Source organism: Macaca fascicularis, chromosome 2 (genome assembly GCF_037993035.2).
Source record: "Macaca fascicularis isolate 582-1 chromosome 2, T2T-MFA8v1.1".
NCBI lineage: Eukaryota > Metazoa > Chordata > Mammalia > Primates > Cercopithecidae > Macaca > Macaca fascicularis.
Window position 1 is genome coordinate 113,135,155 of NC_088376.1, and position 128,801 is coordinate 113,263,955.

At 55.5% G+C, this 128,801-nt stretch overlaps 4 protein-coding genes and 1 long non-coding RNA gene across 28 annotated transcripts in view; 4 read left to right on the plus strand and 1 right to left on the minus strand.

The window, feature by feature from the left end:
* The window catches only part of RBM5 (RNA binding motif protein 5), a 31,843-nt gene extending 22,225 nt beyond the window's left edge, over positions 1–9,618 (plus strand). For 4 of the 12 annotated variants that reach the window (XM_005547174.4, XM_074032268.1, XM_074032265.1 and 1 more), the window contains 11 exons: positions 305–390; positions 1,396–1,480; positions 1,693–1,784; positions 4,046–4,207; positions 4,617–4,766; positions 4,847–4,918; positions 6,080–6,259; positions 6,561–6,635; positions 7,731–7,828; positions 7,907–8,036; positions 8,986–9,618. In XM_005547174.4, coding sequence (XP_005547231.1) covers positions 305–390; positions 1,396–1,480; positions 1,693–1,784; positions 4,046–4,207; positions 4,617–4,766; positions 4,847–4,918; positions 6,080–6,259; positions 6,561–6,635; positions 7,731–7,828; positions 7,907–8,036; positions 8,986–9,111 — 1,256 coding nt within the window. In that variant the 3' untranslated portion in view covers positions 9,112–9,618. Of the gene's footprint in view, positions 1–304; positions 391–1,395; positions 1,481–1,692; positions 1,785–4,045; positions 4,240–4,616; positions 4,767–4,846; positions 4,919–6,079; positions 6,260–6,560; positions 6,636–7,730; positions 7,829–7,906; positions 8,037–8,985 lie in introns of all 12 variants that reach the window. The other 8 variants (XM_065540619.1, XM_074032267.1, XM_005547176.4 and 5 more) reach the window with 6 other exon arrangements.
* A 39,010-nt stretch (positions 9,619–48,628) lies between these two features.
* On the plus strand, positions 48,629–83,117 carry SEMA3F (semaphorin 3F). 6 transcript variants are annotated; one of them, XM_005547180.4, is made up of 19 exons: positions 48,629–49,155; positions 53,183–53,342; positions 67,335–67,495; positions 67,594–67,656; positions 67,757–67,876; positions 68,621–68,713; positions 70,293–70,386; positions 76,345–76,464; positions 76,702–76,841; positions 76,962–77,076; positions 77,244–77,313; positions 77,462–77,606; positions 78,612–78,834; positions 79,458–79,546; positions 79,681–79,722; positions 79,904–80,061; positions 80,276–80,343; positions 80,628–80,761; positions 81,739–83,117. In XM_005547180.4, the coding sequence occupies exons 2-19, from the start codon at positions 53,231–53,233 to the stop codon at positions 82,147–82,149; spliced, it is 2,358 nt and encodes a 785-aa protein (XP_005547237.2). In that variant the 5' UTR covers positions 48,629–49,155; positions 53,183–53,230; the 3' UTR covers positions 82,150–83,117. The 6 variants fall into 6 exon arrangements, 4 of the variants coding, with proteins under 4 accessions (XP_005547237.2, XP_005547238.2, XP_073888371.1 ...); XM_065540620.1 differs by lacking the exon at positions 48,629–49,155 and adding an exon at positions 50,354–50,446; XM_005547181.4 differs by lacking the exon at positions 68,621–68,713.
* Positions 76,361–90,408, minus strand: LOC141409684 (uncharacterized). Of its 3 annotated transcripts, none has more exons than XR_012431193.1 (4): positions 90,214–90,408; positions 78,599–78,984; positions 77,225–78,139; positions 76,361–77,109 (listed from the first exon to the last, which is right to left on the minus strand). It is a non-coding gene; the product is annotated as an uncharacterized lncRNA (long non-coding RNA). The 3 variants fall into 3 exon arrangements; XR_012431194.1 differs by having other exon boundaries at positions 77,225–78,272; XR_012431192.1 differs by having other exon boundaries at positions 77,225–78,299.
* On the plus strand, positions 86,256–91,150 carry GNAT1 (G protein subunit alpha transducin 1). Of its 5 annotated transcripts, none has more exons than XM_065540621.1 (9): positions 86,256–86,477; positions 87,772–87,814; positions 87,904–88,045; positions 88,145–88,302; positions 88,385–88,513; positions 88,724–88,853; positions 89,131–89,284; positions 89,396–89,587; positions 91,037–91,150. In XM_065540621.1, the coding sequence occupies exons 1-8, from the start codon at positions 86,372–86,374 to the stop codon at positions 89,584–89,586; spliced, it is 1,053 nt and encodes a 350-aa protein (XP_065396693.1). In that variant the 5' UTR covers positions 86,256–86,371; the 3' UTR covers position 89,587; positions 91,037–91,150. The 5 variants fall into 5 exon arrangements, 4 of the variants coding, with proteins under 4 accessions (XP_065396693.1, XP_073888372.1, XP_073888374.1 ...); XM_074032271.1 differs by lacking the exon at positions 91,037–91,150 and adding an exon at positions 89,913–90,035; XM_074032273.1 differs by lacking the exons at positions 86,256–86,477; positions 91,037–91,150 and adding exons at positions 87,406–87,636; positions 89,913–90,035.
* A 9,646-nt stretch (positions 91,151–100,796) lies between these two features.
* On the plus strand, positions 100,797–116,018 carry SLC38A3 (solute carrier family 38 member 3). 2 transcript variants are annotated; one of them, XR_012431203.1, is made up of 16 exons: positions 100,797–100,876; positions 109,201–109,352; positions 109,454–109,535; positions 109,708–109,823; positions 110,438–110,511; positions 110,596–110,688; positions 110,788–110,869; positions 112,287–112,369; positions 112,464–112,522; positions 112,721–112,885; positions 112,960–113,039; positions 113,312–113,530; positions 113,635–113,759; positions 113,846–113,990; positions 114,923–115,026; positions 115,115–116,018. XR_012431203.1 is itself a non-coding variant. In XM_005547182.4 (16 exons), the coding sequence occupies exons 2-16, from the start codon at positions 109,252–109,254 to the stop codon at positions 115,217–115,219; spliced, it is 1,515 nt and encodes a 504-aa protein (XP_005547239.3). In that variant the 5' UTR covers positions 100,797–100,876; positions 109,201–109,251; the 3' UTR covers positions 115,220–116,018. The 2 variants fall into 2 exon arrangements, 1 of the variants encoding a protein (XP_005547239.3); XM_005547182.4 differs by having other exon boundaries at positions 113,312–113,412.
* Positions 116,019–128,801: the final 12,783 nt, after the last annotated feature.

A 128,801-nucleotide genomic window follows, 5' to 3' on the forward strand; every position in this document is an offset into this window, starting at 1 on the left:
CTCCTGACTTCGTGATCCGCTCACCTCAGCCTCCCAAATTGCTGGGATTACAGGCGTGAGCCACCACGCCCAGCCTCTTCTCTTTTCTTAGCCATGATACAGAATCCTTAACTTTGTGTATCACATCTAGTAGAATTAAAAGAAAATGAAAATATTATAGATTCCAGGGTACTTAGTGGGAATTAGCTTATGAAAAACTGACATACACAATGACAGAAGAAAGCTAGATTGGGCATTACAAATAAAGATGTTTGTGTTGGCGTTCAGTGCCTTGGCTTTCCCTAACCCTTGTGTTTATCATCAGGCACAGCAGTGACCACCACCTCAGCGGCTGTAGTGTCCCAGAGTCCTCAGCTGTATAATCAAACCTCCAATCCACCTGGCTCTCCGGTAATCCTATTGTCCTATATACAGAACTCGTGGCTGATGGGGAAATTTTGTTTTGCTGTACAAGTATTCAAGTATTACCCTTTCCTTGTTATATGAGCCAGGATTGAGTAATACACACTTCAACCTTATTTCTTTCTGTTGTCTTAAAATATTAACCTTATGATATATATGTGCATATATATTTTAAATATAAAATTTCAACTGTGTATTTATACTGTATGCATGCTTCAACTTGACCTTTAGAAAGTTGTCGCCGGGGCCGGGCACAGTGGCTTGCGCCTGTAATCCCAGCACTTTGGGAGGCCGAGGCGGGTGGATCACAAGGTTAGGAGATCGAGACCATCCTGGCTAACGTGGTGAAACCCCGTCTCTGCTAAAAATAAAAAAAACATTAGCCGGGCGTGGTGGCAGGCGCCTGTAGTCCCAGCTACTCGGGAGGCTGAGGCAGGAGAATGGCGTGAACCTGGGAGGCAGAGCTTGCAGTGAGCCAAGATGGTGCCACTGTACTCCAGCCTGGGCGACAGAGCGAGACTCCGTCTCAAAAAAAAAAAAGTAAGTTGTCGCTGGGCGCGGTGGCTCACGCCTGTAATCCCAGCACTTTGGGAGGCCAAGGCGGGCGGATCACAGAGTCAGGAGTTCAAGACCAGCCTGGCCAACATGGTGAAACCCCGTCTCTACTAAAAATACAAAAATTAGCTGGGTGTGGTGGCACATGCCTGTAATCCCAGCTACTCGGGAGGCTGAGGCAGGAGAATTGCTTGAACCCCGGAGACGGAGGTTGCAGTGAGCCAAGATTGTGCCACTGCAGTCCAGTTTGGGCAACAGAGCAAGACTCCGTCTTGAAAAACAAAGCAGGTGTCAACATGTGTTTTGCTGAGGGATTGCCTTAGATTATTGCTACAGTGTGTCTGTCAGGGGAGCCCTTCCTTCTGGATGATTGCAGTGATTTAGCTCTCTTAAAAGGCTTTACAGTTGAAATTATATTGAAGCTGCTGTTCTTTCCAGACTGAGGAAGCACAGCCTAGCACTAGCACAAGTACACAGGCCCCAGCCGCTTCCCCTACTGGTGTAGTTCCTGGTACCAAATATGGTAAGCCAAACCTCATGGGGCTGTTGACAGTTGGAAGGTCCTAGTTGTTGTCTTTGTTTAATGAGAGTTCTCCCTTTGCGGGTGTCAGAGGGACACTTGGGGATGTGAGACAGAGAAGAAACATTAGGCCTGCTGCATCTCACTGGCTTAGAATTTGAAATAAAGCCATTTTCTTACCTGGAATGACTGTATGCTGGATTTTGTTTTTGCAGCAGTACCTGACACGTCCACTTACCAGTATGATGAATCTTCAGGATATTACTATGATCCGACAACAGGGCTGTATTATGACCCCAACTCGCAAGTAAATGCGCTGCTTTCCTCTTCAGTTTCACTAGAAGTATTTTAGTTTTGCGTAGTGCATTTATGAGGCGTAAAATGAAATATTTCCTGCAAAAGAATATATGACTCAGATTAGTTTTAACTTCTTCAAAGCCACCAAAATGTAGTTTTTATTTGGAGATTGGTAAGTTTTAATTTTAGGGTTAAAAAATGTTTTGAGGTATAATATACACACCGAAAAATACACAAAACAGAAATGTGCAATTCTTTGAATGTTTACATGTATATACATTTGTATATTACATGTGTATATACGCCACCCACTTATTCCCAGCCTGCCTAATCCCCATGCCCATTGCTGGTCAGTAACCTCTGTCTTCAATAACCACTATTTTGATTTCTGTTGCCATAGATTATTTTATCAAGTTACAATTTATGGAAAGACCTAGCTAGAAATTTTAAATCGTACTTTTTCTCCCTATTAAATTCACTATTTTAACTTTTTAGAGTGTACAAATCAGTGGCTCTTAGTATATTCACAGTGTTGTGTAACTGTTACCACTGTGTAATCTCAGAACATTTTCATCACTCCAAGAAGAAACCCTGTACCTGTTAAACACTACCCATTCTGTGCTCCCCTCCTGTAACTACTAATCTACTCTCTGTCTCTATGGATTTCCTTTTTTTTTTTTTTTTTTGTGTGTGTGTGTGTGGCACAAACTTGGCTTACTGCAGCCTCCGCCTCCTGGGTTCAAGCAATGTTCCTGCCTCAATCTCCCAAGTAGCTGGTAGCTGGGATTACAAGCGCCCACCACACCCAGCTAATTTTTGTAGTCGAGACAGGGTTTCACTTTGTTTGCCAGGCTGGTCTCGAGCTCCTGACCTTATGTGATCCACCTACCTCGGCCCTCAGAGTGCCAGGATTACAGGCATGAGCCACTGCGCCCAGCCCTCTGTTCTTGATATTTCATATAAGTGGAGTCAGACAATAGATGACCTTTTGTGTCCTGCATCCTTTACTTTGGTTCCCTGTGTATTCTTAAGGGTAGAATTTAGCAGATGTATGGAGTGATGTTTTATTTTTGGTGGCATATATAACTTTTAAAAGGGAAAAACAACTTTAACACCCCATAAATAACTATTTGTGAGCGGGAGCTGTATATATAGAGCAGTAAAATAAGTATTTTTAACAGGAACTTGATATTGATAGGTTGTGGTTTCTGAGAGATTGAAGTGTGAAGCTGTGTGCGACCTACCTAAGCAGGCCAAGCCTCTGCATGCCTCTTCCACTTCTCTCGTTTGTGAAGCCTGGCCATTTATTTCCCTGTCAGTTCTCTTTGGTGGCCTTAGAAGTTGTGTCTGTTAGCCACACCACCTTACCCAGAAGAGACAGACACTGTCTCCTGGGTCCCTGTTGAGTAGATAGAGTGAGCGACTAGAAAATAAAGGAGAGGAAGAGGATATGTGACACCTCTCCTCTGTTGCAATTCCTGTTGAGCTTGGGTCTCTTCACCAACACCTCCTTCCAGCTCTGAGGTAGTGTTTACATCCTGTGTGTGGTTGCCTGGTATCCAAAGAATTCTACGTGGATGGGCCCAATGATGAGCTGTTGTCATGGCAGATGTCTGAACTCCATGACACGCCCACCTGTTCTGGCTGCCTGGTTTACGTAAACAGTCTGTGGAACAGAGTGAGACAAATTGCTCTTTGGGTGCCCTCTAGGTAGGCCCAGGGATTAGATTAATGGGAACTAGACTTTTTTTATTTTTATTTTTATTTTATTTTTATTTTTTTGAGACAGAGTCTTACTCTGTTGCCCAGGCTGGAGTGCAGTGGTGCGATCTTGGCTCACTGTCACCCCCATCTCCCAGGTTGAAGCTATTCTCTTGCCTCAGCCTTCTGAGTAGCTGGGATTACAGGCGTGCCGTCATGCCCAGCTAATTTTTGTATTTTTAGTAGAGATGAGTTTTCACCATGTTGGCCAGGCTGGTCTCGAACTCCTGACGTCAGGTGATCCTCCCACCGCCACCTCCCAAAGTGCTAGGATTACAGGCATGAGCCACTGCGCCTGGCTGGGAACTAAACTTTTTAAATAAACCATATTCTATTTTTATTCTAGCAGTGTCACACCTCTTCACTAGGTGGTTCATCATGTTTACCTATACCAAGGTGTGCCAAGGGTCCTTTCTGGGATCTTTTTTTTTTTTTTTAACGAAATATTTATTTAATCGACTGACATAGTGGAAAGTCTGCATTAATTGTTTTTTCTTTGTTGTTTTCTAGTACTACTATAATTCCTTAACCCAGCAGTACCTTTACTGGGATGGGGAGAAAGAGACCTACGTGCCAGCTGCAGAGTCTAGCTCCCACCAGCAGACGGGCCTGCCTCCTGCAAAAGAGGGGAAAGAGAAGAAGGAGAAACCCAAGAGCAAAACAGCCCAGCAGGTCAGAACATGACCCATATTTCTCTCATTGAGGTACTGGGCTGAACTCTTGGTTTGGGGGTTGTAGCATTTATGTCAGTATTATTTGGATTCTTAGAAATTGGGCTCTATGTTTTATTCATACTAAGTTCTTAGAGCATTTTGCAGTTTTTTATTGTTACCATATCTTGACTGTCAGTTAACCTGTGTACTTAGGGAAAAAAGCCCTGGAAATCTCAAAGCTTTTCAAGCAGAATTTATGAATGACTTTGGTTGTATGTGATAGCATCTAATGGAAATATTTGTAGGTAGAAGTAAGAGTAAAAGGGGTTTGTTACAGGGCATATAGTTGAGATAAGATCCTTAATGGCTCGTTCTCATGGCACAGGGAACTAAATGTGTTTTCGTTGGTGTTTGTTGTTTGACGTTAGATCGCCAAAGACATGGAACGCTGGGCTAAGAGTTTGAATAAGCAGAAAGAAAACTTTAAAAATAGCTTTCAGCCTGTCAATTCCTTGAGGGAAGAAGAAAGGAGAGAATCTGCTGCAGCAGACGCTGGTTTTGCTCTCTTTGAGAAGAAGGTAATAGCAGGCATGGCCAGTATGTCATGATGGGAACTTACCTAAAACTTGAGGCTCATGGCTTGTCCTCTGTTTCCCAGGGAGCCTTAGCTGAAAGGCAGCAGCTCATCCCAGAATTGGTGCGAAATGGAGATGAGGAGAATCCCCTCAAAGTAAGGGAGTACCACCAGTGTTTTAAAGACCCTATCTGTGGTTTGTGTTTCACTTTAAGGCTCAGCTGCATCTTGGCTAATGTGATTCCTACTTAAAACTGAATGTGATCTCTGTTGGTGGGTATTGGAGCAGTTTCCGCACATAGATTCCATGTTTGGGGCTTTGTTTTCTGTGATAGCAGATGAGATGGAGCGACAAAAGAAGCTTCAATTCCTAAGCTCAGTTAATTAAGTTTCATTGCATCTATGAGTAGAGAGTTTTAATGGTCTGGAAAGAGAAAATTAAGACAAGAAAAAGCTTGTTTTACTAGATAGATACCGGTCTGGGTGGGCCATTATTCTGATATGTTGTATTTGGGATTTTTATGTGTGGTCAGTGGTTTGAAAATAGTCACTCAGTCTAGGCAACATTGCAAGACTTTGTCTCTACTAAAAATTAGAAACAAATTAGCTGGGTGTGGTGGCATGCATCTGTAATCCTAGCTACTTGGGAGGCTGAGGTAAGAGAATTGCTTGAGCCCAGGTGATCAAGGCTGCAGTGAGCCACTGCACTTTTGGGGGATCATACCATTGCACTCCAGCCTGGGCAGTGAGCAAGACCTTGTCTCATTTTAAAAAAGAGGCTGGGCGCGGTGGCTCACACCTGTGATCCCAGCACTTTGGGAGGCCAAGGCAGGCGGATCATTTGAGGTCAGGAGCTTGAAACCAGCCTGACCAACGTGGTGAAACCCCATCTCTACTAAAAATGCAAAAAATTAGCCAGGGGTGGTGGCAGGCGCCTGTAGTCCCAGCTACTTGGGAGGCTGAGACACTTGAATCACTTGAACTTGGGAGATGGAGGTTGCAGTGAGCCGAGATTACGCCACTGCACTCCAGCCTGGGCAAAAGAGCGAGACTCCTTCTCAAAAGAAAAAGAAGGTAGTCACCCAGGAATCCATTTCTTGGGCTCCAAGAAGGTTGGTACCAAGAGGCTGTCAGGCCTAGCACTTAAGGACCTGACTACTACATGCAGTTGACAAAATGTGATTCACTACTAAAGCGTGACATACAGTAATGAGGATTTGCTAACATTTCGGATGAGGCATTACTTTATCCAGGTACATAGCCATCGCCATCTTCCTACTGTACATTTCCAGTGACCTGCCTTCCTTTTGTCCCCAGAGGGGTCTGGTTGCTGCTTACAGTGGTGACAGTGACAATGAGGAGGAGCTGGTGGAAAGACTTGAGAGTGAGGAAGAGAAGCTAGCTGACTGGAAGAAGATGGCCTGTCTGCTCTGCCGGCGCCAGTTCCCGAACAAAGATGCCCTAGTTAGGCACCAGCAACTCTCAGACCTTCACAAGGTGGCCATGCTTCTCTGAGCTGATCTGAGGGGGGCGAGAGGAGGCAGTGAGACAGTTTGAGTGCCCTAACAGTCCTGATGGTTCCAAATATACTTGCTGTCTAATGACGGCCTTACAGAAAGCTGTTCCCGATGACGGTGAAGGGAGTCTGGCAGCTCCACACACATCAGACTATAGTTTTTATGTGATTGTGTATTGTTTGGGCTTTGGCTTTTAAAATACAGTAGATGTTACTAATGTTATGACATTTCAAATTAAGATGATCTGAGTCCTTACTGTGTCTTTCAAATCTTTTATATAGCAAAACATGGATATCTACCGACGATCCAGGCTGAGCGAGCAGGAGCTGGAAGCCTTGGAGCTAAGGGAGAGAGAGGTGAATGGGAAACTGCCACAAGAAAGAGGATATTGGGATAATCGCCTTTAGATTTTATTTGTAGCCTTTAGTTCCAGATCCCAGGGGGAGGGTAGAAGGATTTGTCACACCCTTGTCATCTGACCATTGTAGTTCATACAGCCTAGACCCAGGGTCTGTGTGCTTTGTGCACCTCACATTGTCCCTTCATCATAAGGGTTCACAAGGCAGAAGCACACTGCTGAGACTGCTCACAAGTCTTGAATGCCAGAGCTTGCTGCTTCAATACACTGGATTTTTTTTATGGAGAGAGTGGTCTAGTTTGGCCTGGCTGGAGAAGCCTTCATGGGCAATGAAGGGGGCTTCAAATTAATCCCAAGAGACAGCAGGACATGAGGTTATTGCAGGTGATATGAAAGGAAGGGTGGGCAGGGCATGGTGAGCAGATCTGGGAACAAAGGCAAGAGTGAAGCCTGTGACATAGTAGTGGGCAAGTAGTTAGTGCTGGTGGTTGGGGCAGGTTGGCGGCCATGTGGGCAGGGATTTAAATGCAAATACAGTCCTGTGGGTTAGAAATGAGCAAGTGGGTTAGAAATCTCCCACCCCGAGATAATTCTGACGTGTCTGTAGTTAAGGCTTTTGCTTTTCTTCTCCCCCCATCCTTCCCACCCTGTTATCTATGATTCCACCTCCCCAGGGACTACTGAACAGGTCTCTGGAAGCCTCCTTGATGTTGGAGATAAGCCTTTCCAAATGTTGGAGGTATACCTGTCCAAATGCTGAGGAGAAAGGGCAATTCTGCCTTCCTCTTCGCAGGCTGTACCCACTGCCCAGTGGGCTGGTTGAAGAGCTTGACAGAGGGTGGCTAATTAAATAAAACTGCTTGTTGGAGACATAGTTCTGCCCCTGGTTCCGCACAATTCATATCTACAAATTTAACATTTTAGATATGACTAGGTATGATGAGGGGAACCAGGGAATTTGGTATTTCAGAGCAGTCTAAAAAAAGCATTCTCCAGACTTAAAAATACTTGAGGGGATAGTTTTGAATAGGTACATTAGACAGTTACAGGTTGAGGTCTGTGAACATTTCCAGCAGTGTTTTTTCTCCCATAGATGAAATACCGAGACCGAGCTGCAGAAAGACGGGAGAAGTACGGCATTCCAGAACCTCCAGAGCCCAAGCGCAAGAAGCAGTTTGATGCTGGCACTGTGTATGTGATGTGCACATTTTCCAGTTCGTAAGCTGGGGCCCTGGCTGTTTTAAGTAACTGTGTGTTTGCCACTGGCAGGAATTACGAGCAACCCACCAAAGATGGCATTGACCACAGTAACATTGGCAACAAGATGCTGCAGGCCATGGGCTGGCGGGAAGGCTCTGGCTTGGGACGAAAGTGCCAAGGCATTACAGCTCCCATTGAGGTAAGCAGTAGGGTCAGGCCTTGATGTTTGCCACACTTACAGGCTGGTTCCAGAGAGGAGATCAGAGCACTCATAGAGCCTGGGACCCAGGAGCAGCTAGCTTTACCTTAGCATGAAGGGGCAGATTACAGGCATGAGCTCACACCTGTAATCCCAGCACTTTGGGAGAGCAAGGCAGATACATTGAGCCCAGGAGTTTGAGACCAGCCTGGGCAACACGGTGAAACCCCGTCTCTACTAAAATACAAAAAATTAGCTGGACGTGGCATCGTTTACCTGTAATTCTAGCTACTCAGGAGGCTGAGGCAGGAGAATTGCTTGAACCTGGCAGGAGGAGGTTGCAGTGAGGCGAGATCATGCCACTGCACTCCAGCCTGGGCAACAGCGAGACTGTCTCAAAAAAAAAAAAAGAAAGTTTAGTAGGGTTTTCACCCATGATAAATCTTTAAATTGATCAGAGCCCACATTGAGGCATCATATCCTGGGGTCAGAGGCCCTTACCCACTGGCTTTCTAGGCAGGAGCTCCACCCGTAATTGCCCCTGCTCTGTCCTGGGAGCACAGCTTAGGTCAGACTCTTGTAGACCATGTTCATCCTGTTTATGTGAGTTCTGCTGACATCGAGCTGTCCTGTGTAATCTGTGCCTGTAATTACCAGGCCTTTCCCACGCTTCAGAGGAGTACTTTGGGGCCCTTTCCTAGGCATGGATGCTTGCTGAGCAAGCATTGAGGGGTGGGTGATTTGCTTCATCTGCCTGTGTTCCGTAGCCCATTTTATTCCTCCAATCCTTAAACTTGCTCCTGGTCTCTTCTGGAGAAATCCTTGTCTTCATATAGTTTCCTCTCTTCTGTCTCCTGGTGGGTGGTCCTGCTGGGTAAGGAGTGGGCATGGTGAGAGGTGGAGCAGCCCATACCCCACCTGCCAGCTGACAGTCTCTGTGCTTCTCTAGGCTCAAGTTCGGCTAAAGGGAGCTGGCCTAGGAGCCAAAGGCAGCGCGTATGGTTTGTCGGGTGCCGATTCCTACAAAGATGCTGTCCGGAAAGCCATGTTTGCCCGGTTCACTGAGATGGAGTGAGAGAGAGAGAGAGAGAGATATGACAAGGAGCACAAGAAGTGGTCCATCTTCTCCTGGATTCGCTCTTACCGCCTGTCTCTTTAAGGGCATGCCTTGTGCTATTAATAGATCTTAGGGTGAACCACTTCATTCTGCAGGGTTCTCCCTCCCACCTTAAAAAAGTTCCCCTTATGTGGGTTGTCTGGTGAATGGCCTTCCTTCCTGCCAGAGGGCTTGTGAACAGACCGGAGAGGACAGTGGGTTTTTTATACTTCAGTGTACATAGTGTAATGTAGCGTGTTTACATGTGTAGCCTATGTTGTGGTCCATCAGCCCCTCACATTCCTAGGGGTTTGAGATGCTATAGGTGGTATGTGACACCAAAGCCACCTCTGTCATTTGTTGTGATGTCTTTTCTTGGCAAAAGCCTTGTGTATATTTGTATATTACACATTTGTACAGAATTTTGGAAGATTTTCAGTCTAGTTGCCAAATCTGGCTCCTTTACAAAAGAAATACCTTGAGAAATGGGTGTCCTGTGTCTCTTTATTCTTGGGTGGATAGGTGGGTCAAGCATGTCTGAGCCAGTCAAGCCTGGTTGATGAAATCAGTTTATTTCTTGCCCCCATTCAAGTTCAGATTTATTTATTTATTTATTTATTTTTTAAGGCAGGGTTGGCCAGGCGTGGTGGTTCACGCCTATAATCCCATCACTTTGGGAGGCCAAGGTGGATTGCCTGAAGTCCAGGAGTTTGAGATCAGTCTGGCCAACATGGTGAAACCCCATCTCTACCAAAAATACAAAAAAATTAGATGTGTTGGCGTGCGCCTATAATCCCAGCTACTAGGGAGACTGCAGCCTCGACCTTCCAGGCTCACGCGATCCTCCCGCTTTAGTGTTCCAAGTAGCTGGGACTACAAGCACACACCACCGTGCAGGCTAATTTTTTAATTTTTTGCAGAGATGGGGCCTCACTCTGTTGCCCAGGCTGGTCTTGACATGTTCAGATTTTTAAGTTCAAGAGTTTAACATGTTTTAGCCAGGCAGTGGATCACTCCTGTAATCCCAGCACTTTGGAAGGCTGAGGCGGGCGGATCACCTGAGGTTGGGAATTCAAGACCACCCTGACCAACATGGAGAACCCCCATCTCTACTAACAATACAAAATTAGCTGGGTGTGGCGGCCTGTAATCCCAGCTGCTGGGGAGGCTGAGGCAGGAGAATCACTTGAACCCAGGAGGCAGAGGTTGCGGTGAGCTGGAGATCGCGCCGTTGCTCTCTAGCCTGGGCAACAAGAGTGAAACTCCATCTCAAAAAAATAAATAAATAAAAAAGTTTAACATGTTTTAAAACTCTTCATGGAAATCATGGAAACAGTAGCTTTTCTGCTAAGACCAAAGTGACCATGAGTGCTTGTGCCTCTCCAGTTTGCACAGACTTCATTCCACACATGCTGGAGTGTGGAGTTGTCACTGCTCTGCTCTGCAGGGCAGATCCCCCCTGCTTTTGGCCATGATACAAATGATAGCTGGTCCACCTTCTGCTGCGATGGAGGACCTGAGGAGGTCATCTCCTGCCTGGCAGTACTCCACTCCATCTTCTCAGCTGCTAAGGAGGTCCTGGGGGCATTGCAGAGTTTTCTGTTTTGAGTGGGTATTTCCTCCTCAGCACTCCTTCACAGGCCAGAGAATATCATTTTGACCCAGAAGACCATGCCTGACCAGGTCAGGAAGTGTGCCTGGATCTCAGGCTGTTCTTGGGACCAGGTGATGTGATGGGGTGCTCACATTGCCCATCTGGCCAAACTGAGTGCTTTAGCTCCACAGATTGGGCATGCAGTTAGGGTGGCCTTTTCTCTGCAGTTTGCTTTTGAAGCTAGACTTGCTTTTGTGGATGGTCACGTTTTCCTCTTTTCAGGCAGGGCCTTAAGAAATAGAAAATATTCAGGAGGTCCTTACCCTGGCCTGTAGGGTAGTGCCTTGGAGAAGCTGAGCCTAATCACAGCTCTGGCTAGGGAGAGGTGGAGGCAAATGCAGAAGCCCCAAGCCTGGGTTTCTGCAGAGGAAGGCTTGGGAACCTCACACATGAGGGCCCAAGCTCCCAGAGCTGGGGTGGAGAGTGTGTCACAGATCTAGTCTACCAAAGTTGGATAAGAAACTGGCCTCACCTCCAGAGCCCTTGCGGCATCAGGGAGATGCTGGTGTTCTCACACTTGAGCAGCAGTCCTGAGTACCCTAATTAGACCCTTTTGACATCCGGCCCGGAAAGCACTTCCAGGTGAGCATACCCAAAACAGGATCTGAGAAGCTCTTAATTATATGCACCCAGCTCAGCAAAGGCTGGGTGGAAGTGTCTTCTCTAGGGGAGCCACGGCCAGGCATTAACAGGAGCCAGCCCTCTAGCGGCCTCAGATTGACTTCCCAGTGCCCAGAAGGGCACTTGAACCTGTCCCACACTGCTGGTGCCTAGAGTTACCTTTCGAAGCTGCTCAAGGCTCTCCCATGTGTGCTGTGGCCCACAGCATCTGTTGTCAACACCAGCATGGCCTTTCCTATGAACATGAAGCTGAGGGTTCCTGTGAACGTTCCTGAGGGTTCCTGAGCCAGCTCCTCAGAGATGGAGGCTCCCTCCTCTAGCCTTACCTGTTACCAGCATACCTAGCCAGGTGACTGCAGCCTTCACCCTGCATCTAAATTGATGGCCCCAGTCCTTGAGGTTTGACAGGCTGTTATCTTGGGCCCAGGTATCCTGGAAGACCATATTTGGGTGATCCTTCTGGTTTGGAAGCACTAGTCTCCCAAGCATCCCCCTGACGGGCCCATCAAGGTTTACTCCAATCCCAAGCCCAGTTAAATGTGCTGCGTGCTGCCCACAGGGCCACCATTCCTCAGCCCTGTGTAATGTTGGGGTGCTGTGAGAGTAGTGCAATCCTCTCAATCAGGGGAACCCAAATCTTGAATTTGAAAGGTACTCTTACTGAACTAGAAGGAGCCTCCAAGGATTCCCAAGTCCAGACTGCCCTTGGCTGGGGCAGCTGCTACAATGTGCAAGGCTTTGAGGGCCATCCAGGAGCAGCTGTCATGGCTGTGCATCAAACAAGTTTCAAAGCCCAGATGAGCACCCCGGCCTGAGCTTATCTCCCCAGGCATGCGTAGTCTGACTGGGGGTCTCAAGGGTGCCGGGAGCCCAGCCACCCTGATTCCGGAGGAATGAATGCCCTCAGGGACAGGTGGGGTGTGAGGGAAGATTGCCCCCAGGCCAGACACTGGAGGAGGGTACTGTGCCGTTGACGGCCACCAGGTGGCAGCACTCCATCATCTTTCCAGCCATGCTGGTGTAGGTCGTGGTAGGGAGGGGATATCCCACCAAGTCCTGAGGTACTGGAGGTTCCCAGGGTCTCTCTCCACGTTTCTGGGACTCAAGGAGACCTGGCTAGAACTTCGGCCTTGAAACTTTCTGGGGAGTCAGGCAGGTGCCGTCTGCCTGCCTTGCAAGTTCCTGAGGGTCTCTGACCCCCAGAGACCCCCACTGGCTAGATGGGGAATTCGTCCCCTCAGCATCCAATGGGGCAAGAGCCAGGCTGACCCTATGCACAGTAGGCACTTCCCTCTCTTAGCAATTCTTTCTGACCCAGGTAAATAATTTCTGCGGTCGATAAAGTGCATTTCTGCCTCTCATACTCCCTTTCCCCACCACGTGCTTATTGACTCACAGAAGCACTGTTGCTAGAGCATCAGGCCCTCAGCTTCTGTCCCTACAGCCCACGGGGAGCTGGAGCCCAGCTTGTCCAGGGCTCCCAGATGGAAGCAGGGGATGCCTGTAGTCCCTCACCCCAGCCTCCCAGAAGGTGGCAAGAGGGAGGTGGACTCATGGACTTGGGTTAAGGTGAGAACCCTATGGGGTGGCCAACACCCAGCCAGAAAGAACTTTCCAGCAGAAGACATGAGCCAGGGGCAGGGCCCTCCCATCCTGCTTAGTCCAAGCCGCACTGCCATCCCATTTAAAGAAGAAACTGAGATTCAAAGCCATTGCTGGACTGGGCTGCTGCTGGCAACTGCTGCCCCATCACTGCTCCGGTGCTGTAGAATTGGGTCCCAGCTTGCAGGTACAAGGTTGGGGTCCAGCCCTGGAGTGAGCTGGGCCTTGGGATGCCTCCCAGTGCCCTGAGGAGAGAGGAGACAGACAGGGAGAGGCGGGAGAAGACAACCAGAGGAAAAGTGAGGCCTAGAGGATGCTGGAAAGAGGAGCTGGAGGAGTCTGCAGCAGCCACAAGGGGGCTAGAGGAGGCTGAGGGGCAAGATAAGGTGGGATGCAGCTGCCAGGTCTAGAGGAGTTGGTTCTGCTCTGCCCATGGGTGCTGAGATAGGCCAAGGCAGGTGGCCAAGAGAGGAGGGGCTAGGGTGCCTGCTCGCGTCCTCTGCTGCTTTTTTTGTCTTTTTTTTTTTTTAAAGCCCCTGTCGCCCAGGCTATAGTGCAGTGGTGCAATCTTGGCTCACTGCAAGCTCCGCCTCCCTGGTTCATGCCATTCTCCTGCCTCAGCCTCCCGAGTAGCTGGGACTATAGGTGCACACCACCACGTGCGGCTAATTTTTTGTATTTTAGTAGAGACGGTTTCACCATGGTCTCAATCTCCTGACCTCGTGATACACCCGCCTCAGCCTCCCAAAGTGATTACAGGCGTGAACCACCTTGCCCGGCCCCTCTGCTGCTTTTATGTGCAACAGAGGCTCCAGGAGGCTCCAGGAACCCCTGGCTCTCAGCTCTGGGCGGGCATCACCATCCTGAGTCTGACTAGACAGGAGCTATTTGAGAATGATTCATGGATGTAATTAAGCCTCCCCCCCACCATCCCCTGGCTTGGGCCTGGAACCGGGTCAGGTGCAGGTGTGGGAGCCCTGCCCAGCCTGTCCTGCAGGGTTGGGTTCAGCCTAGGGCCCCCTGGCCCAGCACAGCCCACCACCGCCTAAGGGCGCCCAGCTTCAATCTGTAAGACCTGGAGCAAGGCAGGGTTGATCCCAGATCCTGAGAGGTACCAGAGCTGGGGCTTCCTCTCCTTCCTCTCATTCCCCAACTCCTTGGCTGGGCTGAGGGGCCACCCTCTGCACTCATAAGCATGCTGTGTGTACACACCCACACACAACACAGTCCAGCCCTCAGGCATCCGGCTGCAGCAGGCAATGTGCATGCTTCCCCAGCACCCTTGACATGTGGGGTGGCGTTACATCCAGATCCTGCAGACCCCCTCCCTGGTTGGTGTGTGAAGCATGCACACTTGTGCATAACCCCACCCAGCCACTGGCACATAGAAGAGCACACACAGGCCAGGCACATTAATGAGCAAGTGTGCAAGTGCAGCCTGGCTCCTGCCCAAGGGGTCAGGAATCAAATGTTCTTGCTACCCCTGAGGAAGGAAAACCTGGTCTGGCAGACTTCTGTGAAGGGAGAGGGAGCCCCCAGGGCCACAGCATGGCAGAGCACAAGCTGCCACCCAATAGACACACCCTTGTGCACACAATGTCATTCTGAGGCTTTCCCCTTGTCAGGTGGGTGGATCTTGGGGGTGTCCACCAAGAACAGGCTTCTGAGCTTACTGAACAGGTCTAAGTCTGCCAGCCAAGGCTCAGCTCCCCAGCAGAGCTGGAGAGGGGAAGGGAAGACTGAGAAAGGGTCATCATGGTCTCTAAGACTAGCTCAAGGTTCAGTAGCTTCCCTTCTAACACCTGCAGCCATACCTGCAGTGAGGACAGGAAGAAGAGGGAGCAGCCTCTCCTGTTTCCCAAACTGGGAGACTGAGGTCCACACCCATCTCATCCAAACCCAAGGCCCCAGTCCCCGACCCAGTCATTTCCACTTGCTGGCATCCTCTTCCACTCGAGACTTAGCTCTGCCACCCTCTCCGCCTGGAAGGCCCTAGGACCTGGGCATGCCACCCTGCTTAGGCTAGGAGTGTCCAGAAGCAGCTGGGCTCTGCCTCTTCCCTCCGACGTGAATCCCCCAGGACTGGATGGATCTACCTTCCCCCCAGCACATCCGCATGGGCTTGGCTGAGCCTCTCTTATGGCCAGGACCCCCAACCTGAGCCTCTTAGCCTCTACCAGACAAACCGTGAGCAGCACACGTGCCCGAGCCGCCCCGGCCGCGGCCCCGGCCCAACCCTGGCCCCACCCCCACCCTGCAGATTTTTCTGGTTCTTATTAATGTAAATGAAATGAAATCTGCTCAGAGCGTTCTTAATGGAAAGCGTTCCTGGAATTTGTGCACACGTGGTGGTGGTGGGGGACACCCTGAGATTAACTCTTGTGCAGCCAGACCCAGACTAGTCAGCCTGTGGTGACTGGGGCTGGGGTAGAGATTGGTGGAGACCAGGACATTCACCCATCCCCTCCCAGAACTGTGTCCTGACAACATCAAGGGTGGCAGAGGCTCATCCATATTCTACCCCTGTCCTGGGACCAGCTGGACAGATCCGGAAGTGCCTCAGAGTTTCGGGGGAAGGTGGTCTGACAGGAAACGGGGAGCCCTGGAAGGCCTTGATCAAGGAGGAGGCTGGCCAAAGACAGGAGTATGGGGCTGGAGGGGACAGTTGACAGACTATGCATCTTGTCCTCATCTGGCTGTACCCTGATTTTGAAGGGGGACCCAGGCAGAACCTGCCTCTCTGGACCACCCTACACAGAGAAGGCCCAGCCTCTGAGATCCCCTCCCCCGGCCCTTGCCCACTACACTCCTGAAACAGATCTGCCAGGATGCTCATCTTCATGACTATGGGACAAGAAGGGGGAGTTTGAGACCCCAGAGTGGAGGCCCAGGGCTGCTGGCTGCAGGGGATGAGGGTGGAAGAGCCTGGCCCGAGCTGCCTGCCGCATGCCCGCCCTCCGCCCTGCCACTGTGTCCTCCCCACATCTGGATGCTTGTTCTGGCACAGCCCCCAGCCTGGCCCAGCAAAGCTGCAGCCGCATTCTGCTGCCTCGTGGCCAGGACAGGGATGTCTGCTTCATTGGTGGGGGTAGGGAAGAGTCTAAGATTTCAATTTCTCCCAGGTGTGGCTCAGTCTGGAGGGTGCCTTGGGGAGGCTGGCTCAAAGGCTAGCACCTGCGGCGGGGGGGTGTGCAGAGAGGGGGAGGGGGGCACAGAGGGGGTCTCCGGGAGGAAAAAGGGCTCAGACTGGGAGGTCCCTGGGAGGAGGCAGGGGCTCTGTGAGGGGCAGGGGACTCAGGGAGGGGGGTTGGAAAAACAGGGAGCTTAGGAGGCAGGAGCTCCAGGAGGAGAGCTGGAGGGGCAGGAGGTTTTGGGGGTTGGGAGCTGAGGGCCCAAGAAGAGGGATTGAGGAACAGGGGGCTTTGGGAAGGGGATTTAAGGGGCAAGGGGTTTGTGGGGGTTGGGAGCAGAGGCTTGGGGAGGAAGGTTGGAGGAAGAAGGGATTCAGAATGTGACTGACTTCACTGGGGGACAATGGGCTGGCAATCCTTCCACCCATACTGGTCAGGTGGCTGGGGGAGGGATACTGACCCACTTAGCTGCCTCTCCCCCAGGCTTCCACTAATGAGCGCTCTGGGCTTTGGGAGGCAGCCTTCGCCCCAAGGCTGCGCCTCAGGCCATCCCTTCCCCCACAGCCCCTCATTATCTACTGGGGGTGTTCATTAGCTCAGGCGTCCCCCCTTATCTGCAGCTGCGCTTGCCTGTGGCAGTGAGGAGGAGGCCCTAGATCCCAAAATGCGCCCTCTTTGCCCCTAGTTCCCCTACTCCCCCAGGACTGGGGAGACAAAGGCTACCAGATTCCTGCTGTGCAGCTCAGCTCTGAGCAGAGCTTTGATTCCACCTGTGGGTCCCCCAGCATGCCGATGAAGGGGGGCTGCGGCGCGGCTAACAGGAGAGCTAGAACCCAGGCGCCGACAGGGGCCCATGAGGGGTCTGCTCTGCTCACCCCAGGGACTTCCAGCACCTGTGATCGAGAGTCCCATTCGGCAAGGAAAGGGGCTCACACAGGGTGAAGGGGGCTCCTGGGTGTGTGGGGAGCACAGCTTTAAGGGATGCAGATTAGTGGGCAGCACAGTTCTGGGAGGAAGGTGTGGGGTCAGAAGGGATGGTGGGAAGAGGGGAGCGGGCCGTATGGGGCACGGCTTCTCGTGGACACAGCTCTGCAGGAACAGACAGCCCATCTGCAGGAGCGCAGCTCTGGGCGGGTGATGTAGGGGGAGCAGAGAGTGCAGGCACCATATGGGGAAAGGATGAGGGTGGGGAGCACGGCTCTCGAGGATGTCCTATGGGAGGACAGTCCAGGGAGGAGCCCACCTGTCTCCCAGAGCCTTGGCCTCTTCGGACTCCTCCCCCACATTCCTGGGATGCATGGGGAGGTTGGCTCCCTGGATTATGCCCAAGTCCCTGAGGCTCCCTCTGATTCTGTCCCGCTGTCCATCTGTCCTCCCTCCCCAAGGATCCCAAGGCCCAGGTGGCACTCTCCCCTCACAGTCCCCTCATTAAGGATGGGCTTTGAGATCCTTCAGCAGCATCTGCCCCCACCCCCACCCCCACCACCAAGCCAGCTGCAGGCCTGGCCCCTGGAGTCTGATAAATATTTATGATGAGATAAGTAGGATAGGCCAGGGCCCAGCCCAAACCTTTGTCCTGGGAACAGAAGACAGAGTCAGGACTTGAGCTTCCGGGGACAGGCTGAGTCTCAAGGCTGGGGTAGGGGGAGGCCTGAATATGTAGGTCTCCTGGGCTCTACCTGGGAGGGGGCCAGGATGGGACAGGGCTCAGGAGCTGGGGCTCCTGAGGGGACTGCCTCCAAGGTGCCACCCTGGCCAAGGTGGCTCCCCCCCGCCCCTCGCCCAGCCTGTTTCGATGCTGCCTGTCCCCACTGCACGACTGGGTCTGTTGGGACAAGGCCGGCTGGCCTTCTGTACTTGTTGCCACCCTGGCTTCTGACTTTCTCCAGGTCTTGGTGACTTCAGGAAGCTCCCAAACCAAGACTACCCTGACCGGTGGGTCTGGAGCAGGGCTGGCAGGAGGGCCGCCTCAGTACCCCTCTGAGCTACTGAGGTACTCCAGCCTCCTTGACATAGGCTCCAGAGCTCTCCTGTCCCCAGCCTAGGACAGGTTCCCATGGGCTGGCCCACCTTCCTCTCCCTTTATCCCCCAAATATCTCCCTCTCTAGGTGCCAGAACCAACAGCAGAAGGGTCTGGGCACTCCCTGAGCAGGCCGAGTGCCGCTGCAGGGAGGGTGACACCGTCCTCAGCAGGCCTGAGCATTAGTAGGCTCTGTGCCCCAGTGCTGGGCACATCCCGGACCTTCATGAGGTTTGCTCCCAAGCCAGGGCAGGGTCACCTCATAATATTGTCACGTGGGGAAAAAGAGAGACCAAAGTAGAAATAAATACTGTGCCCAAGGGCAGGCAGATCCTGCACTCGGCATCCCTGAATGTGGGCAAACCCTGTCCCACAGTGCTCACGGCTGAGAATTGTACCCAAGGAATACTCTAAATGTGAGGGAAGAAAGCAGCCAGCGTGGGGTAAACAGACATCAAGGGAAGGATACATGTATGTCTCCCAAGCTCTAGGCCAGCGGAATGTGAGTAAACACTGGTGCTCTCAAGACATAATATTGCCCTTGGGTCATGGATGTATACATGGCATCTAGAACGTGATGAAATACGATACACTAGGCTACGTGCAGTGGCTCATGCCTGTAATCCCAGCACTTTGGGAGGCCAAGGTCAGGAGTTTGAGACCAGCCTGGCCAATATGGTGAAATCTCATCTCTACTAAAAATACAAAAAATTAGCTAGGTGTGGTGGCACATGTTTGTAATTTCAGCTACTCAGGAGGCTGAAGCAGGAGAATCGATTGAACCTGGGAGGCAGAGGTTGCAGTGAGCCTAGATTGCACCATTGCACTCCAGCCTGGGCAAAAAGAGCAAAACTCCATCTTGGGAAAAAAGAAAAAAGAAAAAAGAAATACGATATACTCAGGGCGTGAGTGAAAATTGTATGGGAATATGATAAATAAGACACCCAGGGCATAGTTAGGTCTTGTGTTAGGGGCATGGGTGTATGCTGCCCTTAGGACACACTGAATTCCTGCTGAAGTGTGGGTAACTGCTGAACCCAATGTGGGGTGGGTGACACATATAGCAACAGTCCTTAGGGCTTTCAAAGCAGCCCATAGCAAACCAAAAGGGGAATGTCATGGATGGTGAACCCAGCAAGCCTCTGGCCATTCCTGGACCAGGAGTTGAGGTCCAGGTGATGCATGGGGACACTCATGGATTCCAAATCTGCCCACTGGGTGAAGTCCTCACTCCTCACAAGGCATCCAGCCCAGCTCTGCCAAGCAGGGCTCATGGCTGGAGATGAGGAGCAGGGGTAGCCTAAAGGAGGCCCAGGGAGGAGGCTCTACCTCCCTCACCCTCTGGCTTAAGTAGCCTGGGGGCCACCTGTCCAAGCTCTCCAAGAGAACCTTCAGGTCCATTTGGTGCAGGGCAGAGCCAGCACGGGTGCATCCTGAGGTTCCAGGTGCTCCTGTGTGTTTGGATATAAGCCCGGGCTACTATAGGGCACCATTTGTAGACTCGGGGGCTGCAGGGGCTGCACCCCACGTAGCATGGTCCTGGTAGGAGAGAGGGTAAAGGTGGAGACCCACACCGGCTCCAGGCCAGCCTGGCCTGGGGGCAGCTTGAGAGTCCCTGCTCTGGACAGGGATCTCAGCCTCCTTGGGGCAAGTAGTCCATGGAGGCTGGAGGGCCCCAGTTCCAGAGAGTATGGGCACTTTCTTTTTTGTTTGTTTGTCTTTTGTTTTTTGAGATGGACTTTCCTTTTGTTGCCCAGGCTGGAGTACAGTGGTGTGATCTTGGTTCCCTGCAACCCCCACCTCCTGGGTTCAAGTGATCTCCTGCCTCAGCCTCCTGAGTAGCTGACATTACAGGAGTGCACCACCACATCCAGCTAATTTTAGTAGAGACAGGGTTTCACCATGTTGGCCAGGCTGGTCTCAAACTCCTGACCTCAGGTGATCTGCCTGCGTTGGCCTCCCAAAGTGCTGGGATTACAGGTGTGAGCCACCACACCCGTCCCGCATGGGCACTCTCCATTTCCTTAAGGTCTCTGTGTGTGTGTGCCCATGCATGTGTGAGCAAGAGGCGTAGTCTGGGTACACCAAGCCCCCACTCCCTCCTGGGATCAGGACCACCCCCCTACCTTGTATGGTAAACGTACCTGATAGCAATAGCTTAAGCATACCCAAAGAGTGACCCTGTATGGAGAGGCACCTGAATGCCTGTTCTGAGCTAGGGAAGTGGCCAACCCAGAGATTCATTCCTTATCTATGAGGAACATATGAGCCCCCATCCTGGCCTGTGGTACAAGGCCATACAGGGGATTGAAGCCTAAATTTTAGGTTAATTGAAGGTTTCCAGGTGGAGGTCATGGGGAAGGGGTGCTGAGTGAAAATGCTCTATAAACCACATGCTGTTCAAAAGCAGCTGCAGTTCTCCTGTCCAGCCCACTGCCACTGGACTTTCCCCCCGTATGTAAGTCTCCAGTCAAACCTCATGTCTTTTTTTTTTTTCTTTGAGACATAGTCTGACTCTGTTGCTCAGGCTGGAGTGTAGTGGCGCGATCTCAGCTCACTGCAACCTCTGCCTCCCAGGTTCAAGCAATTCTCCTGCCTCAGCCTCCAGAGAAGCTGGAATTATAGTCGCCCGCCACCACGCCCAGCTGATCTTTGTTTTTTTGTTTTTTTGGGTTTTTTTTTTTGAGACGGAGTCTCGCTCTGTCACCCAGGCTGGAGTGCAGTGGCCGGATCTCAGCTCACTGCAAGCTCCGCCTCCCAGGTTTACGCCATTCTCCTGCCTCAGCCTCCCGAGTAGCTGGGACTACAGGCGCCCGCCACCTCACCCGGCTAGGTTTTTGTATTTTTTAGTAGAGACGGGGTTTCACTGTGTTAGCCAGGATGGTCTCGATCTCCTGACCTCGTGATCCGCCCATCTCGGCCTCCCAAAGTGCTGGGATTACAGGCTTGAGCCACCATGCCTGGCCTGATCTTTGTATTTTTAGTAGAGACGGGGGTTTTACTATTTTGGCCAGACTGGTCTCAAACTCCTGTCCTCAGGTGATCCGCCCACCTTGGCCTCCTAAAGTGCTGGGATTAAAGGCACGAGCCACAGTATCCAGCCTCCTCATGTCTGATTTGCTAGCTCTGAGTCTCTTCTTTGGCTCTTTTTTTTTTTTTTTTGAGGTGGAGTTTCTCTCTTGTTGCCCAGGCTGGAGTGCAGTAGCATGATCTTGGCTCACTGCAACTTCCGCCTCCTGGGTTCAAGTGATTCTCCTGCCTCAGCCTCCTGAGTAGCTGGCATTACAGGCGCCTGCCACCACACCTGGCTAATTTTTTGTACTTTAATAGAGACAGGGTTTCATCATGTTGGCCAGGTTGGTCTTGAACTCCTGACCTCAGGAGATCCAGCCGCCTCGGCCTCCCAGAGTGCTGGGATTACAGGCATAAGCCACCGTGCCCAGCCTTCTTCAGTTTCTTGAACCTGCCTTCCCTATTGAGGTTGACAGGGGCTCAACACAACATACCCCCAGCCTAAATCCAGCCTTAGTGGTTCCCTTTCCAGCTGCCATTCCAAGGGTTTTAGCACTGCCAGGATGGTTTTTATGCCATGGGCAGTCAGGATCCTGGAATTTGTTAACCTGGGTTGACCTAGTCTCGTGGGGAGGCAGGATCTTGAAGGGGCAAACCTGGGCCAATCTCCCCCTCCCAGGGCTGGGCCTAGCAGCTTGGGTGTGTGTAAGCTCCTTCTGGTCTCAGTCTTCCTACCTGTGATGGGGCAGTTGGGCTGTGGGAGCCCCTATCCAAGGTACTGACTTGCCCTTGGACTGAAGGAGCCCAGGCAGGAATGCCTCCTTCTCCCTTTCATCCATCAGTTCACAGCCTCCTGGAAGAGCAGGCCAAGCCAGCCTCTTGAGAGAAGGCAGGAGGCACAAGATTGCCTTGGGTTTGTTCTTATTTCTCCAGAGTCAGGCAGCAGCTCCTTTTTGGTTCCTCTCCCTAGCCCAGGTAGCCCCAGGGTTTACCCAGCCCACCTGGGCAGCCCAGGAGGCAGCAGCCCGCCCAAGGCTCCAGCATCCCCTCGGAATTCCTGTGCGCAGGCCATGTTCTCAACAGAAGAGAAGCTTGGGGGTGGTTCTGGGAATTTGGATTTTATTTATATTATTATTATTTTTTTGAGACAGGGTCTTACTCTGTCACCCAGGCTGGAGTGCAGTGGCACAAGCATGAGGTTCACTGCAGCCTTGACCTCCTGGCCTCAAGCTATACTCCCTGCTCCCAAGTAGCTGGGACTACAGGCATGCACCACCATGCCTGGCTAATTTTTAATATTTTTTGTAGAGATGGAGTTTCGCTATGTTGCCCAAGCTGGTCTCGAACTCCTGGGCTGAAGCCATCCTCCTGCCTTGGCCTCCCAAAGTGTTGGGATTACAGGTGTGAGCCACCATGCCCCACTGGAATCTAGATTTTAACAAATCAGCTTGAAGCTGGCAAGCTGGGAGAGTGGATACCCCCAACCCCCTCTTTGCTGATTTCCTGCATGTGGGGATACATGTGAGCATGCAGGCAAACACACACACATGCACGCACGCATGCACACACACACACACACACACAGCCAGATCTCCAAGGCCACAGGCAGCCCATATCATCTCCAAACCTCAGCCCATATCATCTCCAAACACTAATGCATTAATGGAAGAGCCATTATGCTCCCAGGTGTGTCTAACAAGCATCTTGTGGTGTCACTGGGCAACCCAAGAGACTGACTCTGATGGTAGAATGTCAGGCCATGGGGCCAGTGAGCCTGAATGTCCAGCCCCTAGCATGGGGCCTGTGGGTGTGAGAGGGTCAGTTGGGACCCAGTGGCTCCACAGGTCAGTCCTGGGCCTGAACCACGACCTGTCAAATGTCACCTGTGGTTTTGGCTGCCAGGTTGTTTGGGGCTTCCTGAGAGTATCCTCAGTAGTGGCAGAACAGGAGCCTTTCTGTTCCTCTCTGGGACCTCACACTAAATCAGGAGGAGGACAGATCTCCTCCTCTAGCCCTGGAGGCTAGGTCCTTGGAGGAGATGACTGTCACCTTGAGAAGCCACCCTCCAGGTGTGTGTGGCCATACTGGTGTGTGTGGCCACCGGCCAGGTGTATACAACCCTCCAAGTGTGTGTAGCTGCCTTCAGGGTATTACATGGAGCTGATCTCTGGCCATGCGCTTTTTTTTTTTTTTTTTTTTTTTTTTTTTTGCGGGGATGGTACAGAGTTTCGCTGTTGTCGCCCAGGCTGGAGTGCAATGGTGCAATCTCAGCTCACTGCAACTTCTGCCTCCCGGGTTCAAGTGATTCTCCTGCCTCAGCCTCCCAAGTAGCTGGGATTACAGGTACATGCCACCACGCCCAACTAATTTTTTGTATATTTTGTAGAGACGGGATTTCACCATGTTAGCCAGGCTAATCTCGAACTCTCAACCTCTGGTGATCCGCCCACCTTGGCCTCCTGAAGTGCTGGAATTACATGCGTGAGCCACTGTGCCAGGCCTAATTTTTGTAGTTTTAGTAGAGACAGGGTTTCACCATGTTGACCAGACTGGTCTCGAACTTCTGACCTCAGGTGATCCACCTGCCTCAGCCTCCCAGTGCTAAGATTACAGGTGTGAGCCACCGCACCCAGCCTGGTCATGTGCTTCTTCTTTCTCAGGACCATGACCAATGACAGTGACTCCCAGCCTGTCACTCCCTGAGGTCAGGAGCTGAGTTCCATAGTTTCCAAGCCCCAGGGTCTGGCTAGTTAGGAGCCCAGTTAAGCAGGCTCATGACTCCACCCCAGGCTTTCAGGCTGGAGATGGGGCCAGATAGGGGTGAGTGGGGTGGTGGGAGTTAGGGGATTACTCCCAACAATCCATTCTCCTGTGACTCCACCGTCAGGGAAAAGGGGCCCAGCCTGGCCTTCTGGCCCCCTGGAAAGGTAGGAGTGAAATGATCCCAGGTTGGATAGTTCCCCACCCCCAACTGCTCTATCCCAGCCCAGCTTCCTCTGTTAACCCCCTCCGGCCACATCCCAAATCCCCAATCCCAGCAGCAGACCTCGGTGTTTGCCTGTTGCCATGGTGATGGGATGCACCTTTCTGTTACTATGGCAACCAGCCAGGGGTTTTTAAAATTCAGTTGAGGTAATTTCCACCCCTCAGTCCTCATCTTCAGACACCTCGTTTCTTCTTTCTTCTCTGAATCTTAGAAGGATGGTGGGAGGGGGGCCTGTAGCCACCAGCCAGAGGTGGAGGGTCAGAAGGGCTTGTGGGAAGACTTGGGCTGATTCGTCCCTGACTCCTGCACCCAGACTAGATCCAGAATAGGACAGCTTCCTCCCCATTCCCTCCCCAGGCCCATATCTATGGGGAGAAGATGAGAGCTTCACATCTCTTGGCAGGCAGAGGCCAGCACACCTGGGAGGCCCAGGTGAGGGTGCAGCCATTGTGGCCCTGTGCCCACACAGGAGCAGGGAGAGTCAGCAGGGGTCCTCCCGGTCCTCCCCACTGTGTCCCCAGGGCTCATCTGGGGATATCAGGACACCAGGGATCAGACCGTGGGACCACAGAGCACAGATGTTGTTTATGCTGTGTCCTGGTGCTAAGGAGCTTAGCTCAGTGGAACCCCAGGCTGACGGATTTGGACAGAGGGCCTCTGAGAAAGCTGGTGGGAAGGGGGGTGCACACACTGTCCAGTACGTCCCCTCCCCCTGCTGGAGCTCTCAGTCACTGGGCACCTGCTTCATGAAGTCTAGGCATTGTAAATTCATGAGGGCCATCACCCCTCCCCGCCCCCACCTGCCTCCTGGTTGGAGAAGAGGAGCTGACAGCCCGGGATAGGCAGGTAGATGCATCCCCTGTCTCCCTACCCCACCAGCAGAGCAGGCTGGGACTAGGGGCGATGGAGCCCCAGGCGCCGTGCACTGCCCAGTCCTCGTCTGCAGGTAACTCTTTCCCCGCTTGACTTGTCTCTAGCAGCTGATGCTCCCACAGATGGGACCTCCCCCAGAGAACAGGTTTCAAGGAGGGAGGATCTGGGAGAGTCCTGTGGCAGGGATGCCTCCCCACCTGCCCCCACCTCTGACCTGGGTCTGTTTTCCCCTCCTACCCATCAGTCTGGGAGGGGCCCTTCCATCTCAGGATGGACACTGAGCATTGCTGTAACTCCGACAGCCCCACGCCTGGTTCCCCAAAGCCAAGGACTACAGGGCCATCACATGGGTGTCAGAGCCAAAGGGAAGTCACTTCTTGTCTCCCTGTCCCTTAGGCACAAGGGCCAAGACCCTATAGCTACAGCCCTTCCAGGGTACAGATGAGCCAGTCAACCTTGGGAGGTGACAGAGAACCCCTGGGTGAGGACCTGCCCACTCCCCCTCCTCCTTGCCAAAGGCAGGGATGACCCACAGACCAGATGATTTGTTTGAGGTAAGCATTGCCCTCCCCAGTCTTTTACAGAACAGCAGCCTGAGTCCATTCCACCTGGGGAAGGGGGTCCCTACTGCCTGCCCATTGAGGCCCCACAAGGCCATCACAAGGGTCCACAAGTGCCTGAACACCTGGGTCTGCAGCCCCCCATGTGCAGGATAAGTGTGTTTCAGACTTCTTTTTTTTTTTTTTTTTTTTTTTTTTTTTTGAGACAGAGTCTCACTCTGTAGCCCGGGCTGGAGTGCAGTGGCCGGATCTCAGCTCACTGCAAGCTCCGCCTCCCAGGTTTACGCCAGTCTCCTGCCTCAGCCTCCCGAGTAGCTGGGACTACAGGCGCCCGCCACCTCGCCTGGCTAGGTTTTTGTATTTTTTAGTAGAGATGGGGTTTCATCGTGTTAGCCAGGATGGTCTCGATCTCCTGACCTCGTGATCCACCTGTCTTGGCCTCCCAAAGTGCTGGGATTACAGGCTTGAGCCACCGCGCCCGGCCTCAGACTTTTCAAGAGTTATTATTCCCACCAGCCCTGTAGGCTCCACCAGCCCAGACAAAGCCACAGGGTTCTCCATGGTAGGCAGTGTTAATTCTTTTCTGTCCTGCTGCCAGCTGGTGGGAAGGGTAAGGGAAGAGGGGTTACCGAGACCCCTGGTAGGAAGGTGATGGGACCCAGAGCTAGGGCAAGGATGGAGGAGTGCTGTGCCCACCCACCCACCACCACCTGCCCAGTGTTCTTTCTACCCCTGCTCCTCCCAAGCTCCCAAACCAGAGAAGCCCTAGTCTAGGGCTGGGGAGGAGGGAGCTCAGCCTAAGCCATAAGTGAGCGTGGGAATGTCCCGTGTAGGGAACCCCAGTCCTGAGCCTTCCCTCCCCACTCAGCGAGGGCTCCAGCAGCTGGGCAAGCAGAGGGGGATGCTTATCTCCCTGGTCACTCATAACCTTCTTGGGTTATGGAACCCAAGGAGGGCCAGACTCCCTTCTTTCCCCAGCAACCTGTGGCTCCCCAGCTCTCCAGAGATCTCCCAATATCAGGGAGCTGATCCTGAGCCCCTCTACAGTTCCTCCAAGGCCTCCATGCTTGAGACCTTATGGCTGAAGTCCTGGGGGTCAGGGGTGCTAGGAGCTTCTCATGTGAGCAGCAGGCATCTGGTCAACCCCTCTCAGTGTGGCCGGCTTGTGCTTGGCGTCAGCTAAAGCAACAGCCAGCTGGGGCAGGCCTTCCAGGAAGGTTGGCTGGCCCTGGCAGGATTGTGCAGCACTGGAGACCCTGTCCAATCAGACAAGGAGAGCAAGTGAGAGAGAGAGACCAGAAAGGTAAGGCAGGGCTGATGCCAGCCTCTCTGTTGGGGCAGGACAGAGGTCAGCAGGGTGGGAATGGAGGCAGCTCCATCCCGAACACCTGATGGCTTAGATTCTGGCACGGCCTAGACTCCTGGCACCATTTTTCCTTTAGGGTCAGAGCCAGCAACCTGCCCCACATCCTGTGTGTCCATATCATGCAGGCGGCAGGCCTCAAATTCCACAGGACCAGTGTTCCTGGACTAGCCAGGAATTCAACATCAAGAAACTTGAATTGCTCTGTCTTAGTGGAGCAGGGTCCCTGGGGCTCCAGGATCAGGTGTCAAGGCCCAGAGGCCTTCCTCCCATGGAAGCATGTAAAAAAGTGGAGGAAGTGCCCACACTGTTTATAGCCTGTGTGATGTGCCAGCGCAAACCCAGGACATATGGCCTTGTTCTTGGGGCAGCCACCTGCCGGCCAAGACGTGAGCATCCCAGCTTTAGAGCTGGGAAACTCAAAGGCTCAGAGAGGACAGGAGATTTGTCCGAAATCCCACAGTTCATGATCTCCCCAGCCTGGAAGCTGGACAGTGGGGCCAGGGATCATTGCCTAACCAGGGCACAGGGAGGAGGCACTGATCAGGTCACCAAGGCAGGGCTCTCCACCAGCACAGGGGGGTAGAATGGGCCTCCTGGTAGGGAGTGAGGGGCCCAGTTCCCCTGGCATGGAGCTGAGGTTTTCAGGGGATCTGTCAGTGTGGATAGGGGTGGTTGCTGAGGGGTGGGGTATATATGCTGTACAGTCAGCTGCTTAGGCGACCCTGGCACACAGACAAGGAGCAGACCAGAGTTGGGAGTGTGGGAGGGTACTTGGGGGGCACTGAGGTGGTCCCCGCAGCTGGCTGACGGGGCTGAAGGTGAGGAGTGAGGAGGCCCTCCTAGCACATCTGACAATGCTGTACTCCCTGAACCTCCTGAAGCAACCCTGGTGTCAACAGCCCACCCTGGTCTCTGGAAACACTGACAGGCCGCCCATCCCAGGTCTCTCAGGTGCCTCTTTCCTTGCTCCCAGTCCTGTCTTCCAGAAAAATTCTGAGCTCCCTGCAGGCAAAAACCACATCTGGCTCATGTCCACCACCCACCCCCTCTCCCCGACCCCCCTACCCTGGGGCCTGGGAAAGGGAGGGCCACACAGGCTGTGCTGTGAAGCAGTGAGTGAGTTTTCTGTAGAGCTTTGGAAATGTACCTTGTGGTCAGTCACTAGGTCAGGTGACTGAGCTTTTACCCAAGGTTGCCAGAATCTGAGGACCAAATGTGACTGAGCCAGAGGTGGTGGCCGTCCTCCCAGAGCTCAGAGTCTCTTGGGAAAGGAGGAAAAAGCAGAGAAAGAGTATTCCGACCTGTGATGGGGCCACAGGAGCTGTGAGATAACAAGGGAGGGACTGGGGCTTTGAGGAGAAGTCCCTGAGCTCAGCTAGCCAGGTCCAGGGGTCTCCAACTGCAGCCCAGAGCAGGAAGCTATATGAGGACCTGGGAGGAGCCCCTCATGGCTGGAGCTGTGTAGTCAGGCTTTCTCTGAGAGCTGGTCTCAGGGGAAGAGGATAAAAGGGAGCTCAGAGCAGAGGTGCTGGGGGCACTGCCTGTCCACCATGGACAGCCTAGGGACATGCAGCCGGGATGCAGCGGAGGCAGGGCCCTGGGTCACTGCCTGTCAGGAATCTGAAGCACAGGCCATCTCAAATCTCACTGACAGCAGGCTACACTCATCCCCCTGGAGACTGAGAATGCAACCAGGGAGTGATCAGAGGACATTCAGGCCAGGAACATTGGAGGAGCAGACTCGGCGGGTACTTGTCACCTCAGCCTGGTCTGAACTCAGCTGTGTCACTTCCCAGCAGGCACCCCATTCCCGGGGACTGGCTTGTCTTCCCCCAGGGCCTGCCATCGTGGCCCCAGATGTCCTTGCCCGGCATACACCTGCCCCACCGTCTACTCCTCCCAGACACAGTGTCAGTTCCCCCACATATGGGCAGGGGAAGCCTGCTTTTCAATAGCTGCCAAAATGGACCCAGCCTCCTTCTTTGGAAACTCTCTGCCCAGCTCAGGCTGCCTGAAGTGACCGTGGGGCTGGGGCCCTCAGTGGGGTGGGAATGGGGAAGGTGAGGGAGGAAGCCCCTCAGCCCTGCTCTGGAGCTTGCATTGAGCTGCCGCTGCTGTCCATTGCCCCAGTCTTGCCTGATGACCACATGGACCTCTGAGCCCCCAGCCTCATAGCTGACCACTGCCTGCCCCACTTCAGTCAGGCTGAGGTTCTCTTGGGCCCTCCCCAGACAACCTGTCTCCTCTTCTGGCCTTTGCTTCCCTTCAGAGACTCTTCCCGCGGCCCTGCATTCCCCACCACCACACCAGCTAAGCCGAACTGTCTTTCCCAGTGCCCCAGTGCCCACCTCCACCCCTATGGCAAGGAAAGGCTGTCACACCAGGGGTGCACCATAAGCATCATCACCCCTGGCCGTGATTCTCCAGGATGGGTGCTCTCAGGGATGACGCCTGACCACCTGGGATCAACTGTACTCCCTCCTGTTCCTCCAGCCCTGGCTCCAGTCCCCTTGGCTTTACCAGGCTCTGAAGACCTGACCTAGACTTAGGGGCCCATCCGAGGCCCACACTCAGCCCAGCTGTCCCTGCCCTCGCCCACCTGGGGAAGGAAGGGGCTGACATATCTTCTTTCTCTACTCCCTTCACATCTGAAATTGGCCTTGTTGGGGGGCCCTGTGATGGGGAGAGGAGGGAGGGCAGCCTGGCTAGGTCTCAGAGCTCTCTCAGCTGAGAAGTGGGGATGATTGTTTCCCCAAGTCTATGGAACATGGGGCTGCTGTGGACAATGGGATCTGGGCCTCTGCTGGGAGGTGTTGATCTCAATGCATCTCTCCCTGCGTGACTTCAGTGCTCTCTGCATCCTGATGGAGACTTTCTGACAGCGCGGGGGGTGGGTTGTGGGGTCCTGCTGCCTGTAGAGCTGTGTGTGAGCCCCTCTATGGCCCAAGGGCACGCAGGGGTCTCTGCTTGTCCCCTTCCTGTTAGACCTTGTGCCAGTAGGGAGTGAGCGTGCACCAGCTCCTCCCTCTGGGCACTCCAAAATGCACCCCTTGGAGACTGAGAGTACACCCCTCAAAGTTCATTTCCCATTTCCTATGGGGCGGGTCTCAACCTGACAGGAATCCTCTCTCACCTCCCAATCACCATTTCCTTCCACCCTTTCCCCCTTTCCCCCACTTAATCAGAATCTGCCCCCACCCCCATAGAGTGGCTTCCCCTCCTGGTTTCTCATTCCCCCTGCAGCAGGGAGGGGCTGACATCCCCAGCCCCCTACCTCCCTGCAGACCCTGTCTTCTCCCCTCTGCCCTTCAGGGGGCCCTATCCCATCCTGAAGTGCTCCACCCTTCTGAGTCCCCTCTTCAACCTGGGGGTCAGTGTCCCAGGGTCCCCACCCCCAGCAAACTTGGCTCCTTTCAGCTCCCCTCCCTTGCGGGCAGAGGCAGGGCGTTCAAGTCCATTTAATCTTGGCAGAATGCAATTTCCTGCTTCAGGGAGCTGGCGGGTTTAGGAGGCTTAATGAGGGGGGAGGGGGGGAGACAGGGAAGAAGAGAAGCTGAGACGGGGCTGGGAGATGGAGACGGAGAGTCCCTGAGAGGGGTGGTTGAGGAAGTCTCGGGGATGCGTGTGTCTGGGGGTCACCCCGGGGTCCTTAGGATCACACAGGGGTCAGCTCTTCTGCGTCAGGCTCTCACTGGTAGGTCAGGGGCCCCTGGGCGAACCTCTCAGCCCCAACTCTGTGGGGTGTGAATGGGGGGAGGGGAAGGGGCCTCAAAGTGACTCACTGTCAGCAAGAAGAGGGCCTGGGGTGATGAGGTGCGTGCCTGTGTGCACGGGGGGACATGCGCCTCTACAGACAAGGGGGTAGGGGTGCAGGTCCCAGTGTGCAGGCTGGGGAGGGGTCCTGGGGAAAATGTGCAGCTGGAGGTGCTGGGCGGACTGGACACTTTGGGTGGGTCCCAAGGCGGGACAGGGTGTAGCTGGCAGCCCCAAGACCCCCAGGTGGTAGAATGGGCAGCCAAGCTGGAATTTCAGCCCCAAATGGGATGCTTATCTGTACGCTGCCACCAAGGAGGCAGACAAGATAAAGGACAAAGGGGCCTCTGAGCTGCTGGAAGCCCCACACCTGGTGGGGGCGGGGTAGCCAAGAGCCCTGCCTAACACCTGGAGCACAGACAGCTCCTGAGGGAGACTGAAGCCCCTGCCTACAACCCGCCTGACCCCCTGACGGCACCCCTACCCCTCTGTCCCCCAAACTGGCTCAGCAGATCTGTTCCCAGAGAAGCCCTTGGAGGAGCTGCAGCCCGTCGTGGCAGGGAATCCCCAGGCAGGGCTTGGGGGAGGGTTAGGGATGGCCCAGGACCATCCCCCAGCCCACTCCTCCCTCTAGGAGTGCTCATTCATGGGGGTGTGGGAGAAAGGCTGGTGAAGACCCTGGGAGGCTGAAGCCCTCAGCTCCTTGGTACCTTGGGCACAGCTTTGTCCGTCAGTATCTGGGCCTCAGTATCTTATGAGTTAGGGCGCTAGGGCAGGGACTCTGAGGAGTAATCCCTGCCCCCTTGGAAGCAGACAGGCCCTACCCCAGTGCAAGGACCCTCCATGGGTGTGCTTGGATGGCAGCCAGGAGGGTAGAGGAGGATGCTGGGAAGCAAGGGAGGGCAGAAGGTATGAGAGGGACCTGGCCTATGGCCTTGTGCCCTCATAGAAGCCTCAAGGCGCACCCGTTTACCACCCCTCCTGAAAGCAGCTTGTCCTACAGATGGGGTGTCCTGTCCCTTGGGAGAGGATGGGTCTCAGTCGACCAACAGAGTCCTCACAGAGGCAGCAAAGGCCCCCCAGGCTGGCAGTTGCCAGCAACGCCCAGCCCCAGCCTCTGGTTCCATGCAGCTCTGCTTCCCGGGGCCAGCTGAGCCTGCCCACCTGGCCTAGGTACTTCTGGCTGGGTCCTACCCAAGGACTGTTCGAGGGTCCACGTCTGCCCTCACTGACTCTCTGCTGCTCTGTCCAGGCCCCCCCGGCCCTTGGAAGAGCCAGCCACGTGAAGCTCATGTGCCACTGCTGCTGCCCTCACCCCGTCACCCATCGCTAGTAGGTTGTGAGGCTGCCTGAGTCCTGCCCCGCTCTGGCCTCCAGGACACACCATGGCAGGGCATGCCTCCAGGCTCTCCCACTGCTGTTCACTCATCCTTCAGGACAAGTTATCTGTGATGTGTCCTTTAAGGCCCAGTGGCAGTGTCACCTCTAGGCTGCCTTCCTTCAGTCACCCTCTCAGCCTCAGGGCACTCTCTGCACCCTGTTGCCGGATACCTCCCTGCTGACCCGGGGCTTCATCTCCTTGCCCTACAGCTCCTGGTGCATGATTGTTTGCAGGAACTGTGGGCTGGGTGTTGGGGTCAGAGCCAGAGTGGGAAAGCCAGAGTGGGGCTGTCCTGTTTAAGGAGGGAGACAGGTGGGGGCCCAGGAGACCCAGGTGGCCTGCCATTCCCATGACAACCCACATGCTGGTCCCTCTTCCACCTGCCCTGGCCCCACGGAGGACAGTAAGGTTGCCTTTGCCTGTGGAGACTCTGGTGGGTGTAACGTGTGTGCTAGGTGGGCCACCGTGCAGGCCTGGATGCCCAAAGATCAGAGGCAATGGCAGAAGACAGGCTCAAGGCAGGGCAGTTGAGAACTGTCCCAACCTGAGTGGACCCTTCTGTTAGATGAGAAAATAAATGTGCCCCCACTCTCTCCTGGGGCCACAACAGAGCAATTCCACAGTCTCTTGTGCTCCAGTGATGGCATCTGCGTCTCCCTGTCATCCACTGGGGAGGGCTGATAAGTCATAACAAAGGTGACTCAGGGAGCCTGCACCCTACACACTAGATGCTGCTCCTGGCAATCTGTGCTCGGTGGCTTGTTTGATCCTTTCAGCACCCTGTAAGGAAGAAACTTGCTCTCATTTAACAGCTGAGGAAACTGGGGGCAAGTGCATACCCATGGGAGGGTGAGAGCCTCATGCAGCCAGGCCTGGAGCTGGGGCCCATGCAGGAGGCTTCCTTGCACATGCGTGCACACACACACCCAGCCCCAGCCTTGTTGAGTCTGTCTTTCTTCTCTCTTTTCTTTATTTCTTTTTTTTTTTTCTTGAGATATAGTCTCGCTCTGTCACCCAGGCTGGAGTGCAGTGGCGTAATCTCGTAATCTCGGCTCACTGCAAGCTCCGCCTCCCGGGTTCACGCCATTCTCCTGCCTCAGCCTCCTGAGTAACTGGGACTACAGGCGCCTGCCACCACGCCTGGCTAATTTTTTGTATTTTTAGTAGAGACAGGGTTTCACCGTGTTAGCCAGGATGGTCTCAATCTCCTGACCTCATGATCCCCCTGCTTCGGCCTCCCAAAGTGCTGAAATCACAGGCATGAGCCACCGTGTCTGGCCGGCTTGCTTGCTTGCTTTCTTGCTTGCTTGCTTGCTTTTTTTCTTTCTTTCCTTCTTTCCTTCTCTTTCTTTCTTTTTTCTTTCTTTCTCCTTTCCTTTCCTTTTCTTTCTTTCTTTTCTTTCTTTCTTTCTTTCTTTCTTTCTTTCTTTCTTTCTTTCTTTCTTTCTTTCTTTCTTTCTCTCTCTCTCTTTCTTTCTTTCTTTTTCTTTCTTTCTTTCTTTTCTCTTCCTTCCTTCCCTCCCTCCTTCTTTTGTTTCTTTCTTTCCCTTCCCTTCCCTTCCCTTCCTTTCTTTCTTCCTTTTTTTTTTGAGACGGAGTCTCGCTCTGTCGCCCAGGCTGGAGTGCAGTGGTGCGATTTCTACTCACTGCAAGCTCCGCCCCCCGGGTTCACGCCATTCTCCTGCCTCAGCCTCTCTTGTAGCTGGGACTACAGGCGCCCGCCACTGCGCCCGGCTAGTTTTTTTGTATTTTTTTTAGTAGAGACCAGGTTTCACCGTGTTAAGCCAGGATGGTCTCGATTTCCTGACCTTGTGATCCGTCCGTCTCGGCCTCCCAATGTGCTGGGATTACAGGCTTGAGCCACCGTGCCGGGCCTTTTTTTTTTTTTTTTTTTTTTGACAGAGTCTCACTCTCTTTCTCAAGCTGGAGTGCACTGGCCGATCTAGGCTCACTGCAACCTCTGCCTCCCAGGTTCAAGCAATTCTGCCTCAGCCTCCCGAGTAGCTGAGACTACAGGCACGCGCCACCAAGCCCAGCTAATTTTTGTATTTTTAGGAAAGACAGGGTTTCACCGTGTTGATTAGGCTGCTCTTGAACTCCTGACCTCAGCTGTTCTGCCTGCCTTGGCCACCCAAAGTGCTGGGATTACAGGCGTGAGTCACCGCGCCTGGTCTCTCTCTTTTTTCTTCCTTCCTTCCTTCCTTCCTTCCTTTCCTCTTTCTTCCTTCCTTCCTTCCTTCCTTCCTTCCTTCCTTTCTTTCTTTCTTTCTTTCTTTCTTTCTTTCTTTCTTTCTTTCTTTCTTTCTTTCTTTCTTTCTTTCTTTCTTTCTTTCTTTCTCTTTCTTCCTTTGTTTCTTCTCTTTCTCTTTCTTTCTCTCTCTTTCTCCTTCCTTCTTTCCTTCCTTTCTTCCTTCCCCCTCCCTCCCTCCCTTCTTTCTCTCTCTCTTTCTTCTTTCTTTCATTTTTGAGAAGGATTCTTGCTCTGTCCCTAGGCTGGAGTGCAGTGGCACAATCTCGGCTCACTGCAACCTCCGCCTCCCAGCTTCAAGCAATTCTCCTGCCTAGACTTCCAAGTAGCTGGGACTACAAGTGCCCACCACCACACCCAACTAATTTTTGTATTTTTAGTAGAGACAGGGTTTCACCATGTTGGCCAGGCTGGTCTTGAACTCCTGACCTCAAGTGATCTGCCCACCTCTGCCTCCCAAAGTGCTGGGATTACAGGTGTGAGCCGCCATGCGCAGCCCCAGCCTCATGATTCTGATGTTTGGGTAGGTCGGGTGAGGCCTGGTGAGGTCTGAAGAGCTCTGTGGACAGCAAGGCCAGAGCTGCAGGGCTTCCACCTCTGCCCAGGCTCCACACTTCTTTTTCTTTTCTTTTTTTTCTTTTTTTTTTTTGAGACAGAGTCTCGCTCTGTTGCCCAGGCTGGAGTGCAGTGGCGCAATCTCGGCTCACTGAAAGCTCCACCTCCCGGGTTCACACCATTCTCCCGCCTCAGCCTCCTGAGCAGCTGGGACCACAGGCGCCCACCACCAAGCCCAGCTAATTTTTTTGTACTTTTGGTAGAGACAGGGTTTCACCGTGTTAGCCAGGATGGTCTCGATCTCCTGACCTTGTGATCTACCCGTCTCGGCCTCCCAAAGTGCTGGGATTACAGGCGTGAGCCACTGTGCCTGACCTTCTTTTTTTTCTTTTTCTTTTTTTTTTTTTTTTTTTTTTTTTTTTTTTTTTTTTTTTTTTGAGACGGAGTCTCGCTCTGTCGCCCAGCCCAGGCTGGAGTGCAGTGGCGCGATCTCGGCTCACTGCAAGCTCCGCCTCCCGGGTTCACGCCATTCTCCTGCCTCAGCCTCCCGAGTAGCTGGGACTACAGGCGCCCACAACCGCGCCCGGCTAATTTTTTGTATTTTTAGTAGAGACGAGGTTTCACTGTGGTCTCGATCTCCTGACCTTGTGATCCGCCCGCCTCGGCCTCCCAAAGTGCTGGGATTACAGGCGTGAGCCACCGCGCCCGGCCCCTTTTTTTTTTTTTAAGATGGAGTCTCACTCTGTCACCAGGATGGAGTGCAGTGGTGTGATCTCAGCTCACTGCAAGCTCCACCTCCCAGGTTCACGCCATTCTCCTGCCTCAGCCTCCTGAGCAGCTGGGACCACAGGTGTCTACCACCATGCCCGGCTAATTTTTTTGTATTTTTAGTAGAGACGGGGTTTCACCGTGTTAGCCAAGATGGTCTCGTTCTCTTGACCTCGTTATCTGCCCGCCTTGGCCTCCCAAAGTGCTGGGATTACAGGCATGAGCCATCGTGCCCAGCTTAGGCTCCACACTTCTGAGGGGCTCAGGCTTCCCTAGATGCCAGGCCCTTTTCTGCCTGGAGTCTATCTCCCAGCCCCTACAGGACCTCTCCAAGGTGTGGGGTCTGGGTGGGGCCCAGGCCCTTAGGGACTCAAATTCCCCTAACTCTAAGCCATCAGATTCTCCCGTTCTGCCTTCCTGAGGTGACTCCCACCCCTGTAGGCCTTGCCTACCACTACTCTAAGAAAATTTTGTTGAATTTCAGGCCAAATTGGGGTGGAGAAGTCAGTCTCTGTGGTTGGTGCCAACACAGGGCTGGGAGGACATGAAGTTGCAGAATGAATGAATGACATCTTTTTTTTTTTTTTTTTTGAAATGGCGTTTCCCTCTTGTTGCCCAGGCTGGAGTGCAGTGGCACGATCTCAGTTCACCGCAACCTCCACCTCCCAGGTTCAAGAGATTCTCCTGCCTCAGCCTCCTGAGTAGCTGGGATTACAGGCATGGGCCACCATGCCTGGCTAATATTTGTATTTTTAGTAGAGATGGGGTTTCTCCATGTTGGTCAAGCTGGTCTCGAACTCCTGACCTCAGGTGATCTGCCGCCTCAGCCTACCAAAGTGCTGGAATTACAGGCGTGAGCCACTGCTTCCGGCATAAATGAATGACATGTGACCAAGACACAGCGCATTTTATCCAGGCCAGAAGGACCAGGAGAGCCCCGCTAGGGAGACAGGGAAAGGCATTCCTGGTGGGAGAACAGCCTAGGCAAAGGCTTGGGGGCAACATGACAGAAGACATGATGAAGGGTGGCCCTTCAGAAACCTTAGTGATCTGAGGGCCTCCAGGCCCTGAGGTTTGCCTGGGAGCCCCTCCAGAGATCCTCCTGCTGCCTCTGCCTCGGGCACAAAGCAGGCCAACTGTGCTTTGCTTGTTCTGACTCAGACCTTCCACGCAGCTCTTTCAGGGCCCCTGTTTCCCTATCTGTCAAGTGGGATCTTCGTCTGTGGTCTGGCCTATACAGGGTGAGGGTCTCTGCCTGGGAAGATGTGAAGGCCTCATCCTGGGCCTGTGGGGACAGCATGGGTAGGGTTGGGTTCTCTAGAATCTAGGACCCACAGCCACACAGTCCCATCTTTCTTGGTGGGGGGGTGTCCTTGATCAGCAGGTGACAGAGGGAGCAGGAACTAACACCTGTCCAGACTACTGGGAGCCCCAGGGTCCCCCCACAATAAGCCCCATCGTGAGAAAACTCTAGGAGCAGCTTGGGGGATGTTCAGGGATTCAACACAGAATTTCCTGTAAACTCTGGCTGGTGGCAGGGCTCACATGTCTTGTGTCCCCACCCCAGCCCAGCCCACATGTTTTCCTCTGAGGCCCCTTCCCTACCTGAAAACCACAGGGTGGTAAGGGTCCAGCCTGGACACAGAGTCAGAGATCTGAGCAGGCCAAGGCTCGAGCACTGGATCTCCTCTCTGAGCAACTAAAACTCCAGCAAGAAATACCTGTGTCGTTGAGCGACTAGGCCCCAGCCAGCCCTGCCCAGCCCCTCTCTGGAGAACTGGGCCCCATAGCCTAGCCTAGGCCCAACCAGACCCCTGGCTGGGAAACATGGGTTTCCTGAGGCTATGGTCAACCCAGGGCCTTGGGTTGCTGCCTGAGGTCCCATCTTTGGGCCCCCCGGCAGGTTATGACCCCTCTTGGTCTGGGGTCCCGATGTCCTTGGCTATAGAGAGTACTGACCGCTGGGCACACTCAGCTGGTGGGGCAGCTGGAGCAAGGGAAGGGTGAAACCTGAGGCAGTCCACTCCCAGGGAGGGCTGAGCAGGTGATCTGTGGGACCTGTCCCTCAGGGGAATCTGGGAGTGGCAGACCAACCCTTCCCCCAGGCCTGGCTCCACCCTCAGAATCCAAGCACTGAGACTTGGGGGTTAACATAAAGAAGGTGAATTTCCTCCTGGTTCCAGCCACTCAGATTTCCATGTGCCTCCCCTTCCCTGGGCAGGAGCGGGACACACAGAGAAAAGAGGGGCACTGAGGACTGCAGAGGGGAGTGGGGTGGGAAGAGGCTAGGCAACCCGGGCAGAAGGATGGTCCCAGGGGTGCTTTAAGAAAAGATAAGGCAGCTGGGCAGAGTGGCTCGTGCCTGTAATCCCAGCACTTTTGGGAGGCCGAGGTGACAGATCACTTGAGGTCAGGAGTTCTAGACCAGCCTGACCAATATGGCAAAAACCTGTCTTCACTAAAAATACAAAAAATTAGCTGGGTGTGGTGGCACACACCTGTAATCCCAGCTATTCAGGAGGCAGAGGCAGGAGAATCGCTTGAACCCGGGAGGCGGAGGTTGCAGTGAGCTGAGATCACACTACTGCATTCCAGCCTGGACGACAGAGCGAGATTCCGTCTCAAAGAAAAAAGAAAAGAGGCCGGGTGCAGTGGCTCACGCCTGTAATCCCAGTACTTTGGGAGGCCAAGACAGGTGGATCACGAGGTCAGGAGTTCAAGACCAGCCTGACCAACATGGTGAAAACCGGTCTCTACTAAAAATACAAAAATTAGCTGGGCGTGGTGGCATGCACCTGTAATCCCAGCTACTCGGGAGGCTGAGGCAGGAGAACTGCTTGAACCCAGGAGGTGGAGATTGCAGTGAGCCGAGATCGTGCCATTGCACTCCAGCCTGGACAATGGAGCGAGACTCTGTCTCAAAAAAAAAAAAAAAAGAAAAAAGAAAAGACAAGGCAGAGGGGCACAGGCCTCAGTTTCCCCTCAGGGACTATGAGGACTCCACCTGTCAGTGGTAGGGGGAGGGTGGTTGTCTCCCTCTGTGGCAGCATTGCCCCTCTGTGCCCTCTACTGGTGTCCTGGGCAACCTGGACCTGTCAAGGACTGGGTCAGCCAGGGCTGCTGCTTGAGCCCAGAGACTTCCCTGCAAGCTGTGACCATGACTTAGGTAGGAGCAGGGGGTGGTAAACAGTAGGTGCGCAGGCAGGTTGTGGCCACATGAATGCATTCCTCTGGGTGGTAGGAACTAGATTTCCCTGATTTAGTCTGTGGGTGCTAGAGCCAGGCAGGACAGAGTGTGAAGTCTGGATTTATGATCTCTCCCCATGCAGCCCTCCGCAATCCCTTCCTCACCCCTCCTCTGTCTCTTATCCCTCCATCTAGGTTGGTCCCTGCTCCTTCTGGCAGCAAACATGGGCTTTGCAGAAACTTGTTCTGGGATTAAAGCTTAAACTGCTGTCTTAGGAGAGTGGGGGAGGGAGACCAACCCGGTGGGTCCTGTGTTTGGGGTATATATGAGCCAGGGAGGAGGCCTCTCTCTCCACCTCAAAACTCCATGTCAGGCCCAATGGATGGGCTTCTAGGGAAGGAGGAGGGAACCTGGCCAAGTCTGAAGGTACCCAGTAGCAGCCCCTGTGCTCTAGGCAGACCCTGTTCTCTCTCTCCTGGATACTCACAGCCTCCTCTCTGGCACCCCAGTATCCAGGGGGATGTTTTAAAACCTGAAATCAGACATGGCATATGCCCCGTCACCCTCAAGTCAGCCATTGTCCTTTATTCTTTCAGAGGTTGCAGTCCAACATTCAAGGGGGTCCTGGCCTGGAATCCCCAACAAGGTCATCCAGTCCCTTACTCCTCAAGGTCTCCGCATTCCCCTCTATTAAATAGGTACACAATGATGTTCTGGCCAAGGTGAGCCTGAGGCCTAATTCTTCCCAGGAGTTCACAGATAGCACCTCCAATCCCTCGGTGAAGGGTCAGAAGTCAGGAATGGCCAAGGCCCCCACTCTGCCCAGTTACATTTGAAAATCAAATCCTAACAGGACAGGAAGGCACTAAAACCCCAGGATAGGAGCACAGACTTGTCCTCACTGACCTACCAACCACAACACAGGGAGCAAAGGGGTTCATCTTTTTTTTTTTTTTTGAGACGGAGTCTCGCTCTGTCGCCCAGGCTGGAGTGCAGTGGCCGGATCTCAGCTCACTGCAAGCTCCGCCTCCCGGGTTCACGCCATTCTCCGGCCTCAGCCTCCCGAGTAGCTGGGACTACAGGCGCCCGCCACCTCGCCCGGCTAGTTTTTTGTATTTCTTAATAGAGACGGGGTTTCACCGTTTTAGCCAGGATGGTTTCGATCTCCTGACCTAGTGATCCGCCCGTCTCGGCCTCCCAAAGTGCTGGGATTACAGGCTTGAGCCACCGCGCCCAGCCGTCTTTTTTTTTTTTTTTTTTTTTTTTTTTTTTTGAGACGGAGTCTCGCTCTGTCGCCCAGGCTGGAGTGCAGTGGCGCGATCTCGGCTCACTGCAAGCTCCGCCTCCCGGGTTCACGCCATTCTCCTGCCTCAGCCTCCCGAGTAGCTGGGACTACAGGCGCCCACAACCGCGCCTGGCTAATTTTTTGTATTTTTAGTAGAGACGGGGTTTCACCGTGGTCTCGATCTCCTGACCTTGTGATCCGCCCGCCTCGGCCTCCCAAAGTGCTGGGATTACAGGCGTGAGCCACCGCGCCCGGCCGTCTTTTTTTTTTTTTTTTTTTTTTTTTTTTTTGAGACGGAGTCTCGCTCTGTCGCCCAGGCTGGAGTGCAGTGGCCGGATCTCAGCTCACTGCAAGCTCCGCCTCCCGGGTTCACGCCATTCTCCTGCCTCAGCCTCCCGAGTAGCTGGGACTACAGGTGCCCGCCACCACGCCCGGCTAGTTTTTTGTATTTTTTAGTAGAGACGGGGTTTCACCGTGTTAACCAGGATGGTCTCGATCTCCTAACCTCGTGATCCACCCGTCTCGGCCTCCCAAAGTGCTGGGATTACAGGCTTGAGCCACCGTGCCCGGCCGGGTTCATCTTTCTAGATGGAGTGCTCAGGAGCAAGCACCAGGCTGGCCAGGGCAGGCCTGGCTTGCCACCCACCTGGCACCTGCCCTACGTCCCCAACCCTCCCCCAAAGCACTGAAGCCATATGCTGTAAAGACGAGATTCTCTGGAGGGAGCATCCCCCATTGGCCAGTCCCGGCACTGCTGTGCACAGAGGTCCTGCTGGTGAAGCCTCTCCAGTTCCTGGCTGGAGGAAGCTGGAGACCAAATAGGATGCTCTGGCCTCAGATCTCTGGTCTGAGATATGAGACAGTGATCTCATATCACAACTCCTCCTTGGGCATGACCTGAAACCAGGCTTAGGGAGGAGGGCCAGGATGGCAGGGTGCCCAGCGTCTGCCCACCAGCTCCCCCCCTCCCTTCTGAGGGGCTGCCTTCATCTGGGCCCTACTCCCCTGCTGGGATTGAGGAACTAGGGGAGGCCACACCACCGCTGTCACGGAAGGGACATTCCCCAGTCATTTGGAACTAAGTAAGTCCAGATCCCAGCTTGCAGTCCTGGCTGCAGGACCCTCCTCGGGCCCCCATCCCCCAGGACTGTGGCCACACAGACACATGGAGGGAGTGTGTGCAGCAGATGCAGGCCTGGGAGGCAGCCAGAAACCTCCCAAGATCAGAGCCTGTCACCGCAGCTTTGTCACGGAGCTGCCTAGGTCTCTCCTAGTCCTGAGGAACACCTCTGCCTAAGAGATTATGCCTGCCCCCGGAGAGCTCATGGTTAAAGCTGCAATGCCTTTTAAGTTAAAGCAGAGTCTACCTTGAGTCCTTGCTGCTGCAACTTAAGACCCTCTCTCCTCTGTCCACCTCTTTAGCAGTGCGGGGAAACAGCAAATGGGCATCTCTCCATGCCCAATTCTCAGCTCCAGGTAAGGGTGAGACGGGAGAGCAGTTCACAGCCCCATCGAGTTATTCATTCAATACCTACCATGTGTCAATCTCCATTCTGGGTGCTGGAGAAGGAGCAATACATAAAACAGACAACAATCTCTGCATTCTTGGTTGGCAATTTAGCATGAAAATAAGTAAATTATATCGTATGTTGGGATAAGAAAAAGAGAGGGAAAGTGAGGGAAGGTAAGGGAAGAAAAAGAGAGGGAAGGTGAGGGGAGATGGAGAATGCTGGGGATGGTGGTGGTCAGGATGGGCATCACTGAGGAAGTAATATCTGAGCAAAGGCCTGAAGGAGGTGAGGGAGAAGCCATGGAGGTGTCTAGGACAGGCGTCCAGGCCAAGGTAACAGTTGCTGCAGGGCCCTGAGGCTGGAGTGTGCCTGGAGTGGTAGGAAGAGGGAGGAGGACACAAGTCAGAGAGGTGGGGAAGAGGCATGCAGGGTGCAGGGGTGGTGAGGACCACTCCAAGGATTGGGCTTTGTTTTTTGTTTTTGTTTTTGTTTAAGATGGAGTCTCACTCTGTGGCCCAGGCTGGAGTGCAGTGGCATGATCATGGCTCACTGCAGCCTCAACCTCCTGGGCTCAAGCAATCCTCCCGCCTCAGCCTCCAGAGTGGCAGGGGCCACAGGCGCACACCACCGTGCCCAGCTAGTTTTTTATAGGTTTTGTTTGTTTGTTTGAGACAGAGTCTTGCTCTGTATCCCAGGCTGGAGTGCAGCTGCACAATCTTGGCTCACTGCAAGCTCTGCCTCCCAGGTTCAAGCAATTCTCATGCCTCAGCCTCCCAAGTAACTGGGATTGATTACAGGCGCGGGGCCACCACACCTGGCTAATTTTTGTGCTTTTTGGTAGAGATGGGATTTCCACATATTGGCCAGGCTAGTCTTGAATTCCTGACCCAAGTGATCTGCCCACCTCGGTCTCCCCAAGTGCTGGGATTACAGACGTGAGCCACTGTGCGTGGTCCAAGGATTTGGCTTTGACTCTCAACAAAGTATGGAGAGTGATGAGTGAGAGAGGCAGAACCTGGCTTCCATCTTAACAGGGCCCCTCTGCTGGCCCAGGAAGCGAAAAGCGGCCACCTGATATTTCATGTGTTTTGAGGGTGAAGTTTAACGTATTTGCTTGGCCGGGCACAGAGGCTCATGCCTGTAATCCCAGCACTTTGGGAGGCTGAGGCGGGCGAATCACAAGGTCAGGAGATCGAGACCATCCTGGCTAACACGGTAAAACCCCGTCTCTACTAAAAATAGAAAAAATTAGCCGGGCGTGGTGGCGGGTGCCTGTAGCTCCAGCTACATGGGAGGCTGAGGCAGGAGAATGGCGTGAGCCCGAGAGGCGGAGCTTGCAGTGAGCTGAGATCACGCCACTGCACTCCGGCCTGGGCCACAGAGTGAGACTCCATCTCAAAAAAAAAAAAAAAAAAAAAAAAAAAAAAAAAAGGCCGGGCGCTGTGGCTCAAGCCTGTAATCCCAGCACTTTGGGAGGCCGAGACGGGCAGATCCCGAGGTCAGGAGATCGAGACCATCCTGGCTAACATGGTGAAACCCCGTCTCTACTAAAAAATACAAAAAACTAGCCTGGCGAGGTGGCGGGTGCCTATAGTCCCAGCTACACGGAAGGCTGAGGCAGGAGAATGGTGTAAACCCGGGAGGCATAGCTTGCAGTGAGCTGAGATCCGGCCACTGCACTCCAGCCTGGGCGACAGAGTGAGACTCCGTCTCAAAAAAAAAAAAAAAAAAAAAAAGTATTTGCTGTTGGTTTGGGTGTGGATGAGAGAGAAAGAGAGAGTTCAGGCTGAAAGGATAGAGCCGACCCCGCTGAGCTGAAGGAAGCTGAGAGGTTGCTAGTGTGGGCCACCTGTTTGGGTTCCTGATTCAACGTTTATTCCACACAGGCAGGGGCTCCTCAGCCAGGTTCCCTCCCACTTCACCCCTATCACTTTCATGGCTGGGGCTGCCCAATCATTACTGACCCAGGGCCTAAGTACCCAGAGACAAAACCCCTGCCACTGCTCCCACCCCGACTCTTACTGGGGAGGCCTCTCCAGAGCCAGATACTGAGCTCTAGGCCCAGGACTGGGCTCCCCAGTGGGGGCTGGGCAGGCCCAAGGGAGTGAGGGACGGCTGTCTGGCCTCTGTCTAAACAGGATGTGCTCAGGCTGGCCGACAGTCACAGGTCACTTCAAAGCCAGCCTAGCTTAGGCCCACTCAACCCCACCTCTCTTACTGTCCAACACACACATAGACACACACATGCATAGACACACAGAATGAGGGGTGTGGGGTAACAGGCAAGGATCTCAGTGTCCTGTATCCCTTTCTCTACCACTCGCTCTGAACTCACATGGAAGCAGTTGCTGATAGATTCATGTGGGGCCAACTGGGAGAACACAGAGGGATCTGGGTCCCCAGGGCAGGATCTTTTAGTGTCTGAAAAGGGGTGCAGGACCTGCAGGGGCCCAGTGAAGCTCCTGACCCAGCCATGAGGACTGGCTTCCTGGGAGATGATACCTGTCCAGATCTAGAAGGAGACAAGAAAGACATTCCAGGTACAGGGGAACAGCATGTGCCAAGGCCCAGAGGTGAGAGTCTAGAGCTCCTGGAAGAGGCTCGGGATGCCTGAGGGGCCCAGTGCGGGAGGGGGATGAAGAAGGGAGACTGAGCCTGTGATGTAAAGGGAAATGTTTATTGGTGAAGGAGGCAGCCAAGGGGCCAGGTCTAGAGGAAACACAGGGTTTAGACTGGTGCTGAAGTCCGGGAAGAACATTCGTGGTAGAGGGACCAACAGCAGAGACAGCTTGGAGGCAGCTTTGGGGAGCGGCCAGGTCATTCCAGCTTTTGATCGGCTCACAGCCAGCCCCTGGGGCAGGCCGGGCAGGAGAAGACTGCACACGGAACCTCATCCTGGCCCGGGGCCACGGTGAGTCCCCATGGCCTGCCCCCTCCTGGTGCCGCCTAACCGGCTGCCCCGAGCCCCCTCTCCAGCCCCCTTCCCAACACTCCCCCTCCCTGAGATCCAGTTCCGGGTGGGTGGGGGTTGGGCCGGAGAGCAGGCAGCAGCGCCTGGGGCAGGGGAGATGAGAAAACCAGAAAGCGAGGAAACCTGAGCCAGCGACGCTGGGGCTGGGCGGGCCAGGGCCTGCTCGGCCTGCCAAGCCCGGGGAACAGGTTCCCCCCAAGACTGGGTCAGGGGAGGAGGTGAGGGAGTGCCAGTGTGGCTGCCACCCTCAACCAATGGGGATGGAGGGTCTCTGAGGCCCAGGCCCTCCAAATCCAGCCTTCGTGTGCGGAGGCCAGGAGGGCAGGCCCCAGTGCACCTCCAGGCTTCCTTCTCCCCACCTGATGTGAGCCATGGGGAGGCAGACGACAGGGACCTGCAGCAGGAGGCCGGAGGCTACAGTTCAGTCCCTATGCATCCTGGAAGAGCCAAAAGGAAGAGAAACAGGCACAACCACTGCCAGAAACAAAGTCCAGGCCAGGGTGAAGGGCAGGGTGTATTTGCGGGAGGAAACCTTCAAGGTTTTCCTGCCCATTGCTGGCACCATCATCCAGGTGGGGCCTGGGTCAATGACTCCCCAGTTGTAACCCTCACTTTTGGCTCGACCCCTCACAAGCTCCAGGACCTCAAGACTACGAAGTCCACCCTGAAGTGACTGGGGGACCTCTGTCCTGAATTCACCCAGATCTGAGTGCAGTGTCTCCCAGGCACCTGGGGCCCATCTGGGAAGGAGGAGGAGGCTGCCCCAGGAGGGGATTCCAGAGGCGGATTCAGTGCAGGGGCTGGACCTGGCCTAACCATCTATGTCTGCACACACCTCTTCACTTGTGTGACCAGCCTAGCACCAGGGTGGGCCATGGGGGAGGCTGAATGAGACCCAGGCCTAAGATCTGGATGTCCTACCCGACAGGAGGAAGGTCAGGCTGGCGGGAAGTCAGCCTGGCTGTCTCCCTTCAGATGACCCCACAGGGCATCCTGGGTGGTTCTCAGGTGGAGTTAGAACAGCGGAGTGGCTTCTGGAGAGGATGACAGAAGGATTATGGGTGTCAAGGAGAGCACATGGTGGGGGGCAGCCAGTTCAGAGGAGCTGGGAGTAGGGCAGGGAGCTGACTCCCTGACTCTTGGCTTCTTGGCTGTGTTCCTTCTCTGATCTGGTGCTGCAGGGATTTGCTCTCTTATTCATTTGATAAAGATGCATGGAGTTCCAGAAGCGCCCTGTGGGACTCCAGCATGCATCCAGCTCCTGTGTGCCTATCAGGGTTGCAGGCCCTTGGCTCCATGTGGGCCCCGCAGTCTGGCCATCCTCTCCTGGAGCTTTCCCACAGCCACTGAAAATGCCTTCTCCAGGCACCACAGCCTTGTGGCTCCAGGCCTCTCGCCACCCTCCCCACCTCCCCACTCTCCTCCCTCTTCCTCAATCAACTGTACAATGGGGACAACAGGGCCTGCTTTTCAGCCCAATTGTGAACCACCTGGGGGTGAATAACTGCAAAACTTGCTGGCATGGAAAGCCTCCCAACCTGGTATCCAGAGCTGGTTTCAAGGGGTCTATGGACCCCTGAAATTAAAGACAAAATTGTGAAAAGCTATGCAATATTCCCCTGATTAATATAATATACCTCGGAAATAAGGCGGGTTTGGTTCCAGACCACCACAAAAAACTCACATTGTAATAAAGCAACTCACAGATTTTTTTGGTTTCCCAGTGCATATAAAAGCCATGTTTACACTATACTGTAGTCTGTTAAGTGTGTGATAGCATTATGTCTAAAAAATGTACACATCTTAATTAAAAAATACTTTATTGCTAAACAATGCTAATGAAGTGAGCACATGCTGTTGGGAAAATGGTGCTGGCAGAAAGACTTGTTCAACACAGAGTTGCCACAAACCTTCAACTGCAAAAAACACAATATCTGCAAAACGCGATAAACCACAATAAAATGAGCTCTGCTGATATGTATATGCACACACACGCACAAACTATAACAACATATTATAATGATACAAAATGCTCACCCCAGCACTGACACAGAGCAAGGACTCAGTGTGGATTCACTGCTGCAATAACAATTTTTTTTTGTATGATTATTCAGCCCTCTCGAATTGCTTAGGAAGGATTTGGCATTCCACCCTATGTAGCCAGGCTCAATTCTAGTTCTTTGCCCTGTTCCTGGCCCCCTTCCCTGGTCCACCTGCCATTGAAGGCCTCTGTGTGCTGGACCTATTCTGTGTGTCTGAGTGGAACTTCATGAACAGATCAACTGAGCCTCTTTCCTTCCCAACCCAGTACGCTGGAGTCTCTGGCAAGTCCTGACAGCTCTTCTGTGCTAACCAGCATGATGCTGATGATGCTGGGGATGGTGATAGAAGTGGCCAGGCTATAAGGAGACCATGGAGGCTGTGAGAGGATGGAAGGGATGGCGTTGGAAGCCATAGAGATGGTGGCCTAAGCTGTATTGGTGATGGTGGTGCAGTGGTGGTGACCTCAGGAGTGACCCCCATACAGATGAGTGGGGATGAGGAGAGATGGATTGTCACAGTGTTTTCAATAAGGTGTGATAAAGGGGAGAGATGCATGTGCTGTCACGGCAGCTCCATAACCCCAGGCTGGTGTTTGCTCACCTCAAATGCCCTGCCTTTGCTTGGAGCATGAGGAAGCACTCATAAGTCCTGAGTCAGGAGACCCTCAGCAGGATCCCTAGTGCCCCGCTCCACCCTGCACTTGGAGTCAACCAGTCAATGGATCAGAGGGAGACAGGTCTTTTCCTGGAGGTCTTGCTAGCCAGGAAGAGAAGTGGGAGGAGGAAGAGGGCAGAGAGGAGGAGTGAGAAGAAAAAGAGAAAGGAGAAAGAGGGGAAAGAGCAGGAAGAAGGAGGAGGAAGAAGAGAAGGAAATGCATGGGGTGGAGGAAGAGGAGGGAGAGGAGGAGAGGGCAGAGAAAGAAAAATCCGGGAGAAGGGAGGAGAAGGAGGAAAAGGAGGGAGATGGAAAAGAGGGAGAAGAGGAGAGAGGAAGAGGGAGAAGAGAGGGGAGAAAGCAGGAGAGGCAGAGGGAGAAGAGGAGGAGAAAGGAGAGAGGAGAAAGAGGAAGGAACAGAAGACAGAACAGGAAGAGGATGAAGGAGAGGACAAAGGGCCAATGCTCCTGGGGGCCTCCGCAGAATGCCTGGGGCAGGGCTGAGAAGTGGTCCTGGTGGTGAGGCCATGACCTTGGAAAGTTCAGAGGGTCCCTTCCTAGGGTCACGGTAGGCCCTTCTTAGTTGCTGAGCCCTTGGCTCATCACCAGGCCATTTGAAAGCAAGTGTCCCCTTGAGGAGAGAAGGTGCTAGCTAATCTGGCCTCTCTATGGTATGGAACTATAAGGAGAGTCTGTGGGAGCTGCTGGCCTGAAATAGGGGCTGGCGATTGAGGTGATCACAGGGAGTCGTTGAATGGCTGGAGAGAGCTGTGTGGCTGGGCTGCCCCCGACCTGGCCTAGGCTAGAGGCTGAGCCTGCGGGAAGGTCCGGTGGTGTCAGCCGACCCAGGGGCTGCACCGCCACCTGCTGAGCAGCCCGGGCAGTCAGGGGTTCTGCGCCGCGGGGCCCACGCACGGGACCAGGGGCGCGCCGGCGGCGAGTGGGAATGAGGGGCGCGTAAGGGGGTGCTCAGGTGAGCGCAGGCTCGTTGCTCCCTGGCGCGCCAGCCCTTCTCGCCAGGGAGTTGGGTGCCCGGGTAAACACCAGGCGCGATGTGTGCGGTGTATTCACAGAGAGACAAAGCCAGGGCGGGGCGGGGGCGCCGCCCGCGAAGTGGGGGCGGGGGCGCGGGGTGCAGACTAGCCTCCCCCGGCGCGGGGTGCCCACAGCCTGTGAACCCTGAGCCCGGCCCACGGACAGGTGGAGCGGGGGCGGGGCGGTGGCTGGGCGGGTCCCGCCCCGGGGGTGGGGCTGGGAGGGCCGGGCGGGGCGGGGCTGCGCTATGCAAATATCGCCCACGGGCGGCCAATTGCCGGCGCTCCCCGCGCGGCTCTGAGCGCCCCGTCCCGCCGGCGGCTGCGAGACCAGAGCGAGCGAACGAACCGCGGCCGTCCGGAGAGCCCCGAGCGCAGCGCAGGACCAGGGCACGCCGCGAGGAACCGTGCAGCCCGGCGCGGCCGCCCGGCCGGGGTCCAGCAGCCGGGAGAGCGCAGCGCTTCGAAGCCGAGTGCGCGCCACCGCCCGCGCCCCGCGCTGGGGAATGCGCCCTCGGCGCGCCGGCCAGGGGGCGCCCGCAGCCCGCCCCGTGGGAGGCGGCCCCGAGCGCCCCTGAGTCTTCCCATGGCCCGGGCTGGGGCCCGGGCCCTCGGCTGCTGACGCGCCCGAAGCCCGCGGAACCGGTTAAGCCGCGGCCGCGGCGCCGATCCCGGCTGAGGCGCAGCGGCGAGAGGTCGCTGGCAGGGCCATGGCCCCGGGGGGCCGCTAGCGCGGACCGGCCCAACGGGAACCGCTCCGTGCCGCCGCCGCCGCCCGGGCGCCCAGGCCCCGCCGCTGCGGAAGAGGTGAGTGCAGCGGGAACCGGGAGGGAGCGGGCAGGCGGCCGGGCCACCCCGCGACCCCTCTGGGACCCGCGGCACTGCAACTCCGCAGAAGTGTCCGGGGAGCGGGGCTCGTCGAGCCGGGGGGCTGCCCGCGGACATAGAGGCGACAAAGCAAGGGTGGAATTCTTACCTGTCCTGGCGGCCCGGACCCCTTACCTACGGGGCGGCGTATGGATGTGTAGATGATGTGGCCTGCGGGGTCACCAATGTGCAAAGCAACTTTTTCCTGCAAGGTTCTGGATGGGTGCTTTCATACACCCCCTACCTTCACGCTTCTGGAGCGGGAGTTCCGATCCCCCTTCGCCTGCCTCAGCTCTCTCTCTCATTAACGCCTGAGGCAGCGCTCTTCCCCGTTGGTGCGCCTGCCCTACCTCAGTGTCTCTACTTGAGGACTGGTCAGCCCGAAGGGAAGCGCTATACTGGCAGTCCCCACGTGGGGGGTCTCCCAGATCAGCAGGGTGGGAGGACCTCCAGTCCTGAGGCATTTCTCCCAGCATTGTGCCAGCCCCTTGACTGCCAGCTGCCACCTTGGGTTTGCTTTTACAGCAGAGTACTGCCTGGATTAGGGGCACGGCTGTATGTAGGGTGTAGGTGAGCTTGGAGAGCCTGTGGTCAATCCCTAGTTTGAACCAGGGGTCCCATTGGTGAAGTGGGCAGGGGATGGCGGGGGCTTGGTGGGCTTGCCTCAGCAGATGGGACAGGAGGGTATCGAAGTGGCCTAGGAATGAGGCAGTGCTGGCAGGAGTTGGCTGGAGCTGGGGCTGGGGGCCCCACTAGATAAATAACTCCTAATTCTTGAGATAGCTGTGTTTTGCCACCAGAACATTACTGCTTGGGGGAGGTGAGGGACACTCCAACCAAAGACACTAGTATGTCCACCCTGAAGCTGGGCCAGGTTGGGGACCTCTGTCCTCCTGAATTCACCCAGATAGTCTCCCAGTAGTTGTTATCCTAGTTGCAGAGAAGGGAAAACTGCACCCAGGGGTTGGGAGCCTCATCTCAGCCCAGGGGGTTGAGGCCTCTTCCCAGGCTACCCAGGGGGTGTGCCAGGACCCCATAGGGTATAGTGTCTAAGCAGGCGGGGGCACAGGCACGCCTACTCCTGCTGCTCCCCCTCAGCTCCGAAGGAGCCAGGCCCGGAAGTGGGGAGGTGGGGGCTGGAGAGAAAGCAGGGGCCAGAGAGAAGGCGGCAGCCCAGCCTCAGCCACTCTCTGCTCAGCATACCTTGGGGGGAAGATGGAGCCAGGCTCAGGTGACCTTGACTGGGAAACCCTGGCCACAAAAGGGGGGTTTCAGTCCCAGCTATGCTGGGGTGGCTCTGCTTCCTGGTCCTTGAGGTGTTGGGGGATGGGGAAGCTGAGGAGCCAAGAAGGAGATAAAGCTCTTGTTGAAGCGGGGGAGGGAATCTGAGGGGCTGGGTAGTGGGTGGGGTGCTGTTGATAATCTCCCCATGTTCCCCCACGGCCCCTGTTCCTGCCTCCCTTCCATCCAGGCAGTCCTCAGCTCGGAGGAGCCAACCTCCCTTCCTGGAGGCAGGCCGTCCACCCCCACCCCCAACTCCAAGCCTGGGTGGTCTGGATTCCGCTGGACAGTTTGACCACCTGGCCCCCTGTCCCGCCCCAGGTGCCACCGGACTCCTTCCTCTGGCCGCCTCTTCCCTGCACCCCTTGCCAGCCCCAGCTCCACGTTTCTTTGTTCAAGCGTCTCTCCTCCGTCCCTCCCTCTCTCTCCTCCCTCTCTCCTCCTCCCTCCCACCTGCCTCCCTCTCTTGCTCCCTCCCACCAGCTTTTTTCCCTCCTTCCCTGCTTTCCTCCTGGTGGGCTCCCAGGTGGCGGTGGCTGTTCCTCCTCTGTCCACTGACCTGGGCTTGGTGTGACTTGGGGGCTTTTCTGGGGCTGGGGCTGGATGACAGACATCTCGGGACTGGCAGAGGGGAAGGCACTCTGGGAGTGCCCTCCCTTTCCCTCTCTGTCCTTCTTCTCCTTTTCTTCCTTCCCTCTCCTTCTTTCCCCCACCTGCCAGGCTGCCCAAGAAGGGGGCTGGACTTGAGACTGAGGCCCCAGCAGACTTGAGCACCCCCCCATTCACCTCTTTAAAGGGCCAAAGCATTTGGATGGGAAGTCCCTGTAGGGACCCAGTAGAAAGACTCCCCACCTATCTGAACACATTGGGTGACTCCAATCCTGTCCTTGGTGACACTGACTTCGTCACCATGAACATGGATGCAGGAAAAAATGAGGTCATGGGGAGCGGGGAGGTGGGAGGCAGGTTGACACAAGCCCCGGATACATAGTATCGAAGCTCTCTGAGGGACTCAGACAGCATCTTGCGCCAGGACAGTATCTCCCAGCTCCCCTGAGCCCCACCCCACTAGCAGGTCAAGTTCTTGAGCAAACTCATGCTTGTAAGGACGTGTGTGGACCTGCAAGTGTGAACGTGTGCATATCCACAACTGTTATCAGGGCCTCCCAGGTGCACCTGGAGGGTGACGGTGGCTGCACAGCCATTTCTCCCACCTGCCCCCACTTCTCAGAGCCTGCCATTCAATCAGCACTAGCATTGTGCCTCCCAGACCTGGGAAGGGGCTGGTTCTTTTTCCCCCCGTCCCCCAGTCAGCCTCCCCAGGAGGGAGCATATGTGATGGGGGATCTGGAAGGACCATGAGCAGCGTGCCAGGCCCTCAGGAGAGAACATACACACAGAGGGCACTGCATAAGGAGTGGACCAAGAGGCTGAAGCTGCACTTCCTGTCTGAGGAGCCATGAGTGGTTTGCCTTGGCAGGAGAGGCCAGGGCTGGGGGAGGTGGGTCTAGGGATGTCATCAGGGTCTGATGAGTGGGGCCTAAGAGTCAGACTGCAGCCTGGGCCTCTTGCCTCAGCATTGAGCAGCTATGGCAGCGGAGTCCCAGGCCATAGTACTGCCAACTCCCATCCCAGTGTCCTAGAGATGGGCCTGGGATCCTGCCTGCCATGGAAGAAGGGAGTACACAGGGCAGATCTGGGGGATGGGGCTCATGTTTTCAGTCTGGATGCCCCCACCCGCAGTGCATCCGGTTGGGGGGGATGGTAGGAGTTGGCGCTGGTTTGTGCCGGGAGGGAGCAATATGTTCTGACAACTGGTGCTGGGCTGCGTTTACCCAACAGCCAGCCTGCCTGGGGAGACAATATTTGAAAAACAGTATTGAAACTTGGACCTGCTGGGGCTGTGGAGGATTCTGAAGGGGGCAATGCCGCTGGCCCAGATCCAGCCCCAGGCCCACTGGCCATCCTCTCTTCCCTTCTTTGCCCTCTAGAGGCGGAACTGGAAGTTTTCCCTGGCAGGAAGTCCTTCTGCCTGTCTGACCTGGGTCTCTCCTGCTTTGATTTTAGTAAAAGTGGACTCTGCCATTCTCTGCCTTTCCTTTTCTGACTGGTGCTCCCTCTCTTCCATCTTGGGCTGTCTGCATGTGTTTCATTCCCCCACTCTCTCCTGTGCCTCCCCTCTACCGCAATAATCAGGTCCAGGTTTCTCTGTACTGGGAGAAGACCTGTGGCTGGAGCAGGCAGGGGTGCACCCCATCTGTTCCCCCATTCCTCCAGGTGGGAGGGAGAAGGAGTAACCCACTTTATTGGGCGTGGATGCAGGGGAGAAAGGAGAAAGCATGCTGGGAGCTGGAAAGAGCACTAAGATCACCTAGTTGGGCTGGGCCCTGTGAATGGAATTCAGCATGCTATGAGGGGTAGGGTTTGAGTCTCTAGCAGCCCCCATCAGTTCTGGGGACCCCAGGCTGGGGCCCATCGGTACTATCTCCCCAGACAAAGGCAGGCCAAACAACGCATATGAGGTGTGCACACAGGGGTATTCATGGCCCCAGGCTGGGGGTGGAAGCGTGGAGGTACCCATCAACCTCTTTGTTCACCTTGGATAGAAAATGAACAAGGGAAATGTTGGTAGGGTCAGACTCCCCCGTCTGCCTCACACATTCCAATCTTTTTTTCCCCTTCCCAGGTGTCTAGAGAGTGGAGCCTGCCTTCTGGGCCCTAGGCCCCTCCCACAATGCTTGTCGCAGGTCTTCTTCTCTGGGCTTGCCTACTGACTGGGGCCTGGCCAGCCTTCCCCACCCAGGACCACTTCCCAGCCACACCCCGGGTCCGGCTGTCATTCAAAGGTAAGAAGCTGTTTTGTTCTTCCCCAGAAATCATCCTCTCTTTACAATAGCGCTTGGCTCCTCTGCACACGAGAGAGAGGGTGGGTCAGGACAAAACCAGGACAAATTGTACAGCCACATAGGTTGTAGGGGAGAAGGGGGACTAGGGAGGTGGTGACTTGCTGAGAAAGGCTAGAGAACTGACCCACTTAGACACTTAGCAAAAGAGTCCAGAGTCTGGGCATCTTCCGGAGTCAGACTGTGGGTTCCTGAGCTGGGTGGCCTGGGGTCTGTAGGGCATGTCTCTCTGTATGATAATCGGAGAGGTGGCAATGTCACTCCTTGCAAACTTGTGTCTGCTGCGGCCCCTCCTTGCCACTGCTATGCATCTGGTCCTGCCCTGAGCAGCCCCTGGGGTGGAAGGTCAGGCTGTTGGGCAGACACTGGAGCCTCTGGAAGAGCAGGACCTGCTCTCTTGGGGTGTGGATGCTCCAGGAGCCTTCCTACGGTTTCCAAGTTGGAAGGGTTCCTAGAATCTGGGAGGGGACTATTGGCTGTGACTGGCAGGGAGGCCACCGGTGGGTTCAGGCAGAGTACATGCTACTGTTAGGGCCTGAGCTCCTGAGCTCCAGTGAGCACTTTGATGAGAAGTCACTGGGAGGTTTCAGTGATGGGCTGGGGTCTGCAGAGTGAGAGGCTGGTCGCCCACTCCATCACCATTGCACTTAACCCACTGGGCAGGTGCACGCACACGGTACACACATGGGTGTACAGATGGCTCACTTGAGAGCCACTTCCTCAAGAGTGTGTGTCGTCTGAAGAGTCTACCCTGGGCCCAGGGTGAGGGGCAGTGGCCATGCTGGGGCCTGGGGGACCTGGGGTCATTGGGAGTTCTCAGCCTTGGCCCTCCTCTGGCCAGAGGTAACTTCATCCAGCCGCCTGCCCTGGGTGGGGTCGACTCAGCCCTGGCTGGCCAGATTTCCGGGCAGCCATATTGGGGTGAAAGGCTGGGGTGACCTTTCCTTCCTTGGGCTTGGCGGAGGCCCAGCCCCCACCTCACCATGTCCCCCAGCAGGGCCCCTCCCCTGGCCTCGTCCCACCCTGGCCCTTGACGGGAGGAGAGGGGGAGTAAGCTGCTTATCATCCCTCTTCCCAGTCACTGGTTCCTGGAATTTCTGAGGCTGCGCCTGGAAGGAGTCCCCTGCAGGGCCTAAGAAATGGCCCGAGAAGAGTTAATTTGTTTGGGCTGAAAAGCAGCCCCCTTCCCCGGCCCGGGAAGGTGAGATATTTATTCTGCTGATACCTCCACCCTTCCCTGGTGGAATTCTTCAGAGCAGATTAATAAATCTTGAAGGGGCCAGTTCCCCCGACCCCCTCCCTGGCCCAGGGTCTGGCAGTGAGAGTACAGTGTCTCCTCCCCCAACAGTGGAAGGGAGGGGTGACTTGGTCTCCACAGCCCTGGGACCTTGCGTCCACTCTGGGTGTTGTTTTTGTCATCATGCAAGCAAGCAGGAGGGGCAAGGCAGAGAGAGGTCTTCCGTGTGCTCCTTCTAAGCCTCCCTGGACCTCCAGGGGCAAAGGCTTTTGTTCCTGTTTTCCAAAGAGAGAAACTGAGGCTCAGGCAAGGGCTGGGTCAAGGTCAGGCAAGAGGCAGAGGCAAAGCCAGAAATAGAACCCTGGTGTCCTGGCCTTGCCGGTGCCCACGTTGCGTTGGGTCGATTCCCTCTCAATTAGCTCTGAAGCCGACACCCGCAGTGACTAAAAGCTGAGCTCGCTGGCAGCCAGCCTGGGTGCTGCCTGTCGTGGCTGCCTGGGGTGGGGCTGCAGCGTGCCTGGGGCCACCCATCCCAGGGCCCCTGTGCCTTTGCACAGGCAGGTTCCCCTGCCCTGAATGACCTTCCCTGTTCCGACCTGGCCTTGTGTCCTAATTTTGTGCTTAGACGTCACTTCCTACTATATGGCAGGCCCCGTGCTGAGTGCTGGGGACTCTGTGGTGAACAAGATGGGGTGCTCACAGTCAAGCTGGCAGAAAAAGCAATGGACACCCAGTTGGTCAGGGCCACCTGGGAGCCCAGCACCTGCTGTGTACCAGGCCCTGTGTATCCCCACACACTGGGTGGTCTCAGCCTGGTTATGCATACATGAAGTGGCCCTCAGTGAGGAGCAGGCCCTCACCAAGTGTGTGTGGAGTGAGAATGGAGACCAACACTTCAAGAAATGGCTCCCACCATCTTCCTCCCAGGGTACACATGAGTGGCACAGAGAAGGTTACTCTCAGAAGCACTGCTGGTCACTGTGGCTCCGTGTCATAGTTATTTCATCTGTGCCTTGGATAGACACGGCAGTTGACACCCCAGGCCTACAGGAGCTCAGGCTGGGCACTCCCTGCCCTGCCCTGGGTCCTGCTGCAGTGGGGAGGTGCCAGTTCCCGCCTGGGTAGGGCTGGACCCTCCAAACTGGAGGTCCTGGCATAAGAGGCCATACTGCCCAGGGTAGATAAAAGAACAAAGGCAGGAACTGGGCCAGGCTTGGGTTTGCTGCCCGCCCATCCGCCTGGGCACCCCAGCCAGGTCTAGAGCCAGGAGGGTGTGAGGGTCAAGCAGCCCAGGGTTCCCTCAGATTAGGGGCCTCCTATGGCCCAGCTTCGGGGCTTCAGCAGCACAGCCAAGGTCAGGCAGAAGTGAGTCAAATGGAAAAGATTTCCAGGAGCAGGTGAGGGGTTTGTTCATTCCTCACTCTTGAGAGAGTGGAGCCTGGGCTGAAAGCCTGGACAGACCCTCCTTCCTTCACCCATCCATGCCTGGGCCTGGAGTCCCCTTCACCCCAGAATCACTGCCAGGTCTTAGAGAAAAAGCTCTTCCTTCCCCCACCCTGAGATGACCCAGGCTCTGGGGCAACACCTCCTTCTGTGGCAGCAGCAGGGAGGTGTGAGGGCCCTGCCAGGCCCTTTGTTCAGCCTGGGGAGTGTTTACTTTTTCCCAGGAAGCTACCCCACGACACACTGCTGCTGCCTGGGCTGGGTTTGGCCAGGGATTGGGGCCAAGAGATGCTTGGTGGGGTTGAAGGACCCTGTGATGACATGAGATGGTTGTGCTGCTAGGGAGGCTGAGGCAGGAGTAGGGAGAGGGAGCAGAAGGTCACCCTGCCAGGGGAGGTCAGGAAAGATGAACATAATCGAAATAGTAGTAGGAGCCCACGAGGATAACCAAGCAATGGTCCCTCCAAGGCCTGAGGAGGGTCTGCCTAGGTTTCCTGTGAGGAAGGAGGCTTGCAGGGGCCGAGCAGCTTCCCAGGTCACTCAGGAGCAGGACTGAGATGGAGCCTGGATCTGCCTGATGCCTGAGTCTGTCCCAGGACTGAGAGTGGAGGGCAGGGATGGTGGTGGTGCTGGAGGCACAGACCTTTCGCATGAGCTAGGAACAAGGAAGATTCCAGTATTCTGCAGTTCTGGTTTAGCCTTCCTAGCCTCATTTCCCAAAGAAAGGGCTGGGGTTGCATTGGGCAGGCTCCTCATGCCCTCTGTCTGCTGAAGCAACAGAATTGGGGTTTGCTTATTTCCAGCCTATAAATCCAGCCCTCCATCACTCCAGCCCTTCCACTGAGCCTCTCATGTCAGAGATGGAAAGCCTCTCATGTCAGAGATGGGAACACCAGGGCCTAAGAGAGGAAAGGGCTCCTGTTCCAGAGCAGCCTGGAGTTTGGGTCCTCTGGGCCAATGGCCCAGAACAGTGCCACTGCTCACATCATTTGCAGGTGGCATCAGAGGACCAAGGTTGTCAGGTTTGGAGATGATGAGGTTAGAGGTTAGGAAGGGTCACAGCCCATTGACTTCCGCTCAGGAGTTGGTGTGAGTTGAGGTGCCTCTAGCAAGCCTTGATGGGGCCTTAGCCCTCAGGCCTGGTGCAGGAGTAGGGGTGGAGCTGGAGAGCTAGAGGATCGGCTCTTGTCCCCCAGGGGCTCCTTGGCCAGCCAGAGCAAGGCATGGGCTTTGGTGGGGGAGGAGGGGGAGGAGGCCCAGGAGCTTTGAGGCCAGTGTGGCACCAGGGAGCTGGGTGGGAGTCAGGAGGCTCTGGCAGCTACAGTGGGGGTTGGAGCTCACAAGCCAGGGAGGGTGGGTGTTCCAGGATGATGAGGGAGGAAGGAAGACTCAAAGCATGAACTTGAGCCCAGATCCCTTGAGCCCAGATCTGGAGTTTCAGTTTTCTGGAAATGGGAGCTGCCTTACTCCTGAGAGACTTGGAAGTAGCCGCTTTGGAGTTGGGAGGTCCTGGAAGCTGCCCATCCCCCAACTGGCGAGGAATTGGTCTTTGGAGAGAATGGAGATAGGGTCCTTGTGCTTGCCTGAGAACCTGCCTGACGCCCAGCCTGGGTCAGCCAGGCCAGGCGCTGGGGCTTTCAGATGTGGCCTTCCAGATCCAGTGGAGCTTCAGATGGGACCGCCACTGGCTGGGCCTCCACAGCACAGGCCTTGTCTCTGGTTCCCTGGCATGATGCCTGCCCCTCCCTCCCTGGCTCCAGCTTCCCTTGGCACTAATCGAGGAGCTGGTGCATGCTCAAGGAGTAAATCATGTTCCTTGGCAGCCCCCGCTGCTTCGTAATCGTAAAGAATTTAAAGAGAAACCGCCAAGATAAAAATCTCACCCCAGCCCATAAAGGCATCTTTCACCCTGCAGCTTGGGAGACAGTGAACCTCAGAGTGGGCTCTTGGCTGTCTGCACCTGTGTGTATGCACCTCCGGCCCCTTGACCCCTCCAGAGGTGGTAATAGCTTAGAAGGTGGCTTTAGGGCCATGGGTACCTGGTCCTTGACTCCTGGGAGACCTCCATCTCCTCACTCAGGAGAGTGGAGTGCTTAAATTTGGTGTAATGCAGAAGTGATGGTGGTCATGGTTGAGCTGGCTGGTCTTAAAGGCAAAACCCAGTTCTACCAGTGTTAGCTGTGTAAGTCCAGCCAAGTGGCTTAGCCCCTCTGAGCCCTGGTTTCTCCTGTGTAAGGTGGGAATGGCAGTGGCCCTGTGGAAGCAGCATCATGAGGGCTCAGACTTGCTTGCATCCTGGCCGCTGGTAGACCTTGCTTGGTGAACATCATTCTATGTTCCCACTGCCTTTTCTGGAAAATGGGAGTAAGAATAATACTGGCCTCATTGTGTTGTCGGGAGGATTAGCTGTGTGAGTATGGTCACTGTGGAAGAAATCTCAGTCACCAGGAGCGATCCTAAGGCTGGTAGGCAGGGGAGGGCAGGTCCAGGGGCACGCCCCAAGGAGTCCCGGACTACCTCACCCCTTCCTCCAGAATTCTAACTTTTGGTAAGGGAGATGTTATTTGGAAATGATTCCAGGAAGGACCCTGAGCCCTGTGGGGTGGGTAGAGTAGGGTCAGGAGGAGGAAAATTCCTACGATGGGTATCTGGGCAGGCTTCTTGGAGGAGGCTGCATCTCGAGCAGGGGAGGGGAGGTTGTGGGGGAGGGAAGAACCGGAGCACAGGGAGGGTGCATGTGGTGCAGCACCTGGGGAAGAGGACAGACGCTAGATGCAGTCTTGCTTTTGGGACAAAGATGTGGAGTTATACTTTCTGTTTCTGGTTTTTAAGCTCTTTTTCCTCATGGCAGAGGTACTAAATATGTATTGTGGAAAAATTCCAGTGATATGGATGCATTTGGCGGGAGTGATGCCTTGGAAGTAGCTCCCTAGAGACTGGCTCCAAGGCCTGGTTGGGGTGCACAGTTGGCTGCAATAACTCCTTCTGTGAATGCTGCTTCAGCTCCTACCGTGTGTGCTAGGGGTGACCAGACCTGGGCTAGTCACTCAGGCATCTGCAGGGCTGGGCAGAAAGCATGTTTGCCTGGCTTGGCCTGGTGCTATCCTGGGAATCTGAGCCCAGCCTCAAGGAGCCCTGGGAACTTTGGAGAAGCAGAGAGGATTCCTGCTGCATTTTTCTTAGAAATAGCAAGAGGGCCTTTGCCAGAGGCCTGGATGCCAGAAGGCTATGGTCTGAATCCAAAGCCTAGCTCACGTGGGTGCCAGAGCTTGGCAGGCCTACAGCCCCCCACCCAGGCTGCTGGGCAGCCCCAGGGAGTGGGTGGAGGCCTCCTGGGCTCCAGTCCCTGACCACTAGTCCTGACCCAGCAAAGAATGGGGTCTGGGCAGTGGCTGCTGGCCTAGGATTGGGGGGCTAGCCTGTTGGGGAAGAAGCAGGGCTCATCCGGGCTGACGGGCTGGGCTGACTTCTGGCACTCTCACCAGGCCGAGAGGAGCACTGGCTATCTGGTGCATGTCTGCAGGGCAAAGACAGACCCAAAGCAACCGGCCCCTCCGAGGATCAGGAAGCCTCAGCTCCGGATCCCCCTTCCCCCACTCTTCTTCCTTCCTTCCTCTCCCTACTCCCCCTTGCCTCCACCCCTCCCTTTGCCACCCCTCTTGGCTTCCTACCCGGACATGCTCTTTCCTCAGACGTCTCTGTACCCAGCCAAGAGCCTTGTTCCTTCCCACTTGGGGCTCAGTGCTGATGCCCTCATTTCCCCCCGGCCAGAGTCCACTGCCTGGTGTATCTGCTGTTCCGCCAGCACGGTTGCCTTCTAAGGGTCATACACTACGATTGGCAGAGCAGCTAGAATTTGGGAGCCCTTTGGGCTTCTACAGCCCCAAGGCTGAGTGGGTAGCACTTCAGGGGGCCTCTCCTGGGGCTGCCTGTACTGCCATTTTTATCAGCGCTGTCCTGGCTGGGCCCGAGGCCTGTGCAGCATGCTGACTGCCTGCCCTTGACTGGCTACCAGCTGAGTCCTGCTGAGGTCCTAACCCAGCCTCACTGCATCCTCCAAGGCTGACCCCAAGCACGCACCTGTCTGCCCTGTACCTTGGTTTCTCCATCAAAATGTTGGGGAGGGGCTAAGACTATCTGGAACATCCTGGAAATCTCTGGCTGGGTGATGTGAAGGGGCTGCAGGGACCACAGGAATCTGAGGAAGGCTGCAGAGATGGGGGCTGGGCCCGGGGCAGGGGGAGGGTCTTGACACCCACCAGCCTGTTGGTCCCATCCTGGCCTGTCTGTCTGGGTGATTTATCAGAGTAAATGAGCCATGGAGAGTTTGTTGTCTTTTGCAGTCATGGGGAGGAGGAGGTGGTGGAGGAAGGAGTGAGGGGTTTCCGGGCCAGGTCTGGAATGTGGGAGGAGGGGGTGGGTCCCCTGGGGGTCTCTGAAACTGGAGGCACTCACTGAATGGCCTTTTCACTCTCCCCACCTGAGAAATGGATCAGTGCAGCCCTCCCCTTCAGAGCGAGCCCCTCTTTCCACCCCGTTCATACTTCTTGGGGCACATTCCTGTGTGATCTGCTTGTCTGGTCACCTCCTCCCACCCCCTGCTCAGGGCCAGGTCTCGATCACAGTGTCCTTCCAAAGCTGAGCCGGAGCCCTGACTTGCCCAGCTGGTGAATGCCCAAATGTGTTCTCACAGGCAACCATGCATGCTGTTAAGTTCCAAGTGGGACGTCTAGGCCTCTGGAACTACTAGCCCAGGCCTAGGATGGTCAGGTGCATGGGACCATGGCGAAGGCAGGGTTCAGTGGAGGTGCTGAGGCCAGAGAGCCCCCATCTTTTGGGACAGAAGGTCAGAAGTCATTGGGTGTCCTTCGGGGATGAGGCGTGGACCCCTGGTTCTGGGCTGGCGAGTCAGGGAGTGATCCTGCTGCTCCATCACTTCTGGCTTTTCCTGGTTTGAGGCTGAGCTGTGCCCTCAGCCTATCCTGTCCTGGGCGGAGTAGGTGAGCGCTGGGGCGGAACGGGCGTGGGAACAGCATGCCTGGACCTGCTGGCCCCAGCCCCCTGCCCTCAGCCTTCAGTCACTGAAATGGGAGGGAAGTATACAGCAGCATTTTGGCCCAGCTGGGCTCTTACCCCTGTATGGTGTTTGCTGAACAGCTGGGATGTTTACAGTAGCCCTTGCAAAGGAGTCCCTTGTTCCAGGGGATTTCCCATCTTGAGGGTCCCTCTGGGGCTCTTCTGACCTCACCAACTCCCTGCACCCCTGGGATAGATGTGTCAGGGATACAGAGACCATAACCATCTCCACCCTTGCCATAGCCAGTGGCGTCTGTCCCCTTGGCCTCTGGCCTTGGCGTCCCTCTGCCCTGGAGGAGCCAACATTTCCCACTGCATTTCCTAGAGTGGCAGCTCTAGGTGGTGAAATACGGTAACTGGGTCCCCAGTTCAGACATTTAAATTAAATTCAGTCAGAGCGATTATTGAATAAAAACATGCGGAGTCATTTACATGTTAATTATGTTGAATGGACTACTAGACCATAATTAGTTGCTAATTGGGTGAGAGTGGCTGTAATTGGTTTTGTTGGCACTGACCTGGCTTACCTACCTGGGGGGAAGTGGGGGTTGGTGTGGGTGGCTCCTAGGGAGGCCCTCTGGGTCTCCAATCTGGAAGGCCTGGCTAGAGATGGTATGGGGGGGTCAGATCTCGAGGGGCTTAGGGTCAGAGGAACCTGGAACCTCTCCCCGGGGAGGGTACAACTGGGGTCTGGCTTGTAGGGTTCACATCCAGAGCATGGAGGGAAAAGGGGGAACTGAGGGAGCTACCCCAGATCAGGCTCCCCTGCCCAACCCCATGTGGGACCTGGGCTTGAACAAATGGTGAGTGCCCAAGAGTGGGTCTGTGGGAGCACAAGGCAGGTGTCACTTGGGTGTATCTCTGCACATGCTGGGCCCTGGGTTGGCCTGATCAAGGTGTCATTGGGGTGTAAGTGGGTGTGCCAAGCAGGGGGAAGGTACATGCAAAGGCATCTGGGCCTCTCTGCCCTCCCCACTTAGCTTGGCTGGGGTTCCCGGGGTTGTAGGTCTGTGGCCATGGACTGAGGCCTTCCGGCTGGCCGCTCATTAAAAGAGGATTAGGCTGAGAGCCAGGGGGCCAGCCCAGTCCCCAGGCCTTCCTCTGGGGCTCCTCACAGCTTTGGGGGAGTGATAAAAGGGCTCGGGCCACCCTTTCCTGGATCCTGTGGGAGTATCCAGTAGGAACCACCTGGGCCCTGCCATGCCTCTTGCTGCCACTGCTACCATAGCCTTGGCTACCTCAGTTTCCCTCCTCAGAAGGTCAGGAGGTCTGTCTTTCTGGTGGATGAAACACTGACAAAGACCCAGGCCTGTGCCTCCCCTTGGCCCCCAGTCCCATCTCTCTTCAGCTCAGGGATTAGGGCTGTACTGGCTCACTAGAGGTCAGAGGTCTGAGCTAGGCTGCAGGGATCTGTCTATCACCCCCAGTCCCCATCACTGCTGGGGGAGGTGATGCTGTCAGTCAGGGCCTGTTGCTTTGTGGGGCTATAACCAAGGGGGCGGGCTGCCCACCTTTGCTCCAAGACCCCTTTTTTGCAGCAGCCCATGCCTCATTGGACACAGACCTGATGTCCTGGAGACCAGCAGCAAGGGGTAGGGGCTGCCCACTTGGGGTCTTCGGGTAAGGGCTGTGGACATGCCTCCTCAGTGCCTGTCCTCCCCTGCCCCCACCTTTAAAGTAAGGCGTCACCAGCTGCTTCTCAGAGATGAGGGACCAGGGGTCCCCCAGGACCCAGCCCCCTGTGCCCTGAGAAGGTCCCGCCTCTGGACCTGTGCCAGGCTGCTTTGGGCCAGGACCCCAAGTGCTTGACGGCCACGAGAGAGTCCTAGAGGCCAGGAACGGCTGCGGAAATGAGGTGTCTGATGCCAGAAAAGGCTCTTCCTTCCCGATGACGGGAAAATCTTTCCCGGATGTCACCCCTCCCAACCTGTGCCCAGCTTGGGTGAGAGTATGGGGGTGGGGAGCCCTTCCCAGGAGACAGCACCCAGGCACACCACCTTTCCTTCCCCTAAGGTCAAAGCTTATCCGGGCTGGAGTCCTGATCCCCACAGAACCCTTGATCGTGCCCAGCCCCTCCCTCAACGTTGCCATGGCATTTGAGGAGGCATGGCGTTCCTGCTGCCAGAGCCGGGCGTGGGACAGGTGGAGCAGATATGGGGACTGGCCTGAGGATATGACCAGACTGGGTCTGCATCAGTCCTGCCCCCCATTGATGCCACCTCAGGTCCCAGGTTCCTTTGTTCCTTCTGTCCCAAGTCCCTGTCCCTTAAGGGAGCTGGGGCCTGGTAGGATCTGGTCCCTGCCGACGGCAGGTTTTAGAGGAGGATACACAGGGCTACTTGCCCACCCCCTGCTCTGATCCAGGCTTCTTGGAGGAATGAAGGCTCCCAGTTCCTTTGCCTCATGGTGGAGTGGGGAGCAGGGGACAGGACACCAGTTTTGCCTCTCACCCTGTGACCTGGGGTGAGTACCACTCTCCTTTGGGCCTCAGTCTTCCTGTCTGCAGCTGGGAGTACAGGGCTGTCACAGGGCCTCTTGTTTCAATTTTCACGTACAATCTGGCATGAGTGGTATAAGAAGTCCAGCTGTGGGTTGAGAAGGCTGGAACTTTATACCTTCTTTGCTCTGGGACCCGGGGAAGTTCCCACCCCTCTCCACCTTGGTTCCTCTCTGGTAGTCTGGGTTTGGATGAATGATTTGGGATTTAGCTCTACTCCTGTAGGTTGGGGTTGGGGTAGGGACACCCTGGAGTTGGGAAGGCTGGAGCTGAGTCCACAGGAGGCCCCTTCCTGCCTTATAGCCCTCTCTGCTCCCCAGTCTAGCACTAGGAAATGGGGTAGCTGGGGTGGGAATGGGGGTGAATGTCCTATAAGAGGTAGTGACACCTGGAAGCCTGCTTCCTTGGGGAAGGACTTGGGACCGCATCCCACTGTACTTTCCCTGAAAGGCAGACACCCATGAAGGATGGTTTGGGGGAAGACCCGAGGAATGCCAGGCTGTGAGCCTCTCTCTGAGATCAGAACGGGGTCACTGATCCTCAGGGTCACTGTGTCAGTACCAGGAGGGCCTGAGAGATGGTATAGACTGGAGAATGAGGGTCAGAGAGCGAGAGTGCCCCCACCTCAGGTCATGAAGCTCACCCAGAAACTCAAGCCATAGCCAAGGATCCCTGACCCTGGATCCCACCCCTTCCCCACCATGCACGGCCTCCTGGGGTTCCCCTCTCCCCCCACACTGTTTTCACAGTGATCAAAGCATCACGTCCTGTGACACCAGAGCCATTGACGCCATATCCCGTGGCCACTGGGAGGGGTCCTGCAGGTCCTGAGTCATGTGCCCTGTCCATGGGGAGCGAGTCACCTTCCGGCACTGGCCCTCCTGGCAAGCAGTCTCTACCACCAGGACTGGCTTCCCCTGGGCCTCCCCCTCCTTCAGCCATGGACCTGGGTGGGAATCCCACCCCCAAGCACTCTGGCACGTCACATCCCTTCCCTGTGCCCTTGGTATTGTGAGCACAGGGCTTTGTGCACAGCGGGTATTTGATAACTGAGCAAGGGGCTCCCTCCACCCCCACCTCCACTAAGGGGCAGACTGGGGGCAGGGGGCAGAGAGGGTCAAGGCTAATCTCTTGCCCCTAAGCTGGGACTCAGTTTCCTCATCCTCTGAGTGTTCTCTACGGCCTTTCTCACAGAGGGAGCTGGAGCCTGGGAGTGCTGGGGCTTTGCGAGAGGGTGGGGGACTCAGACTTGGGCCTTGGGCTCTGGAAGTCATGGTACAGGGTTGAGATTGTAGAGGCCCAAGGCTGGGCAGGATTGGAGCGGGGGGATTATGGCTGATTGGGTTACTGGGGACTTGATGGCTGAAGCTTCCCCTTATCCGGAGTGCCTGTGTCTGAAGGCACCCACTTAAGCCTGTACCCCCTCCCCCTGCCATTGCCCCCAAAGTGCCCCCTAGCCCAGGGGACAGGTAAGGGCACGACCGAGCCATGCCCCCAGCCAGGGTATAAATAACCCGTGGCGGGCTGTCCCAGCCTGGGGGGCCTCCACTGGCAGCCCCACTTCCTCTCTGGCCACTTCCCAGCCCTCGGGGTGGGGGAATGTTTACTTTCCTGTTGTCACTGTGGGTGAGTGGCCAGGCGGTGGACTCCGTGTGGCCCAACAACAGGTGCAGGACAGGTGCCCAGGCCGCCCTGCCCAGGACTTCAGAGGCGCCGCCGGACAGGCGGGCGAGGCCATCGCCAGGCAGGATCGGCCCTTTGATCCCTCGGCGTCCCTACATCCCAGTGGTTGACCAAGGTCATCACCTGCATTCCCTTGTCACCGCATTGTCAGGGCCAGGCAGGGCAAGGCCTTTCTTTACCCGGTAGTTTCTCAGAATGAGGTCCTGGGACCAGACATGGACTCTGGGTCAGCTAATGGAACCCTCTGACCCCAGCCCATCTCTGCCCCACCTTCAGGCTGTGTCTAGGGTCTCAGATCCTAGCTGTTCTCCCCCTCCAGGTGCCTTGGGGCCTGGCCCAGGCCTCTCCCTTGACTGCCCCACCTGTGAAATGGGTTACCAGCTGGGGAGGGGAGATGAGACATGTGCAACCCCCTTGGTGAGTGCCTCATGTGTGGCAGGACATGTGTGCGCCGTGTGCATGCCTGTGCCATGTGTATACACGCATGCGCTCTTCTCTGTGCTGCTATCTTAAGCCCCCTTTGTGTGTGAATATTCATCATCCTCATTACAATGTTCCCTCTTCTGCTGAGCTAAAGATAGCTGGGGGTGGGTGGAGAAGGGGCTTGCCAAGGGGACCCCTCGGCTCTCCCTCCCCTTGGAGGCAGGTTCCCAAGCTTCTAGGAGTCCTTTGTCTGTCATTGGCTGAGCCCCCTCTTGTCCTTCATCCTTAGGAAGGACTTTTCCCCAGCATCCTGGAGTTGGAGGGCCAAGGCTGCTGGACTCATGTAAAAAGGAAACTAGAGGACCCAGTTGAACCCTGACCCCAGGGTTGTAGCACTAGGGAAAGAGCCTCTTTCTCAGAAATGACTATCCTGGATCATTCAAGGTGGCCTGAGAGTTCCACCATTAGCAGCCTTGTAGGGTCTGGGGGAAGCTGGGGTCTGTAGGGCAGTACGTCCAGCAGGGCTTTCTGGTCTCCTGGCTAACCTGCTTCAGACCAAGTGAGGACCTTGCTGTGCACCAGCTGTGCCCTCTGCCTGGTGGGCAGCCAGGGTAAGAACAGGGCATCCAGGCTCCATGCCAGAGTCTGCAGGCTGTCCCAGATATACCCGGCCACACCCCATCTGCTCATTAACCCTTTTAAGCCCCTGTGTGAAGCTGGCCCCACCCTGAGCGTGGGAGCATTAACCCCCACCTGAGCAAAAACTCTTTGATGCTGTTGCGTACCCTGGCCCGCACCCACCACCCCTTTCTTTGGGTCCCAGAGACTAGCTAGGTCTGTCTATGAATCAGGGGTTTAGCTTTGGGTGTGGTGCCTTCCCTGGCCTGCCTACCTGTCCCACTTTGTCCTCCCAGTCTGTCAGGGACTGAAGAGGGAGCTGAGAAGGATCCAGGAAGGGAAGCTGGAGGTTTAAGACCACTGTGTGAGCTGGGCACAGTGGCTCATACCTGTAATCCCAGCACTTTGGGAGGCTGAGGTGGGTGAATCACGAGGTCAGGAGTTCGAGACCAGCCTGACCAACATGGTGAAACCCCATCTCTACTAAAAATACAAAAATTAGCCAGTCGTGGTAGGGTGCGCCTGTGATCCCAACTACTCAGGAGGCTGGGGCAAGAGAATTGCTTGAACCCGGGAGGTGAAAGTTGCAGTGAGCCGAGATTGTGCCGTCACACTCCAGCCTGGGCGACAGAGTAAGACTCCGTCTCAAAAAGCAAACAAACAAAAAAATAAGCTGGGTGTGGTGGCTGACACCCATAATCCCAGCTACTTGGGAAGCTGAGACAGGAGAATCTCTTGAACCCAGCAGATGGAGGTTGCAGTGAGCCACAGTCTCGCTACTGTACTGCGGCCTGGGCAGCAGAGTGAGACTTGATCTCATAAAAAGAAAAAAAAAAAGACCACTGTGTGGTGGGGGTCCTGAGGGGAACCTCAGGGCCTCAGTCTCCCCTTTGTCAGAGGGGGTATGGCTGGATGGTTTTCTGAAGGTCCTAATTGGTGTCCTGCCCTCCACCTGCAGAGTTGAAGGCCACAGGCACTGCCCACTTCTTCAACTTCCTGCTCAACACAACCGACTACCGAATCTTGCTCAAGGATGAGGACCACGACCGCATGTATGTGGGCAGCAAGGACTACGTGCTGTCCCTGGACCTGCACGACATCAACCGCGAGCCCCTCATTGTAAGGGCTGACCCTGATGTGGGACGTGGGGTGGGCATGGAGCCCCAGGGCTCAGGGCATGTCCAGAAGGCTGCACCCTCTGACTCCCCTTTCTGCAGATACACTGGGCAGCCTCCCCACAGCGCATTGAGGAATGCGTGCTCTCAGGCAAGGATGGCAACGTGAGTTTGGTGGGATCCACAGGTGGGAAGGGGGGCAGGTGACTCCAGTGAGGGTGCAGGCCTGGCCAGGGCACCTATGCAGCCTTCCCTCTGGCCCCAGGGCGAGTGTGGGAACTTCGTCAGGCTCATCCAGCCCTGGAACCGAACACATCTGTATGTGTGCGGGACAGGTGCCTACAACCCCATGTGCACCTATGTGAACCGCGGACGCCGTGCCCAGGTAAGCCCCAGCCACCCTGGCCCTGTGTTTCCCCTACTGGTGGCTGCATCCCAGGGTCCTGATGGGAGGAGGGGCTTCAGCTGCAGCCCTGCCACTTCCAAGCCTTGTGATCTTGGGTGAGTGACTTCTTTCACCTCGCTGAGCCTCAGTTTCTTCACTTGAAAATGGGGCTAACCGCTGCCTTTCTCACAGGTCGGTGCGAGGAGGAGGCAGTGAGCTAAAGCTCCCAAAGCTCCTAGCACTGTGCCTGGCACATAGTAAGCACTTGCTCCATACGTGGCGACAGCTCTCTTGGCTATGCCTGTGGACCGTGCCCCCACGGCTGAGTCAGAGGGCCTGGTGGGGGCCTTGCAACAGGAGACTGGACACCTGGGTCGGCTTCTACCATGTGGCCTGGGGGAGAGCTGCCTTCTTCCCCCAGGGCCGGGGTTGTGGGGAGCTACCCCTTCCCCAGCTCTGCCCCTTCTTGCCTGCTTCCACCCTTTTCCATTTCCATGTGGGCATGTGTGTGAGCTGGCGTGAACTTGTAGGGCATGTGTGAGAGTGACTGGATCTGAGGGGCACCTGTGTGTGCAGGAGTGTGCCAAGCCTGTGTGTATGTATGTGCACATGCATAGAGGTGCTCTGGGGTCCCACGTGTTCAGGTGTGTTCCTGGCCTGTGTGGTGTTAGAGGCTGGCAGCCCGAGCCCGCTCCCCCAGCCCCTGCCACCCTCAGCTCTAACCCCTGTTCCTCATCTTCTCAGGCCACACCATGGACCCAGACGAAGGCGGTCAGAGGCCGCGGCAGCAGAGCCACAGATGGTGCCCTCCGCCCGACGCCCACAGCCCCACGCCAGGTGGGCCTCATCCCTCCAGGCCTTTGCCAGGCAGCACTGCCTCTGAGCGGAACTCACCCTGGGGCTGCACCTGAGGCCAGCCTCCCCAGGGCCTCCCCTCTACCTCTGTGCCCACACCCTGTCCCCATCCCTTCCCCTGAAGTGCCCTCAGGCTCAGAAGCCATGCCCAACTGGACTCATGTCAGCCTCAGTGTGACCCCTACAGGCAAGAAATAATGAAGCCGCCAGGTGGGGAAGACAGGAGCCCTGGGGACAGCCATGCCTTAGCCCTCAGAACCCATGTGTGTAGACACACAAGAGCACACAACAGTGTGGATGTGGGCCCTCCTCACTCAGCACCCAGAGTGGAAAGTGGCACATGAGTGCAGTCTGACACCTTACTCCCAAGTGTCCGTGCCCCATGCCTCCCATGGGTCATCTGTGGACACAGGTGTCCTGCACACTCACGTGCTTGGGGCGCTCTTCTCCTGGGCGGTATCTGTCTGCCAGTCATGACCTGGGTCTGGTCTGGGAGAGCTGGGGCTGGGCAGGGGCGGGCAGGGGGGCATGGGCTGCCGGCGAATGACAGAGCATGTTTGTGGTGGAGAGTGCAGAAATGCAGGATCATGTGGATTCTGTGTGTGTGTGTCCACAGTGTGAGCAGAGGGTTCCGTGTGCTGGCAGTGATACGTTCAGAGCTGTGTATGCACCCCTGTGTGTGCAGGAAGTCACGTGTGCAGAGTGTAACTGGACGTAGGCCTGTGTGCACCTTCCCATCGCCATCCTGCCACCTGCTGCCACCTCCTCCTGCCTCTGTTCCTCTCCTTGCCCCTTTCCCTCCCTCTGCCTGGCTTTCTCTTGTGGCCTGTGTGCTCACCCCATCCTAGTGCCTTTTCCAGCCTTCTTCCTAGCATCTTCCAGGCTGGGCTGGGAGGCATGGGGGGGCTTTGTGAATTCCATGTGGTCTGGGCTGGACTCCTTGACTCCTGGCTCCCTGGGCAGACGTGGAGCCTGGGGGCTCTGCTGAGGGGCAGGAGAAAGGTCATGGCCCATGGGTCCATCCTGAGGACTACAGGTAGGACACAAAGCCTGAGGATACAGTAACCTTAGAGCTCTCTGGCCTGGCCAGACCTGATGGCAAAGGGCAGGACCCCAGGCCCTTAACCAGTCACTCCTACCCTGGCCAGGTCTACAACTCCTTCTTGACCCAAGACAGGCAGCCACAGCAAAGAGCTGTGCCTCTGTAGCCCAGGGGGTCTTGGCCAATGTCTTTGTGAGCCAGTTGGCATGGAGGGGCTTCAGCCCCTACAAGCCCACTCCATGTCCATCTCATAGCCCCCAAGGCAGGGCCCCTTGAGACTTGATCCCCAGGTCTTCCCTAAGACCTGGGACTAGGAAGCACCTCCCTTGGAGCCCACAGCATGGCTCTGCCCTGGGAGACCTGCCTGGATGGAGTTTAAGGCCAAGGAGCTCTGGGGAGTGTAGGGGGTGGGCTCGGGGTATGCCTGGGGGCTCATTCTCACCCTGGAAGCCTGGTGACCTTACACTTCCTGGCTGAGGGACTGGCCTGGATCATGCTGAACCCCGCTCTGCCTTGCAGGATTACATCTTCTACTTGGAGCCTGAGCGACTCGAGTCAGGGAAGGGCAAGTGTCCGTATGATCCCAAGCTGGACACAGCATCGGCCCTCATCAGTGAGTGCCCCCCAACCCCGCTCTACAGTCTCAATGTGTGACCTCTGCCCCTGGAGATGGGGAATGGCACCAACACTTACCCAAGGGCAGAGACCGTGACTAGGCTGTCCCTGAACTCCCCAAAAGGCCCCACTTAGCAAGGGGGAGAGGGTGCAGGCCAGACCCCATTGTGAGTCAAGGGCAGCGACTGGGTGGTAGAAGCCTCCGCCTGGCCCCTTTGGATGGGGGACCAAGGAAGCCAGGTCCTACCCTGAAACACACAATGTGGTCCATGCAAAGTCCAGAACCCTCCTGACCACAGGCTTCCTAGAAGAGAATATAAGCCGAGTGCATATTGGGGCTGGTCTGAGAGGCAGTCCCATAGCATGTTCTTGATGTGTCTGAGAGGCTGGGAGAGCCCTGTAGGGAAGCACCAGCGGACAGTTCTGGCCCTGTGATCAGACGAGGAGAGCATATTTCTGGTCTGGGTAGGTGTCTGGGAGAGTTGGGGGCTGTTCTCTGAGTAGTGGTCCTGCTTGGGGTCTCAGGAGCAGCTGCTGCCCCTAACTGCAGGTTGGATGAACCCACCAGTGACCCTGGCTCATGCATGCTGCCTGTTTTCTGATTGTTCAACACAGTCTGCCTCTCAGAGCAGCTGTTGGGCACTGTGCCGCCTCCAAGCCTGGGAAAGGCCCTGGGGTCAAGGGGCAGACATTATCCTCCCACTCTTGGCAAGTGAGAAGGTCCTGATGGCAGAGCCCAAATCAGTCTGATGAGGAAAGACAGGGCCTGCCCTGGGGGAGCCTCAGATGTGGTATGTTAGAAGCAGGTATATTATTAAATTTTCAGGAATTTTTTTGAGCCACTTGTTAAAGACAACTATTATTAAAAGTTAAGGCCGGGCGCGGTGGCTCAAGCCTGTAATCCCAGCACTTTGGGAGGCCGAGACGGGCGGATCACTAGGTCAGGAGATCGAGACCATCCTGGCTAACACGGTGAAACCCCGTCTCTACTAAAAAATACAAAAAACTAGCCGGGCGAGGTGGCGGGCGCCTGTAGTCCCAGCTACTCAGGAGGCTGAGACAGGAGAATGGCCCGAACCCGGGAGGCGGAGCTTGCAGTGAGCTGAGATCCGGCCACTGCACTCCAGCCTGGGCGGCAGAGCGAGACTCCGTCTCAAAAAAAAAAAAAAAAAAAGTTAAGGCCAGGCTCAGTGACTCACACCCTCACACCTATAATCCCAGCACTTTGGGAGGCTGAGGCGGGTGTATCATTTGAGGTCAAGAGTTCGAGACCAGCCTGGACAACATGGTGAAACCTGTCTCTACTAAAAAATACCAAAAAAAAATTTTTTTTTAATTACGTAAGTTTACAATTAAACATTAAAACAAAGGTAACAACAATAAAAAGTAACAAACACTCAAAACTAGCCGGGTGCGGTGGCTCACACCTGTAATTCCAGCACTTTGGGAGATGGAGGCAGGCGGATCACCTGAGATCAGGAGGTTGAGACGAGCCTGGCCAACATGGTGAAACCTTGTCTCTACTAAAAATACAAAAATTAGCCAGATATGGTGGTGGGTGCCTATAATCCCAGCTACTAGGGAAGCTGAGGCAGGAGAATCACTTGAACCCGGGAGGTGGAGGTTGCAGTGAGCTGAGATCGCGCCACTGCACTCCAGCCTTGGCAACAGAGTGAGGCTCCATTTCAAAAAAAAAAAAAAAAAAGACTTGAAAATTGAAATTGATCTATGGGCTACAGAATGGATGTTGTGTTAGCAGGCATGAAAACAACATGTGTCTCCTTGCACACCTCCATCAGAGCTCTGATGGAGACCAAGTGCATTGTCAATGAGCAGCAATATTTTGAAAGGAATCTTTTTTTCTGAGCAGTGGGTCTTAACAGTGGGTTTAAAATATTCAGAAAGCCAGCCAGGCATGGTGGCTCACGCCTGTAATCCTAGGACTTTGGGAGGCCGAGGTGGGTGAATCACTTGAGGTCAGGAGTTCGAGACCAGGCTGGCCAACATGGGTGAAACTCTGTCTCTACTAAAAATACAAAAATTAGCCAGGTGTGGTGGTGTGCACCTGTAATCCCAGCTACTTGGGAGGCTGAGGCAGAAGAATAGCTTGAACCTGGGAGGTGGAGGTTGCAGTGAGCCAAGATCACTCCAGTGCACTCCAGCCTGGGCAACTGAGTGAGACTCTGTCTCAAAAAAAAAAAAAAAAAGGGCCGGGCGCGGTGGCTCAAGCCTGTAATCCCAGCACTTTGGGAGGCTGAGACGGGCGGATCACGAGGTCAGGAGATCGAGACCATCCAGGCTAACACGGTGAAACCCCGTCTCTACTAAAAAAAATACAAAAAACTAGCCGGGCGAGGTGGCGGGCGCCTGTAGTCCCAGCTACTCGGGAGGCTGAGGCAGGAGAATGGTGTAAACCCGGGAGGCGGAGCTTGCAGTGAGCTGAGATCCGGCCACTGCACTCCAGCCTGGGCGACAGAGCGAGACTCCGTCTCAAAAAAAAAAAAAAAAAAAAAAGAAAAATCGGTAAACCATGCTGTAAGTCGATGTGCTGTCATTCAGGCTTTATTGTTATTTATAGAGCTCAGGCAGAGTAGATTTCGCATAATTGTTTTTTGTTTTTTTTTTTTTTTTGAGATGGAGTCTCTCTCTGTCACCCAGGTTGGAGTGCAGTGGCGTGATTTCAGCTCACTGCAAGTTCTGCCTCTGGGGTTCACGCCATTCTCCTGCTTCAGCCTCCCAAGTAACTGGAACTACAGGCACCTGCCACCACGCCCAGCTAATTTTTTGTATTTTAGTAGAGATGGGGTTTCACCATGTTAGCCAGGATGGTCTCAATCTCCTGACCTCGTGATCCACCTGCCTCTGCCTCCCAAAGTGCTGGGATTACGGGCGTGAGCCACCACACCTGCCCCCATTTCGCATAATTCTTAAGGACCCTAGGGTTCTTGGAATGGTAAATGAACATTGGCTTCAACTTAAAGCCACCAGCTGCATTAGCCCCTAATAAGAGAGTACACCTGTCGTTTGAAGCTTTGAAGCCAGAAATTGACTTCTTGATAGCCATGAAAATCCGAGATGGCAGCTTCTTCCAAGAGAAGGCTGTTTCTTTCTTTTCTTTCTTTCTTTTTTCTTTTTTTTTGAGATGGAGTCTTGCCCTGTTGCCCAGGCTGGAGTACAGTGGCACCATCTCGGCTCGCCACAACCCCTGCCTCCTAGGTTCAAGCGATTCTCCTGCCTCAGCCTCTCAAGTAGCTGGGATTACAGGCACATGCCACCATGCCTGGCTAATTTTTGTATTATTAGTAGAGACAGGGTCTCGCCATGTTGACCAGGCTGGTCTCGAACTCCTGACCTCAAGTGATCCTCTCACCTCTGCCTCCCAAAGTGCTCAGATTAGAGGTGTGAGCCACTGGCCCTGGCCAGAAGGCTGTTTTATCTACATTGAAAATCGTGTTTAGTGTAGCCCCCTTCATCCATAATCTTATCTAAATCTTCTGGAAAACTTGCTGCAGCTTTTCCATCAGCACTTGCTACTTCACCTTGCATGTTTATGTTTTGGAGATAGCTGCTTTCCTTAAACCTCATGAACCAGCCTCTGCTGGTTTCAAACCTTTCTTCTCCAGCTTCCTCTCTTCTCTCAGCCTTCACAGAATTGAAGACAGTTAGGGCTTTGCTCTGGATTAGACTTTGGCTTAAAGGAATGTTGTGGCTGGTTTGATCTTCCACGTAAACCAGTAAAACTTTCACCATATCGGTGATAAGGCTGTTTCACTTTCTTATCATTTGTGTGTTTACTGGAATAACCCTTCTAATTTCCTTCAAGAACTTTTCCTTTGCATTCACAAATTGGCTAACTGTTTGGTGCTGGCAGCCTAGTTTTGGACCTGTCTCAGCTTTCAACATGCTTTCCACACTAAGCTTAATCATTTCTAGCCTTTTTTTTTTTTTTTTTTTTTTTTTTTTTTTTTAACAGAGTTAACACTCTGTCCCCCAGGCTGGAGTGAAGTGAAGTGGCATGATCTCAGCTCACTGCAACCGCCACCCCCCCACTCCCCGCCCCCAGGTTCAAGTGATTTTCCTGCCGCAGCCTCCCAAGTAGCTGGGATTATAGGCGCCCACTACCACCCCTGCTAATTTTTATATTTTTAGTAGAGACGGGTTTTGCCATGTTGGCCAGGCTGGTCTCCTGACCTCAAGTGATCCACCTGCCTCAGCCTCCCAAAGTGCTAGGATTACAGGCGTGAGCCACCGCGCTTGGCTCATTTCTAGCTTTTGACTTAAAGTGAGAGATGTATGACTCTTCCTTTCCCTTGAACACTTAGAGGCCATTGTGGGATTATTAATTGATCTAATTTTAATATTGCTGTGTCCCAGAGAATAGAGAGGCCCAAGAAGAGGGAGATGGGGGAATGGCCAGTAAGTGGAGCAGTCAGAACACACACAACATTTATCGATTAAGTTCACTATTTTATGTGGGTGAGGTTCACAGTGCCCCAAAATAATTGCAATAGTAACATCAAAGATCACTGATCACAGATCACCATAACAGATAGTTTGAAATATTGCAAGAATTACCAAAATGTAGGCCAGGCATGGTGGCTCATGTCTGTAATCCCAGCACTTTGGGAGGCCATGGCGGGTGGATCACCTGAGGTCAGGAGTTTGAGACCAGCCTGGCCAACATGGCGAAATCCCGTCTCTACTAAAAATACAAAAATTAGCCAGATGTAGTGGTGGGCACCTGTAGTCCCAGCTACTTGGGAGGCTGAGGCAAGAGAATTGCTTGAGCCTGGGAGGAGGAGGTTGTAGTAAGCCAAGATGGTGCCACTGCACCCTAGCCTGGGTGACAGAGCAAGACTCCGTCTCAGAAAAAAAAAAAGAAGAAGAATAATTACCAAAATGTGACACAGAGACACAAAGTAAGCATATCCTGTTGAAAAAATGGTGCTAACAGACTTGCTTGACACAGGGTTGCCACAAACCTTCCTTCTATAAAAAAAAGCAGTATTTGCAGCGCACAAAGCCCAGTAAACTGAGGAGTGCCATGGTGTGATCTTGGCTCACTGCAACTTCCGCCTCCCGGGTTTAAGCGATCCTCCTGCCTCAGCCTCCCGAGTAGCTGGGACTACATGCGTGCACCATCACACTCAGCTAATTTTTTAATATTTTTAGTAGAAACGGGGTTTCACCACATTGGCCAGGATGGTCTTGATCTCTTTGACTTCATGATCCATCTGCCTTAGCCTCCCAAAGTGCTGGAATTACAGGCATAAGCCACCATGAGCAGCCTCTTTTTTTTTTTTTTTTTTTTTAAGATGGAGTCTTGCTATGTTGCCCAGGCTGGAGTGCAGTGGCATGATCTCGGCTCACTGCAACCTCCGCCTCCCTGGTTCAAGCAATTCTCCTGCCTCAGCCTCCCGAGTAGCTGGGATTACAGGCCCCCGCCACCACGCCCCGCTATTTTTTGTGTTTTAGTAGAGGTAGGGTTTCAGCATCTTGGCCAGGCTGGTCTCCAACTCCTGACGTCAAATGATCCACCCACCTGGGCCTTCCAAAGTGCTGGGATTATAGGCATGAGCCACTGCACCCGGCGTATTAGCTATGCTCTTGAGGTGATTTACATTTGTTGTGTCTGTGGGGTAGAAATACTGTACAGTGGTGTTGACAGCTCTTCCTGATTTTGCTTTCAGTGACCTCAGGTTGGTAGCTTGAAATTAGTCATGGCAGGAGTATTCACACCACAGAAATGGGCTATTGCTACTAATCAGAGCTGATTGTTACTAATCCCAACCCCCCCAGAGCCAGTGGTGAAACACTGACCAGCACTCCATGGAGATAAGATCATGCCCCAGGGAGCCTGAGCAGGGAGATAAGGCCCTGCCCTGGAAGTCATCTGAGCTGTGCCCTGGCCCTAGCAAACAGCAGCCCTCTGACTGACCCACTGGCCCACCCACAGATGAGGAGCTCTATGCTGGTGTGTACATCGATTTTATGGGCACTGACGCAGCCATCTTCCGCACACTTGGAAAGCAGACGGCCATGCGCACGGATCAGTACAACTCCCGGTGGCTGAACGGTAAGCGCAGCTCCAGGAGCCCTTCCATGGCCATGTGTCTGGGATGCGGCAAGGAGGTTGCAAAGAAGCACATGTCGGGGAATTAGGGACATATTTAGCCTATGACTACCTGGGGCAGGGGTAGTTTCTTATCTGGAGAGGAGTTGGGGGTGTTCTTGTACCTGGCTGGGGATGTTGGAGAACATCAGGGGCATCATCAGAGTAGGGGCTCACCTAGCTGACCCCTGCTATCTGCAGACCCATCGTTCATCCATGCTGAGCTCATTCCTGACAGTGCGGAGCGCAATGATGATAAGCTCTACTTCTTCTTCCGTGAGCGGTCGGCAGAGGCGCCACAGAGCCCCGCTGTGTATGCCCGCATTGGGCGCATTTGCCTGGTATGCATTGGCAGAGCCACCAGGCTGCCTCCTCCACCAATTCTGCCTTCATCAGCCCTGCTTCAGCCAGGGTGTGGGGTCAAGAGCTGATCTGACCTGGCCTCTTGCCCCACCCCTCAGAATGATGACGGTGGTCACTGTTGCCTGGTCAACAAGTGGAGCACATTCCTGAAGGCGCGGCTCGTCTGCTCCGTCCCGGGCGAGGATGGCATTGAGACTCACTTTGATGAGCTCCGTGAGTGCCCAGCAGGCAGGCAGGGTGCTCTGGCTACAGCAAGAGGGATAGAGGCTGGATGGGTGGTCAGGGTGCCTTTGGTGGGCCCCCTCCCCTGTGCAGGAGTGGGTGAGGCCCAGGGGCTCCCACCCAAGGCACCCTCCAATACCTTCTCCCTCTGTTCCCAGAGGACGTGTTTGTCCAGCAGACCCAGGACGTGAGGAACCCTGTCATTTACGCTGTCTTTACCTCCTCTGGGTGAGGCTGGGTTCGGGGCCAGCAGTGGCAGGAAGTGGCCCCGTTGGGGGATTATAACTCATGTAGGACCCTGGCACGGTGGTGAGCCGTGGGGAGGGGGCATTTGGGGAGGGACTCGTCCCGCTCAGAGCGCCTCCTGTGCCCACAGCTCCGTGTTCCGAGGCTCTGCTGTGTGTGTCTACTCCATGGCTGATATTCGCATGGTCTTCAACGGGCCCTTTGCCCACAAAGAGGGGCCCAACTACCAGTGGATGCCCTTCTCAGGGAAGATGCCCTACCCACGGCCGGGCACGGTAAGAACCCCACTCATCTTGCCTCTCCCCTTCGTCTTCTTCTAAGAGGCCTCTGGGTCAGGCCCTCTGCAACATGGACCCCACCATCATGGCCCTCCCAGCCAGCAGAGGCAGTGAGCTGCAGTGCACACAGACGGGCCTTCACACACAGTTCAGGCTGTGGAGGAGCTCAGCCAGGATTCTGGGACAAAGATGGTGTGCTGGGTGCTCCTCAGAGGGTCCTCTGTGGAACTGTCTGGGAGCCAAAGGTTGGAGGGAAGCGTCTTCCCGGCGGACACTGGAGGCAGGCTGGAGGTTGGCTCAGCTGAGGAACAGGAGGCAAAGAACTGGGGAGGGGCAGGGCTAGGCCTCAGACAGGGTCTCAGAGGTCACAGAGGTGTGTCACTTTATCTTGATGTGACACTGGGCTGATGCAGGAGTCTAAACAGGAGAGCAGCGGATCTGATCAATGCACTCTGACTCCATGTGGTCAGGACTGGGCTGGGGAAGCTGGTCTCAGCGGGGGACAGGGGAGGCTTCCTTCCAGAGGTAACCTGGAGTCAGAAGGATGGGCCAGATGTAAGCTGACCATGGTGGGGGCAGGCTGAGCCCAGGCTCAGGTGACAGCTTCAGGAAGGAGGAGAGTGAGCCTGGTGTGTGACAAGGACGTCAGGGCCTGTAGTCCAGCTGTGCAGGAGGGAGACGAGTGAGACCCTAGGAACAGCCAGAGAGAAAGGAGATGACAGGGTGGGGAGGGGACGTGGAAGGGAGTGGTCTGCTTGGCCAAATGCTGCCACGAGGTCATGGCACATGAGGCCAGGGAGGTGGCTGTGGCATTTGACCACATGAGACTTTGGCCGGAGCAGGACCTGTAGAGGTCAGGTGCAGGGCAGAAACCTGGAGAGGGGCTTTGGGGAGAGGAGCAGGTTGAGGTGGTGGGAACAGTGCAGTGGCCTCTTCTGAAGCTAATGGCTCCAGCCTGCACTGCCAGGCAGCCTGGGACTGACACTTACCACCTGTCCACAGTGCCCTGGTGGAACCTTCACACCATCTATGAAGTCCACCAAGGACTATCCTGATGAGGTGATCAACTTCATGCGCAGCCACCCGCTCATGTACCAGGCCGTGTACCCTCTGCAGCGGCGGCCCCTGGTGGTCCGCACAGGTGCTCCCTACCGCCTCACCACTGTTGCTGTGGACCAGGTGGATGCAGCCGACGGGCGCTATGAGGTGCTTTTCCTGGGCACAGGTACCCACTGCTGCTCCCGGCCTCTCCCACGCTGGGCCCACCGGGTGCGGGGTGCAGATCCTTGGGGCTGGGGCTTGCCCTGCTAGGGCTTGCTGCAAGCTCATCAGAGTCACCTCTTCATCTTCATCCTTTGGTGCCTTCTCCCTATTGCTGGGATAACAGAGGCTAGGGGTGAGAAAACCCCATTCCCATTTCCATCCACAGGGGCCCAGGAGAACAGGGACACTAGGCATCTGGAGACCTATGTATGGCAGGAAAGGGGTGGAGACAGATGTTAGACACCTCCAGGATACACAGGCCATACACATGCTCATGTGTGCACACACATGACACAGTGCACCCCCTACAGTTCCAGCAGCCCAAACACAGGAGAATGCATGTCCCAGTGTCCTGTTCTCAGTAGGGCCCAAAATCAGTGTCTGGATTGGTGGGGGCAGACCCTGGCCATGACCCCCTATGTCCTGGGCCAGTCCCTTTGACCTGGGGAAACTCTTCCACCTTGGCACAGAGCTCCAGCTCCAATGCCCTAGGGGGGTTTGGGCCCTGGTGGGGGAAGGGGCTGAGGCTGGTACCCCTTCCCCAGCATCCCCAGCCCCACTGAGGCCCTGCCCGGCCCGTTCCAGACCGCGGGACAGTGCAGAAGGTCATTGTGCTGCCCAAGGATGACCAGGAGATGGAAGAGCTCATGCTAGAGGAGGTGGAGGTCTTCAAGGTGGGTGTGACACCACCCAGTCCTGACCTCTTCACCTTGACCCTCCCCCGAGTCCCAGCCTCTGACCCAAGACCTCTAGGTCAGGGCAGGGAGGGGGTCCCTGGGGTCCCAAGCTGATCTTTATCTTTTTCTAGGATCCAGCACCTGTCAAGACCATGACCATCTCTTCCAAGCGGGTAAGTCTTTGGCCAGGTGGGCCAGGGATGGGGACAGGGCCTGCATCCCCTCAGGGTCATGCCCTTGGCACAGGAATGGGTAAATTGAGACATGGAACAGGGAAGAGGAGCCCGGCCTAGGTGGCTATCGGTGAGGCTGGCTGTGCGACAGGAACTGACAAGGCCCTACCCTTTGCCCTAGCAACAACTCTACGTGGCATCAGCCGTGGGTGTCACGCACCTGAGCCTGCACCGCTGCCAGGCGTATGGGGCTGCCTGTGCTGACTGCTGCCTTGCCCGGGACCCTTACTGCGCCTGGGATGGCCAGGCCTGCTCCCGCTATACAGCATCCTCCAAGAGGTGTGGATCCCTAGACACCTGGGATTTTAGCAACCAGACCCAGGGCCCTATCCTAGGGGATTGAGGGTGCATGTGATATTACCCTCGGGGAGTCTTATGGGTAAGACATCACTTCCCCAGGGAAAAAGGGCCCTGCCCTGGAGTCATCAGGGATACAGGGACCTGGGGGGGCAAGCTTCCTGGGAGTACTCCTTCAGGGGCTATCCCCATTCAGGCGGAGCCGCCGGCAGGACGTCCGGCATGGAAACCCCATCAGGCAGTGCCGTGGGTTCAACTCCAATGGTGAGTATACTGGGCCTCATCGTGGGGTGCTGCTCACACTGCAGAGCGCCATGCAGCCCACGAAGCTGCTCACAGGGCCCCCACTGTAAGGGTGCCCTGATGGCTAATGGGGGGTGGGGGCTAATGGAGATGGGATGTCCCTAGTTGCCCCCTCAAGGAATGGAGCCCCATCAACACAGAGCTCTACATTAGTGAGTGGGTTCCCCTTGGTGCCTGCCCCGAAGCAGCCAACAGGCTGCTCGGAGGTGATGCTGCTTTTGCTCAACCCCTCTCTCACTCTACAGCCAACAAGAATGCCGTGGAGTCTGTGCAGTATGGTGTGGCCGGCAGTGCAGCCTTCCTGGAGTGCCAGCCCCGCTCGCCCCAAGCCACTGTTAAGTGGCTGTTCCAGCGAGATCCTGGTGACCGGCGCCGAGAGGTGAGTGCCTGCGCCCAGTGCTGCACTGTGGATGTGAGAATCCTTGTGCAGTGGTGAAATGTAGTAGAGGAGTGATCTGGAGCAACTCTCATGCTGTGAAACCCCTTCCAAGTTCCCTTCGCTATATGCAGATCCTTTGAGTGAAAACAGTTATGTGGAAACTCCATGGGACTGGCCGCATTCTATGGGAAGTGTTTCTAGGTATGCCTCTTCACATGAAAATTCCATATGCATACCACATTGGGGGTGTATCTTCTACAAAAACATCATATGAGTGAGCTCCAGTATGTGGAAATTCTGTGGGACCCTCATTTTATGGAAATGCCCTATGCCCTACAGGTGTCCCTGTTTACATGGAAGTTCTATGTGGTTATCCCAGTTGCATATTCTCATTAAATGGAAATTCTGGCTGGGTGTGTGGTGGCTCACGCCTGTAACCCCAACACTTTGGGAAGCCAAGGCAGGCAGATTGCTTGAGGTCAGGGGTTCGAGACCAGCCTGGGCAACATGGTGAAACCCTCTCTCTACCAAAAATACAATTAGCTGGACGTAGTCATGCATATGGTCCCAGCTACTTGGGAGGCTAAGGTGGGAGGATGGCTTGAGCCTGGGAGGCAGAGGTTGCAGTAAACTGAGATCATTCAACTGTACTCTAGCCTGGGCATCAGAGCCAGACCCTGTCTCAAAAAAAAAAAAAAAAAAAAGGGAAATTCTGTGTGCGCTTCAAATTTTCCTCATTGTACAGAATGTACAGACCATACCTCCTTATGGTCATCCCTCCTGAAATGGAAATCTGTACAGATGCCTTATTCAAATATCTCTCATTATGTGGAAACTTCATGTGGTTTTTGTGGCATATGGAAATCCCACATGGGTGCCTCTACACAGAATGACCACAAAGGTGGTCTGATCTGGTCACTGGTTAGGGCCTTAGGGTGGTCACAGAGCCTCTGAACCCCCTCTCCTTGCCCCTGCAGATTCGTGCAGAGGACCGCTTCCTGCGCACAGAGCAGGGCTTGTTGCTCCGTGCCCTGCAGCTCAGCGATCGTGGCCTCTACTCCTGCACAGCCACTGAGAACAACTTTAAGCACGTCGTCACACGAGTGCAGCTGCATGTACTGGGCCGGGAAGCCGTCCATGCTGCCCTCTTCCCACCACTGGCCGTGAGCGCCCCGCCACCCCCAGGCGCAGGTCCCCCAACGCCTCCTTATCAGGAGCTGGCCCAGCTGCTGGCCCAGCCAGAAGTGGGCCTCATCCACCAGTACTGCCAGGGTTACTGGCGCCATGTGCCCTCCAGCCCCAGGGAGGCTCCAGGAGCACCTCGGTCTCCTGAGCCCCGGGACCAGAAAAAGCCCCGGAACCGTCGGCACCACCCTCCGGACACATGAGGCCAGCTGCCTGAGCCCTGCCATGGGCCAGCCTAGCCCTTGTCCCTTTTAATATAAAAGATATATATATATATATAAATATATATATATAAAATATCTATATTCTATACACACCCTGCCCCTGCAAAGACAGTATTTATTGGTGGGTTGAATATAGCCTGCCTTAGTGGCAGCATCCTCCAAAACTTAGACCCATGTTGGTCAGAGACGGCAGAAAACAGAGCCAGCCTAAACAGGCCCAGCCAGTTGGTGGGGCCAGGCCAGGACCACACAGTCCCCAGACTCAGCTGGAAGTCTACCTGCTTGACAGCCTCCACCAAGATCTACAGGACAAAGGGAGGGAACAAGCCCTGCTCGAATGGGGCACGGACTGTCCACCTTTTCTGATGTGTGCTGTCACTGTCAACCTGTGCTGTGGCATAGACATGGATGCGAGGACCACTTTGGAGACTGGGGTGGCCTTAAGTGCACTCAGAGAAGGGAAGAAGGGGCCATCACAGGATGCCAGCCCCTGCCTGGGTTGGGGGCACTCAGCCACGGCCAGCCCCTTCCTGGGTATTTATTCTCTATTTATTGGGGATAGGAGAAGAGGCATCCTGCCTGGGTGGGACAGCCCCTTCAGCCCCTTCTCCCCTCCCCGCCTGGCCAGGGCAGGGCCACCCCACTCTACCTCCTTAGCTTTCCCTGTGCCAGTTTGACTCGGAGGCTGGGAGCATAGCAGAGGGGCCAGGCCCAGGCAGGGCTGACGGGAGGCCCCAGCTCTGAGGGGAGGGGGTCCGTGGTAGAGGCCTGGGGCCAGTAGAGGCTCCCCAGGGCTTATGTCCACCACGTCAAGCAATGGGTGTGGATGTAATTAGCTCTGGGAGCAGTTGGGTAGATGGGTGGGGGCTCCTGGCGGCCTTCTGCTGCCCAGGCCACAGCCGCCTTTGGGTTCCATCTTGCTAATAAACACTGGCTCTGGGACTAGACTTTGGCTTCTCTCCTTCGTCGGGGGATTCACAGCCACATGTGGTGGGCCTGGGGAGCCAGGTGGGGGACTGGGAAGGGAGTAGATTGGCTCCATTTAAAGAAACCCAACATGTAGAAACCACATTTAGTTTGACAAACCTGGGCTGCTGCACCACCCCAAACACTTGGGCAGTGCGAAGGGCTGCAGAGCCCCCCCAGGGCCCACTCACTCCTCAGGGTCAGGGAGGGTGGGTGGAGCCTGAAGGCTGAAAGTGGCACAAATGAAACGGCCTCACTCCTGGACAGATCCCCATCATCCAACAGGGTGGGTGTAGAAGCTGCCAGCCTGTGGTAGGAGCCAGCATTCACTTCCCACGCACACTATTTAGAGATAGCCGTTAGTGCTCGGTGTCTGGGGCCCCAGCACCCCCTTGTGGTCTCTTGAGTCTGTGGCAGAGTTGAGTGCTGAAAGGCAGCCAGGTTCCAGGGAAGCAGTCCAGCCAGGAAGCTCAGGGTGCCTGGAGGAGCCTTTGAGAGCCCAAGATTTGGGTTTTCCTATGGAGGTTGAGGGTGGGAAATCTCTAGAACCTGGGAGCTCAACACTTTGGGCTCAATCTAAACAATTTCTGCCCAGCAGTGAGCCCTGCACCTGAACAGAGCACCAGACCCCCTAAGCTGAGGCAGGCAGGCCCTGGAGATAAACTTAGGCAGGCCTCGGCACACCCACATCAGAGAGAGCAGGAGCAGGATAGGTGAGCCCCATTCCTCCATACCCCAGGGAACACCATACCTGCTCTGGGATGCAATTTCTCCACCTGACAACAGGCCTGCAAAACATTGTCTGGAAGAGCCTGGCCACCTCTGCAGATCAGAGACTTTGTTGCACCCAAATTCAAGTGTACATATAGGCACAGGCACCTGCAAGCATGCATGCACACACACAGTCATACACAGGCAGAGATGGACACGCAAGGCACACACATGCTCAGGGACACACAGGCATGTTCACACCCCTGCATATAAGCAAGTGCACACGTGCAAACCTACACAAACTGCAAAACACACAAGCTTATGTGTGCATGAAGAGAAGTACACAAAACATTCACACATGCATACACATGTATATACACGTGCACACATAAGCATGCACACAGGCACGGGATTCCTATAAGCACACGCACTCACAAAGGCATAAACACATAGGCACACATGTACACACAGGTATTCATGCACAAACATGTCAAGTTATTGCTCACTTGGTGCCAGTAAAAGACACACCCATGGCCGGGCAAGGTGGCTCACGCCTGAATCCCAGCACTTTGGGAGGCCGAGGTGGGCAGATCACAAGGTCAGGAGATCGAGACCTTCCTAGCCAATATGGTGAAACCCCGTCTTTACTAAAAGTATTTTAAAAATTAGCTGGATATGGTGGCACGTGCCTGTAATCCCAGCTGCTTGGGAGGTTGCGGCAGGAGAAGCTTGAACCAGGGAGTTGAAGATTGCAGTGAGCCAAGATCGCGCCACAGCACTCAAGCCTGGTGACAGTGAAACTCTGTCTCAAAAAAAAAAAAAATGCTAGGCCGGGCGCGGTGGCTCAAGCCTGTAATCCCAGCACTTTGGGAGGCCGAGACGGGCGGATCACGAGGTCAGGAGATCGAGACCATCCTGGCTAACCCCGTGAAACCCCGTCTCTACTAAAAAATACAAAAAACTAGCCGGGTGGCCGGGCGCGGTGGCTCAAGCCTGTAATCCCAGCACTTTGGGAGGCCGAGGCGGGTGGATCACGAGGTCAGGAGATCGAGACTATCCTGGCTAACATGGTGAAACCCCGTCTCTACTAAAAATACAAAAAACTAGCCGGGTGTGGTGGCGGGCGCCTGTAGTCTCAGCTACTTGGGAGGCTGAGGCGGGAGAATGGCGTGAACCCGGGAGGCGGAGCTTGCAGTGAGCCGAGATCACGCCAGTGCACTCCAGCCTGGGAGACACAGCGAGACTCCGTCTCAAAAAAAAAAAAAAAAAAAAAAAAACTAGCCGGGCAAGGTGGCGGGCGCCTGCAGTCCCAGCTACTTGGGAGGCTGAGGCAGGAGAATGGCGTAAACCCGGGAGGCGGAGCTTGCAGTGAGCTGAGATCCGGCCACTGCACTCCAGCCTGGGTGACAGAGCGAGACTCCATCTTAAAAAAAAAAAAAAAAAATGCTGGGCACGATGGCTCACGCCTGTAATCCCAGCACTTTGGGAGGCCACGGCGGGTGGATCATGAGGTCAGGAGATCGAGACCATCCTGGCTAACACGGTGAAACCCTGTCTTTACTAAAAATACAAAAAATTAGCCCGATGTGGTGGTGGGCGCCTGTTGTCCCAGCTACTTGGGAGGCTGAGCCAGGAGAATGGCGTGAACCCGGGAGGCAGAGCTTGCCGTGAGCCAATATCGTGCCACTGCACTCCAGCCTGAGCAACAGAGCTAGACTCCGTCCAAAAAAAAAAAAAAGACACATACACCAAGGCACACAGAGAAGATATGCATGCCCACCAGAGTCCGCTGGAAGCCGAGGACCTCTTTGGGGTAGCTCCAGCCTGTGATATGGGATTATGGGATGAATGCAATGCCCACTGTTTCCCTCTCTCTGGATTCCCTGCAGGTCATAAAATCCCAGTCCAGTGTCACCCAGCCCTTCTTAACCACTTCCTCCTGTGTGACGCTTTGAGCCTCTACTTCCTCATCAGTAAAATGAGGCTGATGACATGGGCATCTATCCTCCAGGGCCAGTGTGAGCTTACAACAAGATAAGGAGTGGTGCTGAGCCCGGTGCTGGGCAGGCAGCAGGCATGTTTCTCCCAATTATGCCCTCTCACTGCCAGCTCCACCTCCATCGTCCTCACCCCCAGGGCTCAAGTTTCTGCCTTCCCCTTTCTCAGCCCTGATTCTACCCACTCCCAGGCAGCACCAGGGCCTCTCCTGAAGGGTGGAGGGGGGCAGAAGGACAGCAGGAGTGCAGAGTCAGCGGTTGAGGGATTGGGGCTATGCCAGCCTGATTAGAAGGGTTGGGGGGGCTGAGCTGGATTCACCTGTCCTTGTCTCTGATTGGCTCTTGGACACCCCTAGCCCCCAAATCCCACTAAGTAGCCCCACTAGGGACTGCACAGGTCCGTAGAGAGCCAGTTGATTGCAGGTCCTCCTGGGGCCAGAAGGGTGCCTGGGAGGCCAGGTTCTGAGGATCCCCTCCATCCAGAAGAACCACCTGCTCACTCTGTCCCTTCACCTGCTGCTGGGACCATGGGGGCTGGGGCCAGTGCTGAGGAGAAGCACTCCAGGGAGCTGGAAAAGAAGCTGAAAGAGGATGCTGAGAAGGATGCTCGAACCGTGAAGTTGCTGCTTCTGGGTAGGGGTGTGGGCCCTGGTGGGGCCACTGCCACCAGATCATTGGTCTGGAGGCAGGCAGGCAGCCCTTCTGTGAAGCAAGGGTTCCCTGGGAAGCAATATGAGCCTGCAACAGAGTAGGGCACAGGGTGGGAGCCCTGGCCAAGCAAGGCCAGGCCTGACAGGTGGTGTCCTATTCCCCCAAGGCTGGACATCCCATGAAGCCCCTCTCCAGACGGCTCTGCCTCAGGTGACCCACCCTCCAGAAGTGCGTGCCAACCACACTCTTGCACGAGTGTGTGAGGCTGACTTTTCTGTGGCTGGGCTCCCACAAGCGTCATGCAGCCTTTGGTTTGGTAGGCCTGCTGGGCAGTGCTCAGAAGCCAGGGGCCTCACTGGGAGCCCGTTATTGGGCTGCTACTTTGGGAAGGGGATGGTCATAGTCCTCCTGGGGGTGGGGAGTCTCTAGAACCACCCAGATCCACAAAGAATGGCCCTCAGGTGCCAGAGGGCTGTGGCTGGTAGACCTACAAAGCAGCCAACGGGTCTGGCAGGTGCTGAGGCCCAGTGGGAGTAGATAAAGCCGTGTCCACCAGACCGTGGGCAGTGAGAAGAGACGGGGCTGATCCAGGCCTGCCTCAAGGTCACTGTCTGACCTCTCAAGGGGAAAGAGCAGCTTCAAGAGGGCCGGGCAGGCTCCACCCAAGCTCCCCAGAGTCTGGTCAACCAGCTGGAGGTGGGTGAGGGACCAAGCCAGTCCCACTTTCCCCCAAGGCAGAGAGGCTAAGCCAGAAATCTCATTAACTGTGCCCAACGCCCTCGCAGGGGCAAGCTCAGAAAGGATGTCAACTCTGCCCTCCCTGCTACCCAAAGGCGCTAATTCCCTCTGAGCCTCTTGGAGACACCCGCATCCCTTCAGGTGAAAAGCAAGGGATTTACCCGCCTCAAATAACCCAGTGCATGCGGTGCCAGAGGCTCCCACGAGGTGGCGATGGCGCTTCGGGATTTCTTCATTGCAGTCTCACAGCATAATAAAGGCTGCCTGTGTCGGTGTCTTGGGGCCTCCCTGTCCCAGAACAGTTGAGGTCGTTGATTCCCCTCGTTGGCTTCCTTTCTTCACTTTCCTGACATTTGCAAACCTTGTGCCTTCAGGGTGTCAGGACTTACTTTGGACGGGGTGGGTAGGTGTGGCTACGGGGTGGGGGCTGACGCTCAGGCCTCTTCGCTGCCGGTCCACCCTGACAACGGTCCTCCCGGCCTCCTTGGGGGAGGGGGCAGGCGGTCAGCGCAGCTCTGAGGCGCCGCTTCCCTTTCAGGTGCGGGTGAGTCCGGGAAGAGCACCATCGTCAAGCAGATGAAGTGAGTGCCCCTGCCTGTCCCGAGGTCCCTGGGGCTGGGTCCTTCCCCACTTCCCCACGAGGCTCTGACCCTGCTCGCCTCGGCCTCAGGATTATCCACCAGGACGGGTATTCGCTGGAAGAGTGCCTCGAGTTCATCGCCATCATCTACGGCAACACGTTGCAGTCCATCCTGGCCATCGTGCGCGCCATGACCACACTCAACATCCAGTACGGAGACTCTGCACGCCAGGTGTGCCAGGAGGCGGGCTGAGCGGGCCTCTGGGGACTCGAGGCTCGTGGCTGGGCCCGAGTCCCTGGCCGCCACCAGCCACTCTCACCCTGCCCCCAGGACGACGCCCGGAAGCTGATGCACATGGCAGACACCATAGAGGAGGGCACGATGCCCAAGGAGATGTCGGACATCATCCAGCGGCTGTGGAAGGACTCCGGTATCCAGGCCTGTTTTGAGCGCGCCTCGGAGTACCAGCTCAACGACTCGGCGGGCTAGTGAGCGCGTGGGCAGCGCGGGGCGCGGGGCGCAGGGGGCCCTCCACGCCTCCCCACCCACCCACGGCCCGGTCTCGCGCAGCTACCTCTCCGACCTGGAGCGCCTGGTAACCCCGGGCTACGTGCCCACAGAGCAGGATGTGCTGCGCTCGCGAGTCAAGACCACTGGCATCATCGAGACGCAGTTCTCCTTCAAGGACCTCAACTTCCGGTACGACCCACATGCCAGCCCGGGAGGTCACTGCCCCAGGCCCCGTCCTGCCCCGGGGACCCCATCCCTGCGATAGACCCTGCCCCTTCCTGGATATCCCGCCAGCAGAAAGGGTAGTAGTCCCAGCAGAGAGCTCCCCGACCAGCACAGGGCGAGGGGATGCTCCCTGTTAGGCCCAGGGCGCGGGTTCAGGCCCCCGCGGCCCCGCAGGATGTTCGATGTGGGCGGGCAGCGCTCGGAGCGCAAGAAGTGGATCCACTGCTTCGAGGGCGTGACCTGCATCATCTTCATCGCGGCGCTGAGCGCCTACGACATGGTGCTGGTGGAGGACGACGAAGTGGTGGGTGCCAGGCAGGGCCTGTGTTCCAGGGGCGAGGAGGAGTTGCTGGCCCCTGGAGGCGGAGACGGCGCGCTGGGCGTGGGGAGGGCCCGGGAGGGGATGCTGGTCCCGGGCAGCCTGAGGAGGCCGGTAGGCGTTCAGCAGGCCCATCTGGGGCAGTGCCGGGCGCCCTCTGAGAGCCAGCTTAACAGGAAGCCCCACGTGCCCGGGAGCCCAGAGAGCAGGGGCTGCGGGTCGGACGCGACCCCCGGTGCCCAACAGCTGCTGCCCTCCTCAGAACCGCATGCACGAGAGCCTGCACCTGTTCAACAGTATCTGCAACCACCGCTACTTCGCCACGACGTCCATCGTGCTCTTCCTCAACAAGAAGGACGTTTTCTTTGAGAAGATCAAGAAGGCCCACCTCAGCATCTGTTTCCCGGACTACGATGGTGAGACGTCCCGCACTGTCGCCAGGCTGCGCCCCCGCCCCACGATCCCGGCGCGCGCCCCCGGCAAAGGGAAGTAAGGGCTGGGCCGAGTGAGGGCTCCCACCCCCGCAGGACCCAACACCTACGAGGACGCCGGCAACTACATCAAGGTGCAGTTCCTCGAGCTCAACATGCGGCGCGACGTGAAGGAGATCTATTCCCACATGACGTGCGCCACCGACACGCAGAACGTCAAGTTTGTCTTCGACGCTGTCACCGACATCATCATCAAGGAGAACCTCAAAGACTGTGGCCTCTTCTGAGGTAGGTCGCTGCCCTCTCCAGCCCCTTGCCTCAGTACTCCAGCCCTGCCCCAGCTCCCCACCCCACACCGCGGCCTGGCGTCTCACCCCCAAATCCTGGAGCCCACTGCCTCTAGGCCCCACCCCAGCTCCTCAGGCTCCACCTCACCGCCACAGGCCCCGCCCCACCCACAAGTCCCGCCCATTGAATTTATTTTGGCCCCGCCCCAAGACCTCAGGTGTCACAGCTTCCAGGGCCGCCCCCCCAACCCACCACACACACAATGCCTAAACCCATTTATTTTGGGTCTCAGGGATGCTGACTGGGTTTCGTTTTCTCTTCACAGGTGCCTGAATTCATGCGTGTCAGTCACCCTGAGACCTGGTAGCCCTAGCTGCCTTGCAGCCCCAACCGCCAGGACCCTATCAGCCCCCAGGACTCCCAGGCTCCAGCCTGCCACATCACCAAAGCTCTGAGCCCTGCTAGCTTTGAGGCACGAATCCTCCCCCATACCTCCCACAGTATCTCAGCACCTCATGCCCCCAACCCCAGCCCTGCCCTTCACCGCCTGGCTGCACTGGCCTCTAATATTCACAGCAGCCAGCCCCAGCTAGGAACGGGTAGGACTTGGGGCAGCTGAAACTCACCGTGACTCAGCAGTCCCCAGCTGACCAATCTTCCACAGCTCTCCTGCCCCTGGGGGCCCACGACTCACCTGGTGGGCCTGGGCTCAACAAACAGCTCTCCCTCCCAGCATTTCATCAAGGACAGGGAATACCCCTCCCACACACAGGCCAGCTGCTCATCCTGCCACCTCCATGTGACTAGTTTGACACCAGTCTACCCAGAGACAGTGACTGTCCCTCCCAGCAGCCTCCAAAGGGTCCAAAGTCCAAGTTAGCTCTGGCCTGTGCGGTCCCCACATAAATACATTAGTGGGGAGGGGGCAGACCTGGGGGCCCTTGGGTGCCAGAGTGAGAAAAAACAGGACTCTTCCCCAAATACTAGGCTCAGAGCAACCTCCAGCCTTCTCCATCAGGATCTGCTCCCTGTGTCCTTGGACACCAGATCCACACACCACTTCCTCACCCAAACACAGTACCCCGGGCTAGCTGGACAACAGGATGGCCTGTTAAGGGAGGGTACTGTTGACACCAGCTGTAGCCAATAGCCGGGCTGTCCTGAGGGGTGGCTGGGGGCAGAGTCCAGCTCCCTTTGATTAGCCCAGAGGACTCAGGATAGGACAAAGGCCCTGGCTGTGCCCAAAGGGGTCTACCTCAGGTGGGGTTACAAGCAAACCTGGGTGACCCTCTTGTCCCTACCAGCAGCTTCTCTTGCCCCCTCCATTCAGGGTTCCCTGGCAGGGGAAGCTGAGAGCCATGCCTGAACTATCAGGGACAAAGGCCCATGTCCCCACATCCCTGCTCCCTCCTTCCTCATCCAGCACCAAATCTTTGCTTATGTCCACAGGCCAAGGCCTGTGCTGCAGTTGGGGACAAGGAGCTTCCATCTGGCAAGGCTGGGGCACAATTTGCACTCCCCTCAGCTAGATGTGCAAACTCAGCAATAAACCTTTGCATCAGGCCCCAGCTGTCCTTTCTTGGTGGAGGGCTTAATTATCACAAGTCATGGGCATTTATTAAGTGCCCGGTGCTGGGCTGGGCATGAAGTGGGAAGATGGCCCCTCCCAGGAAGAAGTACCTGGCCTGACAAGGTGGGGCACTCTTGTGGGTATGGAACCAACTCATGGCTTTTGATGGGGGTTGAGCAGAGAGGAGTTGTGGAAAATGTTCACTGGGACAGTCTTGGATCAAGAGGGAGTTTTGAGGTGGAGGCTCATTCTGGCAGGGACAGTAGTTGTACCAGCCCTAGAAACATGGGTTCATGGCCACAGGAGTTCAGTGGAGCAAGAACAGGGGAGGAGAGACGTGGACAGGTACCCAAAGCCAGCTGGAGGGCCTGGGCTTTCTCAGAAGGTGATGGAGAGTCTTGGAAGCCCTCAAGGCAGGAACATAATTGCAGGGCTGGCATTAGGGTGAGGGAAGTGAGGCACACTCACCTCGTGTGCAAAATTTAAGGCAATGTCAAAAAATTTAGTAACCAAGATAAATAATGTTAGTATATTTTTAAAAATCAAAATGAATGCAAAACCTCACAACGAATGAAATATCAAAATCCAACAGAGGATCCAACAGAGGCATGCTAAGATATATTGGGGCCTGAAGCAAAGGGAAAACTATTAGTTGCTATTATGTTTGTAGGGATTTTTTTGCCAGTTTTAAAAATACATGTATCATAAAGTTTACTATCTCAACCACTTGCCAGTGTACAGTTTGGTGGTGTTAAGTACATTCATAACGTTGTACAACCACCACAACTGTTCATCTCTAGAACTCCTTTCTTCTTGTAAAACTGAAACTCTGTACCCATGAAAAAATAACCCCCCATTCCTGCCTTCCCCCGGTCCTGGCACCCACCATTCTACTTTCCTTCTCTATGAATGTGACTGCTCTAAGTGCCTCAGATGTGTGGGTCCATGGAGTCTTTGTATTTTCGCAACTGGCTTATTTCACTTAGCATCATGTCTTCAAGGTTTATCCATGTGTAGCATGTGGCAGAATCTCCTTCCTTTTAAAGGTTGTATATATTCCACACTTTGTTTATTCATTCATTTATTGATGAATGGTTACATCTGCCTTTTGGCTATTATGAATAATGCTGCTATGAACGTGGGTGTACAAATCTCTCTCCCAGCCTCTGTTTTTTATTATTTTGGGTGTATACCCAGAAATGGAACTGGCAAATCATATGGTGAATCTTTTTTTTTTTTTTGAGATGGGGTCTCTTTCTGTCACCAGCATGGAGTGCAGCGGCACGATCTCGGCTCCCTGCAACCTCCACTTCCCAGGTTCAAGCGATTCTCCTGCCTCAGCCCCCTGAGTAGCTGGGACTACAGGCGCATGCCACCACGCCCAACTAATTTTTGTGTTTTTAGTAGAGACGGGGTTTCACCATGTTGGCCAGGATGGTCTCAATCTCTCTTGATCTCAGGTGATCAGCCCGCCTGAGACTCTCAGAGTGCTGGGATTACAGGTGTGAGCCACTGCAACCAGCCTCATAAGGTGAATCTGTTTTTATTTTATTTTATTTATTTATTTATTTAGAGATGGAGTTTTGCTCTTGTTGCCCAGGCTGGAGTGGCAATGGCATGATCTCGGTTCACTGCAACCTCTGCCTCCTGGGTTCAAGCAATTCTGCCTCAGCCTCCCAAGTAACTGGGATTACAGGCATGTGCCACCACACCTGGCTAATTTTGTATTTTTAGTACAGATGGGGTTTCACCCCCCTCTGTTGGGACCAGGCTGGTCCTGAACTCCCGACCTCAGATGATCTGCCAGCCTCGGCCTCCCAAAGTGCTGGGATTACAGGCATGAGCCACTGCGCCTGGCCCCTTTTTTTTTCTTTTTTTGAGATGGAGTCTCACTCGGTAGCCCAGGCTGGAGTGCAGTGGCTTGATCTCAGCTCACTGCAATCTCTGCCTCCCGGGTTCAAGCGATTCTTCTGCCTCAGTCTCACGAGAAGCTGGGAGTATAGGCACCCGCAATCATGCCCAGCTAATTTAGTAGAGATGGGGTTTCACCATGTTGGCCAGGCTGGTCTTGGACTCCTGACCTCAGGAGATCCGCCCACGTAGGCCTCCCGAAGTGGTGGGATTATAGGCGTGAGCTGCTGCACTCGGCCTACATTTAATATTTTGAGGAACAGTTTTCCACAGCAGCCGTACCACTTTACATTCCCACCAACAGTGCACAGGTGGTCCACCTTTCTCTACATCTTTGTGAACTCTTGTTATTTTCTGGGTTTTGTTTTGTTTGAGATGGGGTCTCGCTCTGTCACCCAGGCTGGAGTGTAGTGGTGCAATCTCGGCTCTGCAACCTCCGCGTCCCAGGTTCAAGCAATTCTCCTGTCTCAGCCGCCCAAATAGCTGGGACTACAGCTTCACGCCACCACGCCTGGCTAATTTTTTTTTTTTTTTTTTTTTTTTAATTGAGACGGAGTTTCACTCTTGTTGCCCAAGCTGGAGTGCAATGGTGCGATCTTGGCTCACTGCAACCTCCGCCTCTGGGTTCAAGCATTTCCTCTGCCTCAGTTTCCCAAGTAGCTGGGATTATAGGCATGTGCCACCACATCTGGTTAATTTTGTATTTTTGGTAGAGACGGGGTTTTTCCATGTTGGTCAGGCTGGTCTCAAACTCCCGACCTCAAGTGATCCACCCGCCTCGGTCTCCCAAAGTGCTGGGATTACAGGCATGAGCCACCGCACCTGGCCTATTTTTCTTTTTTAATAGTAGTATCTCTTGGTAGTTTTTATTTGCATTTTCTTACTGCTTAGTGATGTTGAGAATCTTTTCCTGTGCTTATTTGCCATCTGTATATCTTCTTTGGAGAAACGCCTGTTCACACCCTTTGCCCATTTTTGAATTATTTTAATGTTGTTGTTGAGTCTTAGAAGTTCTCTAGGCCGGGTGCGGTGGCTCACGCCTGTAATCCCAGCACTTTGGGAGGCCGAGGCGGGCGGATCACAAGGTCAGGAGATCGAGACCACGGTGAAACCCCGTCTCTACTAAAAATACAAAAAATTAGCCGGGCGCGGTTGTGGGCGCCTGTAGTCCCAGCTACTCGGGAGGCTGAGGCAGGAGAATGGCATGAACCCAGGAGGCGGAGCTTGCAGTGAGCCGAGATCGCGCCACTGCACTCCAGCCTGGGCGACAGAGCGAGACTCCATCTCAAAAAAAAAAAAAAAAAAAAGAAGTTCTCTATATATTCTGGAGAATAATTCCTTATCAGAGACAGGATTTGCAAATTTTTTCCCCACTCTGTGGGATGCCTTTTAAACTCGTTTTATGTATTTTTTTTTTTTTTTTTGAGACGGAGTCTCACTCTGTCTCCCAGGCTGGAGTGCAGTGGCCGGATCTCAGCTCACTGCAAGCTCCGCCTCCCGGGTTTACGCCATTCTCCTGCCTCAGCTCACTGCAAGCTCCGCCTCCCGGGTTTACGCCATTCTCCTGCCTCAGCCTCCCGAGTAGCTGGGACTATAGGCGCCCGCCACCTTGCCCGGCTAGTTTTTTTTTGTATTTTTTAGTAGAGACGGGGTTTCACCTTGTTCGCCAGAATGGTCTCGATCTCCTGACCTCGTGATCCGCCCGTCTCGGCCTCCCAAAGTGCCGGGATTACAGGCTTGAGCCACCGCGCCACGCCTGTTTTATATATTTTTAATGGTTATTTTTTTTCCAGAACATTAAATAGTTGAAAAAACTTGAAAAAGTAGGTATGTTAAAACTCACATTATTTTAAGTTTAAATATTTTATTTATAACTTAAACAGAATTTTTTTTTTTTTTTTTTTGAGACGGAGTCTCACTCTGTCACCCAGGCTGGAGTGCAGTGACGCAATCTCAGCTCACTGCAAGGTCTGCTGCCCGGGCTCACACCATTCTCTTGCCTCAACCTCCTGAGTAGCTGGGACTACAGGCGCCTGCCACCATGCCCGGCTAATTTTTTTTGTAGTTTTAGTAGAGACGGGGTTTCACCATGTTAACCAGGATGGTCTCGATCTCCTGACCTCGTGATCCACCCACTTTGGCCTCCCAAAGTGCTGGGATTACAGGCGTGAGCCACCACACCCAGCCTTTTTTTTCTTTTTTCTTTTTGAGATGGAGTTTCACCCGTGTTGCCCAGGCTGGAGTGCAATGGTGCAATCTTGGCTCACCGCAACTTCCGCCTCCTGGGTTCAAGCGATTCTCCTGCCTCAGCCTTCCGAGTAACTGGGATTATAGGCATGTGCCTCCACACCTGTCTAATTTTGTATTTTTAGTAGAGACGGAGTTTTTCCATGTTAGTCAGGCTAGTCTTGAACTTCCAACCTCAGGTGATCCGCCTGCCTCACCTCCCAAAGTGCTGAGATTGCAGGTGTGAGCCACTGGCCCAGCCAGAATTTCTTATAATTCTATTTTCCTGGGTTTAATGGAGACAAAAATAACCAATAATATTTTCAAAATCTGCTTCTTGAAAAAATAATTATTAAAAGTTTTCGGCCGGTCGCGGTGGCTCAAGCCTGTAATCCCAGCACTTTGGGAGGCCGAGGCGGGTGGATCACGAGGTCAGGAGATCGAGACCATCCTTGGCTAACATGGTGAAACCCCGTCTCTACTAAAAATACAAAAAACTAGCCAGGCGAGGTGGCGGGCGCCTGTAGTCCCAGCTACTCAGAGGCTGAGGCAGGAGAATGGCGTGAACCCAGGAGGCGGAGCTTGCAGTGAGCCGAGATCGCGCCACTGCACTCCAGCCTGGATGACAGAGCGAGACTCCGTCTCAAAAAAAAAAAAAAAAAAAAAAAAAGTTTTCATTAAGGCTGGGCGTGGTAGCTTTTGAGTGTAATCCTAGCATTTTGGGAGGCAAAGGGGGAAGAATCACCTGAGGTCAGGAGTTCGAGACCAGCCTGGCCAACATGGTGAAACCCCATCTCTACTAAAAACACAAAAATTAGCTGGGTGTGGTGGCACATCCTTGTAGTCCCAGCTACTCGTGAGGCTGAGGCAGGAGAACTGCTGGAGCTGGGAGGCAGAGGTTGCACTGAGATTGTGCCACTGGGCGACAGAGCGAGACTCTGTCTCAAAAAAAAAATTTTTTTTTTTTCATTGGAACACGTATATAGGGGCACATATTTTTCCTGGAGCCAGTGTGAGTTTGGAGGAGGAGAGGAGTGTGGCTTGGGTCCCCATGAGGCATAGGTTATGTCTCCATTATCTGACAAAACCAAGGCTACAAGGTGAGGGGCTCAGTGACATGGGTTGGGGTCTGAGCGGTTGACCAAGCACAGGCAATGCCCCCACCAAGCCCGTATTGCAAAGGGGTGTTGGATGGGCTGAATTTGCAGGACCTGTAGTGCTTGGGAGAGATGCCCAGGAGGCTGACTGATACTCAGTGCTGGACAGAAAGCTAAGTGTAGGCGACATCCTCAATGTCCAGGTGGTGGGGAGCTGTGAGCCTGTGGGAGGCTGGAGAGGGGAGCATGAGGGCACCCAGGCCTGAACACAGGAAGAACACTGGATGGGGTTGGGAGGCCAGCGCACATGTGGGCAGTGATATTGGTGCTGCTCAGAAGACTGGGCATGGCGGGGGGATCTGGCCAGTGGTGCAAGACCCCTGCTGGGTGCTGTTGGCCTGGCTGAGCCAGGGCTGTTCATCTCTACTAAGGACCCACTCCCCAGTTTGCTAGAGTGAGGTGGGATGCAGGTAGTGACAGAGGGAGGTAGTGGGCATGGGATAGGAGGCCTTGAGGAGCTGGAAGTGTTAGGCTTGAGAGGGAGGAAGCTGTCAGGAGAGGTGACTTAGTGGGGCCTTCTGCATAGCCACCTTGTCTTGGCAGAAAGGTAATGTGCTCCCCAGCCTTCCTGGGCAAGGGACAGAAGAGCCCCAACAACATGCAGGGGCTGGACCCTGCCCTCCAGATGGTCCCATCCACATATGCTTCTGACCCTGGGGTCTGGGATTCAGGGTCGGTACTCACGGATTCTGTGAGTTGGGGACACTGCCTGGCCTCAAACTGCCCTGTCCATGGCCAGCAAGTGCAGAGAGGCCCTGAGTCTCCCAGCCTGAAACCTGCTTAGCCCTGCTCACCACACCAGTGTAATTACACCCTAAGGAGCAGGATCAATGGGTACCTGATGCCTGATTCATAGTCCAGTGCAGAGGATCAGAGAGCACTGGCCCAGAGTCAGCACAGTGGCCACACCCCAGTCTTGTAAGTGGGGGGCATTTACTGTGGTCACCTCAGCCACCACCATCCCTACCCGACCTACAACCTCAAGGTGCCCCTGAGGGCCCCCACAGCCTTCAGCTCTGGCTCTGGCGGGACTAACCTGGCCCGGCCACCAACCAGAGATTAGACAAGCCTGGTGGACAGTTAATGCCGCTGACGTCAGGGCCTGGCCGGGTGGCCAGTAGGGGTTTGGGCCCTCCCCACAGGCAGTAGCACAGTCCATGTGACCAGGGCTCATTAAGCCGCTTCAGTGGCCAGAGAAGCTGGGGGCCAGATCTCAGGAGAGAGAGGGTAGGCACGTCAGGGCTGTGGGGATGAGGCCTTAGCCATGAGGTCACCAGTTCTGGGGACCCAGGCCAGGGAAGGGCTGGATAAGAGGGTTGCCTATGGGTCCCCTCCATATTTCTACACTCTGTGTTGTGGCAATAAAGCCCTGTTCATGCCCAAAGAGTAGCCTCCCAGGCACCAAACTGAGCAGAGCAGAGTCAGCAGCTGAGGTGTAGTAATAGACCTTGAGGTATAGGGGTGAGAACCACCTTCTCCTGAGGATTTCAAACTCCCGATCATGAGCCCAGAAGGAGCGTGCTGCCCTGCACGCAGCCCTCCGCCCACCAGGGCTAGCCTGACGCCCAGGCTCCTTTTCCCTCCAGCCGAGCTCCTTTCTCCATCCACGGTGCCCTTTCCCTCCCCACCCTGGCTTGTGCCTTCTTCCCCTTGGCAGAGCAAGTCCGTGGGTTGCTTCGCCATCAGGCTCTCCTTGATTTGCGCCCTCCAACCTTGCAGGCGCTTTCACTTCTAGACCACCTGGAGATAGTGCTTGGAGACACTAGGGCTGGGGCTGTGTGGGTGGGGTGACAAGAGCAGCAAGAGCAGTCATTGTTGGACTAGCTGGCTCTTCACGATGACTCAAGCAGGGTTCTCAGAGGTGATCTATGAGGGTGATGAAGGACAAGTAGGAGTCTGCCAAGGAGGTGGGACAGGGTAGGGAAACTTCAGCCCTGGGAAGTACGAGGGCAGAGGCACAGGAGCATGAAAGCTAGCAAGTTCTGCAAAGAGTAGGAACATGTACAGCGAGGCCAGCCAGGCCTGGGAGAGGTGGAGAGGCCTGCTGGGAGCAGGTGGGGAGATATGAGTGAGACCAGCCAGGTGTGGGGGCAGGAGCTGCAGGGGGTCTGAGGAGTCAGGGGACACAGATACTGGGCTCTGGAAGGGCTGGGTTGGAGGCAAAGATGGGGCATTGCTGTTGGAGATGGTCTTGGGGCACTGTGTGGACAGCATGTTAACAGAGGTGGTGGCATGGTGAAAACAGGCGGCCTAGCTAGTGGCTAAGAGTTAATTACTAGAAAGGAAAGAGGAGAGCCAAGGGCTATCGGTGCCCTGGAAGGAGGATGTGAGTGGTCCCTGAGCTCTGCTGCACAGGTCTGGCAGTCTTTCAGGCCTGGGTTTAAGTTTGCGGAGATGGGGCAGTGGAGGTGGAGGCTGGGCTGAAGCCTGGGATAAAGCTTCCCCCATCCTCCATCCCAAGAGGCCGCCTGCAACCCTGCGGTTGCTCGGATGGACATTCCCTCCAGCCTCTGGGAGAAGGCGACCAGCAGCTCTCAGAGCCACATCCTAGCTGTCCAGCTGTCCGGCCACCACTGGCTGGGCCGGGAGATTCGGCAGGTGGCGGGAAAGGCCTCCGAGCTGTGTTTGCCCTGGCTAGGGCCCAGGCCTAGCAACAACAAACAGTCAGCCCCTCCCCCAGCCTGGCCACAACTGGTCTGACCCAGGGACCCCACATCATACACTCCTCTGGGCCTCCCACAGCAGCCCAGCCCAGCCAGCCCCTGCTTCCTCCAGTCTAGATTAAGGACCCCAACACCCATATCCCAGGTGACCTTGAGCCAGCCCTGGCCCCTCATGAACTGCCAGTGAGAGCCACCAGCCCTTTGCAGACAGCTCCTGTGAACATCCAGGGTGTCTGCAGGTGAGAGGTTGAGAGGTGGGAGGCAGGCCTGAGACCCTCCTCAGCGCCTCTTCTACATGGCTCTGTCCTATGGCAGAACCATGCCCTTTTGGAGGGTGGGAGTCAAAGTGAGCTCTGATCTAGGGATGATATCGGCTCCAGACCAGGAGTGAAAGGCAGCCCTTTCCCATTTTCCAGTCACCAGCAAGGCAGAAGTTCGAGTGGCTTGAGGTTTTCAGGGGTTGCCACCATCCCAATGCTTTTCTCTCTAGCCCTGCCTGCCAGAGCTGAGCCCACTACCCCGTCTCACAGCTTCCCCTCTGCCCATTCCCCTCAGGAAAAAAGATAGCCATTTCCATGTGACAGAGGGAAACTGAGGTACGCCAGGTTGGCTGTGGTGGTTCTGTGAGTCAGCAGGAGAGAATCCTGGAGTCCTGACTCCCAGCCCAGGGCAAGGGAGGGTCAGGTATGTCCTCTGAGGGCATTCCTCCAGCACTGGGAAGCAGGGCAGGCATGACACAGAGAAGACTAGCTTGGATAGGAACAGCAGAGGCCATGAGATTAATCGGATCAGAGCCAGTGGCTGAGAAGCAAGGGGCACAGCTGTTCTGAGAACCCCCCCAGTTCACCCCAAAGGTCAGCATCTCCCCCAGCTTCCTACTGGCAGAACCTGGGACCTTAACACCTACCACCCGCCTCTGAGCACCAAGGCCTTGTGTGGAAAGCAGGCAGGGGTGGGGCAGGAACCCCCAGCCAAGAACGGGGCCATCCTAAAACCCCTGTCTGTCCCCAGGGCACCAAGTCCCAGCCCCCTTCTTGTGGACAGGCTGACAGCTGTCTCCTACACCTTCTAAATAAGGATGGGGGTCATGGTTGGGGGGGCCCCAGGTGAGGCTCAAGCAAGCCAAGCCTTACTCCTTACCTGACCTCGCTGCCCCTGTCCTCTCTGTTCCAGCCTCAGCCTCCTCTTAATATCTGAGGTGGAGACAGAATTGATACAAGAAGCCCTCCCACCCTCGCCCCCACCCCACCCTTGGTTGGGAAGGGGGAGGCAGATAGAAGAGGTATTTTGTTGCCTGAGTGTCGCCTGGAAGTCCCTCATTCAAGTATCCCTCACTGAGGCTATGCATTGCCAGTCCTCTTGACTGAAGCTCGCCTTCTGGCTTTGAGGGGTGTGGGCAGAGCGTTTCAGGGGTTAAGGTGACACCCACAGACCTCAGAGAGAATCTGCTTCGGACTGAAGCATTCCCCCCACAAGACTCAACGGAGCCCCTCCAGCAGCTCTGCTCTCCCACCTAGGGGCTCCTTAACGCTCAGGCCGCCCCTTTGCTCCCGGCCTGCCCCGGCCCCAGCCATTCCCCGACCAGCCCCTCCTCCCGCGGGCAGCCAGGGATTGGCGGGCCGGGGGCGGGCCGGGGGCGGGGCCGGGCGCCCTTCATCCCCACCGTCGCTGTTGTCGCTGTTGCAGCCCTGAGTTCAGCTGGGAGCAGAGCGGACCGCACCGGCCCGAGCGGAGCGCCGCGCGTGCCCAGCCGCGAGGCCAGGTACCGCTTCGGGTGTTCATCCTGCCGCACAGGGGAATCGGGTGGGCCGAGCGCTACTGTCCACCCTCCTTGTCCATAGCTGGGCTCTGGGCAGCTCTCCTCTCGCGTCCTGACCCGGGCAGGCGCCCCAGCCTCCGGCGAGCCAAAGCCCCGCGCGCTCCAGGCGCCGGTCTTGGGGACCTGCCAGTCGGGACTCAGCGCCGAGCTTGAGCAGGGCGCTGGAGGTACCGGGAGGGACACGTCGTCGCCTTGGGGCCTCTCGGCATGGCCGGGAGGTGCAGCAGGAGGTCGGCGGGCACCCGGGGCTGGGACCACAGGACGCCTTGTTGGAGGCTCGGGCGGCACGCCCCAGGCTTTCTGAGGCAGGGCCCGTGGGGCAGGCTGGAGAGGGCCCGGGGGGAGGACCCAAGAGGAGCCTGGAGCAGTCCCTGGAGCGCTGCCCCGACGGGCGCCTGACAGGCAGAGCAGCCCGGCTGGCACGATGGGAATCCGGGTATATTTATCTCGGCTGCTTTGGACAAGGGCTTGAGGGCAGATCGGGCCGGGCCGCCTGAGGGGCCGCGGGGTACATGCTGGTCCCAGAGTCGGTGCCATTTGCAGAGGAGCCAGCGGGCACAGAGGACGCAAGGCGCGCGTGGCTCCCTGACCTGTGGCCGGGGCGCCGTGCGAGCTCCTCCCAACCTGGAGCTGGGTAGGGTATAAGTCAGAGCCGGCGCAGCGCACTGCGGAGAGAAGGAACCAAGACTTGGTTTGCAAGAGCCCGCCCCCGCCCGGTTGGCCCCTTCGATTGGCCACATCGAATGCGTGCATTTGTTTACACCCGGGCAGGGGGAGGCCAGGGGCGGGACCTGCGGGGACCCGCCCTTTTCCCCCCACAGGGACCTGAGTCCTGAGTCCAGGTATGGGCTCCCAAACAGGTCTGAGAAAGGCTAAGTCAAAGGCTCTTGAGCCCTGAGGAACACCGTGGAAGACATCCCCACTCATGCCCATCCTTCCTTCAGCCTGCCAACCCTGTCCTTTCTTCCATAACCCACTCGGGGCACAGACCTGCCCCTGGAAAATGCCCTTGGACCTTTCACCTCTTCCTGTTCTGTAAAAGGTCTGGGATGGGGCTCATTTCCTTTTGGAAAGGAAGCAAATCCCTCAGGGCTCTCAGTCTGGGGGATAAAAAGCTAAAGAGACCCAAGGATGGTTCGATTTTGAATGGGGGATATTAGGCACAGCCAGGGTACGCTTCCTGCAAGAAGCATCACTGGTGGGAGGGATCAGGACTGGAAGATGCCAAGCCTGGCCCGTCTCTGAGAGGGCTGGAATGACTGAAACCAGAAATGGGAATCTGATTTCTTGACATTGGGAGCAGGGAGCCGAATCTCTGGGGAGGGTGGGAGTGTGTATCTCAGAATTTTGCTCTGCCTGGGCCCATGGGACCCATGTCTTTGCTGGCCTCTCAAGTCACTCTTCGTTGTGTGCTGGTTCTTTTGGCCCATGTCACAAATGGTCCCCACACCAGTCCAGGGCTCCAAGTTGCCAGATCATGACAACTGGTTGCTCCTGCTCTTGTGCCATTGCCCTAGCAAGTAGCCTTGAAGCCCTGGACAGATGGAGAAACTGAGGCACAACAAGACTGGCTGGGTGGTTCATGGTCTCTGGGTTGAGTCAGGGAAGGATTTTAAGCTGAACTGGACACACCCTGGAAGTCTGGGTTGGGTGTGAGGACAAGCATCCAGTTTGAGAGGGAAACATATTTGGAGGGGAGTGGTGCGGGTGGGCCACCAGGGAGGTGCAGTTTTGGCATCTCTGTGAACAGAAAGCTGAGGTGGAATGTGCAGTCTATGCTATAGTAGAATTGGAACTCAGGGGGAGGATGTTCTAGTGTAGACATGGCCAGGGGCCAGGCCTCAGTTGGAGCAGGTAAGAGGGCTTGCCGAGGGCCTCAACTGCATTCCATTAATTTATTTTTATTTGTTTCATTTTTTGAGATGGGGTCTCACTCTGTTGCCCAGGCTGGAGTGCAGTGGCACAATCTAGTCTCACTGCAGCCGCCGCCTCCCAGGCTCAAGCAATTCTCCCATCTCAGCCTTCTGAGTAGCCAGGACCGAAAGGTGCGCAACACGAAGCCTGGATAATTTTTTTGTATTTTTGGTAGAGGCAGAGTTTCATCATGTTGCCCAGACTGGTCTCGGACTCCTGAGCTCAAGCAGTCTGCCTGCGTTGGCCTCCCAAAGTGCTGGAATTACAAGTGTGAGCCACCGTGCCTGGCCATTCCATTCATTTAACATTTGCTGAGCACCTACTGTGTGCCCTGTGTAATCTTGTCTAGTGGGCGAAGGGTAGGCCTTTGACTCTAGGTAGTAGGACAGACATAGGAGAACAGGGTGGGGCTCTAGAGGACCAGGCGGGGCTTCTGGGGGCCAAAGGGAAGGACCAGCTGCTGGGCAGGAGGGGCTTTCCGGCCAGTGGCCTGGGGTGGCTTGGTTTTGAATTTCCGCTCTGCGGGCCACGTCCTGTACACAGCCTCTCAGCCGGCACGTCTGCACACGTGCATGGCTGCTGAGAATGGGGGTCACTCCAACTGACCATCATCTCCACATGTATTTTCCATTGCTCAGGTAGACAAGTCCTGGGTGCTGGACCAGGGATCTCTGAGCTTTCCAGTTGGGCCTGGCCTTGTGGCCCTAGTGGGCTCAGCCCCACCCTCTGGGTGTCATAGCACCTGGCTGGTAGGGGCATAACCTGCTCTGTGGAGACCTGGAGGCACAGCAGCAGTCTTTTTGTGGGGTCCTCCAGGATTCTGCCTGGCCATCTTGGCAGTGTCCGTTGGGCCTACTGCCCCCTCACCTGGGATCCCTGGCTCCCTCTCCCCTTCTCTCTCTTTCTGGGGCTTTTTCCTCAGTTGTCTCTTTTTTTTTTTTTTTTTTTTTTTGAGATAGGGTCTCTCTCTGTTACCCAGGCTGGCATGCAGTGGCATGATCTTGGCTCACCGCAGCCTCTGCCTCCGGGATCAAACAATTCTCCTGCCTCAGCCTCCCAAGCAGCTGGGATTACGGGCACCTGCCACCATGCCTGGATAATTTTTGTATTTTTAGTAGAGATGGGGTTTCACCATGTTGGCCAGGCTGGTCTCGAACTCCTGGGCTCAGGTGATCTGCCCGTCTTAGCCTCCCAAAGTGCTGAGATTACAGGCGTGAGCCACCACGCCCGGCCTTACAACCATTTCTTGCTGTCTCGTTGTCTGTCTCTTCCTCCATTTGGCTGTCTCTGACTGGGCGCTCACTCTGTTTCTCACCTCCCTGGTTGTCTCTGTCACTCTCTGTCTCCCTGTCTAAATGTCTGTCCGCTATCTGCATGTGATTTTTGTCTGTTTTTCTGTCTGTGTCCCTCTGTGTGTATCTGCATTTCCCTGTCTCCCTGGGCCTCTGCATCTCTGTCTGTCTGTCTGTCTCTCTGTATGGATCAGTATGCATGGACGCATGGAGCTAATGACTGTTTTCTCTCCCTGCTCTCTCCCTGTCTATCTCTCTTCCCTCCCTCTTCCTCTTCTTCCTGATGTTGGATGTTGCCCCTCCTCCAGGCCGACCTTGACTTTAGCCCCCCATTGGACTCTCTGATGAGTCCTGAACTGCCCGAGGCCTGTGTTTCAGCTTTCTTTGGGGCCAGAAGTCCGGCTGTCCAAATATTTGGCCGCCTCCAGGGGATTCCGGGTCAGCAGGGAGGAGAATGGGCTGGCTGGCGCAGGGTCTCCCCTGCCCCTGGGGGGCCACAGTCACGTGATGTCCTGTCTTTTGCCTCAGCTGGGCCTCGGGCTGCACGTCCTTCTCAGCAGACTGGCAATGGGGGAGGTGGGGGCTGCTGTTGCTGTAGCCCACTCGTGAACCAAGAGCTTCTGGCTGCAACCTCTACGGGTGGCAGCCTGAGCAAGGAGGGTCCAGGGCTGGGTGGGAAGGGAGGCTGAGGTGCCTAAGATTAGGCCCAGCTACAAGCATCTGTTAGAAAATGTACCCGGCCACAGGAAAGTCTACCTTCCGGCCCCAGCTGGGTCTCTCAGATCCTCCTAGACACCTCCGGATGCCCAGAACACACAGCCACAGACCCTAGATCCCAAGGCCAGGGAACTGGGGGTTGAGGATTAACGTAGCCAGTAGTTCAGTTCTCTGGGCCATCTGCCTTCCCCTGAATGTGCCCCCTCCTGCATGTCACTTCCTCGGTATTAGCCCAGTGTTGGTCACACACTGGCCACTTGCATTGTTGTGTTGTTGATGAGGAGGACGTGGCAGAGAGAGGACTAGAATCTACTGGGGTCAAAATCTGGAAACGTGGGTCTGGAGGAGGGTAAGAGGTGTCTTTTCCCTGTTCTAACATCCTCCTCCCACTTGCTTTGTCCCTAGACCCCTGACCCCAGCAATCAGCTACCACTAATTCCTGTGGCTGTGCCTTGAGAACATACAGTCCAAATGTCTCCACTGGATCTGGTTTCCCCTCTTACTAACACCTTGTCCTAGGAGGGGGCATCTTCCCTCTGAAGCCTGGAGGAGCAGGTGGACAGAGGGGTAGCTGTCCAGATGGGTACCAGACTTAGAAGGGGGGCACCCTGTCTCAGTCAAGGAGGGGAGTGGTAAAAATGAGCTGAGCTAGAACTGGGGGCAGCCCTCATCCCTGAGCCCCCAGGAATAATCATGAAGGACCCTCAAGCCAGGCCAACTGTCTCTCTCCTGAGATCTTGGCGGAGGTCAGGAAGCCTGGGCCTTAGCAGTAAGCTCCAGAGGGTCTGTGCCTCCGCTGGTACAAGTGACCCCCAAGGAAAAAAGAGTGTGAAGGCCTCCCTGTCACCAGCTCACTACTGCAGACCCACACCCACTTATGTTCCTGAGCATGGGGAAGGAAAGCAAGACTCAGAGTCCTGGGGACTCCAAGGACCTTGATCCCTGGGCAGAGAGCTGTGCTTCCTGTAGCCGCTTGCATCAGCTGCCCTGAGGTGGCCTGGATTCCTGGGGCTCAAAATCTTTAATTAGCCAAACTCAACACCTGCCGAGGTGTGACTGATGAATTCTCACCAGGTGATGTTTGCGTGGGCGGGCGTTACCTGCTGCACCATCCCTGTGGCTCCTGGCCCCTCCTGGCCCTTATCTCCCAGGAAAGCAAAACAGGTCCCAGGGCAATGGCCTGGGCCGTTGATCTACTGCCCGGGCTCACACTACATCCATGACATGCCATCCTGATGACCTGCCCAAGGCCACTATGATCTCCCCACCCTAGCGCCTGGCCACTCTCTGGGCACCCATGGCCTGCCCTGGGGATGAAGGCTTTGGGGAGGCTCCCCACTCATCCCAAACTTTGACCAAGCCTCATGGGACCCCTAGAGGATAGGGGTACACTGAGGTCCTGAGTTGGGGAGTACGCTGCCCCTAGCCACACAGTGAGGCAGGGCCAAGCCCAGCACCAGAAGGTCTGCTCTGGGCTTTCAACACAGGAGATCAGGCTCTGCTGGGATCCTTTCTCATGCAGGGGCCCTTCCCTGAGTTTACCCTGACTCCCGGATACAAAGGAGCCTGGGAGGCCACAGGCCTGAGGGGTAGGAGCTGTCAAAAATGGGCTGGTAGTTTCAGGGAATGGCTGGGGGCTCCATGCCAGGCCAGTGCTAATCCTCACCCTGGTCCCCAGCCCCCAGCCCTCCTCCCTGCCCTGGACCAAAGTCCATACTCCTGGACCTGGCCTTTACAGCTCTATCAGGTTTGTCTGTTGCCACAGAACCTTCCTTCAGCCCTCACAGTCTGCCTTGTACTGCACCTCAGGGCCTCTGCCTATGCTGTGCTCTCTGCCTGGTGCACTGTTTCCTGTTTGACATCCCAGGGTGCCTACTGGAATTTTAGGACTGGCTTTGTTACCTCCTCCAGGAAGTCTTCCTTGATTCCCCCATCCTCTTTTTTTTTTTTTTTTGAGATGGAGTTTGGCTCTTGTTGGCCAGGCTAGAATGCAATGGCACAATCTCGGCTCACTGCAACCTCCACCTCCCAGGTTCAAGCGATTCTCCTGCCTCAGCCTCCCAAGTAGCTGGGATTACAGGCATGTGCCACCACGCCGGGCTAATTTTGTATTTTTAGTAGAGACGGGGTTTTTCCATGTTGGTCAGGCTGGTCTTGAGCTCCTGACCTCAGTTGATCCTGCTCTCCTCGGCCTCCCAAAGTGCTGGGATTACAGGCATGAGCCACTGCGCCCGGCACCCCCATCCTCTTTTTTGAGACACAGCACTGTGTGGCTCACACTGAGTTGCAGCAGGAGCTACAGGGTAGTGATGAGGGTGCTATTTGGGGGGGTTGTCTCTTTCAGACTGGAGGTCACTTGAGGAGAGATATTCTAAATCCTTTCTGGGATCTCGGGCCAGCCCAAGACCCAGCAATGACTGGTCATGATTGAGTAATAGCCACCAGGCCCCAAAGGTCTAGGCCCAGCTCCTGCAGGGGGGATGGGGAACCTGGAACTCAGACCTCAGACACCTCCCACTGCCCATGACACAGACTGTGGTCTCCCTGGAGGCAGTGCCTGGCTGCTACGGAAGAATATTAGGGCAGAGAAGTGTGTTTTGTCCAGGCTGCCAGCTCAGCACACTCTGAGGGCCTGTCCCAGCCTGCCCAGGACAGGGGGCCGAGAGAGGGCACCCCCAAATGAGTGCAGGGCGGACTCTGGAGTAGCTCTGGACGCCAGCACCGGCACCTCCATACCCAGGTGGGACCCTTGGAGGGATGCTGATGGCAAGGCTTAGGGCAGGGGCATGAGGACAGGTGGACCTAGGCAACTCTGGGGTCAGGGGAGAGGGCTCAAGAAGAGATGCTAACATTGTTAGAGTTCTGAGTAGGTGGGGCTGGGAGGAGAGGAGGTAAGATGCTGGCATCAGAAGGAGAGGCAAGTTTGAGGGATGCAAGAGTGCCATGTGTGGGGTCTCCAGGGTCCAGGTGCCAGAATCTGAACTCCGGCCTGGGGCTGCCTGGGGCAGTACAGGGAGGGAGTCCTCTGACCAGAGAGGCCAGAGGCTGCTGTGACCTCTGCAGCCTCCGGGGGCACCAGGCCTGAGGCCTGAGCCCAGCCTCTCCTGTTCACCCCTAGCCCTGAGTGCTACATTTGAGTCCCCCAGTGCTCCAGATTCAAGGGCAGACCTGAGACCATCAGGGGCTGGAGTGGGGATGGGGGGTTCAGGGCAGAATTCAGGGTTCCCCAGCAAAGAGGGTGCCGTGGCTTTAGGACCAGGCTCTGGCTGTCCTGCCTGGCAGTACTGTCCCACTCACTGGTCTCCACTCTGGCCTCAGCTCTCCTGCTGGCCAGGCTGGCCTTCAGGGTGTCCTTACAGAACCTGGGGGCACTATGCCCAGTCACCTCTGGGTATGAAGCAGGCAATTCCTGGATCCAGTGATGGGAGAGGGGCCAGTGAGTTGTCTGGGCAGTGAGCAGGGATGGTGGGGAAAGGGGAGCTGGTTCCTTTGAGGCCTAACGGGGGTTCCCTGCCTGGCAGCAGAGGAGAGGCTTGGAAGAAAACATGGCCCTGAGGCCAGGACTGTGTGGAAGGTGAGGCATGTGTGGCACAGAGAACCGGCCCTGGAGCACCCTTTTCCTGGAAGGCCCCCTGAGGGCCCTTTGCTGCAGCCAGGCGGGAAGGGCCCAGGTGTCCAGCTACCCAGCACCGCCTCAGGCATCCTGGCTCCGGGGAGGGGGGACAGCCTCTGCGCCTGCCGTTCCCAGCGCCAGCTCTCAGCCCACAGAGGGCTCTTTGTTCTGGCTGCCAGCAGTGCCCGCCGGGCGGCTGGGAACAGGGCCCACAGCCCTCACCCTCTCCTGAGGCCTCCAGCCGTCGGGCAGTGCCATTCTAGATTGGACAGGAGGCCCCTGGACCCAGGGTCAGTGCAGGAAACCATCTCCCAGTACTGATGTCAAGGAGGGGAAGTCTATCCCGGGTACATACCCAGAGTGAAGTCTGGGGACCTGGGACTGAGCATCTGGGGATGCTGGTGCCACTGGGCTCTGAACTTGGGTCATCCAGATGATCCTTACTTCACAGATGGGGAAACCGAGACCCCAAAGGCTTGCCTGGATGGGTGTGCGTGTAAGAAATGCATTATGTGCTGGCTAGGGTGTCCCATCAGAACATGCTGGGAACTCAGGTGTCCGAGCTGGATCCCCCCAACGGCAGATCCCAGGGAGGCAGCAGGCAGAGCTGCATGTGCGGGTATGTCCCGAGTGGCCATCTGGGAGGTGTGCTATGGCTGCAGGCCTCGGGTAGGAGGCTGGGCCATAGGCCCAAGTAATGGGGCTAACCAGAGGGACCGGCTGCTCTGCAGACATCTGACTGTTGGTGTGAGACCGGTGCTCCTGGTGGTGTGCCCTGAGCCATGGAGGTGCCTTTGCAGACAGAGATGGTGGAGCTGGTGCCCAATGGCAAACACTCAGAGGGGCTGCTCCCAGTCATCACCCCTATGGCAGGCAACCAGAGGTGAGTACAAGAGGGACCCAGTGCTGGCTCAAGACAGGGCAGGGCAGGGATACAGAGCAAAGGGCTGGAGCTGAGCCACCCACCCTGACCTGTGCCTACAGGGTCGAGGACCCCACAAGGAGCTGTATTGAGGGCAAGAGCTTCCTACAGAAAAGTCCCAGCAAGGAGCCACACTTCACCGACGTGAGCGGGGCAGCAACGGGTTGTTGGGGGACACTGTGGGGAACTTGGATGCAGTAATGAGGTGGTCTCTGGCAGCAGTGGGAGGCTGAGGGACAGTCAGGGGGCATGCCGTGATGCCCCTGTCCTTTGCTGACTCCTCCCACCCTTCCCCATCCCATTCTGGTGCCTGCAGTTCGAGGGGAAGACATCATTTGGGATGTCAGTGTTCAACCTCAGCAATGCCATCATGGGCAGCGGCATCCTCGGACTCGCCTATGCCATGGCCAATACGGGCATTATCCTTTTCCTGTGAGTGCCCTCAGAGAACCTTCTAAAGATAGGGGCCCTAAGCAAGTCACCAATCATGACCTCCCAGGACCTGCCAGTTCCCTGTCCTAGCACCCAGGCTGCAGTGGGTGGGCACTTCTTACACTAACAAACCATGCCTGAAAAAAACATCCACAGCCAAACAAATATACCTCACTGCCCAGTAAACCGACTGAGGTCACAACACAGGCCAGTCTTACAGGCCAGAGACTGTCCTTCTGCCACCTTACACATGATGGCCAAGCCCCATGGCCAGGCTTTGTGTGGGCACACGTGTCTTTTGCCTGGGGGCTCTGCCCTGAAGCCAGAATGGAACACATGTTTGTTTCAAGGACTCGAGAGGAGGAGGTGCTCAGAGGGCAGTCATAGGGACACTCTTGACTCAGAGGGCCCCTTCTGGTGTGTGTCCCACCCTGGATCAAACGGGGTGGTGTTCATCACCCCTGGGACCTGCTGAGCTTGCATCCATACCTGTTGGAAGTCCAGACACCCAGGTCACAGACCCTTCACCCCCAGGCCTCTCAGAGCCCCTCACCCTCTGCCAGCTAGGGTAGCCCCCAGTGGCCTTTTTCTTCCATCTTCCCATGTGTCCCCAGGTTCCTGTTGACGGCTGTCGCCTTGCTCTCCAGCTACTCCATCCACCTGCTACTCAAGTCCTCAGGGGTCGTGGGTGAGCTTCACATCAGCCTGGAATGGGCGGGAGCTGGTGGGTAAACTGGGGCCAGTTCCTGACTTCTTGACCCTGCTGCCGCAGGCATCCGTGCCTATGAGCAGCTGGGCTACCGTGCCTTTGGGACCCCAGGAAAGCTGGCAGCAGCCCTGGCCATCACGCTCCAGAACATCGGAGGTGAGAGCAGTGGGCAGGGGCAGGCAGTAGGCAAGCAGACGGCCCCGAAAGCTGGCCGGTTGGGCTGACCCCAGCACCTGCTCACCCCTCTCCCCACAGCCATGTCCAGCTACCTGTACATCATCAAGTCTGAGCTGCCACTTGTCATACAGACCTTCCTGAACCTGGAGGAGAAAACCTCGTGAGCCCTGGAGTGGGGAGGGGAGGAGAGGGGTGCTGTACAATGAGGAGGGGTGGGGTAGGGGGCTGGGTGAGGGTGGGGGTGCCAGGCTGGGCTAGTGGGAGAGACAAGACAAAGCAGACAAGAAGCTGGTGGAGGTGGGAGAGTTGCCAGCAGAGCCAGCATTCAGTTCACACTCACTTGGGAAGCACCTAGGGGACCCCCCTCCAGAAGGGGCATGTGGGACTAGGGGCAGGGTGCAGCTGAGAAAGCTGGGCCCCTCCTCACCCCGAACCCAGCCTGTGAGCATGGGAGGCTCAAGCTTAGCTCTAAGCACCTGCTATTCCTGACCATGGGGTTGCCCCCCCACCAAGAGATTAAGCCCAGGTGTCCCAGTTGCCTATCACTTTAGCCAGCATTGACTGGACTTCAAACGTGTTTTGTGGGACAGAGGGGACACAGTCAGGCCCTGCTCTTGTCAGCCCAGCCGAGCAAGCAGAGGGGCTGGGAGGTTGAGAGTAGCTCCGGCAAGAGGGAGAGCCGGAATTCTGCCCCTAGGGCCCTGGGCCTTTCCCAAGGAGTTGACCTCCAGGCTTGCCTTTGAGGACGGTCCTAGCCCTTATCCCCTTGTTTCCCCATGCCCCATATCCATTCCTGGTGGGTTAGAGGAGGGAGCAGGATGAGGCAATGCCAAGATGCCAGAAGGAACCGCAAGGAGTACAGGTTATTGCAAGTGCCTGAAACCCCCATGGAAAACACCACCTTCCTCTAGAACCAGGTCCCTTCCTCCCACCCACCTCCATCCAAAGGCTGGACCCAGACCTGTGTGTCCTGAGAAAAGCAACAGCAGTGCCTATAATAGAGAGGGTCCTGAGCATGAGCTGTGTGCCAGGCTGGAACCTTAGTTCTCACGTCACCCTGAAGGAGAGTACTGAGGGCACGCCCTTTTTTTTTCTTCTTCTTCTTTTTTTTTTTTTTTTTTTTTTTTTTGAAACGGAGTCTTGCTTTGTTGCCCAGGCTGGAGTACAGTGGCGCAATCTCGGCTCACTGCAACCTCTGCCTCCTGGGTTCATGCGATTCTCCTGCCTCAGCCTCCTGAGTAGCTGGGATTATAGGCTTGTGCCACCATGCCCGGCTAATTTTTTTTGTATTTTTAGTAGAGACAGGATTTCACCATGTTGGTCAGGCTGGTCTCAAACTCCTGACCTGATGATCCACCCACCTTGGCCTCCCAAAGTGCTGGGATTACAGGCGTGAGGAAGCACGCCCGGCCGGGCACGCCCATTTTGCAGATGGGGAAAGTGAGACTCAGAGCTGTGGACAAACATTCTTCAGATGTCACTCACTGGCACCACTGGTAACTCCAGCAGAGGGAGGCAGGGGCCCCATCCCAGGCTGAATGGATTCTGACCCTGGCTCCCGATTCCTGTCCCTGCAGGGACTGGTACATGAATGGGAACTACCTGGTGATCCTTGTTTCTGTCATCATCATTCTGCCCCTGGCACTGATGCGGCAGCTTGGTGAGTGTGGAAGGGTCAGAGCCTTGGAAGGGATGTCGGAGGCGTATACCATGGGAGGGGCCCCAGGTCTCAGAGTGCCCCCTCCACTTTGCAGGCTACCTGGGCTACTCCAGCGGCTTCTCTCTTAGCTGCATGATGTTCTTCCTAATTGCAGTGAGTCATCTTCCATGTTGGCCGAGAAAGCGGGCAGCGGGTCTCCCGGGGGAGTTCCCTGTCATCAGGAGGGGGCACGTGTCTCTGGGAAGCCTGGGCCAGAAGGCAGCTCTGCCAGTCCTGATCTAGATGTGGCTTCATGGTAACTTCCCAGGCAGCTCAGCCTGGCTCTGACACCCTCATCTCTCCCCACTCCAGGTCATCTACAAAAAGTTCCATGTGCCCTGCCCACTGCCCCCCAACTTCAACAACACCACAGGCAACTTCAGCCACATGGAGGTCGTGAAGGAGAAGGTGCAGCTGCAGATCGAGCCTGAGGCTGCAGCCTTTTGCACTCCCAGTTACTTCACGCTCAACTCACAGGTTCTGACAGGTCAGGGTGGGGCGGGGGCCCAGTGAGAGTGGGGGACTGCCTTGACAGCCTCATGCTTCCCCAGACAGCATACACCATCCCCATCATGGCCTTCGCCTTCGTCTGCCACCCCGAGGTGCTGCCCATCTATACTGAGCTCAAGGAGTAGGTATCTGTGGCTGGCAGCGGTGGGGGGGCTGCCCTGAGCTGGTTTGGGGAGAATGGATGTGGTCCTGAATGTGGAGAGGGGAGTGACAGGAGCCAAGTCACTTTATCTAAGATCTCCGGGGCAGCCATGAGAGGCGATTATGAGCAAGAAGGAGACTCCCTCAGCTGCTGAATGGTGAAAGTGTGGTGCCAGAGAGGGCTTGGGGCACATGGGGGTCTCCCAATGTTACCCAGCTTGTCACCAACACCCGTCCCCCACTTCCCCACAGCCCCTCCAAGAAGAAGATGCAGCACATCTCCAACCTGTCCATCACCGTCATGTACATCATGTACTTCCTGGCTGCCCTCTTTGGCTACCTCACCTTCTATGGTATGGTGGCACTGGTGGGCAGAGGCCTAGGCCAGGCTGGGGGGAAGGGACTGGTTGTGGCCATGGTGCCCTCCATACCGAGGCATGTGGTGCCTGGCTGTTCCTTGCTGCTGTGGAGGTGAGTCTGCATGCCAATCCCCACAGTGTTGGGGTCCCCCAGGCAGCTCAGATCCCACCTCCTTCCCGGGGCCACCTGCTGACCACCCTCCCTGCCTGCCACAGATGGGGTGGAGTCAGAGCTGCTGCACACCTACAGCAAAGTGGACCCATTTGACGTGCTGATCCTGTGTGTGCGTGTAGCCGTGCTGACAGCAGTCACGCTCACAGTGCCCATCGTTCTGTTCCCGGTGAGCTGGTGGGCAGGTGGCCAGACCAGTGGCGGGAGGGGCTGATGGGGCCAACAGGCTGATTATTCTTCCCACCTGTCCCCCAGGTGCGCCGCGCCATCCAGCAGATGCTGTTTCCGAACCAGGAGTTCAGCTGGCTGCGGCATGTGCTTATTGCTGTTGGCCTGCTCACTTGTATCAACCTGCTGGTCATCTTTGCCCCCAACATCCTGGGCATCTTTGGGGTCATCGGTGAGGGTCTGGCCCTGCTGTGGAAGCAGGGTATTGCCCCAGAGGAATTCACCTCTGCAAATCCTGGCAGATTCCTGAGCTTACACCCTACATTAAGTGGAGTGGCCATGTGCACAGTTTGGCCTCCCATCTGAGCTTTTGTCCATAGGCTATTCTAATCCCTTTTCGGGGCTCAGAGTCACTGAGTCAGTCCCCCATGCTGGAGGACAGGGGTGGACCCCAGGGATCAGAGGCCTCCTCAAAGGATCTCACTGGGTCTTGTCCACATTTCACATGTGAGGAAACTAAAGTTCAGAGTGATTAAAGGAGCAGCGGGGCCACACAGCTGGTGAATAGGAGCCTTGGGCTTGATTCAGCCCCAGGATCACTGCACTCCAAGTTTGGCGCTCCATCCACTGCCACATTCCAGATGGGGCTCTCAGCTGGTAGAGCAGACAATTCTGAAATATCTTTGGGGTGACCCAACTCAGAGGACTAATAAACTCTGCCAGGACTGACAGACAGACCTGGGGGCTGAGTATCATGGATATCATTGACAGCACTCTTCGTTCTGTATGTCCGAAATCTAACTCGAAATGAATTAAGCAGAAAGGAATTCACTGGCTCAAATAACAGAGAAGCCTTCAAGTATAGCTGTAGCCTGGAGCCCAATACCCTTAAGCCCTCATCTCTCTCCATCTCTTGACTTGCCTTTCCTCATTGCTAGCTTCATTGGCTGACATTCTCCTGATACCGACATCACCAGCCTTCTATCCTCACGGATAGAGAACAAGGGGGAGAGGCTGATGGGCTAGAATCAGGCAGCACTCTCCAGTGGTCTCAACGTGAAACTCCCTCAATAAGGAGTGTTTGATCTCATTGAAAAGTCCACCCCCGAATCTTAGTCAGTAGGAGGATATGAGCCAGCAGTGGCCATGTCTTTTTCTTTGCAGGTGCCACATCTGCCCCATGCCTCATCTTCATCTTCCCTGCCATCTTCTACTTCCGAATCATGCCCACGGAGAAGGAGCCTGCGAGATCCACCCCCAAAATCCTGGTGCGAGGGGCCTGGAGGCCGGTGGGCTGGTATGGGGCTAAGGGAACTGCCCTGACCTTGGACCTGACCCTGACTTCTGATCTCACAGGCCCTATGTTTTGCTGTGCTTGGCTTCTTGCTGATGACCATGAGCTTGAGCTTCATCATCATTGATTGGGCCTCAGGGACCAGCCGGCACGGAGGAAACCACTAGGGTGACCCTCATGCTGTTCTGTCTACTCACCCTAGCAGTCCTGCCCAGACTCTTCAGCCCCTGCTCCCATCCAGTGGCCAGTCGGGGGAGGAGAAAGACGCGATTAACACTGTGGCATTCAGCCAGGCCCCATGTCCTCTCTGTGGAAGGTTTTTGTTCAAGAGCCAGGACCAAGGCCCTTGGGCCACTATCCTGCTAGGCTCCAGAGCAGCAGGGGCTTCTTGAACTGGGAGCAGGGTGGGGCTGTCGCCTTAGATCCCACCCAAGCCCCTCATTCCCTCCTTGCACAGATGCGTACACTAGGGCCCAGCAGCTGCCTCCTGAGGAGATACAGCCTGTAGAAACATACAGAGCTGGAATCGGCCTAGAGCCATTCCCCTACCCTGCTGCTAGGCCACGGTCTGTGCCCTGGGGCCTCATCTCCCCAGCCCACTTGTTTTTCCCCCTTTTATTCCCTAGGCCCTTTTCAGACACTTGGGCCCTTGGATACTCTTCTCCCACCCCCCTTCACAGGATGGCACCCTCCCATACCCCATAGCTGGGACCAGCAGGTTCTGCTGAGGGTAGGGCTGGTGTAGCTATCCCCAAGAGACCCCTGCCCTGTCCCTTCACCAGTCCTGGGGAGGCTGGGACTCCCCCTGCCACAAGCCTGGGCCACAGCTCACATTCCACTGCTGGGAGAAGAGACAGGCCGAGGCCCAGAGTGGCCTGCCCCCGGGAGCCAAAGACCCCAGTGGCCACACTGGGACAGGGTGGGGAGGCTGGCAGCCCTCTTTTATAAATATTATACATAAGACCAGCTGTGTTTTCTATTCTTGGTCTCCATGGTCCCTGGATTCCTGGAAAGTGAGGTAGGGGCCAGAACATGGATGGTGATGGCGGGCTCCCGTCTCTTTGTCCGGGATGAGGGTGGGGACAGGGCAAGTCCCCCACCCCCCCACCCCCTGCCTCCCAAACTAACCAGTGGCACACTCAGACCCAGCTCTGGGCCTGGGCCAGGCTCAGCACAGACCTGCTTTCTCACGGGGTGAGGTGGGGAGGAATTAATGAGGCCCCAGGAAGTGGGACAGAGAGAGGCCTCCGGAAGGAGGCAACGTGAGGTGCATCCCCAGCAGCTTCAGGGAGGGTCTGAGCTGGGGGCAGCTGAGCCCTGAGGGAGCCCCAGGAAGGGCCCCCTTCCCTCCCCTAGCTCCCAGGCTGCCATGTCAACTCTCTGTCAATGCCCTGAGTCTTGGGGACAAAAGTCCAGGAATCCTGTGCCCTGTTGGGCTGATCTTTTTATTAACAGTAAAATCCACTGTGAATAAAGTAGGTTAGTAGTCCCTGTGTGGGGGGACCCAAATGGCAAAGGGAGGCGGGAGTCCAAGGTAGGGCAGGGGCTGCAAGGAAGCAGGACAGCCCCAGGTGTCCTGGCCCCGGTGGGACTGGGAAGCTGCCCACTGCCTTGAGCAGGTCTGAACCAGCTGAGACCCAGTGGGATAGAGCTGCCCAGGCCTTGGCACCAAACCCTCATTAAGAGAGACCCTGCACCAGGCTAGGCCGCCGGGGAAAGGGCAGCAGGAAAGATCCAGTTTGAATTTGCAAGGCAGCTGCCAGCTCGGGAAAATCCTGAAGAAAGAACTTCCTCAAGCCGATGGCTGCTAGGCCCACAGCAGTGCCAGCTCAGCAGAGGGGAGCTTCCTGAGTCCTGTTCCCATCAGGCCCAGGCATCTGACTCCAAGCTGGGGACTCACTCAGCAGCCCTGTGGCCCCAGGAAAGAGCTGGACACTGGCCTAGAGGTGGATGCAGCACAGGGTGTTCTGATGAGAGGGGCTGCCCTCTAGAGGTCTCGATGGGGCCATAACCCTGCCTGGAACCCTCGGTTCCTGGGCAGTGGGGGGCAATGAAGGGCAAGTCCATCCCGCAGGCAGACCTGGGGGTCTTTTCTTGTACTCCCTCCATCCAAAGAAGGCTGCAGGTCAGAGCAGCAGCAGGACACCACGTCTGGCTTAGGCCCCGCAGACCAGGGGAATGTGCTAAAGGCAGCACCCTCTGCGCACACACATACACACAACTGGTGTGGGGAAGGACCCTGGGCCCTGGCCCAAGAGACCATATCTGCTTGCCCAGTCAGGCCTCCTCCAGCCTGACCATGGGCAGCAGGCTCCAGCAAGGAGGAGGCAGGTAACGTGGCCACTACACCAGATTCAAGAGCCAAGTGTCCACATGACGGTTTGAAAATGAGTATCGCCAGGCGTGGTGGTTCACGCCTGTAATCCCAGCACTTTGGGAGGCCGAGACGGGTGGATCACGAAGTCAGGAAATCAAGACCATCCTGGCTAACACGGTGAAACCCCGTCTCTATTAAAAATACAAAAAATTAGCTGGGCGTGGTGGCTCACGCCTGTAAGTCCCAGCTCTTTAGGAGGTGGAGGCAGGAGGATCACTTGTGTCCAGGTGACTGAGGCTGCAGTGAGTTGTGATTGTGCCACTGCACTCCAGCCTGGGCAACACAGCAAGACTCTGTCTCAAAAAATAAATAAATAAACAGATAAATAAATAGTTCTAGGCCGGGTGCGGTGGCTCACACCTATAATCCCAGCACTTTGGGAGGCCGAGGTAGGCGGATCACCTGAGGTCAGGAGTTCGAGACCAGCCTGACCAACATGGAGAAACCCCATCTCTACTAAAAATACAAAAAATTAGCCGGGCGTGGTGGTGGGCGCCTGTAATCCCAGCTACTCGGGAGGCTGAGGCAGGAGAATCGCTTGAACCCGGGAAGTGGAGGTTACAGTGAGCCAATATCAGGCTGTTGCACTCCAGCCTGGGCAACAAGAGCCAAACTCTGTCTCAAAAAATAATAAATAAATAAATAAATAAATAAATAAATAAATAGTTCTGGAAAAATTGTTCTGTTTGGAGTATTGACAAGTTAGAGCAGCCTGAAGGTCCAGTACAAAGGTCTTCTATATTTCTTTTCACTGTTTTTCTTATGACTGCTTATTATAGAAAAATAAGAGCAGGAAAGGGGGCAAAAGCATGGGTCTCAGTCTCCCTGCCCAGCAGCTGCCCTTGCCCACACCCTTCTCACCTGTGTGTACAAGCACACGTTTGTGTCTCGACTGACTCATTCATTCATTCAACAAGCGTTTATTGACAGTTCCCACATGCCAGGCACTCATCTAGCACCTGCAAATAAAGCAGTGAACAAAGTAAAGCCCCTGGCCTTCCCTGAACTTACAGTCCAGGCTGGGGATTAGATCCAAAAAAGAAACATTAAACCTAACCACTAAATTCTATCATGTGGTTAGAAGATGCTCAGTACTACAGGGAGTAAAAACAACAAGGTAAGAAAAATGTGGGGCGGGGGACAGGGGGTCAGAGTGGGCCTGAGAAAGGAACTTTTTTTTTTTTTTTTAAAGACACAGTCTAGCTCTGTGGTCCAGGCTGAAATGCAAATGGCATGATCATAGCTCACTGCTGCCTTGAATTTCTAGACTCAAGGGACCCTCCTGCCTCAGCCTCCTGAGTAGCTGGGGACTATAAGCACATGTCGCCACTGCCTACTTATTTGTATTTTATTTTTTGTAGAGACAGGGTCTCACTATGTTTCCCAGGCTGGTTTCAAAGTCCTGATCTCAAGTAATTCTCCCATTTTGGCCTCCCAAAGTGCTGGGATTACAGGTGTGAGCCACCATGCCAGGCATAAGTCTTAGTTTTTAATAGATTATTCCAGCTGCTGCATTAAGACTAGGCTCTGGGTGGGGAATGGGGGGCAAGGGTGACACTGACACAAGGGTTCCTGTAGTTACTCCAAATAGTCATGTTGCGTGGCTTAGCCCAGGTGATGGTAGATGCGGGATGAGGCACTAGGATTGTCCTGAAGGTAGAGGTGGCAGGGTTCCTGGATGATTCGAGTATGGGAGGAGAGGCAGAAATAAGTCAAGGGTGACTCCAAGGTTGTCTAGGGATAGAGGTGCCACTGCAGGAGGCTGGAAGAGGAACAGGCTTGGGAAGGAGATCAGTTTTGTCCATGAAGAGTTCAAAACATTGATTGGGCCGGGCGCGGTGGCTCAAGTCTGTAATCCCAGCACTTTGGGAGGCCAAGGTGAGCAGATCACAAGGCCAGGAGATCGAGACCATCCTGGCTAATACGGTGAAACCCCGTCTCTACTAAAAAATACAAAAAATTAGCCAGGCGTGGTGGCGGGCACCTGTCCCAGCTACTCGGGAGGCTGAGTCAGAAGAATGGCGTGAACCCAGGAGGCGGAGCTTGCAGTGAGCCGAGATTGCGCCACTGCACTCCAGCCTGGGCGGCAGAGCAAGACTCCGTCTCAAAAAATAAAATAAAAACATTGACTGGACATCGGCCAGGCCTGGTGGCTCACGCCTGCAATCCCAGTACTTTGGGAGGCTGAGGTGGATAGATCACAAGGTCAGGAGTTCAAGATCAGCCTGGCCAACATAGTGAAACCGCGTCTCTACTAAAAACTACAAAAATTAGCCGGGTGTGGTGGCATGCACCTATAGTCTCAGTTACTTGGGAAACTGAGGCAGGAGAATTGCTTGAACACGGGAGGGGGAGGTTGCAGTGAGCCGAGACCATGCCACTGCACTCCAGCCTGGGTGAGAGAGTGAGACTCCGTCTCAAACAAAAAAAAACATTGACTGGACATCAAAGTGGAGATGCCGAGTCAACTGCTGGGTGTATGTGTTGAGTTCAGTAGAATGGCCAGTGATGGAGCTTTGGATCTGGGAAGCAAAGCAAGTGGTGTTTAAAGCCATGGGGGCCGGGCGTGGTGGCTCAAGCCTGTAATCCCAGCACTTTGGGAGGCCGAGGCGGGCGGATCACAAGGTCAGGAGATCGAGACCACAGTGAAACCCCGTCTCTACTAAAAATACAAAAAATTAGCCGGGCGCGGTGGCGGGCGCCTGTAGTCCCAGCTACTCAGGAGGCTGAGGCAGGAGAATGGCGGGAACCCGGGAGGCGGAGCTTGCAGTGAGCCGAGATCGCGCCACTGCACTCCAGCCTGGGCAACAGCGTGAGACTCCGTCTCAAAAAAAAAAAAAGGCCGGGCGCGGTGGCTCAAGCCTGTAATCCCAGCACTTTGGGAGGCCGAGGCGGGTGGATCACGAGGTCAGGAGATCGAGACTATCCTGGCTAACATGGTGAAACCCCGTCTCTACTAAAAATACAAAAAACTAGCCGGGCGTGGTGGCGGGCGCCTGTACTCTCAGCTACTTGGGAGGCTGAGGCAGGAGAATGGCGTGAACCCGGGAGGCGGAGCTTGCAGTGAGCCGAGATCACGCCACTGCACTCCAGCCTGGGAGACACAGCGAGACTCCGTCTCAAAAAAAAAAAAAAGCCATGGGATGGAAAGAGGCCAAGTTTAGACAGAGGAGGGCAGCAGTAAGCATTGAGCCCTGGAAGATGAGGGAGAACCAGCAAAGGAGCTGGTCAGGAGTAGCCAGGAGGTGAGAGGAAAACTGGGAGAGCATGGGCACCTGGAGCCAGGTAACTGTCAGATGCTGCAAAGGAGGTAAGGGTACAGGACGGACCACTGAATTCAGACACCTGTGGATCCCTAAGGACCCTGACCAGGGCACTTTTGTGAGGGAGGGACAGGCCTGTCTGGAGTGTGCAGAGAAGAAAGTGAGGTAGAACTGGAAAGAGCCAGTGTAAACAACTTGTGTGAAGTAAGAGGGGCAGAGCCAACAGTGGCTCTTAAGAAAGACTGAAAAGTTGGCCGGGAGCGGTGGCTCACACCTGTAATGCCAGCACTTTGGGAGGCCGAGGTGGGCGGATCACAAAGTCAGGAGTTTGAGATCAGCCTGGCCAACATGGTGAAACCCCATCTCTACTAAAAATACAAAAATTAGCCAGGTGTGATGGCGCACACCTGTAATCCCAGCTACTCGGGAAGCTGAGGCAGGAGAATTGCTTAAACCTGGAAGGCAGAGGTTGCAGTGGACTGAGATCACACCACTGCAGTCCAGCCTGGGCAACAGAGTGAGGCTCTGGGGGCAGGGGGAAGAAAGACTGGAAAGAAGGTACTGAGGGTGAGAGAATGGAAGCAGCTGGTAGGAGGGTAGGTTGGAGCTTGGTGAATGACTTCCAGGATCGAGGTGCTGGAAACTGAGCTGGAAAACAGTAGACAGAGATTGGATAGTGGAGGTCTGCATATCAGGGAGTGTGCAGGGTGGCCACTGATCTGCCTGGCCAAGTGCTGGTGGCTAGGGACACAGCAGGTCCAAGACGCAGGCAGGGATGGCAAGGAGCCGTGGAGAGACCCAGGGGACCATTCAGATGTTTGCCTAGGCCAGGTGCGGTGGCTCATGCCTGTAATCCCAGCACTTTGGGATTCACTTAAGGTCAGGAGTTCAAGATCAGGCTGGCAACATGGCAAAACCCCGTCTCTACTAAAAATACAAAAAGTAGCCAGTCATGGTGGCACACACCTGTAATCCCAGCTACTCTGGAGGCTGAGGCAGGAGAATCGCTTCAGCCTGGGAGGCGGAGGTTGCAGTGGGCCGAGATCGCGCCATTGCACTCCAGCCTGGGCTACAGAGCAAGACCCTGTCTCCAAAAAAAAGACAAGAAAAAAGATGTCTGCCTGGACCCTAGTTTAAAGTCACCCAGCAACTGACTTTCCAACAACTCGGAGCAGTAATGATTGACTGAGAGTTACTTAGAAAGAAGAGCAGCCCTGGAAGAATCTGAAAGCATAAAACTACTTCCCAACCACGTAAATCTGCAAACCGCCTGGCTACACACCGGATTAGCCAGCCACCTAATCCGCCGAGCTATGCAGAAGGAGGCCACTGCTGACCCCTGGCGGTCACCAGCCGGAGTCTGGCTGCGCGGGGACCCACCGACACGTTGCCCAGCCGTGTGGCTGGGATGGCCGGTCACCCATGGCCGTGCGGTCGAGCCTTGAGGCTCCAGGACAGTCCTGGAAGGCTTCCTGGCAGATCCGTGGGAGGAAAGCAAACAGAAGGGCGGGAGGCGGGAGGGGAGAGATCCCCCGGGATGGGTAGGGCCTCGACGCTGGGCATCGTGCGCAGGTGTGTACCGCAGGGAGCCAGCCAGACCCCCACGGACTGCCTGACCTTGGGGGAAGCCCGGCGTAGAGGAAGGGGCTGGACCCCGAGAACCGCCCTTGACTATGTGTTCTGAGAGCAAGTTTTACCCAGTTCCTCTCTATCCTCCCGACGACTCTGGGGTCAAACTCAGCAGGGCATCCGAGCCCCCACGGCGCAGCGGGCCTAGGCTGGCATGGGCGACGCGGAGCTACGCCGCCCTCAGGAAGCAGCGGAGGTGTCCAGCGGGAGAATGACCCAAATCACCGTCTAATCTCTGCTGTGAAGTGGAAGCGGGAGGAGGGAGCGTCTCATAACGGAGGGTGTGAAGACGCTAGACTGGAGGAAGCAGAAAGGCGGGTATCACTGGGGACGTTCTGAAGGTGAGCCGAGGGCGGCTACCGCGGAGGAAGCCCTGGCGAGGTGGGGCCCCGCGTGGGGCAAGGGCGATGGGGTGCCACAGAGGGCTCGTTGCAAGAGGACGCGGGACGGCTGCAGCCCTGCGGAGACCGTGGCTCGACGGCCAAGGAGTGGCAGGTCGGCGGAGGCGGGAGCCAGGACCGGAGGCAGAGCGAGGCAGGAGACCAGGCAAGGTGGGGGCCACAGCGAGTAGGGGCCGCCAGGCGGGGGCCGGTGTGCGGCTAGGTGCTGGGTCGGCCTCGGCTCCCGCGCTACACCCCAGGCCCGCCAGGAGGCGCCGCTGCCCCACGAAGCCGTTCCGGCCTCTCCCGGCCACCGAAATCCCGCGCTCCGGCCTAGAGAGGCCCCGGAAGAGGCGGTGCAGCGCACTCCGAGGCCGCTTCCGGCTTTGGCTCGGCAGGAGAGGCCAGAATTGGGGGAGGACGCTGAGGGCGGGGCGTGGGTGAGAGAACCTGGGGGAGGTGAAGAACTAGGAGATTGCCCTGGGAGTGGACAAGGGGGAAAATAAGAAGAATTAGGGAGGGGCTGCGGTGGGCAGGGCCGAGGGCAGGTGGCACCCTGCAAGGTTGCACCCTGCGCAGCTCTCGATCCACTGCTGGGCCTCCTGTCTTTTTACCTCGCAAAATGCCGTCCTGGTGAGGTGCCTGGGGAGCCCACCGCTGGCCAAGACCCGGGGCAGGGCAAGGAAGGCTTCCTAGAGGTAGAGAGGTGCACGAAGGCGGGAAAGCAGATATGGGGACATTGGGAGCCCCTTTAGACCGATCTTTAGGTGTCTGAGCCACGGCCATTTGGAGGGAAGGCTGAATGGGGATCAGCCCCCCCAAACCTGCTGGAGGAAACAAAAACTCACTACCGTTATAATTGCTCCCCGCCCCTCCCCCCCACCAGCTCTCTTCTCCCAGGAGACAGGACGGCCCTGTCCCCACAGGCTTCACTCCATTTCATTCACTCCATTTCCCTCGAATGGTGCCCGCCTCCTATCCTCCCATCTCTCGTATCCTCAGGTTCTACTCCTCATAGCAACCAGAAGGAACTTCAAAAATCAGATCATGTTGGCTGGGCGTGGTGCACGGTAGCTCAGGCCTGTAATCCTAGCATTCTGGGAGGCTGAGGTGGGCGGATTACCTTAGGTCAGGAGTTTGAGACCAGCCTGACCAACATGGCGAAACCCCGTCTCTACCAAAAATACAAAAAAATAGCTGGGTGTGGTGGCGCGCCTTGTAATCCCAGCTACTCGGAGGCTGAGGCAGGAGAATCGCTTGAGCCTGGGAGACAGGCTGCAGCGAGATGAGATCGCGCCACTGCACTCGAGCCTGGGTGACAGGGCAAGACTCCATCTCAAAAAAAAAAAAAAAAGTCAGATGATGTCATTCTGCCTTCAACACCCTCCAGTTGTTTCCTTCATACTTGGAATGCAATTTAAACTTTCTTGCCCCATGGCCGGGATGATCTGGCCCCTGCTGACCTGTGCCCCTTGGTGCTAACCCACAGCCTAGCCTGTTGGCATGGGACGCCATGCTGGCCCTCACGTTAGGGCCTTTGCCCTGGCTGATGGCTTTTCAAAAGCTTTTTCTCCAACAGCCTGAAGTCACTCCTGACAAGGCCTACTTCCCTAACTGTCTGCTTGGCCTTGGTCACAGTATTTGCTTCATACGGTACAGGCAGAGCAATGCTTGTGCGACCAGAACTCAATGACCAGCTTCCCTCCCGCAACAGGTCCCTCCTCCCCTATTACTCCCTCGCTCCTAGTCACAATCTACAGGAAGCCCCTGAGCCCAGCTGGCAAGGTGCACCTTGCTTGGCTGCTTGCTGTTGCATCACCTTCATTAGGGCTGTTTTTGCTCCTTCATTAAATTAAATTCCAGGAAGCAGTGTTAATGACAGCCCTAACGAGTCGCCGGAGAGGCTCCCAGCCCCAGCCTTTGGAAAGCATGGCAAGGAGGACTAGGCAATAACATGAACAAAGCAGTAGCTCCTGGGAATAGAATTGATTATCATTTCCCAGGCCCTCCAAGGACCCTGGGCTTCCCAGGGTAGGTGGCCTTTGGAGACTGCCTATGCAACAGGCACAGTGACAGGTTGTACCATGAACTCTTCAAGGACAAAGAGAAGGAGGGAGGTTAAGTTTAGTCCTTGGCCCCAAAGCCCTGAGAGCTCCTGAGTTCCCTGCAGGGCCTGGGTAGCTCCTCCCCCGTCATACAGGAGCACCCTGAATGCCAGAACCAGTTGGGTTTGTAGGGCTAGGCATGGATCACTGGCTTGGAGATGCTGGTGCCCCTACCTCAGCATCCCCTGGAGACTTGGGAATCCCCTGTGTGGCTTGTTCCTCCGTGATGCCTCATGGCAGTCCCCTCTCACACCAGTGTTTTCTTGCTCTCACTATTGTGGCCAGGCTGGGCTCCTCTCTGGTTCGGGAGCATCCAGCTCCTTCCCAACACAGGGCCCTTGCACTTGCCGCTGCCTCTGTCGTCACTCTCTTCTGGCTTGTTACAAGACTGGTCCTTCCACATGATTCAGAGATCCCCTCCTCAGACTGTCTTCTCCTGCACACACCTCCCAGTGGCTGTAGAGTCACCCTATTGATTTCCTCTGAAATGGTGAAATTCATTTCCCTGTTGGTTTGGTGTGTGTTCCTCAAGGACAGGGCCCAGCTGCCTCTTTTACCATAGTGTTCTCAGCACATTGGCAGGCAATATGTTCAGGGAACAGTGGTTGAACAGATGACCCCTTCCTCTGGATCCTTCCGCACTGACCCCCAGCCTCCACCCCTGTGTCAGGTTGGGCCCCCTTGCCTAATCCAGATGCCTATGAGGAAGGGGTGCTGGGGCCTGAATTCTCCAGGTCAAAGCCAATGATCTGTGAAGAGGGTGGATGACCAGAAAGGGGGACTTTGGGATCCAGGACTCCCAGGCTTTTGGGTTTTCCTCCTGGATGAAGAGAGACCTGGGAAGAGGGGTCTGCCAGGGAGCAGGGAGGGAGGGCAGGATGGCTGACTCCACTTTCAGAACTTCCACTGGGCCAAGAAGCAGGAAGGGGAAAGCGCAGGAGATGCACCAGGAAGTGGAGTCTGCCCCACGGCAGTAAGGAGGGAGCAAGCTGTGACCACCCAGGTCTAAAAGCAGTAGCTGCAAGGCTGTGATTGAGTTGGTCACAGGTCCTTGGCAGGGGACTCCCTGTCACCTGAGACCCATGGAGGTAGGGTGGTCAGGATCCTGAACTCCGGGCATCCCTGTGGGGTCCTACCGGGTCCTGGACTCTGGGCAGGGACAGGCACACCCACCCCGAAACTGCCTTTGGGGAAGTGCTAGCAGCTTCCCCTTCCTGGAGCCTGCAGGCAAGCATGTCACAGCCCACTGAGAGGGTCTTCGTTCCTCACCCTGCTCAGGGCTACTGCTTGATAGGAACTCAGGCCAAGCTGGACCTGCCGTGCTGCCCGTGGTGAGCCCCAAGGCTATTCTGGTGGTAGGGGTGAGCCAGAAGCTGCCACTTCTTCATTTCAGCTGAGATGCCACACTCATGTCATTCCATTGTCCTTTATGGTCTTGTCCAAGTGGTGCTGGGCCTGGTGGCCATGGGGACAAGTCATACCTCCTCCGGTGCTCATGAGGCCCTGGCTAGGCAGCTTCCCTCTGCCCCCAAAATGACCTCTCCTGAAAGGACTCCTGGATTCCTGAGTATGAAGAAACCAGGATGCCCACGATGTACCTCACCAATGACTGTGACTGGGTCCTGGCCCACTCTGGACCTCAGCTGACTCAGCTGCAAAGCAAGGGGTTTGTTTCTCCAGCTCTCAGCCTTGATTTTCTCACTGGCCCTTCCCCAGACCCCTGCCTCTCAGTCCTACTGCCCTTCCTTTGCATGTACTCTTCCATATTCTTGCAATATTTTTCCTCACTGTTCTTCTCCCTCTAGCACTCCCTGCATCACCTCCTCAAAGAAAGCTTCTTGACCTTCCCAGGCACCACTGGTTTCTCTCTTGTCTGTGTATACAGCTACATGAATATTTCCATAGGGGCAGCAGCTCCCAGCTCCAGGATGAAGAGACTGATTGATTGACTGATTGATTGATTGATTGATTTTGAGATGGAGTCTACCTCTGTTGCCAGGCTGGAGGGCAGTGATGCGATCTTAGCTCACTGCAACCTCCACCTCCCGGTTTCAAGCGATTCTCCTGCCTCAGCCTCCCAAGTAGCTGGGATTACAGGCATGAATTGCCATGCCCAGTTAATTTTTGTATTTTTAGTAGAGATGGGGTTTTACCATGTTGGCCAGGATAGTCGATCTCCTAATCTCATGATCCTCCCACTTCAGCCTTCCAAAGTTTTGGGATTACAGGCACGAGCCACCGCACCCGGCCTTATTCATTTAAATTGACACGTATTTACCTGCCACCCTGCAAGAAGCGTGGAATTAGGGATGTGAGTGGGATAGACCCACCACCAGAATAGTGGGATGTGGCTGGGGAAGGGGAAGCCCCAGGACAATGGGACTCAGAGAGGCCCAGCTCACAGCCAGGGAATGAAAGGTGGGGAGGAGGGATTAATTTAACAGGGTAGGGGGATGGGAGGGAAGATCCGGGGATGGAGAGAGCAAGGGAAGCCAGATGGTTGGAGTGCCAGTGTGTTGCACGTGGAGGGACATGAGGTGGACCCTTGAGTGGAGACAATCATAAAGCCTTACAGAAATCGCTACTATTGGGCCAGGCACGGTGCCTCATGCCTGTAATCCCAGCACTTTGGGAGGCTAAGGCAGGAGGATTGCCTGAGCCCAGGAGTTCAAGACCAGCCTGGGCAACATGGTGAGACCCCATCTCTATTAAAAAAAAAAAAAATGGGCCGGGCGCGGTGGCTCACGCCTGTAATCCCAGCACTTTGGGAGGCTGAGGCGGGTGGATCACGAGGTCAGGAGAACGAGACCATCCTGGCTAACACCGTGAAACCCCGTCTCTACTAAAAATGCAAAAAATTAGCCTGGCAGTGGGCGCCTGTAGTCCCAGCTACTTGGGAGGCTGAGGCAGGAGAATGGTGTGAACCCGGGAGGCAGAGCTTGCAGTGAGCCGAGATCCGGCCACTGCACTCCAGCCTGGGCGACACAGCGAGACTCCGTCTCAAAAAAAAAAAAAAAAAAAAATGGGGGGCCGCGCATGGTGGTTCACGCCTGCAATCCCAGCACTTTGTGAAGTCAAGGCGGGCAGGTCACCTGAGATCGGGAGTTTGAGACTGGCCTGGCCAACATAGCAAAACCCCATCTCTACTGAAAATACAAAAATTAGCTGGGTGTGGTGGCGGGTGCCTGTAATCCCAGCTACTTGGAAAGCTGAGGCACGAGAATCACTTGAACCCGGGAGGCAGGGATTGCAGTGGGCTGAGATCGTGCCACTGCACTCCAGCTTGGGCAATAGAGCGAGACACAGTCTCAAAAAAAAGAAATCGCTACTATAACACCTCACCCTTATTGAGAGCTTCCTATGTGCCATGTACATTCTGTATGTTTTACATGTTTCCTCCTGAAGTCCTGTCCTCTGCCTGTGCTTTGGGTATGTGTAACCATCAGGCCCATTTTACTGATAAGAAAACCGAGGCACAGGGAGTTTCTGGTACTTGTCCAAAGTAACAAGTAGCTGGCAAGTTTGCAAACTGCTCCTCAGAGTCTTTGCTTCCAACTGCCAGCCTACAGCCTCCACCTGCTGCAGAGTCCAAACCAGTGTGTGTGGGGACTTTATCTATTGTCAGGGCATTGGGGAACCACAGAAGGTTTCTGAGCAGGAAGTGATGTGATTTCTTTCAGTAGGATGCCCTTGGCTGCCATGTGGAGGATAAATTGTAGGGAAACAGGAGAGCCAAGGAAGAGGCTAGAGTCCTAAGCTGGGAGATAGTGGCGACAGAGAAGAAATACAGATTGAAGGGGAAATTGAGGTAGGGAAGAGGCTGGCAGCATATAGGGGTAGGGGAGGGGAGTCATTGCTGTGGCTGGTGGGGGGACCATGAAGTGGTGGAGAGCCTCGGAACAGGGGCCAGTGGGATGGGATGTACCCAGTTCTGGACAGTGTGGGTTTGAGGTGCCTAGATGTCTCGGGGAGGCTTCAGAGCAGTGGTGGACATG

What these genes read in the sequence shown, in the direction of transcription:
- SLC38A3 (XM_005547182.4), top strand. Translation starts at nt 109,252, where the DNA reads ATGGAGGTGCCTTTGCAGACAGAGATGGTGGAGCTGGTGCCCAATGGC. An exon ending in AGGAGCCACACTTCACCGAC is followed by an intron (nt 109,536 to 109,707) that starts GTGAGCGGGGCA and finishes TGGTGCCTGCAG; the next exon opens with TTCGAGGGGAAGACATCATT. An exon ending in TGGCTACCTCACCTTCTATG is followed by an intron (nt 113,413 to 113,634) that starts GTATGGTGGCAC and finishes TGCCTGCCACAG; the next exon opens with ATGGGGTGGAGTCAGAGCTG.
- GNAT1 (XM_065540621.1), top strand. Translation starts at nt 86,372, where the DNA reads ATGGGGGCTGGGGCCAGTGCTGAGGAGAAGCACTCCAGGGAGCTGGAA. An exon ending in CGTGAAGTTGCTGCTTCTGG is followed by an intron (nt 86,478 to 87,771) that starts GTAGGGGTGTGG and finishes CTTCCCTTTCAG; the next exon opens with GTGCGGGTGAGTCCGGGAAG. An exon ending in TTCAAGGACCTCAACTTCCG is followed by an intron (nt 88,514 to 88,723) that starts GTACGACCCACA and finishes GCGGCCCCGCAG; the next exon opens with GATGTTCGATGTGGGCGGGC.
- SEMA3F (XM_005547180.4), top strand. Translation starts at nt 53,231, where the DNA reads ATGCTTGTCGCAGGTCTTCTTCTCTGGGCTTGCCTACTGACTGGGGCC. An exon ending in GGTCCGGCTGTCATTCAAAG is followed by an intron (nt 53,343 to 67,334) that starts GTAAGAAGCTGT and finishes CTCCACCTGCAG; the next exon opens with AGTTGAAGGCCACAGGCACT. An exon ending in CTGGTGACCGGCGCCGAGAG is followed by an intron (nt 80,762 to 81,738) that starts GTGAGTGCCTGC and finishes TTGCCCCTGCAG; the next exon opens with ATTCGTGCAGAGGACCGCTT.